General features: G+C 39.5%; 6 protein-coding genes across 8 annotated transcripts; 5 read left to right on the top strand and 1 right to left on the bottom strand.

The window, feature by feature from the left end:
* Positions 1 to 2,129: 2,129 nt before the first annotated feature.
* LOC122989018 (GTPase IMAP family member 9-like) lies at positions 2,130 to 6,260 on the top strand (the record flags this gene model as incomplete). The annotated part of the gene is made up of 4 exons (XM_044361696.1): positions 2,130 to 2,352; positions 3,429 to 3,530; positions 4,744 to 6,017; positions 6,060 to 6,260. Coding segments are annotated over exons 2-4 (1,497 nt in total), but the record flags the coding sequence as incomplete, so codon positions are not given.
* Positions 6,261 to 13,420: 7,160 nt separating this feature from the next.
* LOC122988822 (GTPase IMAP family member 9-like) lies at positions 13,421 to 20,308 on the top strand. Its single transcript, XM_044361449.1, has 4 exons — positions 13,421 to 13,611; positions 16,814 to 17,096; positions 17,982 to 18,041; positions 19,156 to 20,308. The coding sequence occupies exons 2-4, from the start codon at positions 16,832 to 16,834 to the stop codon at positions 19,821 to 19,823; spliced, it is 993 nt and encodes a 330-aa protein (XP_044217384.1). The 5' UTR covers positions 13,421 to 13,611; positions 16,814 to 16,831; the 3' UTR covers positions 19,824 to 20,308.
* Positions 20,309 to 23,205: 2,897 nt separating this feature from the next.
* LOC122988821 lies at positions 23,206 to 27,516 on the top strand. The gene is made up of 3 exons (XM_044361448.1): positions 23,206 to 23,483; positions 26,209 to 26,953; positions 27,124 to 27,516. Exons 2-3 carry the CDS (start codon positions 26,219 to 26,221, stop codon positions 27,460 to 27,462), a joined length of 1,074 nt encoding a protein of 357 aa, XP_044217383.1. The 5' UTR covers positions 23,206 to 23,483; positions 26,209 to 26,218; the 3' UTR covers positions 27,463 to 27,516.
* A 7,858-nt stretch (positions 27,517 to 35,374) lies between these two features.
* Positions 35,375 to 42,181, top strand: LOC122989016 (sterile alpha motif domain-containing protein 9-like; the record flags this gene model as incomplete). The annotated part of the gene is made up of 1 exon (XM_044361694.1): positions 35,375 to 42,181. A coding segment is annotated over one exon (3,645 nt), but the record flags the coding sequence as incomplete, so codon positions are not given.
* A 22,999-nt stretch (positions 42,182 to 65,180) lies between these two features.
* Positions 65,181 to 74,455, top strand: LOC122988823 (sterile alpha motif domain-containing protein 9-like). The gene is made up of 3 exons (XM_044361450.1): positions 65,181 to 66,179; positions 66,354 to 66,636; positions 70,213 to 74,455. The coding sequence occupies exons 1-3, from the start codon at positions 65,448 to 65,450 to the stop codon at positions 73,842 to 73,844; spliced, it is 4,647 nt and encodes a 1,548-aa protein (XP_044217385.1). The 5' UTR covers positions 65,181 to 65,447; the 3' UTR covers positions 73,845 to 74,455.
* A 5,392-nt stretch (positions 74,456 to 79,847) lies between these two features.
* frem1b (Fras1 related extracellular matrix 1b) lies at positions 79,848 to 143,449 on the bottom strand. 3 transcript variants are annotated; one of them, XM_044361445.1, is made up of 37 exons: positions 142,558 to 143,449; positions 139,052 to 139,228; positions 136,145 to 136,491; positions 135,898 to 135,992; positions 134,999 to 135,258; positions 134,283 to 134,482; positions 133,232 to 133,555; positions 131,684 to 131,792; positions 131,404 to 131,535; positions 126,750 to 127,094; positions 126,488 to 126,630; positions 126,201 to 126,397; positions 125,944 to 126,034; positions 125,496 to 125,663; positions 125,188 to 125,396; positions 121,862 to 121,955; positions 121,060 to 121,312; positions 119,342 to 119,536; positions 115,689 to 115,877; positions 115,039 to 115,235; positions 113,777 to 114,002; positions 112,647 to 112,791; positions 107,973 to 108,114; positions 107,640 to 107,841; positions 104,118 to 104,382; positions 96,816 to 97,242; positions 91,225 to 91,426; positions 90,985 to 91,129; positions 90,263 to 90,392; positions 90,097 to 90,169; positions 89,666 to 89,815; positions 87,545 to 87,900; positions 86,435 to 86,479; positions 86,201 to 86,362; positions 85,843 to 85,961; positions 80,313 to 80,419; positions 79,848 to 80,193 (listed from the first exon to the last, which is right to left on the bottom strand). In XM_044361445.1, exons 3-37 carry the CDS (start codon positions 136,367 to 136,369, stop codon positions 79,985 to 79,987), a joined length of 6,531 nt encoding a protein of 2,176 aa, XP_044217380.1. In that variant the 5' UTR covers positions 136,370 to 136,491; positions 139,052 to 139,228; positions 142,558 to 143,449; the 3' UTR covers positions 79,848 to 79,984. The 3 variants fall into 3 exon arrangements, with proteins under 3 accessions (XP_044217380.1, XP_044217382.1, XP_044217381.1); XM_044361447.1 differs by having other exon boundaries at positions 80,334 to 80,419; positions 142,558 to 143,446; XM_044361446.1 differs by lacking the exon at positions 139,052 to 139,228.
* Positions 143,450 to 144,179: the final 730 nt, after the last annotated feature.

Genomic DNA, 144,179 nt, shown 5'->3' with positions numbered 1-144,179 from the left:
CAGCTGTCAGGTATTCCTAGCATAAGAGGCTTGAATAGATGATACAATGGCAGTTAGTGATTAATAGAATCTAGTCTGATTATTGGTTTCCCCTAAGCAGGCTAAGATAGTTCTGCATGTAGATTCTGGGAAGCCCGTTCGAAACCGAGGTCAGAGGTCATGAGAACAGCCTTGTCAGTGTTATATCAACATAGGGTAGGAGATATTGGTGCGTATTAGTCAGAGACCATTTCAGATCCATTCGGTGTGATACATTGATACACTGGCTCGGTGTGCATGTGGTTAGGAGGCAGGGTTAAAGGAGACGTTAGTGCTCTTGCTTTATAGGCCCCACAACATGAAAGATCATGCAGAAGCTGTGCATAAGATTCAGGTAATTTTATAACTGAAGGTAAAACTTTTTTTTAAAGCTTCCTGCACCACTGAGCAACCTTTATAGGAATGAATGTGGCCCCACCTCCAACGCTGTATCCAGTTCTCGTAATACATCCATGATGGTAAGTGGGAATAAATGATCATTTTAACCCAAACTATGATCTTTCCCTCACCCTAACCAAGTGGTTTTTGTGCCTAAACCTAACCAGACCTTAACCACAGTGTTGTCATATCATAAAACATTGTTTTGTACAAAGTGCACAGTGAAGAAACAATGCTTACAAATCTCATGACCACAGCAGACAAACACCAAAGAAGCAGTTCTGGTAAAATGTTTGTATATCACATATAAATAACATTAGAGCTGCAACGATTAGTCAACTAATGGATTAGTTGATCAAAAGAAAACGAATCGCCAACTATTTTGATAATCAGTAAATCATTTTTTAAAACCAAAAATTGGAATATTTTCTGCTTCCAGTTTCTCAAATGTGAGAATTTGCTGTTATTCTTTCAATTTTTACTGAAAAACATTTAAAGAAATTGACGGAAAATGTATAAATTTTATTTTCTGATTGCAAATGGAATACTTTGGGGTTTTGGACTATTTTTCTGACCAGGAGTTAAAATTAAACTTTAATATTTCCATTGAGGGAATGGTTCAGACCTGAAAAACATGTCTTTGGTTTAAATATTTTATTCTCTTTAAACATGTAACTTCAGTGTAGAGTTGCAACAAACTGATACAGATTAGATATCAGACAATGTGATATTTCTTTCTTTAACTTTGAGCTACTTATGGGGCACTGTAGAGGAAAATACATTCACATGGTGTGACTGTACTGACTGTATATTGGATCATTGTCAAGAGGATCTTTGGAGTTCTGCTGCCATCTGCTGGCTGCTTCCCATTCAGACCAGAGTGATCTGATAACTGAAACTTTGAACCCAGTGACATGAACTGATGTAAGAGGGCCTGTTCTGTTCTGGGTACACAATATGTAAACATCAAACACCCTGTCAGGTGACCTGGTAACATTTTGTTAATTGTTCCGAGAGTCCAAACAGAGGGTGGAGTGGGATGGTTACCATCTTTAAAACCAGGTTAAAAATAGTTTTGTTTTTTTGTTTTTTTTCCATTGCTTTGAATTAAATCTTTGGTACATTTACTATTATCCACATTGTGCTCACATCCTCCATTCTTATCTGCTTCTCTGTTTTCATCTCTTTGGTTTCTTCTAAAATGTTCATCTTCTTTTATGTTTTAAATGTCTCATGGTGTATTTTGTAAGGTACTTGTACTTTACTTGAGCATTTCCATTTGAGTGCATAACATTTTTTACGAAGACAATAAAAAAGCAAACAATTTAAACAACAGAATATTAAAAATATTTTATCTCAAATCTTCAACATCAAATAAATGAAGTAGAGTAGAAAGTACAATATTGGAGGTATATGGAAGTATAAAGTAGTATCACATGGAAATACTCAAGTAAATTACAAGTACCTCAAAGACTGTTAGTCTGGGCTGTTACTCCAAATATTAGTCATACAACTGTGATATTATAATATTTATCATAGCCTATAAGTATTAATAAGGATCCAACACGTTCATGGAAAAATAAAAGAAGATGATGTGATAAAATAAGACAAATCAAAGACATGAACACAAGGTGGAGAGAGAGAGAGCAGCAGGTGGAGGTGGTGTTGATGTGGACATTATTACTGAGGTAAATGCAGCCAAACACACTTCAAGGTCTAAACGAAAGTAGGTCTGTGGGCGAGTTTGACTGGACGGGATGTGATGCGGTTGGGACGGACTAAACTTTCTCTGATAGTCAGTGAACATGCGGGTGGAGACTGTAATGCGGAATTAATCTCAACAGAAATAAGATCAGAATAACATCACACTTTGTTCCAGGAGAGGTGGTCAGCAGCAGAAATCCAGCCCGAAGACGCGTCTAATGAGCTCAGTAGGTGAGTGCTCTGAAGCAAACCCGCACTATACCATGTTAACATGACTCAGATACAGTGGTATGAGTGCGCTCTGCTGACTATTTGATCTGCATTCTGCGCGTTTTGCGCTCCGCCAAGTCCTCCACTTTCTGTCCTGTAAGTCCAACTTCTCTGATCCTTCATTTAACCGGAAAGCTGCTTATTCCTGCTGTTAAATGAAGCTTTCAAGTTGACTGAAACTTTAAATCCTAAAAGGATTCATAAATACTGAGTCATGATCTTAACAGTCTAATGTCTGCTGACACCCTCCTCTCTGAAAGTGTTGTAATTACACATGAACATACATCCAAGTTTTCAAAGCTGCATTCAGTGATTTTTTTTTGGCAAAAATAAATACAAATATTATTTGACACTTAAATGGAAAGTAGAACAGCCTTCAGTTAACTCCAGGTCATATCTGTACTTTTAAGACAACTACAACTATAACGCCCAGTCAGTGCTTTCACTTCAACTACGCATTTAACCTTTCTACTTTTTTCTGCAATGCAAAACATTTCAGCTGTGTGCAATGCATTTTAGGTTGCAAGGTGTTCAGCAAAGCGCTTCACCAGCCGGCTTTTCATGTGAAACTTTTTGAGGCAATTTGAGGCAATTCATTTCAGCCCCTTTTACAGTACTACAGTTCAACTCTCAGCTTTAGTATTTCAGCTGTTAGCTTCTTCAAGCAAAGCACTTCAGCTTCTGACTTTGCAAACACAAAGACACATATTTATATATATGTATGTATGTATATTCACCAAATGATTACACTATAAATTGCAGTCTGTAATCAGCAGCATTACCAACAGCTCCACTCCCACTCTGCACCAATCACATACACATGGATTTTGAAAATATGTAAAATGCCATGAAGAAACTTAAATAGACAGACTTTTTGAATCATTATCACTGTGCATGAAAATACATTTGGCTCATGTTTGAATGGGTGACTATTATTTAACTGCACTGTACAGTAACCAAACTAACTACACACCCATCAAGGTTTCTGCTTCTCTCTAGTCAGACTACAGTCATAAATTCCTGTTTTTGATCCACAGAGCCTCCATATAAAGAGGTTTAGCACCAGAAAGACTTTCACTTCAGCTGCAGCATCAACTCTACACTCTTAAACCCAAACATGGCCAGCAAATTAAAATGTGGTAAGTCATGACTCATGATACTACTATATTCATGTTCATATGGTCCTTTGACTTAAATTGTATTCAGTATGTTTTTTTCTTTGTATTTGTGAAGTCAATTCAATATCTATTTATACAGCCCAATATCACTAATCACACATTTGCCTCAGAGGTCTGTACAGCAATTCAACATCATCTGTCCTTAGAATGAAGAAAAACTCCTCAAAAACAACAACTTTAAAGTAGAAAAAATGTTAGAAACCTCAGGAAGAGCAGCAGAGGAGGATCCCTCTCCCAGGACAGACAGACATGCAATAGATGTTGTGTGTACAGAACAGAACAAGAAAGCAAAATTACAGAAATACAGCATGGAACAGGACAACAAACTTATAGATGGATTGATAACATATAGCAACATGTTACATGAAGCCTCTGCATTTATTAAATCACTACTGAGAAACATCTTGTGTAACTGTGAACTCTGAATATTTACGCACACATTAGCATCATGGATGTATTATAAGAACTAGATACCGGACTCAAACTATTCAGCAATTAAAATTGCTCATCTGGCACATAAGTCAAAAAAAAAAAAAAAAAAAAAGAATCTGTGCAGCCGCCTAAATATGCTCAGTAGTGTTTCTGCTGCTCGGTCCTTAGACCTTACATCGGGATTACGCCACAAACCCACAAAAAGTACCTTGTTTGACCTTGTTTGCAGTTCAAGGTGTCCTGTCAACAGCTTTATGTGTTTTTTTATAATGGTGGTCTCACTGAAATACCGCAAGTGGCCACTGAGCAAAACCGGCAGTAAGGCTGAGTGGTGGCGCACATCCAGGTAGTTATTAATAGTTAATAGTTTTCATGTCAGCTCTAAGGGGAGAAATTGACAGTGTTTGTGTTTATTAATTCATTGATGTTTTCCCCCACCCACCGTAGCAGCTGAGGGGAATCTACCTGTAGTGAAGCAGGTGAGCTGACAGACAGACTGGGAGCCGATTAATCAATATAGATACTGTTAATAAATTCAAAACAAACATACAGCAGGATTTTTGTGTAATTTAAACAGCTGTCTGTGCAGATTAGGCTGCACTAATCATGACAGAGGAGAGGAAAATAGACTCAGAACATAAAAACATGAGGAGTCCTGGGGTGAAGCACGTCTCTTGGAGCCAGTGTTGATTGGCCATTAGAGTTTAAATTCTTATTTCATATTTTTCATCCTTCTAAACAGCAAAGGAGGAGCTGAGGATTGTGATGGTGGGGAAGAGTGGAACTGGGAAGAGTGCCACAGGAAATACCATTCTTGGGCGTCACTGCTTTGACTCAAAGGGCAGTGCTACATCTATAACTGAACAGTGTTCTAAGTGCACAGGTAAAATGAAGGGACAAAAGGTTGCTGTTATTGACACTCCAGGCCTGTTTGACACCAGGTATGACCAGGATAAAACAAATAGAGACCTCAGTCAGTGCATCTCTTTTTCATCTCCTGGACCCCATATCTTCCTGATAGTTATCAGGGTGGACAGATTCACACCAGAAGAAATGCAGGCGGTGGAGGTGATTCAAGAGATGTTTGGCCAGGCTGCAGACAAATACAGCATGGTTCTCTTTACTCATGGAGACAATCTGGATGACACCACTATCGAGGAGTACATGGAGGACAGCGAAGATCTGCAGGAACTTGTGGCCAGATGTAATGATCAGCACCATGTCTTCAATAATAATAATGAGGATAACCTTCAAGTTACCGAGCTGTTTAACAAGATCAGGAATATAGTGGAGAAGAACGGAGGAAGCCACTACACCAATGAGATGTTCCAAGAGGCAGAAAGAGCCTTTCAAGGAAAACAACAACGCATCCTGAAAGAAAAGGAGGAGGAAGAACGTAAAAAGGAAGAGGAACTGGAGAAGAAAGTAAAAGAAAAATATGACCAAAATCTGAAAGATATTACTGAACAACTCCAGGCTGACAGGGAGAAGGAGAAGAGAGAGAGAGAGGAGGAGAGAAAGAAGGAACAACAGGAAATGAATATGGCAATGAATGACTTGAAAAAGGAAAAGGAGAGGTGGGATCTGGAAAAGGAGAGGGAGATGCAGCTTAATAGGGAGAGGCAAAATATGGAGCAGGAGTGGGAGAGGAAGTATGAGGAAATGAAGATGGAGAATGAAAAACGGATGAACATGGAGAGGGAGTACTGGGAGAGAAGAGAGGAGGAGAGGAGGGAGAGGGAGAGAAGAGAGGAGGAGAGGGAGAGAAGAGAGGAGGAGAGGAGAGAGAAGGAGAGAAAAGAGGAGAAGGAGAGAAGAGAGGAGAAGGAGAGAAAAGAAGAGGAGAGGAGGGAGAAGGAGAGAAAAGAGGAGAAAGAGAGAAAAGAGGAGAAGGAGAGAAAAGAGGAGGAGAGGATGGAGAAGGAGAGAAAAGAGGAGAAGGAGAGAAAAGAGGAGAAGGAGAGAAAAGAGGAGGAGAGGATAGAGAAGGAGAGAAAAGAGGAGAAGGAGAGAAAAGAGGAGGAGAGGAGGGAGAAGGAGAGAAAAGAGGAGAAGGAGAAAAAAGAGGAGAAGGAGAGAAAAGAGGAGGAGAGGAGGGAGAAGGAGAGAAAAGAGGAGAAGGAGAGAAAAGAGGAGAAGGAGAGAAAAGAGGAGGAGAGGAGGGAGAAGGAGAGAAAAGAGGAGAAGGAGAAAAAAGAGGAGAAGGAGAGAAAAGAGGAGGAGAGGAGGGAGAAGGAGAGAGAAGAGAAGGAGATGAGGGAGAAGGAGAGAAGAGATGAAGAGAGGAGGGATAGGGAGAGAAGAGAGGAGGAGATGGAGAGAAGAGAGGAGGAGAAAGAGAGAAGAGAGGAGGAGAGGGAGAGAAGAGAAGAGGAGAGGAGAGAGAAGGAGAGAAAAGAGGAGAATGAGAGAAAACAGGAGAAGGAGAGAAAAGAGGAGGAGAGGAGAGACAGGGAGAGAAAAGAGGAGGAGAGGAGGGAGAAGGAGAGAAAGGAGGAAAAGGAGAGAAAAGAGGAGAGGGAGAGAAAAGAGAAGGAGAGGATGGAGAAGGAGAGAAAAGAGGAGAAGGAGAGAAAAGAAGAGAAGGAGAGAAAAGAGGAGAGGAGGGAGAAGGAGAGAAAAGAGGAGGAGAGGAGGGAGAATGAGAGAAAAGAGGAGGAGAGGAGGGAGAGGGAGAGAAAAGAGGAGGAGAGGAGGGAGAGGAGAGAGGAGGAGAGGAGAGAGAGGGAGAGAAGAGAGGAAGCAAGAAGAGCAAAGGAGGGAGAATGTTCACATTATTTAAAGGTGCAGTTTAGGTGCAATTTACATTACAGCTACTGTCCAGAATGTAGTAAAGGGCCATGTTTATAAAAGGGAAACAACTTTCAGGCATTTGACAGGTGGATTTGTGTTATTGTTCAACATTTTTGACCTTTTGCCATCATACATAAAAAATAACAGTAGTAATTCTTTAATTTTATTTAATTGAAAGATATTTTCTGCTTAGATTTTTCAAAATGTTGCACATAGCAGCTACTGTATGGACATATATTTAATGTCATATATTGTCAGTCCATTTACAACAGGCAAACATTAACAAGCTCAAGGTCATTAGTGGCACCAGTGGAACTGTACTCAGATTCTGGATAAGACTTCTGGAGGAGATCAGCGGGTTTCGCCACTTTTTGTCACCATGGGATGTTAATCTTTCTACTGTTTGTCCTCTCAGAGAAGTGGTTGATGTTTGAGGCCATGACCCCGTCTGTAAGGAAGATAGGAAAGCTTTGCTAAGTCTTTAAAGAGGAGGGAAATAACAACACGTCGCACTGTACAGTTGGACCTGCTGAGGAAGAGCTATGTAACAAATTCATCATCAAAATGAATGTGTGAAGCTGATGTAGTAGATCGGAGGCCTTTATCACAAAGCAAGTTCAACCTCGTCTGGCTCTCTTTGTGTTATTAACATTAGCTGTCTGGATAACTGGTATCATGAAGCTGGTTATCAATAAGCTCAGTCAGCTCTGGGTTTCAAGCTACGCCTCTTTCAGGTTCATGTGATATCATGTGATATGTAACATCATTTATCTGGGGGAAAGCTCTGTTTTAGCGACAGCAAAAAGTGATATTTAAAAAAGTGAAATGTTAACAATATAATCATACAACAGAATAAGAAGATGTAGAAACACTAGAAATGATTTCCAAATATTAAAAGTAGGCTTGAAATGCATGTGGGAACTATTTATATATGAGTTTTGCTTTTTAGTTGGATTATGAAGAAACTATTCTCAATATGTCATGCACATAAAAAACTGAAAAAAGACTGTTTCTGCTGCCAAAGCAAAGAGAGGAAAAGTAGTTGACTGACTGATGAGGTTAATCTGACTGAAATGTTGCATTTACAATCACAGGAGCTGATTAACAGTGTGTGGATCATTTTTCTAATAACAAACAACAGAGGGTTTCATTTTTATTTCCAATTATCATCAGACAGTCGTCTCATGTTATTCTGAGCTGCAGTGTTGGAATCAGAGTGTAAACTCATCGACACTGATCGTCAGCTAAAACCATTATTATGTGTTCAGAGTCGTGAACTATACGTCTGTTTGTTAAAAGCTGTTTTAAACAGAGTGGAACAATATTCCAAATTCCAAGCCTGGAACAATAAATCACTCTTTTTCACTTGTCATTTTATTGTAAACTCTAAACTTTTGTCCATGTTGGGATCCTGATCTGATTGGTCAGTGTTCAGGGTATTAATGAGCTGTGATCTGCTCCTCTGAAGTTAACCTTCTCTGGAGCAGGTTAGCTGTTCAGCATAGGTTACCATGTTGATTTATCCCTGGTAAAAGTCAGCCAGCTTTGTGATACTGGAAAGCTTGAGTTCATTCCAAAGATTGATGTTAACATAATGATCTGGCTTCATGGTACAGGCTCACATAAAACAGGCTTTGGATATTTTGAAAGTTCAACCCCTCTGGACTCTGGACTGTTAAGACAGAGTCGTTTTAGGCACAGGTGTGCTGGAGGGGCACCAAAGAGGAGGAAGATATATTTTGTAACTCATTTCAGATGCCCCGGCTCAGCCTTGCAGCCAATTTTTCCCAGCAGTCACTCGCGATATTGCAGCGAAAAATCCCCCTGCTGCCTAAAAAGCATTTTCCCCATAGACCACCACTGTAAAAGAGAGTTTTGATCCATGCAGGTTTTATATTTGCAAAACTTTCCTCGAGCCAAGAAAACCAATTCAAAAATCTGTGCTGTCATCACAATGTAAAGTCTATGGGCCGAGCAGGAACTCATGAGTGGGGCCAGTGTGGCAAAGTCCAGATCCAGCAAATCCAGGCATTTTGATCAATAGTTACCCAGAGCAAAAACTGTTAAAACACTGAAGGCACAGTGTTGTGAACGAGTGAATCGCAGAACCACAAAATATAAAAACAGTGATCAGTAGTTTCAGTCAATCATTGGAAGCGCCATCTGTTTTAGTAACATTTTGCAGGTGAACCAAACCTCTAAAATGCTGCTTTTGGTTGAAAACTTAAGTATTTTGTTGATGCAGAAGTTAGTTAGTGTCTGATCCGGCCATATGACTCTATATTAAATATTAGAGGAAACTAGCACATTATATTTTCTTAATGCAGAGGTATTCAGCTATAAAATATATTTAAAATGCTTTACTAATTTTAGTGTGCACTGTAGGTTGAAGTAAAAACATAATTAAAGTAAATATTATATAGACTATCTGTGATGAGTTGATGACACTCCTGCACAGATGATCAGTAACCTGGATATTGTTATAATCATACAGAGATATTAATAACCAGAATATGTTCTTTATCACATCCTGATATGATTAAAACCAGGAAAAGTCATTACAAGTGATGTAACATATTTTACAATCATGTATGTCCAGTGTATATTCAGTGTACTCTTAACTATCAGATATCTCAGCTACAGACATTGACTGTTAAGAAAGAAGCCCAGAGGCACAAGATTTCTGAGTTCCTGATAATGGAGAACAACACTTCTTAGAAACTGTCATTTTCTGATGGATTCAGTGGAAAGATGTCTGGAATTGTGTTAAGAATGTATGTAGGAACTATATGTGTTTTGACTATGTGCCAAATTAACATATGGAGCAAGAATTTGAGTGGAAATCCAGATGTTCACTTGAAGCATATATAAAGTGGACTCATGCCGCTTCTTCCTTTGTCATTGTCTTTACAAGCCTGTACAGTGATGACCTGAGTGCTCCTATTAAAGAAATATCTGAACATTGATCTGTGTCGTCTAATTCATTCTTAGCCAAGCAGAATAACCATCATTGTGAAACCCACTATCAACAGGGACTAGTGCATGTACAAATACTACCTGAAAGATGATGCTGATGACATGACACAGAACAGAAAGTGAGTGAGGCTGAATCAAGTCACATGTAAAATAACAAGCTATCATAAAATTAATAAATATTTGTAAATGTTAATAAATATTCTAATGAAAGGATTGATTCTGCTAGTGGACATCTCGCCTACAACACCACAATGTCCAGAAACAGCCCTGTGTTTAGTTATCACAACCCATGGTCCACGGCAGATGATCTGTTTGATTCATTGTTGATTTCTGATAACATTGGTATACTAATCAATTATTTAACAAAATAGACTATTTCAGCATGTTTTCTTCATTTATTCAATGTTTGTATCATAATTTTTTTTTTTTTTTTAATTTTCAAATTTTCTTACAGCAAGGTGCAGGTCAGGGGAACTTAAAATAGTTTTAAGTCCAACAAAATCAAACATTTAACTCAAGTCTTCTTTAATATACAATTCTTTAATGCACAAATACAAGACATAAAACATTTCAAACAACTTTTTAAAAATATTTTTCAGAAGTCCTTCTTTAAAATGTGCCATTGACTTTAAAGAATATTTTACTCCTTTCACAAATGTTGTGTATTTCATTATAAATGAAACCACTTCAACCTCCAGTTGTTCCATCTCAATTTTCTTGCTTTATAACCATTAAGGAATTGACCTCAGGAATCACTTATTTGGGTTGACAATATTATAGAAAGTCAGTCAGTCAAAGAGTCAGGGAAGGGATTTTTATTCAGGATGTCACGAGGATTCATCACAAAAATTTCATTTTCATTCTATAAAGGTGGTGTCGTCTGAAATAATAGAAAATAAACAATAAACACATCTTATATCATTTATCAGGAACCACTTAAGTATCATAATAAGTTCACTTACAACTAATTGAAAAAATGCATCTCCAAATAATATCAGCAAACATAATATCAGTAGACTGACTTATTAACAAATGTAATACAACTTTAAATAAAAGCCTGCAATACTGTGAATTAACTCTAGTACACATAATAGTTACTGAACAGTCCATCTGGTTTAACATCAGCAGAAGTTCAAGAAAAATCATGTGAAGCAAAGTAATTAAACTGGCACATGGTCATAAATGGTGGTTAGGCAAACAACCTTTAACAAATGCCCAAAATATGGAAATAAACAAATTAATTCGAAATTAACAAATTCACACGATGAGTAATTGTGTGTGTGACTACCTTGTGATTAACAAGTCCTTACCAGCAGTGTGAAAGGTGCTGTAGTTGGACCCTTTGGTGCTCCTCCCCAGCTCCACTCTCTCATCCAAATATGGTCACTTCTCATCACTTCTGGCTCCAAAAATCCAAGATCCAAGATTGAGGCTTCAAAATGGGAATGTAATGGTGGCTACATCCATTATACATATACAGTCTATGGTCTGCACACACAACTCAGCTGAAGGAATCGACCACTATGTGTAGCAGTCACTGATTGGCTCTGCCTTGATTACCAATAAAGGGAGGCTGCAGCTCAGACTATTATGTATAGGCAAGTATTTGACAATATTGTGACGTGAACAAATGGGACTCACTGATGACAGGACAGCCTTTGATTGGAGACAAAAGACAGAGCAGACCCTGCATATTAATTGTTGGAACATCTCACTGCTGCAGCTCGGCACTGTTTTGGAAGGGAGGGTGTTTACTAATGTAAGTGTGTTTTATTAGTTGGGAAGAGCTACCCAGCAAACATTTAGACGTTGTATGACTGTTGTCAAATGGTTCGAGATTACTTTTTTTTTTTCAAATTGGAAGTTGTGCTGACGCCCGGGGCGTTATCTGGAAGTTCCAGCAACATCGAAATATGTTGTTACCACCTGTTATGTTGTTACTCTTCTAGTTATATACAGTGTTCATTATGTAGTTTTATACATCCTATATGTCTTGATTAACAAGTTAATATGCTACACTTTCTAAAATGGTCCAACCAATGTTCCGTCTGATCTGGACACCTGTTATACATTTTAACTATGTGTCACTTTCAAGATAATCTTGATAAAACATTACATATGACCAAACGTACAACAGAAACTCAGTGAGTCAATATTGCCTGACAATACAACAATATTTTATCAGGATAAACAAAACAGAAAAAGATGATCATCAAAAGCACAGCTTCATGTAGATAATCTGACCATTTGAATTATTTAATTCTTAACTTTTAACCTATATTTATTCAGGGGAGTCTCTCTTTTTCAGGAACTTTTTGATCACATTCACACCTGGAAGCAGCCCAGTGCAACCACAGTCTAATCTGATGACCAGTGAGCAGCTCCACTGGAGCTGTTGGGCACCTCAGTGGCGGTAATGAGGGAGGATCAAGTGCTTCTCCTTCACTTTCCCTACCAGATTTATCATGCTGGTCTGGGGGATTGGACCAGTGACCTTTCGTTCACAAACTCACTTTTCTAACCTTTAGGCCATCATTGCCCCATTCCATCTGATCAAACAGCTGCTGGCAGTCGTCGGCTGAACTCTATGAGGGAAATAGAGGCTCTAAATCACTGAATCTTAAATATATTTCTAGTGATGGAATGATTCAGACCTAAACAAAAAAACAAAAATAAAAATAAAAAACATGTCTGGTTTAAATATTTTACTCTCTTTTAACATGTAACTTCAATGTAGAGCTGGAACACGCTGATACAGATTAGATGTCAGACAATGTGATTTTTTTCCCCTTTAACTTTGAGCTTCTTATGGGGATATATAGAGGGAAATACAGTCATTTGGTGTTACTGCACTGACTGAATATTGGAACATTGTCAAGAGGATCTTTGGAGTTCTGCTGCCATCTGCTGGCTGCTTCCCATCCAGGTCAGAGTGATCTGATAACTCAAACTTTGTACTTAACTTATTTAAAACCATAAGCCTTACATTTACAATGGTAAATCTCTAAGGGCAAAATTTAATTAGAAAATATGGCGCAAATGTTTGCTGCGGTTTTCATTGCGTGCGTGTATTCAGCGCCTGGTTTACTGAAACAGCGGCTCATTACGCAGCCAGCTGCTGGTCTGACCTCAGAGTGAGAGAGGGAGAGCCCATAGATTTATAAATATTATATATACAACTGTGATATTATAATCTTTATCGTATGTGTTAATAAGGAAGCATTAAACACGTTCATGGAAAACTAAAAAGGAGATGAAATGATAAAATTAGACAAATGAAAGACATAAACACAATGTGGAGAGAGAGCAGCAGGTGGTGCTGATGTGGACATTATTACTGAGCCAAACACACTTAAAGGTCCAAACAAAAGAAAAGTTGAAGTGATTCAGATGAATGATTTTACAGTTCATAGATGATCAAGATCAAATTCAAGTTTAATAATAATAATGAACAAGAACTAAAACTCTCCGTCCATTAATCTGGTATTGTGTAAATTAATAAACATCTAATTGCTTATTTTTTGTTTCTAACAGCGTAATCGATTTTTAGTTATATACTGTATATAAGTCTGTATTTAACGCTTGTTCTCCTAGACTTTGACTCAAGGGTCTGTGGGTGGGTGTGCTGTAAAACCATTGCACCAGGAAATGAAGTGGCAGGGGGCAGACTTCACAGATAAAGAGTCGGTGATTAGTGCAGTATTCATCTCCGCAAAATCTCCAGTAAATAGGCTACATGTCGGTGCAGTTAAATTTCTCCTCAGAATAACATCAAAGTCTACCAGGAGAAATGGTCGGCAACCGAAAACCAGCGTGAAGAGGCGTTTGATGACTTCAGGCGGTGAGAAATTCACTTTTTATGTAAAAGCTGAACAATGAATTCCTCTAAATCTCACATTTTGAATAATAACTGTACTTGATGTGTCATCTGTTGTGGAAAGCATTCGTATAAAACCACGACACTGCCCTCTTGGTTATTATTTAACCAAAAATGGTTCCTTGTGTGATTGGGTGGAATGTAAGTAGCCTATTATTTTCACATTTAATAATAAATTTGTAATTCGTTTTGTCACTTATTACACATCTTAATGTCTAAAAACTGACCAGTATTTTAAATTTAATGTCCCCTTGCGTCCTTTAATGACCTGCTGCTGGTGCAGGACTAATTTCATGTTTTAGGCAGAACTTAAACACACAGGAATCGACAGGAATAAGGAAGTGCGCTGATCCCTGCAGGTTTAGACACAAAATGGCTGTAAAAAATGCAGCCAAATGCAGCATTCAAACCACGTAGAGCGAGATAAATGCAAGAGGTGAGCAATTTATTGCTACATAGCGTTACAATCAGTGGAAGTTAACTTTTTCTCGTTTACTGACTTAACTTTTAATCAATGAAGCTGGGCTTCAGGGTGAACCAAAGCAGCGGATGCTCCCTCCTTCCCCAATGACAGTTCCCCATACATGACAAACCTATTGGTCATGTTGGAGTGATTGAACGGCCATCCAGCCAATCACAGCCATTTGGCCAACCCACCACCACCGCTGAAAGTAAACAGTTGAAGTACAGTACAGTAAGTGCGCGCGTTCAATCATTGAACATAAATGTAAGGCTATCCTAAATGTAAGCGAAGTGGCAAATTTGGTTTGTAAAGTCACCTCTTTTGTGGTTTTTAAAGTCATAGACTAAGGTCAGCATTCATATTTAAGATGTGTAACATCTGTCTGTCTTATGGCAATGTCTTATGGTAAAGTTTTAACCAGCATTTCATACAAATAACTGGATGTAAATAGTAAACTGCTACCAGACCCTAGAATCCCCATCCTTTAAAATTGCTGTACAAACCTGCCAAAGGCCAAAACAATAACAACAAAACCAACTATCTTCTCAGAACAAATTCTGACTAATCTCTAAACAAACAAAGGAGAATTAACCAAAGATATCTTCTGACCCCAGTTCCCTCTAAGGGGACAAGTGGACCCAAACCATGTCAGTAAAATGCCCCCCACAGCATAACAGAGCCACCAGATCCCCTTACTGCAGGGGTCAAGCATTCAGCATTCAGACCTGTACCAGTTTTTTCTTTGTCACCTGTCTGTATATCTATATCATATTTATCTATCTATACATATGTATGTGTGTGTGTATGTATATATATATATATATATATATATATATATATATATATATATATATATATAAACTGTAAATCAATACAAAGTTGGCCTGAGTGGTCACCTTCACCCCATGATGAAACATTTCAATTTTCAATTCAATTTTATTTATGTAGTGCCAAATCATAACAAATTTATCTCAAGGCACTTTTCACATAGAGCAGGTCATGATGGACTTCCAGGATGACAATGCCCCAATTCACAGGGCACGAGGGGTCACTGAATGCACTGAATGGTTTGATGATTATGAAAATGATGTGAATCATATGCTATAGCCTTCACAGTCACCAGATCTCAACCCAATTGAACACCTATGGGAGATTTTGGACTGACATGTTAGACAGTGCTCTCCACCACCATCATCAAAACACCAAATGAGGGAATATCTTTATGAAGAATGGTGTTCATCCTTCTTGAAGAGTTCCAGAGACTGTAGAATCAATCAATGCCAAAGCTGAGGAACACCATTCCAAGGATTAGCGGGGCAGCATATAGGGTGGGCTGGTGCTGGCTTATAGACTGTAAATTTTGAATTCAAACAGTCATTGCAGTATGGTGTCATTTGCCCTGGATGATGTAGGCTGCTGGTGCTGGTGTTGAAAAACTTGATGGGAGGTGGAGGGCCCTGGAATTCCAGTGTTGGGTGTTCCATCTTAAGTACTGAAGTGAAGTGAGAATGGGCAACCTGGTGCAGAATAATGGAAACATCTTGAAGTTACTGAAGTAATGTTAGAATAGTTGTATTAGTAACTTGAAACCTGGTGCGAGAAATCGTGTTACTGAAGTGACGCTAGATTAGTTGTATTAGTAACAGGCAACCCGGTGCACATAACGGTAAATGTTACAGAAGTGACATTAGATTAACTACTAACTAGCAACCTGATGCCAGTAATGGTGGATTTGACTGAAGTGATGTTAGATTAGTTATATTAGTTACTATCAATCTAGTGCAAGAGATGGTAGACGTTACTAATGTGACGTGAGATTAGTTGTATTAGAAACTGGCAACTTGGTGCATGTAAGGTCAGGCGTTACTGACGTGATGTTAGAGTAGATTTATTCATAACAAACAACCTGATGCCAGTAACAGCAGACGTGACTGAATATGTTATGTAATGTTAGATTAGTTATATTAATAACTGACAACCTGGTGCAAGTGATGGTAGGTGTTACTGAATTGTAACACGGTGAGTGCAAAGTTAGCATTATCCAGTTACGATGGCCACTTTTATGGGAAACATGTCAGGTTGAAATAAACTGGAATTATCCTTTTAAAATACATCAGAAACTATGGTAAACCTGCATTAATTAATTCTTTTGACCCCTTGGGGGCAGTGCGACAAGCTGTAATTTACATCGACATATTATCACCACATAAAGTTGTTGCAGTGAATAGGTTAGAAAACAGTTGCCTATTTACACATCAGCAGACACAGAACATCATTAGCATTCATTTTGAGTTGTATTTGTGTCCACCTTACCTGAAGTCCAACAGTCATTCTCCTTTTAGCTGCTTTGGTCTTCACAAAGTCTCTAGTCACTAACTTTGTCTGTCTGCTGTATAATGGGTATTCAGAGGTTTGTAGGTGAAAATAGCTGCCTGCTGTGCTCTGGAAACACTAGTGATGAGAGCGGTGAGATAAAGTTCCAGGCCATAAAAACAAAACATTTTGGAGCGTTCGCCGCAGAATGGCCGGAAGGGTAAAATTTCTGTTGTTTTATATTCAATACAGTAAAATTACAAATGCAAAAACATTTGCATTTTTAGAGAATATAAGGGCATAACAAACCATCAGGATTTTTACTTGATATAGACAGTGATTTCTCTGTAATGCTAACGGCAAATAATTTTCATCCCTTTCTTTCTGCAGACCACAACCCTACTTGACATGGCCAGTGTCACTGTAGAGATCCAGAAAACCCTGGACAACCTATTAAAAGATGACCTTAAAAGGTTTCATTTCAACTTAAAAGAATACACCAAATCCAAGCATAAACCTATTCCTCGGGGTAAACTGGAGGGCAAGGACACCATGGACACTGCTATGTTAATGACTGAACACTATGGAAGCAATGAGGCCTTGCAGATCACACTAGACATTCTAAAAGAAATCAATCACTGTGAACTTGCTAATCATTTGGAAAAGAACATGGGTAAGACAAAAAATGTAAAAATGTATTCAAATTATGAAGTTTATAACTTGGCCTTAATGTTCTTTAGTTGTAGTTTATAATCCGCATTAGTTTGTGATGTTGTTTGTCCTTTCATGTTGACACATACATACTCACACATTTGATTAAATCTAATTTAATTTGTGGTTAAACCATTGTTGTTAATGCTGAAGAAAACCTTTAGTTCTGAGTGTTCAAATAACAACAGAATGTATTTGCAGTAACTTAACTGCACCTGGGATGACTGGCAATATTCCATATTTTTCCTACTGTCATCAAGCCCCATTAAAAGACCAAACCCACTGAAACAATGTACTGATCCTTCTAACAAGAATTGCCTGTGTATGCGAAGCCTGATACATAATATAAACTATTAAAACACACCATCGAGCCACACCTCTGCACTGAGTGACATGTTCCTTTATGATCATGAACACACACACTGTAGTTTATTTTGAATTTTATTCAATCCCACATACACCATCCTGCTACCAGTAATACTCACTTAGAGCACCAAATGTGGATTCATCCACCACTGAGTCCCAAACTTATGCACAACTTTCTCCTGTTTGTTTGTTAAGAACTATGCTTGCCAGTTGTTTTGGGAAATTACTGAGCCTGTTTAAAAATGTATCTATACATTTGTAAACCATTAAAGATTTATGTCTTCAGTAGGAAGGCAGGATGTTGAAGTCAGAAAGTATTGAGAGATGGACTAACACATCCTTGGTTTTGTTTTGTTTTTCTTGGGATTTTCTGATAATCAGAAAATTTAGAATAACAACAACTTTAACCTTTAAAGTTCAATTGAGAGATGTTGTGTGTGTTTGTCTACTTAATAATGTACCTATTTTACTGTTCTTACAGGTCAAATGAGGCATTTTTCAAAAGAAGTTTTGAAGAAAGAAGCTAACCAGGGTGACAAAAGTAAGAATTTGTTGACTTGTGGTGGGAACTCACTGGACAGCTATGACAGATTTGTTGCTGTGAACAAAAGCAGTCCAGAACAAATGCAGTACCTCCAGTTTTGGAGTAAGCTGACATTGTTCTGTGTGTTAGACTTTGCCCCTGAGTCTGCTGCTAAAGGTGGACTGTGTCACTCATACAGAGAGTCAAGAGTGGCCAATTGGCACACTCCATCACAATATCAAGGGCAGACTGAATCTGTGATCTGTTAACCTCTACAAACATATCAGTTGGGTCTTCTGCAATGGCAGACATGACCTTGACAGCGACTCTAACAGAGAGTTAGATTATAAGAACTGGCTGATGAAATCTTGCAAAGATATAGAGCAGTTGGTTTTATTCATTTGCAACCCTTAAGTTCTCCTCCATGGAAGAAGTCTTATCATCTTCCTTCTACTTTCACCTGTGGACACTGAGAAATTGCTAAGGCTATCATTATCAATGTCCACATGAATATTAAAGTCACCAACTGTAATTTCTTTATCTGTACTAAGGACTAAGTTTGATTAAAAAACCTCTGAGAATTCAGATAAAAATTCAGAGTACAGAGGGGGACGGTACACTATAACAAATAGAATTGGCTGTGAAGTTTTCCAGGATGGGTGTGAAAGACCAAAGGCCTTAACACAATGGGGTCAGTTTGTGTAATTAATTCACATGTCAATATGTTTTTTCAAACTGTTGTTTTTGTCATGAGAACTTTCACACAGGATGTGAATATTGAGCAGCAAAAGGTTTGTTCCATTTTGATAATCTATTGGTGAGCACAAACTCATGAAAGTAAACAAAGGATTCATTAAGGCACCCTAAATATCCTTTTTGTTGGATTTAAATGTTACTCAATTGTATTGTATCCACTTGTAGAAATTATAATAGTAAAACTTTTGAGCAACTGTACCAACATATAAAAATTGCAATAACAGTAAAATTCTACCTAAAATGTGCAAATAATTTCCCTTTCTCAAAGCACCTGGGGTTTGAGTTTCTTCCTTAACACTGTCTAAGATGCCAATTTCTGATGTAAAATGTACTGTACAAAATCTTACAAATACTTATTTGTCGTCCTTCCAAACAGAACAGGAGGAGCTAAGGATTGTGATGGTGGGGAAGACTGGAAATGGGAAGAGTGCCTCAGGAAATACCATTCTTGGGCGTCAGTGCTTTGAAACAAAGTTAAGTGCTAGGTCTATAACTGAAGAGTGCTCTAAGGGCACAGGTAAAATGGATGGACAAAAGGTTGCTGTTATTGACACTCCAGGCCTGTTTGACACCAGGTATGACCAGGATAAAACAAATAGAGACATCAGTCAGTGCATCTTTTTTTCCTCTCCTGGACCCCATATCTTTCTGATAGTTATCAAGGTGGGCAGATTCACATTAGAAGAAAAGCAGACAGTGAAGGCAATTCAAGGAATATTTGGCCAAGATGCAGACAAATACAGCATGGTTCTCTTTACTCATGGTGACAATCTGGAATTCGAAGACACCACTATTGAGGACTTCATGGAGGGCAGCACAGACCTGCAGGAACTTGTCGCCAGATGCAATGGCCAGTACCATGTCTTCAATAATAGGATTAAGGATCACCTTCAAGTCACTGAGCTGATTAAGAAGATCAGAAATATAGTCGAGAAGAACGGAGGAAGCCACTACACCAATGAGATGTTCCAAGAGGCAGAAAGGGCAATCGAAGAGCAAAAACAACGCATCCAGAAAGAGAGAGAAGATCAAATATACAAATAGAAAGAGAAAAAAACTAGAAGCAAAATATGAAGCTCAGGGATATTAGGGAGCAATTGAAATGAAATATTCATTTCATAATGAAAAGTTCTGCATAGAAATCAGTGAGCTACAATAGTCTTGATTGCATGTTTAAGGCAATGACTCCACCATGTTTAAACCCAGTTTGCTAATATATGAACTGTTAACACAGATACTGATAATAAGGGTGGTGCCGAATCCAAATACGTTATTTGGCAAAGCCCAAATAGTGGGTTTTTTACAAACATTTATTTCGTACAAGTATTTTAAAAATTAAGGGGAGTCACATCCACCTGCTACATAACGCACATTTCCTAATTTAAACATTACTCCTGGAGTTGGGGGTGATAAAGCTCAGCTACCGACACACAGGAAGTGCTCTCAAAGGACTCTCCATAACCTGTTGTTCCCCTTCTCCTTACAGTTAGGTTGTAAGAAATAGGCAATAAATGGAAAGTGCAAAGCAATTATTGCCTTTGAAGTTCTTTCCTACACATTACACACTGTGCTGTCTCTGTGTTATGGGTGTATAAGAAGCTACAGGTCTGTCTGCATATCTCCAATGCACTAAGTTTTAGCTCAGTAGTCAGCGCAGTCATCTATGATCTGGGAGACCCGGTATGGTGACCTCCTTCGTAAGATAGTTTATTCATAAACACTTTTTTTTTTTAACACCCTGATATCCTTAAATTAAAAGCATAATAAAAACAAAAATTATGTTTACACCTATTTCCACTTTTATTCAAATACAAATACAAATAATTTTGCTGCCTCAACAAATATAGATACAAATACAAATACTGGGCTCTCTGTTCATCCCTATTGATATTACTTGTACTTAAAAAATATTTTTTAAGAACCAAATTCACTCATTAATCAAATCTTTGAGAAAATAATTGGGTAGACAAAGATCATATGGTACTTAAATAATAGTAATTCTATTAATTCAATTTGATTTTTTGTAAATTTGAACTGAATATGACATTTTTGTGTTTTGGTGGTGCAGACCAATCAGGCATTCAATCATCATGGACCACAGATTTGGGACAGTTGAAACCTCAAAATGCTTAGAAGACATGAAAATGTAAATGTCTTTAGTTCTTGTTGACTAAAACTAACAAAAATCAAATGACTAAAATTTGACAATTGCTAAATCAAAATCAGGTGCCAAAATGAAACACAAAGTTTGTCTTGATCTCGTACCTTTACAACAAAACAAGAACTAACAGATCTTTACAATGTTTTGGGATTTTTAAATATCCAAGAGTTCATTCAGTTTGAATTCTTTGTAGACTCCAGACTGGTGCCACTTATTACTTTTCAAAATAGACAGATTTACATCAGTTCTATGCAGAAAGCTGAATTTAACCTGTTATATAAAGTTAAACTGCAGATTTTCATCCACACTTATAGATTCATATTTTGATTTGTGCAGCAATCTTTACTATGACAAAAATATGAACACTAATGTACAGAGATTCATTGCATTAAATATGACTTAAACACAGCATTCACACAGGTCGTTATGACGGGGCTGATAGCAGTAAATATCTCTCAGTGAACGTGAGCCGCCAATGAACAGATTAATGTGTGTTGAGTTTCAGTGGAGCAGCTTGTGGAGATCCAGCTCGTAGGGTTTTCAATGGACATGTGAGACTAATTGAACTTGAATCTTGTCTTTGTTTTCTTTCAGATTCAAAAGCCCATGTGTGTGTTTTTTCTCCCTTTATGTTCATGAATGCAAATCCTTTGATTTTTGGAGAAAATAAACTTTTGTTCATTGTTCAAGAGGATGAATCTTCTGACTTTATCTTCAAGCATTCTGATTGGATGTACACGATAGTCAACTTTTTATAAACCTCATGATTAACAATATTATAATGTGTTTGAAATTGGAAAAATTTGGTGTATTCTTTAAATTTGTTTCGCCTTCTCTAAATGTGCTTAATAAACCTGCCTTGTTTTGCAGAAGGACGTATGGACAAATGCACATATTTGTAGTCTCTTAGATTTTTCTAAGGTGTGAAATTGATTCTTTTAAAATTACTGTTACAATAAATATCCAAGTTTTCAGGGATTTCAGGTGAAATAGTCAAGAGATTCCCTATAAATAAAACGTGTCAGGCTAAATTTTGGAGAAATGCATGTGAAATAATGCAAAAGAAATCTTGAATATTTCCATTAATGGAATGGTTCAGACCTTTAAAAAAACAAACATGTCTTGGTTTAAATATTTTACTCTCTTTAAACATGTAGCTTCAGTGTAGAGCTGGAACAGGCTGATACAGAATAGATGTCAGACTGTGTGGTTTTGTTTGTTTGTTTTTCTTTAACCTGGAGCTTCTTATGGGGAACTGTAGGGGAAAACAGTCACTTCTGTCATTTTACCGACTGTATATTGGATCATTGTCGAGGATCTTTGGAGTTCTGCTGCCATCTGCTGGCTGCAGAGTGATCTGAAAACTAGAACTTTGTACCCTGCAACAGATGTAAAAAGGGATGTTTTGGGTATGCAGTTGGAAATTTCCTTAATTATAAAATATGTTTGTCAAATTTTGTCAGAATCTTTGATTTCACTAATTTAAAACCATAGGCCATACATTTACTATGGTAAAACTCTGAGGGCAAAATTTAATGAGAAAATATTGCGCAAATGTTTGCTGCTGTTTTCATTGCGGCCGCAATCTGCGTGTATTCAGCGCCTGGTTTACTGAAACAGCAGCTCATTACGCAGCCAGCTGCTGGTCTGCGTTTGGTGCTGACCTCAGAGTGGATTCTGTGAGAGAAGGAGAGCTCGTGAGTGTATAAATATTACTTATACAAGTGTGATATTATAATCTTTATCGTATGTGTTAATAAGGAAAGCATTAAACACGTTAATGGAAAACTAAAAGGAGATGGATTGATAAGACAAATAAAAAACAAACATTATGTGGAGAGAGAGCAGCAAGGTGTGGACATTGTTACTGAGGTAAATGCACTTAAAGGTCCTAACAATATAGTTATCATATTACAGTTCATTGACGATCAAGTTCAAAAAGTTTAATAATAGTATTGAACAAAACTAAAACTCCCCGTCCAGTAATCTAGTATTGTGTTTAAATGTCAAATTGCTTAATTTTTGTTAATTTGTTCATTTTTAATTTTTTAATTTGCGTAATCTATTACTAGTTATATATATATATATATATATATATATATATATATATATATATATATATATATATATATATATATATAACATCTGCATGAATTATATATATATATAACTACTGCATGAATTTTTCACGGAATAGTATATATATATATATATATATATATATATGTATGTATGTATGTATGTGTGTGTATGTGTGTGAATATTTCCTGCCTGTTGTCCTAAACTTGAACTCAAGGGTCTGTGGGTGGGTGTGCAGTGAAACCATTGTTCCAGGAAATGATGTGGCGGGGGGCGGACTCCACGGATAAAGGGTTGGTGACTGCATGAATTTTTCACGGAAAAGTGCAGTATTCATCTCCGCAAAGTCTCCATTAAATAGATATCGGTGCAGTAAACTGTCTCCTCAGAATAACATCAAACCTCGTCTACCAGAAGAAATGGTCCGCAGCCGAAAAGCAGCGTGAGTCTAAAGACTTCAGGCGGTGAGAAATTCACTTTTCATGTAAAAGCTGAACGATGAATTCTTCTTACTCTCACATTTTGAATAACAACTATAGTTGATGTGTCATCAGTTGTGGGAAGCATTCGTATGAAACCTCGACACTGCCCTCCTGGTTGTTTTTTCTCTCGTTTGGTAGGAAACGGCCCGTTGTATGAGTGGGTGAAGCGTAGGTTGTTATACTGTTTTTACATTTAATAATTAGTTTGTAATTCGTTCGAGGAAACGTTTAGAACTTTAGGACTCAGTTCATAAGTTTGGTTTATGAAGCAGTTCACCCCCCAAAAAATCGTTTTGTGACTTATTAAAGGACACACGGTCACATTAAAGTTAAAACACTGGTCCGTTTTTAGACATCAAGATGTGTAATGACCTAATGCAGGACTAATCTCATGTTTTAGGCAGAATTTACACACACAGGGAGCGACAGTAATACGGCTGTACTCTGATCCTTCCAGGTGTAAACATAAAATGGATGTACAAAAATACAGCCAAATGCGTCATTCAGACCACATCCTGTATATCGGTGTGCAGACTGACTAATTGAGTGAAAAGATAAGCATGCACATACTGTATGAGAAGATTCTACAAGGCTGACAATGAAAAGATATTTTATTTGATTAAAAACACACATTAAAACCATGATGGGACATAACAATGGTGTAAATTTAATACAAAGTGTGTGTGTGTGTGTGTGTGTGTGTGTGGTGAGGGGGGGGGGGGACATAGGGACTGTGTCATCCTGGAAGTCAAATTGAAATGATATAAAAACCATATCATACTGGAATGACAGCAGGTTCATGTCAGTTCACAAAACATATGTATGGTTAAGTTCAGGCACAAACTAAAAAGTGAAACTTCATTTGGTCCGAATTTCTTTGTGGTTTCTTAAAAGATGTAAAGACTGCAGACGAAACTCTCAGCCACATGTGGTTGGGTACAGCTGAATGCTGACATGTCATTGTCCAAGATCTGTGATGTAACTTGTCAAACTCTTCCCAAACAGTAGAGTTGCATGGAAACGGTGGGGCGTCAACCTTCTCACAGTTGAAGGCTAGTTTTCATCTGTAGCCTTGGACAGATGTTACAATAGACTCCCTAAAAGTGAAAAAAGCAAGAACAAAAAAACGGTGAAGATAAAAACACAATTATTGAAATAGGGTGCAAACAGCAACTCATGACAAAACACTGATAAAACATATGACATTAGAGAATTTTAATGTTATTGATGTGACAACATTGAAGCAGTAGCCAAAGAAGCATATAGCACATGAAGCACGCAACAGGACAACATTAAACAGGGTTAAGCAAATATTAGTCTCACATAGCCAGACCTATCTTCACAAAGTGTGCCAGCTCTGGAGAATGAGCAAATATTAGTTGGGTCAAGCAGGCAGTACAGAGCAGTGCTGTGCACAGACATTTTGGGGGACAGGTGCTTAGGCAAAGAAAAGGAATGATAATTAAAGGTTAATCTCCCAAAAACAGACCAACAATATATGTTTATTTGGGTAAGACTGCTTGGTGACAGAGTTGATGCATTACAACAGTAAGCCTCACCAGACTAAAGAATCCTGAGAACCACCAGAGAAATAAATAAAATATGTTTCTGAAAACATTTTAGGTGAGAAATAGGCCATGCAGTAACAGAATCTTGATTCATATTTGATCAGCACTGCCTAGTTTGACAGTTTGATCTGAAATTCATAAGCCAGGTGTGTTGCACTGGACGGACTAATTTGCATAAAGTTAAAGTCGAGTTGTGGTTATGCAAATACAGATACAGTGAATGGCCCATCAACTCACCATGCTGTATCCAACATGCACTGCACGGCCAGATCTCCTGCTCTCCATAGAAAATAAATAGGATCCGTCAACTTGACATCCTTCAACAGATCCAGTGTGTCTGCACCTTATCTGTTCCGTGAGACGCACAAATGACGGACATCAAAACATCTAAATGTTTTCTATGTGGACTTGCCTTTAGTCAAAATTATAAGTGTCTTATAATTTGCCAAATGCACATCATCACAGTGTGACTTGAACCTCTTTGAAACTCGCATCTCTGAGACCACATCCACACTAAGATGGCTAAATATGAAAACACATCTAAATGCAAACCAACAACCTCTACCAAAACCTTCCTTGTTGAATGAAAATGATATCAGCAGCATACTTAACTTGCTTCTGATTGGTTCTTTGTAAAGTTGATTTAGGAATCAAAATAAATCACCCCAGAAAATACAGTTTGCTTAATGAAAATATAAATTAACTTTTTGTGTAGATACTTTGCTTTGTAAAAATTAAAACAGAATTTCTCATACCAGAGGAGTTTCTAATTAGTGGCTGACTCACAGCCTGATAACCTACTGCTGGGCCTAAAGATTGGTCAAAACATTATTTTGCATGTATACTGGACTTCCATAGGAATGCTCACCCAACTTTTGGCACATTTTCTGTGACTTCCGTGTATACTGTAACTTGCCACTGCATTTGAACGACATTTGTTTGAATTATTCATAATTTATTATGCATTATTCATATTCATGTAAATGAATATTTTAACTCTCCTGAAAAGCCAATAACCATCTGGGTCACTGATATTTCTGACATTTTTTTTTACTTTGACATCTTCAGTCTTAAGGCAATATGTTGTCGTACTGTTCTTTTCACTATTTTGATCTATGACTCATCTGTTTCATTTTTAGTTGATCCAATATGAAACGCTCAACAACAAAGCCGCCACCTGAAATTGAAAAATGGAAGAAGGAAGATGTCCACCTGTGGCTGATGACACAGGTCAAAGTTCATGAGCTTTGTGCAGACAGGTTCATTGAAGAAGAAGTCTCTGGAGATATTTTAGTTGTCTTTGAAAAGACAGACATATTAGACTTGGGAATAAAACACGGTCCTGCAGTCAAAATTACATCTTATCTAGAAAGGTTGAAAGAAGGATCAAAACATGAGTCACAGTTCCCAGCATACGTGGAAAACTGGACAAAGGAGCAGGTGAACCAGTGGTTACAGCAGCATGTGAAGACATATAGCAAATATGCAGAACGGCTCCAGGAGGAAGATGTTTCTGGAGATTGTCTTGTTTGCTTTAAGAAGCAGGATTTTCTGGATCTGGATTTGAAAAGTGGTCCTGCTGTGAAGATTCTGGCAGAACTACGTCAGTTGAATGAGAAACCAGAGCCGACACTGCAACCGATCCCTCACACCAGCACAGAACAAAAAGCAACTCCAAAACCCATTCAACCTAAACCAAGTCTGCCTCAAGCAATAGCAACCCAGCAAGCTGAGTCATATGACAACACTGAATCAAAAATAGATGAAATGGTGGGAAAAAAGCCTGAAAATGTTCATCTGCCATTTGAGAGAACTTCAGAAAAAGAGGAAATTCAGCAACCAAAGGCACAGAACTTGGGGGCCAAGAGGAAAGAAACTGTTGTGGTAAAATTTCTGTTTTATAGTCAATACAGTAAACTCACAAAGACAAAAAAACTTGTAGTTGTTTAGAACACATAGAAGGCATAACAAACCATTAAGATTTTTACTTAATATAGACAGTTATTTATTTGTAATGTTAAGACTAAATAATTTACATCCCTTTCTTTCTGCAGACCAGAACCCTACCTGACATACCCAAGATCACTGTGGAGATCCAGAAAACCCTGGACAACCTTTTAAAAGATGACCTAAAAAGGTTTCATTTCAATTTACAAGAATACAGCAAATCTAAGCATAAACCTGTTCCAAGGGGTAAACTGGAGGGCAAGGACACCATGGACACTGCTAAGTTACTGACTGAACACTATGGAAGCAATGAGGCCTTACAGGTCACACTAGATGTTCTAAGAGAAATCCATCAGTGTGATCTTGTTTGTCATTTGGAAAAGAACATGGGTAAGACAACAAATGTAAAAATGTATTCAAATAATTACGTTTGTAACTTAGCCTAAATGTTCTTTAGTTGTAGTTTATAATCTGCATTAGTTTGTGATGTATTCATGTTGACACATTGTAGCGGTTTGGGCAATTTGTATTATCCTCAACCCCACAAAGGATACATGGTTAACTCATGACCCACAAAAAAAAATGCTTTCGAAAGACCTTGTGGTATTGTATAAACAATATAAATAACACAAAATGAACACTTAAATAGAGTTAATAAGGACAAACACACCACCATTTGAATTTCCCAAAATTATATTAGAGCACTCACACAAAAACAAAACTCTTCCACCAATCAGTCCAGGTCCATAAACAAAAATAGTGCTCCGTTCCGGGTTTTCCCCGTTTCTCAATACAGTTCCGTTTAAACAGTCCAGTTCCAACAAAATAATCCGCCTCGGGTTTTCCCGGAATTCCAAACAAAAATAAGGAAGTCAGTTCAGTTCTTCACCCCAAAAGCCCAGTCGAAAAAAAAGAAGAAAGATAACGAAAAGAGTACAGTGAAGTCACCCGGCCTAAGCCGACTCACGGTTCAGGGGACGGGTGGCAACGTGCGTTGTCCGGCGTTGAAAACACGGACGATTTGGTGTATTCGTGGCGATAGGCAGAGAGGCTGCAGTATCCACGGCTCGCGGGCAACCAAAGTAGATTTACCGACGCGGACTGAAACGCGCGCTAATGGCCAAGGATAGGCTTACTCCGGACATGAGGGTTTCTCTCCTGCTGTTGCACACCCCGGCGACCCCCGCCATACTGAATTAAATCTCCTGGTAGAAAGACGGAAGAGGCGGGACTCCGAGGGAGTGGCAACGTGGAGCTAGCTCACTGGCTGACTGGGCTAGTGGGGTGTGGAAGTAAGTAAAAAAAACAACAAAAAACAGAATGGGCAATCGCATACCAAAACATAACATATATTTACAGCATGAATGTAAGGTATTTGCCTAGTCCCGAACATAGTTCAAATCCCCATTATTATTATCTTTTTTATTCTGTGGGATTGATCGCCACACTCTTCCCCCCTTAACAAAAAAAAGAAAGAAAAAAGAAAAAAACCCAAAATAGAGCTATATCAATATCAGCCCCCTTTTTTTTTTTTTTTTTTTATTATTTTATTTTTTTATTTTTTTTTTTTATTTTTATTTTTTTTTATAGGTCTATTAGATTCTTACCCTTCTCCCCTGACTCTCTCAAACTTTTGGTTTTTATTTTCATTTTCTCAGGAGGCCTGGATGTTACCATAGGAGGACTTGCTGGAAAACCAAGGAAATCCTCATCCATGGTTTCTTCTTCAAATATCTCCCTTAACTGCCTGTTTTGCTGCTCTTCCACTTGCTGAGCAGTGGGGTAACAAGGCTTGAGGTGGGAGATGTGTACTATTCTCCGGTCTGTTCCACTCTCCTCCAGCACCACTTCATAGTTCAGAGGTCCCACTTGCTGAAGGACACGGTAGGGGCCCTGCCACTTGGGAGCAAGTTTCGCTGTGAAGGCTTTTTCTGCTTTGGAAAAAGGATGGGCTCGTAGCCAGACTCGTGCTTTTTCTGCCAAACACACTTCTCTGCGATGCTTATCATAATTTCTCTTCTGTCGCTTACGGGCCAGAGAGAGATTCTTTGCAACAAAAGCTTTGAGGTCATCAAGCTGTGTGATTTTTTGGTAGACAGACGAGTCGGGCAGGGCATTTCTGGGCTGCAGCAAGACATCCAGCGGTCCCCTGAGTGGTCGCTGTAGGTTGAGTTCAGCCGGTGTGACTCCTGTGGACTCCTGAACAGCAGAGTTCAAGGCAAACCTGAACTCATGAAGATGTTTATCCCAGTTTTTGTGCCTGGAGCCCACATAGGAGGCCATCATAGTTTTTAAGGTCCGATTCACTCGCTCTGTCAAATTTGTCTGTGGGTGGTAAGCCGATGTGAGTTTGTGTGACACATTCCATGTTTCACAGGTAGCCTGGAAGATGGAGGAAACAAATTGAGAACCTCGGTCAGAGAGAATGTACTCAGGTATTCCCCATCTGGTGACAATCTCCTGGATGAGAATGCGTGAGATGGATTCAGCAGTGGCGTTCCTTAAAGGGAAGAGCTCCACCCATTTGGAGTAATAATCCACAAAAACCAGTAGGTAAACATTTCTGCTTGAACTCCTGGAGAACGGACCCATTAAGTCCATGCCCAACATTTCCCAGGGACGGCATACCAGTGTTTGCTGTAGTTTTCCAGCTGGTTTGCGGCTTTCCGGTTTGTATAGTTGACAGACTTGGCAATTTGTCACATGTTGTTTGACATCCCAGCTCATTTTGGGCCAGTAAACCAGATTCTGCATCCTCCTGTATGTTTTGTATCTACCCAGGTGGCCAGCAAGGGGGTCTTCATGGAATGATGTCAGAAAGTGGGAACGCAAGCTCTCAGGTATGTATATTTGGTATATGGTTTTATATTCCAGTTTCACAACCCGATAAATCAGATCCTCAAAAATGGTGTACAGAGTGTTGTTGTTTGCTTGCATTTCCCCCTTCTCTTGGATGTTTTCATAGAGCGTCTGACACTCAGGGTCTTTTTTCTGGGCATTCCACACCTCTTGGACAGTGATGGGCATATCCTCTGGAAACTCTGGTTTGCCAGACACCATTGTGGCACAGAGAGGATAGTGAGTAGTGTCAGATCCATCACATGGAGCTCTAGATAGGGCGTCTGGCACAGTATTATATCTGCCTTTTCTGTACTCCACCGTGAAGGTGAACTCTTGAAGCCTGAGAGCCCACCGGATCAGACGGGTGCTGGGTTTAGTGGTCTTAAACACCCACAGGAGCGAAGAATGATCCGTAACCACTGTAAAGAGGCGTCCTTCCAGATAAACTCTCCACTTCTCCACAGCCCAAACCACAGCCAGACACTCCAGCTCTGTAGTGGAGTAGTTTTTTTCAGCTGGGTTAAGGCTGCGGCTGCCATAAGCCAGGATTTCTTCGGTCCCATTGTTAGTGCGTTGAACAATCACTGCACCCAGCCCTACCTCACTGGCATCAGTGTAAACCAGGAATGGAAGATCAAAGTTCGGATGTCCGAGGATAGGAGGATTCGTTAGATGCTTTTTGAGAGTATCGAAGGCAGTTTGACATTCAGGGGACCAGCAGAACTTGACCCCCTTTCTTTTCAAGGCATTGAGGGGCTCTGCAATTTGTGAAAAATTTGGCACAAACCGATGGTACCATCCCGCCATTCCCAGGAACCGCTCCAGAGATTTCCTGTTGGTGGGCACAGGGAAGTTCTGGACAGCCTGGGTTTTCTCTGGCTCCACCTGAACCCCCTGTGCTGACACAACGTGTCCAAGGAATGTCAGAGAGGTACGGAAGAACTTACTCTTCTTTACATTAACAGTGAGCCCTGCCTGCCTAAGCTTGTCCATGATGGTTTGGACATCCCTGAAATGTTGCTGCCAGGAGTTGGAGTAAATGATGATGTCATCCAGATACACAAAACACGTTTCTCCCTTGAGTTCGCCCAAGACAGTGTCCATAAGCCGCTGGAAGGTGGCTGGTGCGTTTTTCAGGCCAAAGGGCATCACCTTGAACTGGAATAGGCCGTATGGACAGATGAAAGCGGTCATGGCTCGGGATTTTGGATCCATCTCCACTTGCCAGTATCCACTGTTGAGATCCAGAGCAGTGAATACAGTGGCTCCAGCAAGGGACTCAAGGATTTCCTGGATGGTAGGGAGGGGATAGGCATCAGTGAGAGTTCTGGCATTGGGTTTTCTGTAATCTACACAGAACCTAGGCTTTCCGCTTTTCCTGGGGACGATCACCACTGGAGAAGCCCATGGGGAGGATGAAGGTTCTATAACTTTACTTTCCAGCATTTCATCCAGAAGCTCCTTTAAAACCTTCTGTTTTGGTGGAGAGAGACGGTAGGGTTTCTGTTTTATTGGCATATCCTCCGTCATGAACATTTGATGCTTGAGTAGTCCTGTGCGCCCGACTTTGGTAGTGCAGACATTGATGTTATAATGCAGCATCTCCAGAAGTCTCTCTCTCATTTGCCCCTCCAGGTGTGAGCCTTGAACTGCCTTCTCCAAAAGATCTGTCATGTCTGGTACTTGAGGTTGTAAAATCTCTGGAGCATTTGCCAGGAAGAGGACAACATGGTTGCCAGCCCCCTCCCCCTCTGAGGTGCCGGGGTGACACGCTTGAAAAAAGTACCGCCCCGTCTCTCCGCGGAACCAGTAAGTGCCACCTGCCACATCAATGTGCATCCCACTGAAAAACGCAAAATCCAGTCCCAGTACAACAGAGAATGCTAGTGCCTGAGGAGACAGCACAACCATGGGTATTATCCAGGTCTTCCCATGCAGGCAGATCTCCATATCTGTCCATCCAAGAGGATGCTCCTGTTTCCCATTTGCCAGGTACAAGGGGACGCCTGACCATGGGGTAAGTCTGGATGCAGGTGGTTTAATGCTCATCCACAGGTTTTCATTTAGCAATGTGTATGATGATCCTGTGTCCAGAATGGCTGTCCCTTCCCAGGAGCCGATGGTGAGAGGCACCTTTAACTGCTGTGGTAGTGGGCTGCCGAAAGTGGGAGCAGCACTGTGCCTATAGGCAGGCGTGAAGGATAGACAGGGGGAAGGCGATGGGGACTGCTCTACTGATGGACCAAGAGCACTTGCAGATGGATGAGTCATCCCTCCGGACCCTAATTGCTGATGTTGAAGTTGTGCTAAGGCCGGAGGTTTGTTCCTCTTCTGATTATTGGAAGTCGGACACGCATAAGGAGGATGGCTCCCTTTACAACGCCAACAACTCACTTGAGAGGAGGTGCTAGGTCGTGTAGTGGTTACAGATTGTGGTGGTGGAGAGGGTGTCTGTATTGGTTCTCCTTTTTCCTTTAGTTTGCTCCCCTGCTTCTTCCGCAGGTCATATTGTGCCTGGCTCAGGTTGTCCTTCTCCAGCTGCTGCCCCAATCTGACCAATTCCTCCACTGTTTCCACCCTGCCTCGCAGTTGGCTGGCCATACGGGGATTGATGTTCCTGAGGATGAGTTTAATGACAGCCTCCTCTGTAATGTCAGGCCTCCAGCGACAGCATAATGAACGATACAGGTAAGCAAAGTCTCTTATGCTCTCATCCTCCTCTTGAACCCGTGTCCGCACTCTTTCTGCCAGCTCATCCTCATAGTCCTCAGACAGGAAAGCAGAAAGGAACTTAGACTGGAAGTCTTTCCATGAATGAGTAGTTGCACGAGTCACATCCCACCAATCCCTCGCAGTACCAAACAAGACATTCCTGAAAGTCACCATCAGTTCCCCATCAGTCAGCGGATTGAGAGCCAAGAAATCTTTACATCTGTCCAAGTACAACAGAGGGTCAGGGTTGTCTTCCATCCCGCCAAAGGTAGGAAACTGCAATTTAAGGGGACATTTCCCCATGAAATGGCGGCCCAAATCCCCTGAAATGGGAGAATCATCTGGTGAACACGGCGGACTCTCCAATACTCCTGCATGCATTGTCGACTGCAGCCGATGCCGCTGGGGAAGTGCCGCCTGATCACTACCAGGACTAGGTTGAACCGAGGCATCGGCTAGTGCTGACACACGGAGATTCTGTGTTCTAATGGTGGACATGTCACCCACCATCCCCTCCAAATGTTGGGAGCACTTCCAGACCTCAGACTGTAAGTGCGTGATATTCTGTAACACAGGGCTTAGAGTTCCCTTCATCGCCTTTAATAGGTCTGCATGGTGGCTTTGCAAGCGCCAGTTCAATGTAACCGAGTACTGTTCACGCACATAATTGAACTGTTTATCCATGGCCGATCTCAACTGTCGCAGTTGCTCCTCATAGTATGCCGTAAGATCCTTGGTTACAACACCTAGAGCAAGCTTGAGTTCATCCCTATGGTTGCTCTGTGCCTCTGAAAGGGACTGGAATCCTTCCTGGATGCTTATATGCCAAGATTCCTGGGCCAAGTGCTTGGGCCCTGACCCAGTGGTGGCTTCCGATGAAGCAGCACCACCTTGCGGCAGAGCGAGCAAAGGTAGCGTCAAGTCGGAGTCCCCACACAAATCCATGTCCAATAACGAGTGATTTGTCATAGGTGAACCAGAGATTGGTAGAGGATCCTTTAATACTCCCCCAACTAACACAGAACATTCTGCTTCAGGTCCAGTTTTGTGAGCCTCAGAGGGGAGGTTCAAGATATCCTCCAGAGCTGAAGCCATCCTTTGCACTGAGACACAACCACAACCCACAACCAATAATGATTGTTTGCAGTTTTTTTGTTTTGTTTGTTTGTTTGTTTGTTTGTTTGTTCACATACAATAAAACAATTTTTTCCACAACACAGTCTTTTTTTTTTTTTTTTTTTTTTTAGTATTTTAGGGTTCTTTGAACATTGGGCGCCATTTTTTATGTAGCGGTTTGGGCAATTTGTATTATCCTCAACCCCACAAAGGATACATGGTTAACTCATGACCCACAAAAAAAAATGCTTTCGAAAGACCTTGTGGTATTGTATAAACAATATAAATAACACAAAATGAACACTTAAATAGAGTTAATAAGGACAAACACACCACCATTTGAATTTCCCAAAATTATATTAGAGCACTCACACAAAAACAAAACTCTTCCACCAATCAGTCCAGGTCCATAAACAAAAATAGTGCTCCGTTCCGGGTTTTCCCCGTTTCTCAATACAGTTCCGTTTAAACAGTCCAGTTCCAACAAAATAATCCGCCTCGGGTTTTCCCGGAATTCCAAACAAAAATAAGGAAGTCAGTTCAGTTCTTCACCCCAAAAGCCCAGTCGAAAAAAAAGAAGAAAGATAACGAAAAGAGTACAGTGAAGTCACCCGGCCTAAGCCGACTCACGGTTCAGGGGACGGGTGGCAACGTGCGTTGTCCGGCGTTGAAAACACGGACGATTTGGTGTATTCGTGGCGATAGGCAGAGAGGCTGCAGTATCCACGGCTCGCGGGCAACCAAAGTAGATTTACCGACGCGGACTGAAACGCGCGCTAATGGCCAAGGATAGGCTTACTCCGGACATGAGGGTTTCTCTCCTGCTGTTGCACACCCCGGCGACCCCCGCCATACTGAATTAAATCTCCTGGTAGAAAGACGGAAGAGGCGGGACTCCGAGGGAGTGGCAACGTGGAGCTAGCTCACTGGCTGACTGGGCTAGTGGGGTGTGGAAGTAAGTAAAAAAAACAACAAAAAACAGAATGGGCAATCGCATACCAAAACATAACATATATTTACAGCATGAATGTAAGGTATTTGCCTAGTCCCGAACATAGTTCAAATCCCCATTATTATTATCTTTTTTATTCTGTGGGATTGATCGCCACAACATACAGACTTAACTGCACCTAGGATGACTGGGAATATTCAATATTTTCCTACTGTCATCAAGTCCCATTAAAAGACCAAACTCACTGAAACAATGTACTGATCCTTCTAACAAGAATTGCCTGTGTATGCAAAGCCTGATACATAATATAAACTACTAAGAACACACCATCGAGCCACACCTCTGCACTGGGTGACATGTTCCTTCATGACCATGAACACACACACTGTAGTTTATTTTGACTTTTGACTCAATCCCACATACGCCCTCCTGCTACCAGAAATACTCACTAAAGCATCAAATGTGGATTCACCCACCACTGAAATTACTGAACCCTGTTTTAAAAATGTATCTGTACATTTGTAAGCCATTAAAGATTGATGTCTTCAGTAGGAAGGCAGGATCCCTAAGGCAGGATGTTGAAGTCAGAAAGTATTGAGAGATGGTCTAACACATCCTTTTTTTTTTTCTTGGGATTTTCTGACGATAAGAAAAATATAGAACAACAACAGCCTTAACCTGTAAAGTTCATTTGAAAGTGTTGTGTGTGTTTGTCTACTTAATAATGTACTTATTTTACTGTTCATACAGGTCAACTGAGGCAGCAGTGTCTTTCAAAAGAAGTTTCGAAGAAAGAAGCTAACCAGGGTGACAAACTTAAGAATTTGCTGACTTGTGGTGGAAACTCACTGGACAGTTATGACAGATTTGTTGTTGTTGTGAACAAAAGCAGTCCAGAACAAGTGCAGTACCTCCAGTTTCTGAGTAAGTTGAAATTGTTCTGTGTGTTAGACTTTGACCCTGAGTCTGCTGCTAAAGGTGGACTGTGTCACTCATACAGAGAGTTGAGAGTGGCCAATCAGCACACCCCATCACAATATCAAGGGCAGACTGAATCAGTAATAAAGAATCTTAACCTCTACAAACAGACCAGTTGGGTCTTCTGTAATGGCAGACATGACCTTGACAGTGACTCTAACAGAGAGTTAGATTATAAGAACTGGCTAAGGAAATCTTGCAGAGATGTAGAGCAGTTGGTTTCATTCATTTGCAACCCTGAAGTTCTCCTTCATGGAAGAAGTCTCATCATCTTCCTCCTACTTTCACCTGTGGACTCTGAGAAAGACCCAATCTATGACACCTACAAGTCCTTCTTGAAACACACTGAGGAGAAAAACATCATCACTATTTGTGATTCTCAGAGCACCTATGAGAAATGGAGGGAGCTGATACAAGACAAGTGTGACTGTGACATTGACCCGCTATCCATATATGAGCTGACCCTTAGCGAGGTCAACGGGACTGTAATGGCACTCGGGCCTTTGAGTCAGTCATCTGAAATGCTGCTTCCCTCTTCGAACTCCAGTGCTGTTGTTCTGAAACAGAAAGATGAAGATCTGATGACAGCTTTGGACATTTTGTGTCTAAATCAGTGTGAAAACACCTATGATGAAAACAGTCAAGAGTTCCATGACTTTAGAATCAAAGTTGAGGAAGAATTTTACAGAGGAGGTAAAGTCAAATGGTGGAACTTTTACTTCTGTGATAAAGACACAGAAAAGCCATTCATCAAAAGAGACAAGTATGAAAATGTGAAGAAGATGATAAGGTCTCAGTGGAGAGATTCAAAAAATGCATGTGTTTTGCTAAACCTTTTCCACCATCCAGGCTGTGGTGGGACCACTTTAGCGATGCATGTCATGTGGGATCTCCGTCAAGAGTTCAGATGTGCTGTGCTGAAAGACAACACACTGCCAAAAGATGAAGTCGCTATTCAAGTTAGAAAACTCATGAAGCTTGAAAGTGAGAAACCATCTCCAGTTTTGCTGTTAGTTGATGACTCACAAGAAACCAAGAATCCTTATGATCTTGTAAACTGCATCCGTAAAGCTGTAGAGGATTTCTCCAACATGAATATGGATGACATGCAAAACTGCAAAGTCATCATCCTTAACTGTGTCCGTTCACATAGCCCAAAGGAGCAATACAAACAGGACAATTCAACACAATGTCAGTACATTACTGCTTCATTGACATCAGAAGAACAGAAGGAGTTTGAAAAGAAACTTAAAGAGCTTGAAGAATCTCATGAAAAGCCTGAAAACTTTTACAGTTTCATGATCATGAAGAGCAATTTTGACACGGATTATGTCGACGATCTTGCTCGTAACACACTGGAGAGCTTTGATTTCAGCACAAAGGAGGCCCAACTGTTTGCTTTTCTAGCATTACTGAATACCTATGTGGCAGAATCTGAAATCTCTCTCTCTCTCTGTGAGGATTTTCTTGGGTTGAAAATGATACACTGGAGGGAGGACAGTGTACTGGACAGAATGAAGCCATATTCAAACTTCCTCCTCATAGACACAGATGAAGAGTGGGGCGGATACAAAGGCATCCGAATTCTTCATCACACCATAGCATCTGCCTGTCTGAAAGAGTTGGAGAGAAGACGCTCTTTAAAAGTAAGTGGTATTGCTATGGAGATTCTTCACTGTGATCTGTTCTTCAGTGTTGGAGTTGTCAAACACAGATTCATGCAGTCAATTCAACGAATGTTGATTGAAAGGCAGCGCAAGAAAGATGGAGATGAGAGAGAACCATTTTCTCCCCTCATAGAGAAAATCCACAACCAGCAAGGCAGGCAAACTGTCCAAGAAATATTTGTGAAAGCATCATCCAGGTTTGAAACAAGTGCATCTATTCCCCAGGCACTGGCAAGATATCTGTACATCAATGAGCGTGACTTCCCAGAGGCTCTGAAGTGGGCAGAAAAGGCCAAGGACATCAAGCAAAACTCATACACATTTGACACAATTGGACAGGTGTACAAAAGCAATTTAAAAACCAACATCCACAGAGAAAAGCAGGAGACAACACATAACCCAGAAGATTTAAACACAAACGTTAAAATAGCAGATAATGCTATCACAGCATTTAAAAGGGCTCAAGAGCTGGCAAGCAGAGAGGATGAACCTGAGGAGGAAGCCGCTGATGATGAGTCAGATGACTATCCCAGAAAGTCATATAATGTTTATGGCTATGTGGGTGTGCTGGAAATTGCTTTCCTGATCTTTGAGATTTTGGGAAGATTACCATTCTTTGAGGAAAGTGATCCTATGAAGAAGAAGTACTTACAGAGTTTTCTGCAGAAAGCAATCCCAATCACCAGCGTCTATAAGGATGACAATGAGATCCACAACAGATACATGGAGATCGTCAAAGAACATGAGCCATTCCTCCTCAATTTGAAAACTGAAGTAAAAGAAACGTTTGAACTTCTTGACTGTTACTTCACGTATATAAAAGGGAACAATTCAGAATTTGATTCAAAGAACCATTGGACCGTCTGTGGTTATTTTAAAAAGTATGTAAATCTTTTTTGCACCGCACCAGAGGGAATCAAAGCAGAACGACAAAACAATCCCAATCTCAATTTGAAAATTGAAATTGAAGAACGAAGATTGTGTCTTGAGAGGAATCAAGCAGATACATTCGCAGGGATCCTTCAGCATTTGGACAAACCTGCTCAAGAGATTGAGAGAGTCACAGAATGCTATGCATTCTTGCAACAACAACAACTTGCCAACAAAAAACAAAAGACAAAGGAAACAATTAATTACATTTTGTCAAACATAGTTCTTTACCATTTGAAACCAAAATCTAAACATGTAAAGAGTTACAGCCACCTCTCTGATCTCCTTTTGAAAACTCTGCAAGATGTAGGACTTCGGTATCCCTTCCCAGACCCATACTACCTGGCTCTGCTGTTACTCTGGCCAAGTCCAACTCAGAAAAACACAGAAATCGGGACATATGTGACTGCAATTCGAAACTCGTCCCGCAAACATCTGTCCAAGTTGTTTCGAAAGAGGAGCACTGTTGCCAAGCTCTACTTGGGCAAAGAAGAGGGACTCAAGAGGCTTATCTCTAAACCTAAACTGGATAAGAGTTTCCTGCCTATGATGCCTCGTGATGCCTTGGCACAACTTTGGTGGAATGGAGACATATTTAAAGAAAAAGCAATCATCAGCCGTCTTCATCGAGTCAGTGGAACCATTGAGCAAGGAGAGTTGTTTGCAAATTATGGAAAACTGAAAATCCCTGTACGTCCAGCTCTTATTGATGGAATAAGAAGTGGTTTCAGCACAGAAAAGGTTTCTTTCTACCTTGGTTTTGCAATTAATGGACCCCTTGCATATGATATTCAGCATGAAAACTAGAGTACTTGATTGAACAGAAAAATGTGCAACTCAAGCACTGAGCCAAGAAACTGAAGAATGTGGGAAAACACGTTTGGTGGAAACAAATTTGAAACACTAAACACAGCAAATGATGAGCATGACAGACTGGAGATGTAAATATTATAGTCAATTCCTGTACATTCATACGATACATTACAATTCCTCTACTGAAATCTTTCTGTATGTTTATGTACATATGTTTATATATTCTGTTACCATGTCAGCTTTTGTAAACTTTGTAAGTTTTTAGATATTTTTTGGGGGGATTTTTTCTTTTTATGTTGCTGTCAGAGATTTTTCCAGTTGTGCTGTAAATTGTAGTGCTAACAGCAGGGACAGTGAAACATTGACCAGTCACCTGCTACAGTATCATAGAGCGCAAAAGAGCCCTGTAGCTCTCTGAACCACAGTTTGATAACCACTGATCTAGAACTTAGTACTTGTATTTACTTTTTTGAGTGTACATAATGATGAGGAAAAGGTGACAAATGATTCATATTCAGTTCTTTTGGGAGAAATGTGTTTGATTATTTTAGATGTTATTTCAAAGATGTACATTAGTATATGTTTTGTTGGCTCTAAATACATTATTTATAATAATAAAATATACAAAGGAATATTATATTTTGTTTGTTGTATTTATTGTTGTTAGTAGTATTTGTAGTAGTAAACAGCTTTGTGTGCTAAATTAAATTTTACAAATTGCAGGTCCTAAAAGTTATTTAAATATTTTATCTTAATTTAGGAGGTCCCTATTTACACATAAATTCTTTTTCTCACAATTAGTCACTTTTAGCAGTAGAATCTAAAATTTTCATTACCAATTTCCTGTTCAATGCCCAAAGCCAACCTTAATGCTTACCTTTAAAGTCACACTGAAATGGAAATTAATGTGTTTTTAGTTCTACAGCTTTGTGACGTATTTCAGAGGGACACTGAATATGTGGGCAGAGTTTAGATATGTGGGATTTAAATCAAATCCTACAGCTGTGTTTTTATCGATTAAAAGTGGGTGTGGTTTGGTGAATAAAAACCTCATAGCAATGATATCAACTTACCTACTTGTAATGACCAACAAATAAGTTAACACTTGCATAGTGTTACATACAGTACAGTACTTCTTGCAAAGACTGAACATTAAATATCAGAACAATAATTACTTTTTCTAATACTGTGCTATGGAACATTTAGTCACTAAATTAATTCCACTCAACATCTGATATGCATTTACAATTTATATAAGGCAAGCATAGATATTATGTACTACCACTGCTATATTATGTTAATTGGTTGCTAATCTACAGTAGCATATACCAAGAGACAAAGGTCTGCTATACTTCTTTCAAAAAGGAAGTTTTTGAAAATATAAAGCTGAAGGTGGTTGTTGTTTTTGCTAAGTCATTGTGCTGCACTAACAAAATGGCGAACATAAAATGTGGCTGTTACAGACATGGGAACTGCACCAAGAAAGTCAAATCACAGCATAAAAGGGAAAATAACTGCTGGTAGTAGGATATCAAATTAAGACTAAATTGGGTATACATTTCTTGGTAACCATATGAAATATGTTCTCATTTAAATGATGTTTACTTTAACAGAAAATAAACCAGGATTAACTGTTACCTTGTTCCTTATCCAATACTTGCTGCTTCAACCTAGCTAGAATCTCAGCTGCAGTCTCAAAGTTGTTAATTTAATATCACTCAGCACTGTACATCCACAGAAAACAGCAATGATAAAACTAACATAGCTGAAATTAATCAAATACTTACAATTAAAGTTTCAACGAGAGTCTTTAGAAAGTGGATAAAGCTGAAGGTGGTTGTTCTTTTTGCTAAGTCATTGTGCTGCTCTAACAAAATGGTGAATGTAAAATGTGCTGTTACTGACCTGGTCACTGCACCAAGAAAGAGTTAATCACAACATGAAAGTGAATATAACTGCTAGTAGTGGCTATCAAAAGACTAAATCCCTGAATTTAGGTACACACCTGTTGGTAATCATATAAAATCTGTAGTTATTGATTTCATTCAGCTAATGTTAAAACCAGACAGCTAATTGTAAACTGATAGCTACTTTAGTCCCTGAGCTGACTCATTATTTCAACCTAAGTAACAGCTAGCTTCACTAGCATATTCTACTTTAAGAATGATGATGATGAATTCAAGATTAACAGTAAAAGGACCAAATGTGGCATTGTATTGGTTAATATAATGTTAATATTTCACTGTAAACACTGGGGGAAAAAAGACAAATACGACCTGTTCCGAAGATCACCCACTTTTATCAGTTTCATCACAGGCATCCCTCTTTCAGCGCACTCGCATGCACCGTCTGCAGTTTTGCACGCGGTGTGCATGTGAACAGACAATGTCAGGATTCTCTGCACCAATCAAAGGCCTCCGTTCAGCTGTCTATCAACTCTGCTCGTTAGCAGAGTGAAGCGGGGCAGGGCTGAGTTCAGTCAGAGAAGTTTTCTGGATTTATTACATTCATGGCAACAGTTTCTGGACTTTTTCATCATTCGCTGCCACAGTTTCTGGACTCTTGTTTCTAATTTGCTGGTTTATTTTTCCCTGTACGTCCATGAGAATGTGAGTTCTCAGTTATTCTGTTGTTGTAATTGGCGTTGCAGTAGTGGTGATGTTACTGTATATTAACGTTTGACAGTCACTGCAGTTTACTTTTGGGAATGTTCATTACTGCATTGATTGTAATGTATACGATCCCTGACGATGTTATTCATGTTTATTGGTGAGTTATCACGGTGCCGTTGGGATGCTATTTGTTTATGTTGCAGTGTTGTGAGAGTGTTGGTGCGTCTGTTAAAGGACTATCACACATTTCTTTAGCTCTCTCTGTGCATTAGACCAGTAGTAGCAGATATGTTTTCTAAGCTAAAATGTTGCTCCTTGTTGATACTCCCTTACACTTACGAGGACTGTATTTCTTCATTTATGCATCTTTGTACTGTTTATCCTTACATTTTATTATTGCATTATGTATTTCATGCCACACTTTATGTTTATCATTATTGCGCGTGCCTAATGTCTGTACATGTGTCGTTTATTCCCTTTCATGTAGTAACCACATCCACAAAAGAGTGTCCTAAACTACCAGCAATAAATGAGTGGCATGTCAGTGAGTTTATGTGTGTCTTTAACTGTATTAATTGACCTATCTACATCATTCCTGTTCTTACTGGACAACCTGTGGAGAGTGCACCACTATCCATAGAACTAGCATATAAGGGTTCATTCAGTTATCATTACTGAGGTCACAAGTTTGGTATTCAGTAAACTAACACCTTTTTTACACAACCAATGTTGTGGTGTAACTCACTTATTCTTGGAAGTAGTTTGCTTCATTCCCAGAAAAACGGACCAACTCTTGTGCGCTCTAGAAGCCAACAGCATAATCATTTATGTTTATTATTTCTGTACCAGCTGTTTTTCTGTTTTAATTAGGTATTTATTGATGTGATGGAATCAGCGCAGTGTTGATGGAGTCATCAGGAGTATCGGTGGTGTTGTGCTGCCCTCTGCTGACCGTTTCACAATACAACAAATAAACTTAGACGTAATGAATGTGATGTTGTAGTTCTTCACTGCAGGTCTGTTTGCTGTATCTTTTGGATACATAAGGTAAACACAGTAAGCCTTTTTATTTTAAACCTAGACACCTGGCTGCTTGAACTGCAGCCTCAATCAGCTCAGTAGGAAAGTTGCCAACTGGAAGAATGTAACAGTTACAAAACCTTTTAGTAAGTGAATAAAGTCCTAAGTGAAAGAAAAATAGAAGTAGTTCAAACATCTCCGACTATTTCCATTTAGAATGAATGAAGTTCAGTACATAAACATGTTTTTGCAGACTGAAACTCTGCTGATTAAACAGTAAATTGTGACTTTGACAGATCTTCTGGAAGTGAGCTGCGGTTGAGTTTCAGTGGAGCAGCTTGTGGAGATCCAGCTCGTAGGGTTTTCGATGGACATGTGAGACTAATTGAACTTGTGTTAAATTTGAATCTTGTCTTTGTTTTCTTTCAGATTCAAAAGCCCATGTGTGTTTTTTCTCTCCCTTTATGTTCATGAATGCAAATCCTTTGATTTTTGGTGAAAATAAACTTTTGTTCATTGTTCAAGAGGATGAATCTTCTGACTTTATCTTCAAGCATTCTGATTGGATGTACACGATAGTCAACTTTTTATAAACCTCATGATTAACAATATTTTAATGTGTTTGAAATTGGAAAAAATTGGTGTATTCTTTAAATTTGTTTCGCCTTCTCTACATGTGCTTAATAAACCTGCCTTGTTTTGCAGACGGACGTATGGACAAATGCACATATTTGTAGTCTCTTAGATTTTTCTAAGGTTTGAAATTGAGGTTTGAAAAAGTTTTCAGGGATTTCAGGGTGAAATAGTCAAGAGATTCCCTATAAATAAAATGTGTCAGGCTAAATTTTGGAGAAATGCATGTGAAATAATGCAAAAGAAATCTTGAATATTTCCATTAATGGAATGGTTCAGACCTAAAAAAACAAACAAAAAAAACATGTCTTGGTTTAAATAATTTACTCTCTTTAAACATGTAGCTTCAGTGTAGAGCTGGAACAGGCTGATACAGAATAGATGTCAGACTGTGTGGTTTTGTTTGTTTGTTTTTCTTAAACCTGGAGCTTCTTATGGGGAACTGTAGGGGAATACAGTCACGACTGTCATTATACTGACTGTATATTGGATCATTCTGCTGCCATCTTCTGGCTGCTTCCCATCTAGACCAGAGTGATCTGAAAACTAAAACTTTGTACCCTGCAACAGATGTAAAAAGGGATGTTTTGGGTATGCAGTGGGAAATTTCCTAAATAAGAAAATGTGTTTCCAATCCAAAATGGCTTCCTGCCTGCAAACTTCCACAGCCAGGTCATGTCTCTTCTGGACCGCACGCTGGTCAGACTGCTGTTAAAGCTGACAGAGTGTAAGAAAAACAAATGTTACACACATACAGAGACAACTACAGTAAACGTACTAAACTTGATTCACTAACTAAGTTAACTAATTAGTCTAATAATGATATATAATGTTTGAATGGTATAATTCTTTGGTTTTATGTTGAGAACTTTGTGTTGCATTCTGTGCTTTAGAAATTAAGTTCATTATTATTATAATAACGACAAGCATTTTCAGCCACTGTTCAAGTTATCATTCAGTCATGGTTGTGATAAAATCCTTGTAATCCAAAAGACCTGATGAAGATCATTTCAAACATTATCTCCACCAATAATGAATACAATTTCTACACTGTGGAGCAATACTGAAGACTATGAAAAACTATGAAATACCACATACAACAGGTGATTGTGGAGGCCAGGTCATATGATGCAGTACTCCATCACGCTCCATCTTGGTCAAACTGACTATTTTCTGTTAGTAAAAGAAAACTTAACTCTTTTTAAAGTTGTTTATTATACTTTGTACCAAACCTTTCTGTAAAATGTCCTAAAAATGAACCATTAAACATCTGCAAATTACTCTGAAAATTTGTAAAATAAAGTACAGGGCCAGCTCTAGCCATTTTGGTGCCCTAGGCAAGATAAGGATTTGTCCTTTTTTCCTTTTGGAAATGTAGAGTCTTATTTGACCTGATATGGCCTCTGCTGACTATCTCTGTCCTCACCATATCAGACAGGATCTATAGCTGCTGCCTTTATGAACTCACTTACTTCAGGATATGTTCCAGTTGATGGTGTCTGCAGGCTGTAGAGTAGCAGTGTATGTTGTGTCTGTTGTTCCCTCACCTGCAGGCAAATCTAAACATACATGCAAATATAGTTATTAATCCTTTAGTAAGAACACACAATGATTCATAAATTACAACACATCAGGCAGTAAACTCATCTGAAGCATAAATTATAGAAAACAGTTGACCAATACTGTTCAATTACAAGAGTGAAAAAAAGTCAGTGCACCCACCGGCAAATTTTTATTTATCTATTTTTTATTTATTTTTTTCTTTGAGGGTGACCAGCACCCATCTGCGCCCTAGGCAACCACCTATATGGCCTATGCCTTGAGCCGGCCCTGTGAGCAGTAAGTTATTAAATTAACAACCCTGAGACTGCAGCTAAGATGCTAAACATAAGCTAAATGAAAGTACGTACATCAGATATAATCTGATTAGAAGCAGGTATAATAAAAATGCACTGATATCCTTAAATGTACTGCTGTGATAAGTGACGCTTATGCCACAAGTCCAATAGGTTTGTAAAGCCTGCCATTTTGTGTTGTTGTGTTAAAATAACAGTGAATAAGCAAAAAACATTCTGCATTTCATCTACTTTTTAAGCTTCCTCATTAAAACATGATTTGTAAGTGCTCAATTTATTTCAGCTATGTTGGTTTTGTGTTTGCTGTTTTCTGTGGATGTACACTGTAAAAAAAAAGAAATCGTAAAAAAAATGGTAAAAAGTCTGGCAGCAAAAGTTGCCAAACATGTACCGTCAAATAACAGTGAAAAACCTTTAATTATTCTACAGAGATGTATTTTAAAAATACAGATATTTACTTTGGACATTGTCTACATTTTTACAGTCCAACCATTATAAAATAAAAAAAAATCTCATTATAAAACATTGCGAGAATGTTAAACAAATGTATAAATCTGCACAAAAAATGAAAAAGATTGCAGAACTACCTTAAAATTACTTAATTTAAATGAAGACAATTCATAAGATTATCCAATCCATCCACAAGAACTCCCCATCAAAGTACAGATTTCTGGATGTAAAACACAGAAAAATTATGTAAAATTACATTCAAAAACCCTCCTTTAACACCCGTTAATGGTATCTTGAGAGATTTAAGCTTTTATTTTATGTGATTATCCAATCTATTTACAGTAGATCCCTATATGTATATCTACATACATTTCCTCATTAATGTATGAGGTTAACTCTATATAAACATTATTTAACAGTAATTACAAGCTGCTCTCCAATATATTTACAGGCTTTTCCCATTAATGTATAGGGTTTATTTTATATAAACATTATGTGAAAGTAATTGCAAGCAACTCCCCAATATATCTACAGACATTTCATATTAATATATGGAGTTCTGAATGTACAAAAACCAGAAGGTCTATGTAAAAGTATCTTTATATCAACTTTGACACTGAATAAATATATACATTTTTCTACTGACATTTTACAATATTGTGCAATCCATTCAATACAGATCCCCATTTGAGATGTATGAGATTTCAAGATGTTTAATAACCAGAATATATCATAAAATTACCTTTTACTGCTTGCTTTACAAAGTAATTCTGTAGACATTGCCCAAGCCTAGTATACACGTACATTTTATGTTTCAGATATGAAAGTTTATTATAGAATAACCTTATTTGGGTATTAAAAAATTACAAAATTAGTTTCACATTCATTGTATATGAAGCAGCTCCAGACTTTATTCAGGATGGCATCACAAATTGGAGTCTTACGTCTCCGGTTTGTGGCTTTGGGAGAAAGTAGTTCATGTTCACAAATATCAGAAGTGGGAGTAAGTTACACATGTGCAAGTCACAAGCAAGTCTCAAGTCTTAACCTTAAAGGCCCCAACAAGGCTTAAATCACTGTGACTCTCACTGTAACTTAGACTCAAGTAAGCCAAGTCAAGTCAATGCCAAACGTCAAGCAGGAAAAGTCAATTAAGTTACAAGTCAGTCACCATGAAAGAAGCACTTAAAACACGAGAGAAAAGGGTACAATGGCAAGCCATGTCATGAGAGAACTGCACATGTTAGTTAGTCTCTACAACTAGCGATGACTATGGTTAGGATTCATAAATACAACTATTTGTGGTTCAGTTCATACCTTGTTTTTTGTTGTTGTTTTTTTGGGGGGGGATTAAATCAACTACAATTTGGAATGTCAACATAAAACTAAAGAACATCATGCAGGTTGATTAACTTTATAAATTAACTTCACATTAATTAACTATTTGGGCAAAAATAAATAATCTGTTTTCCAGGATCTAGGGTTCATAATTTTGTAGTATTAATGTGTGTGGATATGTTGTATGACTTCTGCCATTCTGCCACCCAGTTGTGCCTTTGAGTAAGGTGAGAGTTTTGAAGCAGAAGTAGTAGAAGAAGAGGAACTTCCTCCAGTTGCAGTAGTTAGCACAAAGCTAGTGGGTTTTAACAGCTGCAAAAATATGCTGATGGACTGTAAGCTACATATACTGCTGATGATTACTTTTTTCTACTGTGGATTGTGTAGACTAATACATCCATTAATTTAGAACACTGAAATTGTTCAAACATCAAGCATCATCAAGGAAAAATACCATCTTGTATGTCTGATCTTGAAGGATTGCATTTGTCACACAGTTGATTAAAGAGAAAGAGACCATTCTGCTGTGGTTGAGTTACATTGACTTTGAACTATTGAGGGGCTGCAAACAGAACAGTGAAGCTCTGTCATGAAAAGCTGTCAATTCATAAGCTGTCTTGACTGAATCAGAAATGGTCTGGTAATATTAAGCTTGAGAGAAAATCAGCGCAGGTATGAGAAAATGCTTTCAACAAGCTTTCAGCTCAATCCTGTCTTGCATTGTTTTCTAGGTCTTGCTAGACACTGTCTTCAAAGCCTGGGTTGCACACACTTCACTAGAAGCCACCCTTTCATGTCTCAAAACATTAGCTGTTAATGCTCAATATCTACAATAATGCAAATAGGCCATTCAGCTAAATAAAAACTGCCAGAGCAAGCTGTCCTTTAAATGTGATCAACAAAATCTTAAAACCATTTGTAAAACTGACTGGTATCCTGTGTTGGGATGCTAAATTTGGAGTGATGTAGTAGTCTCTACATTTGGAACCAGTTAAAACTCTGGTGCAGTATTTTTCACAAGCTTTAGGCAAGAGAGCGATTTTCAGTTTTTGACTTGCAATATAATGTTTGAATTATGCAGAATATACAGTTTAAAATAAAAAACAAACAACAAATATACACATTATATATAAAATAATGTGATTAAATCCCTATCATGTGTTGCACATGTCAATATGTATGGTAACAAAAAACACTGTCTTGGCATCATCTCACAAAAACAAACAAATGAAGTCGTCAGCCCTCACAAATAAGTGTATATCACTTTTTTAATGATGCACAGCAGCAAAAAAGGGTTTCAGCCCTATGCTTTCCTCAGCATTAGGATGGAACATAGGATACAACAAACATACATTTTTATCACCATTTGATTTGATATGTAGCCCCAACACCAATATGTTGTGCATCAAGACCTAAATACAAGAGCTCTCTTTAGCCTCAAGCACCCTATAAGTGGCAGGTTCTGAAGAATGATGGCAGTGTACACACAATATATAAGAAATATCCCTCTGAAGAAGAGTGTCAGACGGATATGTTGGATAGTTGCTTGTAATTACTGTCAAATACTGTTTATATACAGTTAATATCATACATTAATTGGAAAAGTCTGTAGACAGTTGCTTGTAATTACTTTCAAATAATGTTTATATGAAGTAATGATTATTGAAATTATGTTTTTGTATACCATTTTCACATGATCCTATTTTTTGTACAGTATAAAACCAGTATTTAGCAGGAATTTACTGTAAATAGATGAGACAATCACATACAATTAAAGCCTAAAGCTCTCAAGATACCTTTAATGGGTGTTCAAGGAGGATAATTTGAATACAATTTTATAATTAATATAATTTTTTTGTGTTTTACATCTGGAAATTTGTGCTTTGATGGAGCAGTCTTAAGGATAAATTGGATAATTCTATGAATTTACAAAAGAATACTGTATAAAACAAGCAATTATTTAAATTAGGTAATTTTAAGGTATTTCTGCAATGTTTTTCTTTTTTTTGTGCACATTTATACATTTATTTAGCATTCTAGCAATATTTTATTTTTTTGTTTGTTTTTATTTTACAACAGTTGGACTGTAAAAATGCAGATAATGTCTACAGTGAATATCTGTATTTGAAAAAAAATTCTTTGTAGAATAACTAAAGGATTTTTACCATTATTTGACAGTGTTTTTTTTACTTTTTTAACTTTTTTTTTTACATGAAATTTAAAGTAAAAGAAAACAGAAAGTTGCCTTAATTTTACATTCAGTAATAGGATGTGTATTATTTGTATTTTTACATAGAATTCAATGTAATGTAATATTCAAGACCATTAAGTAATTGAAAAATCCTGTTAAAAAACTATAATATTCCATTATATTAATTTACAGATTACAGCCTTTATTTTATGGTGAATATTTTAATAAAAATAATTTACTGTGTTTTTTTGGTATTTACACTTAATGTAGAAAAAACAAAAAAAACCTGTAAAATAATACAGTAAATTTCTGTGAAACAACTTTTTTTTTTCAGTGTACAGTAGGTTAATTGTATTTGATTAAAACTTGACGAGATGCTAGCTAGGTTGAAATAGCAAGATTTAGCTGTGTGATAAAAGTAACAGTAATTAAAACATTACTGCAGCTAAGTTTTAATAATAATCAATGTTCATATGACCAGCAGGAATACAGTGATTTTTGTCTTTTATTTAATATCCTACCACTAGTCAGTCCAGACTCAGTAAAAACACTCTTTTGGCTTTAATCCATTTTCTGAAAACACTGATTAAATCATATTTATTTTAGCTAGCCTGCATAAGTTTGGTGAATGCAATTCATGAAATTGAAATATGGATGTATTATTATTACAACTTGGAGACTGCACTAGCAAATTAAATGCTAGCTAGGTTGAAATAGCAAGGGTAACCATCATTGAAAGGGCAAGACTAACAGTTATTATTGTTTATTGTCCAGTTTAAACATATTTGATAGCATAGATAATGATAACAATAGTTACATCAGATTTGATATTAGAAGCAGGCATTTACCTGGATGCAGTTATTTACCCTTTTATTTAGCCTAATATTCTATTTCCAGCAACTTTACTCTTATTTTGATGTCGTGATTAGTGACTCCTGCCATTGTTTCTATGTCGACTAAGCCCGGCATTTTATGTGCATCAGTTTACATCCACCATTTTATTGAAAGGCACAGTGACTAAGCGAAAAACATTCAGCTGTCATCCACTTTCTAAGACTTTCGTTGAGGCATCGTAAGTAATCAATTTATTTGGCTTTGTCTGCTTTGTTAATGTTGGTTTTTGTGGATGTATTGAATGATATTATATTAACAACTTTGAGACTACTAACGCTAGCTAATTACTCTTTTATGCTAGCCATTTGGCAATGCTACGCTAACGCTTCTCTCTAGGCTACTTTAGACAGTGGAGTTACTGAAGGGTTCTATAGAATTTACATCTAGATATTCAACATTAGATGTATGATATACTACACTAATATAATAAGTGGATTATGCTTGATATATAAACTTAATGCCATGCTGAGAATATTCCATTTGGTGATATTCATGACTAAAAGAGAGATGCTTCAGTTTCTTGTTTTAACCAACTAGGCACATAAGTAAGATCAGTGCTTGTTCTGTACTTGATCAGATTATACCTAATATGTTCAGTATGTCTGTGAAAACAATTGAGTGTCATGAAAAAAGTTATTACAGTATTTAAGGTATTTATTGATAAGAGGTGATTCTTAAAACATTGCAAATCTTGAAACTGTTAAAATAATTGTATGTCTATATTTTGTGCAATGAGACAATATATTCATATATTGTCTCATATATTCAGTGTCCCTCTGAACTACGTCACAAAGCTGTAGAGCTAAAGACGCTCTAATTTCCGTTTCAGTGTGACTTTAAAGGTAAGCATTAAGGTTGGCTTTTGGCATTAAAAAGGGAAATTGGCAATGAAAATTTCAGATTCTACTGTTAAAAGTGACTAATTGTGAGAAAAAGAAAATTGGATAAATTCTTTAAGTGTAAATAAGGACCTCATTAATTAAGATAAAACATTTAAATAACTTTCAAGTTAACTTTTATTTAATTTAGGACATAAGCCCTGTTTACTCCTGGTATTAACATCCGTCTCGGTGATCCGATCACAAGTGGACAGCTCTAAATACAGGTGTAAACGCACCCAAGACGCATTGAGGACGGATTGAGATCCGATCACTCAAAGACCACATTCGGAGGTGGTCTGGGCCGCATGTGACCACATTCATTTGGCAATGTAAACGCAATGCGTCCTGGGACAACTGAAGGACCGCCTACTCACCTGACGTCCTCTATTTTCCGGCAGACTTGGCAGGGAATTGCATTGCTACCTCCGGGTCCAAAACTGTTCAACTTGTTTAATAACAGGATAAACAAATTAATTTGTTTTCCATGTGAATTAAAAAACGTTTTTCCCGTTCCCCTAACCCATTTCCCTCTTCAAATCGACAATGAGAATAGTAATTAAGCCAAAACCAGAAACTAACTTGTTTTTCACTTATCTGTCTAAAAAATATTTAAGAAGATAAACGTTGCTAGATAGTTTCTTCTTTCCTGACAAGTTGATAACGACAGGTTTTAGTTTTGCTGTGCTGCTGGACATGATGAGCTCAGGATTTATCAGGAGGGCGGCAGCTTTACTAAAAACAGTATGAACCTGGACTGTGTGTAACAGCTGATCTGTTGGTTGTGTAGAAGAAAACAGAACATTGTTAACATTAGATCCTGACCGCTGCTGTCGGCGTGTCGAAGATTTAATTAATCAATGAAGTTATGCTGCTGTGTCTCGTGCGTAAATGCGCACAGCTTCGGGGAGATCACTGCATATAACTCTCTCTCTCTCTCTCTCTCTCTCTCTCTCTCTCTCTCTCTCTCTCTCTCTCTCTCTCATCTCATTACCTGATCTTCATTACAAAATGTGAACTTTGGCTGTGTTCACCTCCGATATTACTCATACAACTGTGATATCATCTCTATCGTATATGTATAAATAAGGAAGCATTAAACACGTTCATGGAAAACTAAAAGGAGATGAAGTGATAAAATAAGACAAATGAAAGACATGAATACAAGGTGGAGAGAGAGCAGCAGGTGGAGGTGGTGTGGACATTATTACTGAGGTAAATGCAGCCAAACACATATTTTACACAGTATTTGTAGTCTGCAGCGGTTTTACAGTTAATTGACGATCGAACTTAAGTTTAATAATAATGATAATGACCAAAAGCTAAAACTCTCCGTCCAGTAATCTGGCATTGTGTTTATTAATAAATGTCTAATTGTTTAATTTTTGTTTCTGACGGCGTAATCTATTTTTAGTTATATAGCCTATAAATCTATAATAACTGCCTGTTTTCTTAGACCTGGACTCAAAGGTGTGTGAGTGGGTGTGCTGTAAAACCATTGCTCCAGGAAATGATGGTGCAAGGCGGGGCGGACTTCACGGATAAAGATTCAGAAACTACATGTAATTTTCACGGAGTAGTGCAGTATTCAAAATGTCCAGTAAATACATCTCGGTGCAGTTAAATTTCTCCTCAGAATAACATCAAACCTCGTCTAACAGGAGAAATGGTCCGCAGCCGAAAATCAACGTGAGTTTGATGACTTCAGGCGGTGAGAAATTCACTTTTTATGTAAAAGCTGAACAATTAATTCTTCGAAATATCACATTTAGAATAATAACTATACTTGATGTGTCATCAGTTGTGGAAAGCATTCGTATGAAACCTCGACACTGCCCTCTTGGTTATTATTTAAAAGCTTTTGGTAGGAAATGGCTCGTTGTATGAGTGGGTGAAATGTAGGTTGCTAGTCTACTATTTTCATATTCAATAATCAAATTGTAATTCGTTTGACAAATAAATTAGAACTTTAGGACTCAGTTCATAATTTTGGTTTAAGAAGCAGCTCACCCAGAAAAGCCGTTTTGTAACTTATTATTTATAATGTCACTTATTACACATCTTAATGTCTAAAAACTGACCAGTGTTTTAAATTTAATTCAAGAAGTTAATTATCATGTGTTAAGTAAACACGGGCGTTACACCATACAATGAAATTCTTACTTTGCTAGACCAAAGGGGGAAAAAAAGGGTTAAATTAAATTTAAGTTTTAAATTTTGAAAATTAGAGTCACAAAGTTTTTAAGTTACATATAAGTTTAAGTAGTTAATGTGACCTTATGTTGTCCTTTAATGACCTGCTGCAGAGTTAATGCAGGACTAATCTCATGTTTTAGGCAGAACTTACATACACGGACAGAGACAGTAATAAGGAAGTGTTCTGATTCCTGCAGGTGTAAACATAAAATGGCCGCACAAAAATGCAGCCAAATGCGTCATTCAAACCGCACCCTGTATATCAGGGTGGAGACTGAAACTGACAAGCACAGACTGTATGTTGGTGTTTCATGAGAAGATTCTACAAGGCTGACATTAAAAATATATTTCATTTGATTAAAAACACACATTAAAACCATGATAGTACATGACAATGGTGTAAATTTAACATAACTTTGACTTTTTCAATACAAATTGTGAAAAAAAAGCTGCCAGAAAAATTGGCATAAAGTGGGTTAAATTTTCCTGCATTGGAAAACTAATTATGAACTTTCACTATAGTAAGAAGAAACTGTTCTTTTAAATAATAACAACACTAAACTAAGGCTAAAAAAGAAAACATAATTCTAGATGTAACACTGTGTAAACAGATCATGGAATAAAATAGTTTATAGTTAAAGATCAGCAGGCTGAGCAAATAAATATCACTTTAGTAGAGTTAAGCTTCATCATCAAGTCAAATTGAAATGACATAAGAACCATATCATGCTGGGATGACAGCAGGTTCATGTCAGTTCACAAAACATATGAATGTTTAAGTTCAGGCACAAACTCAAAAGTGAAATTTCATTTGGTCCAAATTTCTTTGTGGTTTCTTAAAAGATGTAAGGACTGCAGACGAAACTCTCAGCCACATGGTTTGGTACAGCTGAATAATGACAAGTCATTATCCAATATCTGTGATGCAACTTATCAAACAGTAGAGTTGCATGGAAACAGTTGGGCGTCAACCTTCTCACAGTAGTTGAAGATTTTTTGTATTTGTATTTATTGATTTATTTGACAGGGACTGTTAGAGCCATTTGTATCTAAAACTGTGTTAAGGTCATTCCCTGGTTGCAACAGTAGGTGGCGTATTGGACAGCAGCATATGGAAAGGTATATGTAGATGAAGAGGCAATTACTCCTCAGGTGTGCTGCTTACCGGGAGAAGCACACAGTTTTTTGACCGCCGTTTAGAGGCTAATCTTTAAGCCTTTTTGTTGTTTTCATGCAAGTTATATAGTTATATAAGTGTATGCATAGCAAATGCTTTATTGGTGCACGTTGATAAATAAACACATCTGAAGCACAAGTCCGAGGATGTTTGATTTAGTACATGGAGCCGCTGCATAACGACGCGTCAATTACATGTCCCGGTAACAGCCCCTCACTGTGGCTTAGGTTTTTGTTTTTTGTCGAAATCAAGTCACTACAGGGACATTGCACATTAATGAGCATTGCTAAAAATATGCCAGAGTTAGCCAATAGGCTAGTTTTCATCTGTAGTCCCTGGCCAGATGTTACAATAGGCTCCATAAAAGTGAAAAAAACAAGAACAAAAAAGGTAAAGATAAAAACACAATTATTGAAATAGGATGCAAGCAGTACTGATAAAACATGTTACTATAGAGAATGTTAATGTTATTGATATGACAACATTGAAGCAGTAGCCAAAGAAGCGTATAGTACATGAAGCACGCAACAGGACAACAGCAAGCAGGGTTAAGCAAATATTAGTCTCACATAGCCAGACCTATCTTCACAAAGTGTGCCAGCTCTGGAGAATGAGCAAATATTAGTTGGGTCAAGTACAGTACAGAACAGTGCTGTGCACAGACATTTTGGGGGACAGGTGCTTAGACAAAGAAAAGGGATGATAATTAAAGGTTAATCTCCCTAAAACAGACCAACAGTACGATATGAAGTTTGTTTGGGTCAGACTGCTTGGTGACAGAGTTGATGCATTACAACAGTAAGCCTCACCAGACTGTAACTGTCAGTGGCCCAACTTCAAGTACCTTACCACATAGTTACTCTTTCTGCAGACAAATTTTAATGGCTATTTGTCAGCTATTTGTTAGTTTCCCTGATCAGGTGAGCTGTCATCTCGCCGGATAGCAGTGGCTTTAGGGCAGTCTTTTCGCTGATGTCCTAGTTCTAGGCAGCCTAGACATCTCCTTTCTCTCATGCAGTGTGTTCATGTCGAGTGGGAGCTGTTACCACAGACTTGGTATGGGGTGAAATGAGCTGAGGGGGAAAACTGAGGTCTAGCAGCATGAGCAGGCAGGCTGGCTGGTACGCTCCAACACTCTCTCTAACATACTTAACACACGCTCTAGTGCACTTGGTTCTGAAGCAGCTGCTTCGTTTGACTTGGCTTGGTTAGTCGTGATGCACTTGGCTGTGTTCACTTGGGCATATTCAGCCTCAGGTTCTGGAGAACTAATAGCTGTTACAGCAGTAGCTACCTGGAGAACATGTGCTTTGACCATGTTCGATTTCTTCACTTGACACTCTCTTTGATGTTCGTCAATAGCCTCCTGCACCTCTGTAAGTGACCACTTATGGGCTTACACTTGAAAACACAGGCAAGACTAGGATCAGGACAGTTTCTGATGAACATCATAGCTCTTTCTGCATCCATGTTGTCCATTCTGCCTCCCTGGCGCTTCAGGTGTCTGTCAGCTGTTTCAGCAGCTGTATTCAGCCTGACCCAGTAATCTACTGGTGTTTCCTTTGCTGTTGGCATAGAAATTGGCCAGTGGTAAGCAGCACCCAGGGGTTTCACTAAAATAGCGTCTCAGTATGCTGTAAATTGTCTCAGGATTAACAACTGTGCGAGATGATGAGCTGCTTTTCAATCCTACTTTGACAATACTTTTCCCTCTGCCAAGAAGATGGTTCAGAATCTCATCTCTCTGTTCACTGCCTGAGAGATTTCTCTTGCTCAAATACACCTCCATCATATCAATCCACTCTTGAATGGAATATTTGTCATCCCCATCACCACGATACATGGGAGGCTCCTTGATATCAGGTCTGACTACTAGGCTCACTTTGGAGAGGTCAATGGTTGTGTCTGGTGTTTCAACTCTAACTGATTTAGCTGATTGAGGCTGCTTTGGGGTGAGTGGGGTCTGACTGGCTAACAGGCTAACTGGCTGGCTATTGATTCACCTATCTGACTCCCTAACTCACCGATGAGATCACGTAGCTGTTGGGTGGTGTTCTCACTGCTGATAACGGGTGGAAAACAGAGGCTCAAGTGGAGGGGTGTCAGTGATATTGTCTGGTTCTAAGGTCTCACCCGTTAAAACTGTAGCTCTACTCTGGACCACTCCATCTGTGTTAAACAAACCCCTGTCTCTCCTAACATCTGGTGTGGAAATACAAAAAGTATCTTGACCTCTGCCTGCCATACTTCACTCAATACACAGACATAAAAAGTGTACCAAACAAAACAAGATTAAAATGTTTTACAAATCTCTCAGACAATTATAAACTACGCTATTTTGTGAAGTTAATTGATTATCTTGAATTCCCGTGTTGATACAGAATATTAGCAACCACTCCAGACGCTAACAGGATCCACAGGTCAACTTGACATTGCAGACATCACAAGCACACAGCTGCACCTCGGCGAACGGCGGTGGCTGACCGATGGATGTGGGTCATGGCACCAGTTTTATGTAGCAGTTTAGAATGGTCGCTCACAGGGTGAAGAATACCAGTCACACCGGGAATCAGGATCTGCACGTTTATTCTATGGGAGCAGCACAGAGCACAGTCAGTACACAGAGACATAGTGGCAGCTCTCTCTCAATCCCCAGCACAAAAGCTCTCCCAACTTTTTTTTGTATTAAAATAAACATAACAAAATACTGCTATAAATAAAATATGTGCACGCTACAAAAATGAATGCCCTCACAGTAGTTACACATGTATTTAAAATCAGTAGTTACAATTAAAACAAAACAAAAGTAATAACTGAGTGAAATTAATATCCACTGAAACAGAATTTAATTTCTCTACTAGATGTCTCACCCTCTAGTTTACATGCAAAATAGCATCTCTTCAGAACAAAGAAAATAAAAATACAAAAAAAACGCTTATTTGCATGTTGTAAGGCTACTCATTCAATGCAGTCCTTTCATAAAAATACACAGAATATAAAAATAATAATGTAACACCATAACGCACCTATAGGTGCAGCACGGAGCACAGTCAGTACACAGACACACAGTGGCAGGCTCTCTCTCAATCCCCTGCAGAGTCAGAAAATATGCAAATGAGGGACAATCTCCGACAGATTTAACACAAGTAACGGCCACTTTTGTCAACCGAAACCAGCGAAAAACTCATGAACACGTTAGCATTGATCTGTCGTCACGTTTACACACAATTTAAACCAGAATACATTACTTTTAACCACGCTAGCTTAGCGAAGGGGAAGAGAGCATCTAAACACATCTTACCAGCACAAAAGCTCTCTTTTGCCAGGAGTTTGCGGCTACGTCACTCATGTGTCTTTTGTGTGTTATTAATTAAAGCCCCCCCCGCTACAACAGGTAACCCAGAACTATGAAGATACACTCACTCATTCAAAACATTATATTCAATACACAGAAATTTACTTCATTGCAGAGAACATTGCGGAGATTTTGAAAATGTTCACCAAAAAATAAAAAATAGAAAATAGAAATAAAATGAACAATAAATTGACTCAGCTACATAAGAATTGATAATTTACGAGGATACATCTTTAAGCTTTTGCTAATCATTATGAGCATGTAAGCAGTGGATGAATTATATAGTTGCACATTTTCTTGTGATGGATGACAGGTCGGCATTTCTGATATCCAGATATGATGCCTAGACTATTAACCACGTAATGCGTATTTATTTGTTTCATTTGTCTGACAAAGGAACTAACTAGCCTACCAGAGTTCACTCATTTTCATTGATGACATATTTTACAACAGGCTAGTTGGTTGTTGTTAAGCTTAATGGTGGGCTATTGCCTAAGTTAGGTTTGCTGCTGTATTTAGATGTTTCAGTAGTGGTTTAATTTTACAACAGTGACAAACAATTCCGGAGCTTAGGGCAAACACTAGCGTCACCTGGCTGTCACCAGTGACGGCAAGTCAGGAAGATGTGGATCATGCTGCTCTGCACAATGCTCGATTTCCGTGCGTTAACTGTGGTGGCTGTGACAGGGGAAGTTGAAGAGGGAGGGGTAGGGGCTTGTGTGGTCTTGCAGAATTAGAACTCAAAACTCAAATGCAGTTGTCAGGTATTACAACATGCTTTCAATTGAGATGTTTAAAAACTAAAATATAAAATTAGAAAAAGAAATAGAAATCTTGCAAAAAGGGCACATATGTAGTCAGAGGCCAGATGGTAGTAGAGAGGAAGTGTTTTTTTTAATTGCTGACAGATTTGACTAACATTGAGTCACTGTTTTCTGCTCTGACAGAAAAGGCTGACTAAAGGCACATCTTCTGCCAAGTAGAATAATACAATACCCTCTTTTAACTCCTCTTGTGATACAATATTTGTTTATTCTTGTGCTAACAAAATCTTTGAGTTTACATGCTTAATCAGGTTTCCCCAGATAAAGTACTGCTACATGTGTACATATCCCTGCTCACCCATCTGGGACTTGCACAAACCAGCTGTATTGGCTAGTATGAGTCCTCTTTTATGGTGGCATTTACACTACATAGAATAATAGTTGTTGAGATATTTCAGTCTGGACCAAAATGGTAGCCAGACAGACCAACATGGACATCCCAAGAGCAATGCTGCCAGCATGGCTGAAAAGCACTTTTCACTCCAGTTTTTTTGGACAAAAAAAAAAATTTTGAATCCATAATTTTATTTACAGTTAATATTCTCTTCAAAGGATGCTAGAATCAAACATCAAAGATAAGGAAGTAAAGTTGAGTGCTCTTTGTGGTTAGGTGAAAACATAACATTATCTGTCATTAAGTAACAGGTCTCTATGAAGGAAAATGAAGATTGCATTAATAATACAGATATTAACATAGCCTTTCCATTTTTTCGTCTTTGTTTTTGTTTTACACTACCAATCAAGTTTTAGAACATCCCAATTTTCCAATTTTTCATTGAAATTTAAACAGTTAAAGTCCAGTGAATAGCCTTAAATGGTACAAAGGTAGGCGGTAAGGTGCAAGGACCAACTTTTTATTCATTGAATTAAAACGTGCTAAATCGGGATAGTATCGTTATTGGGATATGAAATTACCTATATTGGGATATGAGATTTTGGTCATATCGCCCAGCCCTATTGGTGACTTTACCACAGCATCCTGCAGTCATGTAGTACACTCTGGTCTACACCTAGCTTGTCAGGGGTTCAGAACTAACTTAGAAGAAAAGAACAGGATGGTAGGCCTCAAAGCATGGAACCAGCACAGTTATTGAGCTGGTTTGGGATGAACTAGACAGAAGGGTGAAAGCAAAGCAACCTGAGAGTGCAACACATTTAATTTCTGCAACAGCGTTGGAAGAACTTTCCAACAGTATTTGATTTCCATTGTAGGAAGAATGTGTGTTTGGCTGTTATATTTGTAAAAGGAAACTACTTTGAAGAGTCAAAAACTTAGAAAAGATTTTGTTGAACAAAAAGATTCCATGATTTCCTTTTTTATTCTCCAATTGTTTATTTGCTCGATGCTTTAATTTCAGAGTGAGACATGAAACCATGTTAATATCAAAAAACTTTGATCAGTAGTCTGAGTTTAATTAGGCTTCAGTTGCTACAAACAAAAATTGCAAGAGCGGAAATTTGCAGACACATTCATTAAAAAATTTTCCTCATCCTCACAGCAATACTTAGTCTTAGTGAGGACTCGAGCAGCAGCATCTGAATCAGCTGCAGCTGTCTGATCGATTTTTTTTAGGGAGACCTGTGAAGACAGCGTTAAAGTAGTCAAGTCTACTGAAGATAAGTGAATGGACAAATCTTGCTGAAACATAAGTCCTTTAATTCTTGATATATTCTTCAGGTGATAGTAGGCTGACTTTAATTGTCTTAATGTGGCTTTTGAAATTCATAACTGAGTCCATGACTACACCAAGATTTCTGGCTTGGTTTGTGGTTTTTAACAATGTCAATTGAAGCTGAGCGCTGACTTTTAATTGTTCTTCCTTGGCTCCAAAAACAATGACTTTAGATGTGTTAGTACTTATAGACACAAAGTACTCCCTGTACTTTAAGTAGGACTCAAACCAGTTCAGTGCTGTACCAGAAAGTCCCACCCAGTTTTCCAGTCTGTCCAGTAATATGTTGTGGTCAACTGTGTCAAATGCAGCACTGAGATCCAGTAATTATAATAGTGAAATTCTGCCACTGTCAGTGTTTAAGTGGATGTCACTGAAGACCTTAACATGAGCAGACTGTTGGGCCTCAAACCACAAGGTCACACAGAGAGGGCCTACATGTAACCTGTGAGGCCTGACCACGACGTGCTTTTCCCTTTTTTCCCCGAGACAAAGGAATAGCGCCAAAATGCTGCTTACAGACAATGGGAGTCCATTGCAAACTCCATTTCCAAGGATGCTTTGCGATTTTCATACCTCAGTAGGGAGCAGTCAACATACAGTCCCTCATTGGCGGAGACGCTCCTGCACAGCGGAGCATCCTGATGACGCAGCCATGACATCACCGCCCCTTTAAAGACTGAGCACACCCTGAAACACATGCCTTTCCCATGTCGCTGAGCTAGGGGTAACTTCTGTTCCTCTGTGACTCAGCTTGACTAAAGGGGGTACCCCACGCACGTGTTTTCCCCTCATCGAAGACTCCCCTCACCGGACAAGACAAGACTTTGCCCGTGTTCACCCAAACACATTCCTGGATCCGAGAGAGACCGCTGCTGCAACCAGCGTCCTCAAATTTCCTCTGGAGGGAAGAAACGCTCCGCTCTTCTTCACCGAGTCGACTCTGCTGTTCTCTCCGCCACGCCGCTGAGAGCCAGCTGCCGTGCTTTTCGCCAACCGTGCGAGAACAGCCACCGTCTGCATCCGAGCCGAGGACAAAGCCGGACAGAAAGACGGACTACACACACACCCTGCTCACTTTCCGAAGTGACCAAGTAAGAGGCATAAGTCTGGGCAGAGGCAGTGTTAGTTGTGTGTTCTTATCAGCATCAGTTGCTGTTGTTTAGCATTTAGCTTTTAGCTTTTGCTATTGTTTGTTGTGCTGTTGACGGACTGCCGAGTCCATTTTTCCTACTTTACTCTTAGGAGTATTTTAAGTTTGCTGCCTGTTTAGTTGTGTTCACCACGCTAGACTGCTTTGTGTTTGTCCCGCTCGGGACTACTGCTGTGTTTGTGCCATCGTGAGTGAGAAAGTAAATTGCTTTGTCAATCAGAAACGTGCATCACAGACTGCCGTCCGTACACACGCTGTCTGTGGACAAAGGAACCGCTTCTCTCTCTCTCATGATCGTTTTCCCTCCTTCCTTCCTTTCTTTTGACTAACACATACACGCACCGACATCTTTTTGCACATCTGATGGTCAGATAACGTCAGACAAAGCTTTGCTTTGTCTTTCCTTATCTGCCATCAGACACGTGTCAGATAACGTCAGACAAAGCTTTGCTTTGTCTTTCCTTATCTGCCATCAGACACGTGTTTTTCACGGAATTGGGTGAGTGCAAGACTCCGACCACTAGACAGCACCATCTTGCTTCTGTCTAACCAAGACCCCGCCATACTTCCGCCATCCAGTTCTCGCATGACGTGACTTCCTCCCATGGTCACGTCCACGACGCAGACCGACGACGTCATCACATCAGGCCCCGTCGCCATCTTGTCGCACACGCACACACGCATTCCCCTGCATGTGACCAACCCTGTACATAGCTGTTGTGTTATGTTTGTTAGAATTTGATTTTAGAATAGTTGTTTATTGAATGAAGCATTTGTTAACTTTGTTAATTTTGCTAAGTTTAATAAACACTGTTATGTCTTTAAAGAGAAGTTCTTCTGTCATTATTGTGTGTAATATTGTGAAAAGTGGCTGATTGAAGGAGTCAGCGCTCGAATTCAACCCTTCTTTGTTCACCCTTGAATGTTTATCTCTCTGATATTAACATTCTAGGTGAACTCCTTTTATGAGACTACCTTGTTTGGTTATTGGTCCCGGTTTCCGGGTGGTGCCCCGTATTTGTTAATTCAGATTAATAATTCTATTAATTGTTAATTAGTTAATTATCTTTGATAATTGATAATTATTGCAAATAATCAACTGTGTTCCTCACAGATCCAACAGTTGGTGCCCGAATTATTGATTAAGGTTAACAATATCTTGATTTCATAATTTATAATTATTTATGATAATTATTAATTATTAACGCACTACTGCCCATCCCAACACAGACTTAGTGCTGTGGTGTGGTCGAAATCCTGACTGGAAGACATCAAAATGATTGTTTAATGCCACAAAGTTGTTCAGCTGTTGAAAAACAGCTTTTTTTACTTAAAAATAGGAGGTTGCCTGCCGGCTGTCTCTTATGTTTCAGTCCACCTGCTCCACTCACCATCCTGACAGTGCGACTCGACAAAGACCAAAATGAAAACTGGACTATAAATACACAGGGTGTGATTGCAAACTGAATACAGGTGAGGGAAACGAGACACAGGTGAAACACATGAGGTAATCAACAAAGGTGGGAAAACCCAGGAAGTAAAGCTAACAAGACATAAGGAGAAAACATTTCAAAATAAAACAGGAACTAAATTAATCAGACAATAGGTGACTCACGAGCAGACTGGGAACTGATAAACTGGGGAAGACACTAGGAGCAGGGCTGGGCTAACAAGGATGATGCAGGGCAGGTGAGAGGAGGTGCACGTAAACACTCTGACAAAACACTCGATACAGAGGGAAAAACAAAAGACATCCACAGAGTGAAACACATGAAAGAGCAGAGGGAGTTAACAGATAATTAGAATAGTTATAATAAGAATTAAAATAAGTTCTCTTTCAAATAAAACATCCCAAGATATGAGTGGAAGTACTGTTCTTGCAACTGCATTTATAACTTTTTTCTTTTCTTTTACTCAAACATTACTTAACCCTGTTATGTGATCATGTGATATGCTACTTCATTACACTTTACCAGCAAATATTACTGGGACCACTACAGAAGATTGCAGATTAACATTTAATATCCATGAATTCACTTTATACAAACTACCACTGTCTATCCCTGTAACATATTGGCCACAATTTCACACATTGACCATACACGGTCAAGCCATATACTAGGTTTTGACCTAGTCTTGTTAAGGCTTTGTAGCAGAAAAAGCTGTCTGCTATGTTCTGGAAACACCACTGATGAGAGCAGTGAGATAAAGTTCTGGGCCATAAAACCAAAGCATTTTGCTGAAAGACACTAAAACGCTCCATTAAGCTGAGGGGGACTGCAGAGCTGGTGATAATTCTCTGAGTTTGTCACTAAGTCTGTGAGACCTGTTACATTACTTTCACGCTCTTCTGCCTTTAACATCAAAAGCGAGACATGAGCAGCGTATAAGTGCTCTTAAAGCGTTCTGTCAGTTCAATCCACATGGATACCAGCCTCCATTTGGCCGTCTCTGTTCTGTTCTCTGTTCACAGAACTGGCTGTCTGTCAGCAGCAGCTCCTGACAAGCTGTAGGTTCCAAGGAAAGAAATCAACATTGTTTGTATTTATTGATTCATTCACTCACTCATCCATTTGTGAGGCATGTATAAAAAAAAGAATAGTTTATTTGGATTGGCGAGAAGATTCGGGAAGAATTGGATGAGGGTCAAGTGAGTAGGATGATTGGGGGTTGAGGAGAGGGATGAAGAGGGTCGATCACCAGGGGACAAACAGGAGCTGAAGGTTGGTCGAGGTCATGTACAGTGGGATGATTGGGGGTCGAGGAGAGGGATGAAAGGGGTTGACTGCATGGGGATGAACGGGGGCCGAATGGAGTTGTGATGTGGCTGGAGCATCTAGGAACCTGGGGATTGAGACACAGGGTGGGGGCACGTCTCGATGAGCTTTCTGCTTTATCATCCCCCTGTGGTTCCGATAATAGAAGAGGAAGAAGAAGAATTACTTTTATTTTATTTCCTCGAATTTGCCTATAGTAAAACAGGCAAGCTCACAGCCACACTGGGAGCCTTGATCGATCAATATATTGTAGATACAGTCAATAAGATCAGAACACATAAACAATGGAAGATAAACAAGATTAAAACAAGATCACGCTTCACTAAACAGGACAGAAGAGAAAATGAAATAAACTTAGTGCGTAAAATACTCTGGGGGAGTCCCAGGGTGACGCACGTCCCATGTGTGTGTCTTAGAGTCAGTGTGCATTGATACATTTGATAAAATGGGAGCGTATTAATGGAGACACACAGACTCCAGTGAGGATGCATCTGGACACACCGGACCACTAAACTGCTGGGTTACGTAATGCAAGTTCGGCGGTGCTACACTAAAATATGTTTCTGAAAACATCTGTTGTGAGAAATAGGCCATGCAGCAACAGAGTCTTAATTCATATTTGATCAACAGTGCCTAGTTTGACAGTTTGATCTGAGTTTCATGAGCCAGGTGTGTTGCACTGGACGGATTAATTTGCATAAAGTTAAAGTCGAGTCGTGATCATGCAAATTCAGATACTGCAAATGGTCTGTCAACTCGCCGTGCTGTATCCATCATGCATCGTGTGGCCAGATCTCCTGCTCTCTATAGAAAATAAACAGGATCCATCAACCTGACATCCCTCAGTGGATCCAGTGTGTCTGAAACTTATCTGTTCTGTAAAACACACAAGTGACGAATGTCAAAAACGCTTCTAAATGCTTTCTATGTGGACTTGCCTTTAGTCAAAATTATAAGTATCTTATTATTTGCCAAATGCACATCATCACAGTGTGACTTGAACCTCTTTGAAACTCTTACACCAGTCGCATCTCTGAGACCGCATCAACACCAAGGTGGCTAAATATGAAAACACATCTAACTGAAAACTAACAACCTCTACCACAACTTTCCTTGTCGGATGAAAATTATATCAGTGGGTGCACTGTAACTTGCCACTGAATCTGAACTACATTTGTTTGAATTATTAATTAACTGATTTACAATCTTCAGGTACCAATTATACTGTAAATGAATATTTTAACTCTCCTGAAAAGCCAATAACCATCTGGGTCACTGATATTTCTGACACTTTTTTTTCTTTGACATCTTCAGTCTTAAGGCAATATGTTGTCGTACTGTTATTTTCACTACTTTGATCTATGACTCATCTGTTTCATTTTTAGTTGATCCAATATGAAACGCTCAACAACGAAGCCGCCACCTGAAATTGAAAAATGGACGAAGGAAGATGTCCACCTGTGGCTGATGACACAGGTCAAAGTTCATGAGCTTTGTGCAGACAGGTTCATTGAAGAGGAAGTCTCTGGAGATATTTTAGTTGTATTTGAAAAGACAGACATATTAGACTTGGGAATAAAACACGGTCCTGCAGTCAAAATCACATCTTATCTAGAAAGGTTAAAGGCAGGATCAAAACATGAGTCACAGTTCCCAGCATATGTGGAAAACTGGACAAAGGAGCAGGTGAACCAGTGGTTACAGCAGCATGTGAAGACATATAGCAAATATGCAGAACGGCTCCAGGAGGAAGATGTTTCTGGAGATTGTCTTGTTTGCTTTAAGAAGCAGGATTTTCTGGATCTGGATGTGAAAAGTGGTCCTACTGTAAAGATTCTGGCAGAACTACGTCAGTTGAACACGAAACCAGAGCCGACACTGCAACCGATCCCTCACACCAGCACAGAACAAAAAGCAACTCCAAAACCCATTCAACCTAAACCAAGTCTGGCTCAAGCAATAGCAACCCAGCAAGCTGAGTCATATGACAACACTGAATCAAAAACAGATGAAATGGTGGGAAAAAAGTCTGAAAAAGTCCATCTGCCATTTGAGAGACCTTCAGGAAAGGAGAAAATTCAGCAGCCAGAAGCACAGAACTTGGGGGCCAAGAGGAAAGAAACTGTCGTGGTAAAATTTCTGTTGTTTTATAAGCAATACAGAAAAATCGCAAAGACAAAAAACTTGTAGTTGTTTAGAGCACATGAAGGCATAACAAACGATTAAGATTTTTACTTATTGTAGACAGTTATTTCTTTGTAATGTTGAGACTAAATAATTTACATCCCTTTCTTTCTGCAGACCAGAACCCTACCTGACATATCCAAGATCACTGTGGAGATCCAGAAAACCCTGGACAACCTTTTAAAAGATGACCTGAAAAGGTTTCATTTCCACTTACAAGAATACAGCAAATCTAAGCATAAACCTATTCCTCGGGGCAAACTGGAGGGCAAGGACACCATGGACACTGCTAAGTTAATGACTGAACACTATGGAAGCAATGAGGCCTTACAGGTCACACTAGACATTCTAAAAGACATCCATCAGTGTGATCTTGTTTGTCATTTGGAAAAGAACATGGGTAAGACAACAAATGTAAAAATGTATTCAAATAATTACGTGTATAACTTGGCCTAAATGCTCTTTAGTTGTAGTTTATAATCTGCATTAGTTTGTGACGTTATCTATCCTTTCATGTTGACACATACAGACAGGTGACAAATTAAAAGAAAAACTGGTACAGGTCTGAATGTTTGACTCCTACAGTGAGGATCTGGTGGCTCTGTTATGCTGTGGGGGGCATTTTGCTGGCATGGTTTGGGTCCACTTGTCCCCTTAGATGGAAGGGTCACTGCAAATCAATACAAAGTTGTTCTGAGTGATCACCTTTATCTTATGATGAAACATCATCACATTGACGTTCTGATGTGCTACGGTAAGCGTATTGTATCATTTCCGGTTGCCGACTGTGTCTACTGATAGCGTTGTTGCTGCTCGCAACTCAGTTGATTTTCCTATATATATCACATTACTGTGGATTAATACCTGCTGTATATTTAAACTTTCGCTAGTTCTACACAAGCACTCTGAGTGCTTTTCTCTTAGCGACTTTTCTCGCCAATCGCACAAGTTGTTAGTTACTTTAGCTCTGCAGCTAGCATTAGCAGCTAACTTAAACTAAGCAGTTAGCGATGGCTTCTCTCTCTCCCTCTGGTTCTCCTGCTCTCTCTTGCTCGGTGTGTCAAATGTTTAGTTATTCCTCTGCCTCCTTTAGTGATAGTGGTAGGTGTAATAAGTGTAGTTTATTTGCAGTACTGGAGACAAGGCTTAGTGAATTGGAAGCGCGGCTCCGCACCATGGAAAAACAATCAGCAGCTAATGTAGTTAGCCAGCCCCCAGTAGCCGGTGCAGGCTGACCTAGCGTAGCTCCCACTCCTCCTGTAGCTCCCGAGCAGCCGGGAAGCCAGGGTGGCTGGTTGACTGTCCGAAGGAAGCATAGCCCTAAGCAGAAGCCCACGGTTCACCACCAACCAGTTCATGTTTCTAACAGGTTCTCCCCACTCAGTGACAGACCCGCTGAGAAACAAACTCTAATTATTGGCAGCTCCATAGTCAGAAACGTGAAGTTAGCGACACCAGCAACCATAGTTAAATGTATTCCTGGGGCCAGAGCGGGCGACATTGAGTTGAATTTAAAACTGCTGGCTAAGAATAAACGTAAATACGGTACGATTGTCATCCATGTCGGCGGCAACGACTCCCGATTACGCCAATCGGAGGTCACCAAAATTAATGTTGAGTTGGTGTGTACATTTGCAAAAACAATGTCGGACTCCGTAATTTTCTCTGGACCGCTGCCTAATCTGACCAGTGATGACATGTATAGCCGCATGTCACAATTCAACCGCTGGCTGTCAAGGTGGTGTCCAGCAAACGATGTGGGGGAATTCAATCAATCAATCAATCAATCAATCAATCAATTTTTATTTATATAGCGCCATATCACAACAGAAGTCATCTCAAGGCACTTTTCACATAGAGCAGGTCAAGACAGTACTCTTTAATTTACAGAGACCCAACAATTCCCCCATGAGCAAGCACTTGGCGACAGCGGTAAGGAAAAACTCCCCTTTAACGGGTAGAAACCTCAAGCAGACCCCGGCTCTTGGTGGGCGGCCATCTGCTTTGACCGGTTGGGTTGAGAGAGACAAAGAGAGAGGGAAAGGGGGAGGGGGGACAGGAGAGCAACAATCACAACAACAACAACAAGCACAAGCATCAATAGACAGGGAAGGATGCCATCAGGACTGTGAAGGACCGCGAAGGTTCGGCCCGGGACTCAGGTTTTCCTGTGAGATGAGAAAGCACAAAAAACTCCGGGGAAGAAGCAAAGTTAGTGACATGCATTGATGTTACATGAATGCATACAGATGGAGAGGAGGAGGAGGAGAGAGGAGCTCAGTGCATCATGGGAAGTCCCCCAGCAGTCTAGGCCTATAGCAGCATAACTAAGGGCTGATCCAAGGCGAGCCTGGTCGGCCCTAACTATAAGCTTTATCAAAAAGGAAAGTTTTAAGCCTACTCTTAAACATAGAGAGGGTGTCTGCACCCCGGACTGAATCCGGTAGATGGTTCCATAGAAGAGGAGCCTGATAGCTGAAGGCTCTGCCTCCCATTCTACTTTTAAAGACTGTAGGGACCACCAGTAAGCCTGCATACTGGGAGCGTAGTGTTCTAGTGGGATAATACGGTATTATGAGCTCTTCACGATATGATGGTGCCTGACCATTAAGGGCTTTGTAAGTTAGGAGAAGGATTTTAAATTCTATTCTAGATTTTACAGGAAGCCAATGTAGTGAAGCTAAAATGGGAGAAATGTGGTCTCTTTTTCTAGTTTTAGTCAATACACGTGCGGCTGCATTCTGGACCAGCTGGAGAGTCTTTAGAGACTTGTTAGAGCAGCCTGATAATAAGGAATTGCAATAATCCAGCCTTGAAGTAACAAATGCGTGAACTAGTTGGGTTGGGTCTCTGTAAATTTTTTCAAAAAGATATTCCCTCATTTGGTGTTTTGATGATGGTGGTGGAGTGTGCTGTCTTACATGCCAGTCCAAAATCTCCCATAGGTGTTCAATTGGGTTGAGATCTGGTGACTGTGAAGGCCATAGCATATGATTCACATTATTTTCATACTCATCAAGCCATTCAGTGATCCCTCGTTTCCTGTGAATTGGGGCATCGTCATCCTAGAAGAGACCACTCCCATCAGGATAGAGATGTTTCATCATAAGATAAAGGTGATCACTCAGAACAACTTTGTATTGATTTGCAGTGACCCTTCCATCCAGAGGGACAAGTGGACCCAAACCATGCCAGCATCATGCCCCCCACAGCATAATAGAGCCACCAGATCCCCTCACTGTAGGGGTCAAGCATTCAGGCCTGTGCCGGTTTTTCCTTTAATTTGTCACCCATCTGTACATACTCACACATTTCATTAAAGCAAACTTAATTTGAGGTTAAACTGTTATGGTTATTAATGCTGAAGAAAACCTTTAGTTTTGAGTGTTCAAATGACTTAACTTCACCTGGTATGACTGGCGATATTCCATATTTTTCTCACTGTCATCAAATCCTATTAAAAGACCAAACCCACTGAAACAATGTACTGATCCTTCTAACAAGACCTGCCTGTGTATGCAAAGCCTGATACATATTATAAACTATTAAAAACACACCATCGAGCCACACCTCTGCACTGGTTGACATGTTCCTTCATGACCATGAACACACACACTGTAGTTTATTTTGACTTTTGAGTCAATCCCACATACACCGTCCTGCTACCAGAAATACTCACTAAAGTACCAAATGTGGATTCATCCACCACTGAAATTACTGAACCCTGTTTTAAAAATGTATCTATACATTTGTAAGCCATTAAAGATTGATGTCTTCAGTAGGAAGGCTGGATGCCTAAGGCAGGATGTTGAAGTCAGAAAGTATTGAGATGGTCTAACACATCCTTATTTTTTTTCTTGGGATTTTCTGACAATAAGAAAAATATAGAACAACAGCCTTAACCTGTAAAGTTCATTTGAGAGATGTTGTGTGTGTTTATCTACTTAATAATGTACTTATTTTACTGTTCATACAGGTCAACTAAGGCAGCAGTGTCTTTCAAAAGAAGTTTCGAAGAAAGAAGCTAACCAGGGTGACAAACTTAAGAATTTGTTGACTTGTGGTGGGAACTCACTGGACAGTTATGACAGATTTGTTGTTGTTGCGAACAAAAGCAGTCCAGAACAAGTGCAGTACCTCCAGTTTCTGAGTAAGTTGAAATTGTTCTGTGTGTTAGACTTTGACCCTGAGTCTGCTGCTAAAGGTGGACTGTGTCACTCATACAGAGAGTCGAGAGTGGCCAATCAGCACACCCCATCACAATATCAAGGGCAGACTGAATCAGTAATAAAGAATCTTAACCTCTACAAACAGACCAGTTGGGTCTTCTGCAATGGCAGACATGACCTTGACAGTGACTCTAACAGAGAGTTAGATTATAAGAACTGGCTAAGGAAATCTTGCAGAGATGTAGAGCAGTTGGTTTCATTCATTTGCAACCCTGAAGTTCTCCTTCATGGAAGAAGTCTCATCATCTTCCTCCTACTTTCACCTGTGGACTCTGAGAAAGACCCAATCTTTGACACCTACAAGTCCTTCTTGAAACACACTGAGGAGAAAAACAGCATCACTATTTGTGATTCTCAGAGCACCTATGAGAAATGGAGGGAGCTGATACAAGACAAGTGTGACTGTGACATTGACCCGCTATCCATATATGAGCTGACCCTTAGCGAGGTCAATGGGACTGTAATGGCACTTGGGCCTTTGAATCAGTCATCTGAAAGGCTGCTTCCCTCTTCGGACTCCAGTGCTGTTGTTCTGAAACAGAAAGATGAAGATCTGATGACAGCTTTGGACATTTTGTGTATCAATCAGTGTGAAAACATCTATGATGAAAACAGTCAGGAGTTCCATGACTTCAGAATCAAAGTTGAGAAAGAATTTTACAGAGGAGGTAAAGTCAAATGGTGGAACTTTTACTTCTGTGACAAAGACACAGAAAAGCCATTCATCAAAAGAGACAAGTATGAAAATGTGAAGAGGATGATAAGGTCTCAGTGGAGAGATTCAAAGAATGCATGTGTTCTGCTCAACCTTTTCCACCATCCAGGCTGTGGTGGGACCACTTTAGCGATGCATGTCATGTGGGATCTCCGTCAAGAGTTCAGATGTGCTGTGCTGAAAGACAACACACTGCCAAAAGATGAAGTCGCTATTCAAGTTATAGAACTCATGAAGCTTGAAAGTGAGAAACCATCTCCAGTTTTGCTGTTAGTTGATGACTCACAAGAAACCAAGAATCCTTATGATCTTGTAATCTGCATCCGTAAAGTTGTAGAGGATTTCTCCAACATGAATATGGATGACATGCAAAACTGCAAAGTCATCATCCTTAACTGTGTCCGTTCACATAGCCCGAAGGAGCAATACAAACAGGACAATTCAACACAATGTCAGTACATTACTGCTTCATTGACATTAGAAGAACAGAAGGAGTTTGAAAAGAAACTTAAAGAGCTTGGAGAATCTCATGAAAAGCCTGAAAACTTTTACAGTTTCATGATCATGAAGAGCAATTTTGACACGGATTATGTAGACGATCTTGCTCGTAACACACTGGAGAGCTTTGATTTCAGCACAAAGGAGGCCCGACTGTTTGCTTTTCTAGCATTACTGAATACTTATGTGGCAGAATCTGAAATCTCTCTCTCTCTCTGTGAGGATTTTCTTGGGTTGAAGATGACACATTGGAGGGAGGGCAGTGTACTAGACAGAATGAAGCCATATTCAAACTTCCTCATCATAGACACAGATGAAGAGTGGGGCGGATACAAAGGCATCCGAATTCTTCATCACACCATAGCATCTGCCTGTCTGAAAGAGTTGGAGAGAAGACGCTCTTTAAAAGTAAGTGATATTGCTATGGAGATTCTTCACTGTGATCTGTTCTTCAGTGCTCGAGTTGTCAAAGAAAGATTCATGCAGTCAATTCAACGAATGTTGATTAAAAGGCAGCGCAAGAAAGATGGAGATGAGAGAGAACCATTTTCTCCCCTCATAGAGAAAATCCACAACCAGCAAGGCAGGCAAACTGTCCAAGAAATATTTGTGAAAGCATCATCCAGGTTTGAAACAAGTTTATCTATTCCCCAGGCACTGGCAAGATATCTGTACATCAATGAGCGTGACTTCCCAGAGGCTCTGAAGTGGGCAGAAAAGGCCAAGAACATCAAGCAAAATCCGTACACATTTGACACAATTGGACAGGTGCACAAAAGCAATTTAAAATCCAACATCCACAGAGAAAAGCAGGAGACAACACATAACCCTGAAGATTTAAACACAAACATTAAAATAGCAGAAAATGCTACCATAGCGTTTAAAAGGGCTCAAGAGCTGGCAAGCAGAGAGGATGAACCTGAGGAGGAAGCCGCTGATGATGAGTCAGATGACTATCCCAGAAAGTCATATACTATTTATGGCTATGTGGGTGTGCTGGAAATTGCTTTCCTGATCTTTGAGATTTTGGGCAGATTGCCATTCTTTGAGGAAAGTGATCCTATGAAGAAGAAGTACTTGCAGAGTTTTCTGCAGAAAGCAATCCCAATCACCAGCGTCTATAAGGATGACGATGAGATAAACAACAGATACATGGAGATCATCAAAGAACATGAGCCGTTCCTCCTCAATTTGAAAACTGAAGTAAAAGAAACGTTTGAACTTCTTGACTGTTACTTCACGTATATAAAAGGGAACAATTCAGAATTTGATTCAAAGAATCATTGGACCGTCTGTAGTCATTTTAAAAAGTATGTGAATCTTTTTTGCACCGCACCAGAGGGAATCAAAGCAGAACGACAAAACAATCCCAATCTCAATTTGAAAATTGAGATTGAAGAACGAAGATTGTGTCTTGAGAGGAATCAAGCAGATACATTCGCAGGGATCCTTCAGCATTTGGACAAACCTGCAGAAGAGATTGAGAGAGTCACAGAACACTATGCATTCTTGCAACAACAACAACTTATCAACAAAAGACAAAAGACAAAGGAAACAATTAATTACATTTTGTCAAACATAGTTCTTTACCATTTGAAACCAAAATCTAAACATGTAAAGAGTTACAGCCACCTCTCTGATCTCCTTTTGAAAACTCTGCAAGATGTAGGACTTCGGTATCCCTTCCCAGACCCATACTACCTGGCTCTGCTGTTACTCTGGCCAAGTCCAAATCAGGAAAACACAGAAATCGGGACATATGTGACTGCAATTCGAAACTCATCCCGCAAACATCTGTCAAATTTGTTTCGAAAGAGGAGCACTGTTGCCAAGCTCTACTTGGGCAAAGAAGAGGGACTCAAGAGGCTTATCTCTAAACCTAAACTGGATAAGAGTTTCCTGCCTATGATGCCTCGCGATGCCTTGGCACAACTTTGGTGGAATGGAGACATATTTAAAGAAAAAGCAATCATCAGCCGTCTTCATCGAGTCAGTGGAACCATTGAGCAAGGAGAGTTGTTTGCAAATTATGGAAAACTAAAAATCCCTGTGCGTCCAGCTCTTATTGGTGGAGTAAGAACTGGTTTCAGCACAGAAAAGGTTTCTTTCTACCTTGGTTTTGCAATTAATGGACCCCTTGCATATGATATTCAGCATGAAAACTAGAGTACTTGATTGAACAGAGAAATGTGCAACTCAAGCACTGAGCCAAAAAACTGAAGAATGTGGAAAAACACATTTGGTGGCCAGTGATTCACTGGAAACAAATTTGAAACACTCAACACAGCAAATGATGAGCATGACAGACTGGAGATGTAAAAATTATAGTCAACTCCTGTACATTCATACGATACATCACAATTCCTCTACTGAAATCTTGCTGTATGTGTATATACATATGTTGATATATTCTGTTACCATGTCAGCTTTTGTAAACTTTGTAAATTTTAAGACATTTTTTTTAGGGATTTTTCTTTTTATGTTGCTTTCAGAGATTTTTCCAGTTGTGCTGTAAATTGTAGTGCTAACAGCAGGGACAGTGAAACATTGACCAGTCACCTGCTATAGTATCATAGAGCGCAAAAGAGCCCTGTAGCTCTTTGAACCACAGTTTGATAACCATTGATCTAGAACTTAGTACTTGTATTTACTTTTTTGAGTGTACATAATGATGAGGAAAAGGTGACAAATGATTCATATTCAGTTCTTTTGGGAGAAATGTGTTTGATTATTTTAGATGTTATTTCAGAGATGTACATTAGTATATGTTTTGTTGGCTCTAAATACATTATTTACAATAATAAAATATACAAAGGAATATTATATTTTGTTTGTTGTATTTATTGTTGTTAGTAGTATTTGTAGTAGTAAACAGCTTTGTGTGCTAAATTAAATTTTACAAATTGCAGGTCTTAAAAGTTATTTAAATGTTTTATCTTAATTTAGGAGGTCCCTATTTACACATAAAGAGTTTCTGTTTTTCTTTTTCTCACAATTAGACACTTTTAGCAGTAGAATCTGAAATTTTCATTGCCAATTTCTTTTTCAATGCCAAAAGCCAGCCTCAATGCTTACCTTTAAAGTCACACTGAAACGGAAATTAATGTGTTTTTAGTTCTACAGCTTTGTGACGTATTTCAGAGGGACACTTAATATGTGGGCAGAGTTTAGATATGTGGGATTTAAATCGAATCCTACAGCTGTGTTTTTATCGATTAAAAGCGGATGTGGTTTGGTGAATAAAAACCTCATAGCAATGATATCAACTTACCTACTTGTAATGACCAACAAATAAGTTAACACTTGCATAGTGTTACTTACAGTACAGTACTTCTTGCAAAGACTGAACATGACTCATTAAATATCAGAACAATAATTACTATTTCTAATACTGTGCTATGGAACATTTAGTCACTAAATTAATTCCACTCAACATCTGATATGCATTTACAATTTATATAGGGCAAGCATATCTTATGTACTACCACTGCTATATTATGTTAATTGGTTGCTAATCTACAGTAGGATATACCAAGAGATAAAGGTCTGCTATACTTCTTTCAAAAAGGAAGTTTTTGAAAATGAATTTCTTTGAGTTTGGCAATTTTAATGTGAAGAGTTCAAAATAATCAGTGATGTGTCCAGGGTTTTCTTCCTGTCCGGGTAAATAATCCTCTGAAACAGATCATCATGATACAGTAAAATTCTTCTCTTATTCTTTTTTTGCAGTGCAAGAGTCCACTTATTAGCACTGGTAAGAATAACCGTCAGATGCACTGGTTGCTCCATCTACACAAACCTATGTTGTTTGGACAAGCATTGTTAAAACATAGAAAGGTATTTTAATCTTAAATGGAGATCCTAAAGTTTCCAAAGATACCAAATATGTCATGCTGAATGTTGGGGATGTGTCTAAAATAATTTCATCAAAAAGATGTGAAGAATATTTCCATTTTTCATGAAATGATGCAGCCGTAAAAAGCATAGATTCTTGAAAATTTCCCTCAGCCTAAAAATCTCATATTTAAGATGTCAATGAAGAGCAGGTACAGAATAGTACTGGTAAATATGTGATATTGTTGAAATGTAAGGGACATGGATGGATTATGAAACAATGGGTCCCCTGGCGCAGAAGTAAAAGCTCTGGTTTAGACCAGTCACAGACTCCTAATAACAACCCACATTAGCTTTCTTGTTAAAGTCTCCTCCTTATTTAACTTACAAACACGACTTTTGTGTTGCACCTTAGCTTGTTTATAAAATTCTTCTGTCTCACACTATTTTGGCTCCCCCTACCACCTTCACCAGTACATATTTACAGTACAGACCTTTGATTATCTTACCTTTGGCTTTAGAAATCCAGTTTTATTCCGTTGTTTTCACTGATTTTTGGGTCAGATTATCAGCTAAAAATGAATATATTGTTTGATTGGACAAAATATAGACATACATTTATTTAAACAGTTTCAAGATTTGCCAAGTTTTAAGAATCATCCCTTATCAATAAATAACTGAAATACCTTGCTATTACACTCAGTTGTTTTCACAGACACACTGAACATATTAGGAATAATTTGACCAAGCAGAACAAGCACTGAAGTCACTTATGTGCCTAGTTGGTTAAAACAAGAAACTGAAGCGTCTCTCTTTTAGTCATGAATATAACCAAATAGAATATCCTCAGCATGGCATTAAGTTTATATATCAAGAATAGCCCACTTATTATATTAGTGTAGTATATCATACATCTCATGTTGAAAATCTAGATGTAAATTCTATAGAACCCTTAAGTGGCTCACTTACAGTCTAAAGTAGCCTAGAGTGTAGTATTAGCATAGCACTGCCAAACGGCTAGCATAAAAGGGTAATTGGCTAGTTAGTACAGTCTCAAAGTTAATATAATATCATTCAATACATCCACAGAAACCAACACTAACAAAACAAACATAGTTAAATAAATTGATTACTTACGATGTCTCAATGAGAGTCTTAGAAAGTGGATGACAGCTGAATGTTTTTCACTTAGTCACTGTGCCGTTCAATAAAATGGTGGACGTAAACTGAGGCATGTAAAATGCCAGGCTTAGTCGACAAGGGAACAACGGCGGAAGTCACTAATCACTACATCAAAATAAGAGTAAAGTTGCTGGAAATGGAATATTAAATAAAAGAGTAAATAACTGCATCCAGGTAAATGTCTGCTTCTAATATCAAATCTGATGTAGCTATTGTTATCATTATTTACTCTATCACTTAATGTTTAAACTGGACAATCAACAATAATAACTGTTACTTTTGGCCTTTCAATGACGGTAACCCTTGCTATTTCAACCTAGCTAGCATTTAAGTTGCTAACATTCTCCAAGTTGTAATAGTAATACATCCATATTTCAATTTCATTAATTGCATTCATAAAACTTATGCAGGCTAGCTAAAATAAATATGATTTAATCAGAATGTTCAGAAAATGGATGAAAGCCGAATGAGTGTTTTTACTAAGTCTAACTAACTAACGAGTGGTAGAATACTAAATAAAAAGAGAAAATCACTGCATTCCTGCTGATCATACGAACGTTGACTATTGTTGAAACTAAGCTGCAGTAATGTTTTAATTACTTTTATCCAACAGCTAAATCTTGCTATTTCAACCTAGCTAGCATCTTGTCAAGTTTTAATCAAATACTATTAACCTACTGTACATCCACAGGAAACAGCAAACACAAAACCAACGTAGCTGAAATAAACTGAGTACTTACAAATAATGTCTAAACGAAGGAGCTTAAAAAGTAGATGAAATGGAGAATGTTTTTTGCTTATTCACTGTTATTTTAACACAACAGCATAAAATGGCAGGCTTTACAAACCTATTGCATAAGAGTCATTTATCACAGTACATTTAAGGGTATCAGTGCATTTTGGCCGCTTTTAATCACATAATATCTGATGTAGGTATTGTTATTAAGCGAATGTTTAACTGAACAGACAATGAAGCAGGGTTAATTGTTTCTTAATTTTCCCTCATCCAACCCCTGCTGTTTCAACCCAGCTAGCAGACTTGGGAACTGCGCCGTGAGAGTGAAATCACAACATGACAGGGAAAATAACTGTAGTAGTAGGATATATAATAATAAGATATATATATAGTGTGTATATATATATATATATATATATACATACACATATATATACATATATTATATATATATATATATAATAAGATAATAAAAGACTAAATCATTGTATTTGGGTATACATTTATTGGTAACCATATAAAATATGTTCTCATTTAACTAATGTTTATTCTAATGTTTATATTAATGTTTAATGTTTAACCTTAACAGAAACTAAACCGGGATTAACTGTTACCTTGTTCCAATACTTGCTGTTTCAACCTAGCTAGCATCTTAGCTGCAGTCTCAAAGTGGTTAATTTAATATCGTTCAACACTGTACATCCAAAGAAAACAGCAATGATAAAACTAATATAGCTGAAATGAATCCAATACTTACAAATAAAGCTTTGAGAGTCTTTAGAAAGTGGATAAAGCCGATTGTTGTTGTTTTTGCCGAGTCACTGTGCTGCTCTAACAAAATGGTGGACGTGAAACACAACCACAGACTGTAGCCTATATAAAGTTGGACGTCATGACAGCTCCCCAAAAGTGAAGTCAAAACATCTCGATCGCCCCCTGGTGGCTGGCTGCAGTATGTCATAAGTCCCGCCCCCTCCATTTAGTAGATGGGATATGAGCCAAACTAAAAAAATCAAAGTACATGTCAAATAAATTTTTCTTAAAGATGGTTTCTGTCATTTCAGGTAGTTGTTATCATGCTGATGTTTGTTCAAGTGCAGTTTTTTGTTGTCACAAGCAAGATGGCAGCTCCCGGAAAGGGGATATTTTGGCTTCACTTTTGCATAGTGGTAGGAAGCGGCGACGCCTCATCCATATTTATATACAGTCTATGAATGCAACCATTTTAGACAAATCACAACATGAAAGTTAAAATAACTGCTTTTAGCTGCTATCAAAAGTCCCTGAATTTGGTTAGACACCTGTCGGTAATCATATAAAATATGATGTAGGTATTGATTTCATTAAGCTAATGTGAAAAGCAGACAGATAATTGTAAACTGGTATTTTAGTCCCTAAACTGACTCGTTTTCAACCCAATAGCAGCTTGGTTCACTAGCATATTCTACATTAAGACATAGGATTGAATGATTAGCAATAAAGATTAGCAATAAAGGGACCAAAATGTGCCATTGAACTGCTTAATGTAATGCTAATATCTCATTGTAAACATTCTGTAAAAAGGACAGAAAAATACAACCAATGTTGTGGTTTCACTCACTCATTCTTGGAAGTAGTTTGCTTCATTCCCAGAAAAATGAACCAACTCCTGTGCGCTCTAGAAAGCAACAGCTTGATCGTTTATGTTTATAATTTTTTACCAGCTGTTTTTCTGTTTTAATTACGGATTGACAGACCTGCTGGAATCAGAGCAGTGTTGATGGAGTCATCAGGAGTATCGGTGGTGTTGTGCTGCCCTCTGCTGACCGTTTCACAATACAACAAATAAACTTAGACGTAAATGAATGTGATGTTGTAGTTCTTCACTGCAGGTCTGTTTGCTGTATATTTTGGATACATAAGGTAAATACAGTAAGCTTTTTATTTTTAACTTAGACACCTGGCTGCCTGAACTGCAGCCTCAATCAGCTCGGTAGGAAAGTTGCCAACTGGAAGAACTTAAAAGTTAGAAGCTTTTTAGTAAGTAAATTAAGTCATAAGTGAAAGAAAAATAGAAGCAGTTTAAGCATCTCCAGTTATTTACATTCAGTTGAATGAAGTTCTTTACACAAACATGCTTTTGCAGACTGAAACTCTGCTGATTACTCTGTAAATTAATAATTTCACCACAGTATTGATGAAAATCTTTAATTACTTTTACAAAAAAACAAGAACTGTCTATTAACAGATCTTTATCATGTTTTCAGAGTTCATTCAGTTTAAATTCTTTGTAGACTCCAGACTGGTTAACTCTCAAGAGAAAAATGTGTGTAGTTGAGAAAATAGACAGATTTACCTCAGTTTTATGCAGAAAGCTGAATTTAAACCTGATATATAAAGTTAACCTGCAGATTTTCATCCACATTTACAGACTCATATTTTGATATGTGCAGCAATCTTTATTATGACAAAAATATGAAAACTAATGTACAGAGCAGCATCATTGCATTAAATATGACTTAAACACAGCGTTCACACAGGTTGTTATGACGGGGCTGATAGCAGTAAATATCTCTCAGTGAGTGTGAGCCGGCGATGAACAGATGAATGTGTGTTGGGTTTCGGCGGAGCAGCTTGTGGAGATCCAGCTCGTGGGGTTTTCAACCAGCACACAGTCCGAGCCGACGTCGGACTCACTGCGGCCCGGCGGAGCCTCCCTCAGTCTGGAGAAGGACACCGACCGACCGTCAGCCCACATCCAGCGGCCCGGACCTCCAGACAGACCTGGAAACATGACGAAGAATTAGACACCAACACTTACTGATCAGTGTTCAGGATCGACTCCCGGTCCTAACAGACAGCATTTCAAAATCAGGACATAAACTTTTCTCTCAGGTGTTCACCATGTTGTGATGAACGCTCACCAATCCAAAATGGCTTCCTGCCTGCAAACTTCCACAGCCAGGTCATGTCTCTTCTGGACCGCACGCTGGTCAGACTGCTGTTAAAGCTGGAAGAGTGTAAGAAAAACAAATGTTACACACATACAGAGACAACTACAGTAAACGCACTAAACTTGATACACTAAGCCAGGTTTAGGGTTAGTTATGTAACAATGATATATAATGTTTGAATGGTATAATTCTTTGGTTTTATGTTGAGCACTTTGTGTTGCATTTTGTGCTATAGAAATTAAATTTATCATTATTTTAACAACAAGCATTATAGGCCACTGTTCAAGTTATTATTCAGTCATGGTTGTGATAAAATCCTTGTAATCCAAAAGATCTGATGAAGATCATTTCAAACATTATCTCCACCAATAATTAATACATTTTCTACATAGTAGAACAATACTGAAGACATCAAAACTATGAAATAACACAACAGGTGATTGTGGAGGCCTTACAGAGCCTGGAGGTGTGTTTTGGCTCATTGTCCTGGTAAAAAAAAGCAAATGATGGTCCCACTAAGCACAAACCAGATAGGATGGCGTGTTGTGGTAGCCATGAAGGTAAACCCCTCCCCCAACACCATCACATCTCCTCCTCCACGCTTCACAGTCGTATCCACACATGCAGATACCATCCGTTCACCTTCTCTGCATCTCACAAAGACACAGCAGTTGGAACACATCTCACATCTGGACTCATCAGACCAACGTACAGATTTCCACTGGTCTAACATCCATTCAACAATTCTCTTCTTCTTATTGGGTCTCCCTCAGTCGTGGTTTCTTTGCAACAATTCGACCATGAAAGCCTGACACAAGCAGTGTCCTCCGAACAGTTGATGTTGAGATGTTTAATCTGAGGTGAAATAAACTGGTAATTTCTGAGGCTGGTAACTGTTGGTCTTCTTTTCCTGGGTCGGTCGTCATTAGAGACAGTTTCATCATAATATTTGATGGTTTTTGATTCACTTGAAGAAACTTTCAAAGTCGTCAAAATGTTCGGGACTGACTGACCTTCATGTCTTAAAGTAATGATGGACTGTTGTTTCTCTGTACTTAGTTGAGTGGTTCTTACCATAATATGGATTACTACAGTAGTGGAACGGGGCTATTTGCTGTAAACAAACACTACCTCGGCACTTGAAAATTTTGAAATCAAGATACGGAATGAAGAAACAGAGGAGGTCAATGATTTCAAGTTTTTAGGAATAATCTTAGATTCGCGACTCAAATTTGATAAACATGTAAAGAAGATTTCAAAAACAGTAAAGTCGAACCTTAATTGTTTCAAACTAATCAGGCACTACATACCAACTCAGGCAGCTCAAGTTATTTATGCACGCTATGATTTTCTCTGACAGTATGGACTCAAGCATTACCATCCACAGTCAGACACTAAGAAAGTGAAGCATGGGTGGAGGCTGCATCCAAACACCTGGAGGACTGTTAACTGTGATATGAGACGACTGACCAGAGCTGCAACTATAATGATTATTTTCACTATTGATTCATCTGCTGACTATTTTCTCAATTAATTGTTTGATATATAAAAAGTTACCGAACAAGGAAAATTCCGATCACAAATTCCTAAAGGTGTCCAAAACCCAAATATATTCAATTTACTGTCCAACCAACCATTCATTTATTTACAGGTCCCTCTATTTTATACTAATTTCCTGGAGATTTTCAGTGTAATATCCCGATACATAACGGTTTTGCAAATTTTACCATGTTAGATTCTGTCTTAAACACTCTATAATTAGTGCATTTCTTCTTTCATGCCAAATTACATAACATAACTTTTTAAAAATGAAGAATTTCTGGAAAGAAAGTGCTGGCGAAAAGCAAACCAGAGCTGTACCCATTTTTAGCTAATTGTATTGTTAATTTTTCTATTTTCTTTCCTTTTCTTTCAAACTATACATCACAATCAATGTATTTTCAGTATGTTTCTTATTGTACTTCCATATCTGTAATGCACTGTGGCTTTTATGATGATGAAAGCCGTATATTTTAATTACACTGTATATGTAAAGCTCAACTAGGGACAAGAGTTGAAAATTAGCAATAGCTATAAACTCTCTGTGCAGTTTCATGCTCTGTATTGGAACTATGTTAAATTGCATCGTCCCTATCAAATAAAAGGAAATAACAATCCAAATTTGCACCAAAATGTCCTGAAAACTGACCATTTCCTACCTGCAAATTACATGAAATTTTATAAATTTTCGATTAATTGTTTGATATATAAAAAGTTACAAAACAATGAAAAATTCCGATCACAAATTCCTAAAAGTGTTTTCAAATTGCTTGTTTTGTCCAAAACCCAAATACATTCAATTTACTGTCCAACCAACCATTCATTTATTTATAGGTCCCTCGATTTTATACTAATTTCCTGGAGATTTTCAGTGTAATATCCCGATATGTAACGATTTTACAAATTTTACCATATTAGATTCTTTCTTAAACATGTAAAGAAGATTTTAAAAGCAGTACAGACCAATCTTAATTGTTTTAAATTAATCAGGCACTACATACCAACTCAGGCAGCTCCAGTTATTTATGCACGCTATGATTTTTCTCTCATTTCTCAATATTGTATGACAGTATGGACTCAAGTATTACCATCCACAATCAGACACCTCACATCCTTATACAAAACCTGTCCGGTGGCATCACTGTCACATACTGGAATAATACAATCTACTTAGTTTTGAGAGCTTTACTCATTTTTGTTTTCTTAGATAAGTTTTCAGATGTATCAACAGTTTAGCCCCTGAGCCTCTTTCTAGATATATCCAAAGACAAGACAGTACCAGAGTAACTAGCAGCATGGTGAATTGCAACTGTAAAATACCATATTGTAGATCTAAATTTGGACAATCAGCCTTCTCCATACAGGGCTGTCAACTCTGGAACTCATTACCAACTAAAATCAAATTAATTCCAGATATAAAATCTTTTACAACAAAGGTTAAGCGCTGGCTAAAAGCAAACCAGAGTTGTACCCATTTTTAGCTAATTGTATTGTTAATTTTTCTATTTTCTTTCCTTTTCTTTCAAACTGTACATCACAATCAATGTATTTTCTGTATTGTACTTCCATATCTGCACCGTGGCTTTTATGATGATGAAAGCTGTGTATTTTAATTACACTGTATATGTATGTAAAGCCCAACTAGGGACAAGAGTTGAAAATTAGCCATAGCTATAAACTCTCTGTGCAGTACATCAGTTTCATGCTCTGTATCAGAATTATGTTAAATTGCATCGTCCCTAACAAATAAAATTAAAATAAAAAATGATAATAACACAACTGATGGTCCCAAATGCATTAAGAAGGGAAGAAATTCCATCAATTAACTTTTGACGAGGCACACCTGTTAACGACCTCATGAAGCTGGTTCAGATGTTGCAAACAGTGTGTAAAAGCTGCCGTCAAGGCAAACAGTAACTACTTTGAGGAATCTAAAATATGAAACACTTTTTTGTTCACTACATTATTCCATAAGTGTTATTTCCTAGTTTTTATGTTTTCAGTGTTGTTCTACAATGTAGAAAATAGTAAAAAATAAAGAAAAACCTCTTGAACAAGTAGGTGTGCCCAAACTTTTGACTGTTCCTGTATATATTTCTGTGTGTGTGTTATTTACTGTATATGTTTTTGTGTGTGTGTGTGTTATTTACTGTATATGTTTGTGTGTGTGTTATTTACTGTATATGTTTGTGTGTGTTATTTACTGTATATGTTTGTGTTTGTGTGTGTTATTTACTGTATATGTTTGTGTGTGTGTGTTATTTACTGTATATGTTTGTGTGTGTGTGTGTGTGTTATTTACTGTATATGTTTGTGTGTGTGTGTGTGTTATTTACTGTATATGTTTGTGTTTGTGTGTGTTATTTACTGTATATGTTTGTGTGTGTGTTATTTACTGTATATGTTTGTGTGTGTGTGTGTTATTTACTGTATATGTTTGTGTTTGTGTGTGTTATTTACTGTATATGTTTGTGTGTGTGTTATTTACTGTATATGTTTGTGTGTGTGTGTGTATTATTTACTGTATATGTTTGTGTTTGTGTGTGTTATTTACTGTATATGTTTGTGTGTGTGTTATTTACTGTATATGTTTGTGTGTTATTTACTGTATATGTTTGTGTGTGTGTGTGTGTGTTATTTACTGTATATGTTTGTGTGTGTGTTATTTACTGTATATGTTTGTGTGTGTGTTATTTACTGTATATGTTTGTGTGTGTGTGTGTTATTTACTGTATATGTTTGTGTGTGTGTTATTTACTGTATATGTTTGTGTGTGTATTATTTACTGTATATGTTTGTGTGTTATTTACTGTATATGTTTGTGTGTGTGTGTGTGTGTTATTTACTGTATATGTTTGTGTGTGTGTGTGTGTGTTATTTACTGTATATGTTTGTGTGTGTGTTATTTACTGTATATGTTTGTGTGTGTATTATTTACTGTATATGTTTGTGTTTGTGTGTGTTATTTACTGTATATGTTTGTGTGTGTGTTATTTACTGTATATGTTTGTGTGTTATTTACTGTATATGTTTGTGTGTGTGTGTGTGTGTTATTTACTGTATATGTTTGTGTGTGTGTTATTTACTGTATATGTTTGTGTGTTATTTACTGTATATGTTTGTGTGTGTGTGTGTTATTTACTGTATATGTTTGTGTTTGTGTGTGTTATTTACTGTATATGTTTGTGTGTGTGTGTGTGTTATTTACTGTATATGTTTGTGTGTGATTTACTGTATATGTTTGTGTGTGTGTGTGTGTATTATTTACTGTATATGTTTGTGTTTGTGTGTGTTATTTACTGTATATGTTTGTGTGTGTGTTATTTACTGTATATGTTTGTGTGTGTGTGTGTGTTATTTACTGTATATGTTTATGTGTGTGTGTGTGTGTGTTATTTACTGTATATGTTTGTGTGTGTGTGTGTGTGTGTTATTTACTGTATGTTTGTGTGTGTGTGTGTGTGTGTGTTATTTACTGTATATGTTTGTGTGTGTGTGTGTGTGTGTGTGTTATTTACTGTATATGTTTGTGTGTGTGTGTGTGTGTGTGTGTGTGTGTGTTATTTACTGTATATGTTTGTGTGTGTGTGTGTGTGTGTTATTTACTGTATGTTTGTGTGTGTGTGTGTGTGTGTTATTTACTGTATGTTTGTGTGTGTGTGTGTGTCTGTGTTATTTACTGTATATGTTTGTGTGTGTGTGTGTGTGTGTGTGTGTGTGTGTTATTTACTGTATATGTTTGTGTGTGTGTGTGTGTGTGTTATTTACTGTATATGTTTGTGTGTGTGTGTGTGTGTGTGTGTGTGTGTGTGTGTGTGTGTGTGTGTGTGTGTTATTTACTGTATATGTTTGTGTGTGTGTGTGTGTTATTTACTGTATATGTTTGTGTGTGTGTGTGTTATTTACTGTATATGTTTGTGTGTGTGTGTGTGTTATTTACAGCAGGGAGCAGGTTTGCTCGGCGCTGGCCCAGCTTGCCACAGAAGAGCTGAGGATGTAACAGCGTCTCCTGTAGTGAGTCCAACCGTCAGGACAAGAGCTGCTGACTGACTTCCCCGTCTGAACAGACAAAGACACAGTTAACCTGAAATCTATAACACGGAGTGACAGCGATGAAGCACCTGACTGTTTAAAGATTGTGAACTTGATGTCAGTAGGATGTACAGCAGCTCATGAACAAAACTTTATAAACTTGTGGTGAAATAAGGGGTGTTGATTGATCACTGTAGATGTAGTTCAGACTTCAAACTAAAACAAACTGAAGAAATGTGTGTGTGTGTGTGTGTGTGTGTTTGCACCTTGCGCTGGCGGAGCTCCGGCTGCTGTCTGGGTGCTGGATGATCCATCTGAGGAGCGTCTCCGACTCGGAGCTCCTGGAGGAGGGGACTGTGAGGTGACCAGCTCCACCCGATGTCGCCCGGCTTCAGCTCCTCCAGCCGGAGAGGAGTCAGACTGTGGAACTGATGGAGGAGAACCAGGCATCAGCACGGAGCGTGTGTGTGTGTGTGTGTGTGTGTCACAGTGAGTCTTACCGTCCAGACCTTCTCCTCAGGCCTCCTCTCTCCTGACAGATGGACCTGAACACCAACACAAGGTTACAGGACAAATACACACTTTGTACATACAGTAATATACTGATGGTGGAAAGTAACTAAGAACATTTACTCAAGTACTGCACTGAAGGTACTTGTACTTATACTTCCGCTCTACTACATTTCAGTGGCAAATACTTCATACTCAACTAATTGCTTTGCAGATTCAGATTAATAATAGAAAATATAATCAACAAATAAATTATGATGCACAGACTATTTTGATTTGCCACCCAGCAGCATCTTTACCAGCTGCAACATCAGTGATGTACACATTAATGCATCAATACTAATAATCCAATAAAGTAATTATCATTACACTGAGATGTGCATTTCTGCATAATAAGAACTTATACAGTGCTATCAGTATTTTTACTTAAGTAAATGATCTGAATATTTCTTCCACCACTGTCAATACTAACTGTTTTGTGCATATAGTGAATTTACAATAACACATCTAAGGATATTTAGACAATTCAACATGCAGACTAAACTGTTAAGCCAGTGAGTGAGGACACGATGCAACACATCATGACAAAGAAGAAGCTTCTTCCAGCTGGAAAAAGGTTTTAACTATTGTCCAGACAGGTTCATCCGCTTACTACTACTGTATGTACTGTGACGTCGTGTTCAGTTTAAATGGATAAATATATCTCAGGTTTAACTGGATCATGTTGACAAGACTGTGATAATAACTCTGATTCTCTCATAAATGCTTTTCAATCCTCCTGTTTTCATGCATTTAAAAAAAAACCTGAATGGAAACGCCACAAACGCCCTCAAAATATAACATTTATCTCTTGTCTGAGGTGTAAAAAACTGGTAAAATCAAATATTCCATGTTCATCATTTAAACGGAGATATAGACAGAAGAAAAAAGACAAGCAGGGGGATTGTTGGTTAAATAAAATTAGAAAAAACTAATTATATTTATTACAGACAGAAAAGCTTTTAAAGGCTTTTTGTTAGAAGGAGGATTTATTAGTTTGAATTCCTCCTAATATTCACACAACAGTGAAATTAATTTCTAAAACTGGAAGAAACACTTACTTTCGGTCCTGTGGGTCTGACCCTGTGTCCGGTGCTCCCAGCACTCCCAGTGCTCCCAGTACCTCTCCCTGGCAGCTGCCTGCTGTGGTAGTGGATGTGGCTGTAGCTGGGGGCCGCCTGGTCCTGCGGTTCCCCCTCTCCGTAGTCCAGGTAGGGCCGGCGGTTCGGGACGTCGCCTCGGGGAGGGTGAGGCTGGTTCTCCCACAGCAGCTCCGCCTCGATGTCGGTGACGGGGTCCTCCTCCTCCGGCTGGGGAGGCTCAGGGAGGTGAGGAGGAGGAGGAGGAGGAGGAGGTGGAGGAGGAAGAGGTCGATTCTCGTCCTCCTCCACCCTCAGGTCGTCTGGGTCGCATCTTCCTGATGGACAACAGAGAGAGCTAAATTTATAAAGAGCAATTCCACAAAAATCACACCATCCTAACCTGAACACATATTACACCTCAGCGCCCTCCTACATCCACCACCCTGATCTAAATAACTTCTGGCTCACAAATATGAAACACCTTAACACCAGAATTTAAAACACAATCAGAACTTGAAGCTTAAACATCAACAAAGATGTGAACACTGAATACTTGTTAAATCTGTGCTCACATGCTGTTTGAAACATAGTTTTAAAGCCTCACAAAGAACAAAAGAGGCTGCAAATTAGCTTCAGCTAGATAGATGCCCTGTAGACATCTGTTGTGTTGTTTATCTGTATGGTCCCTGTTAAACAAACAAAAATATGAATAAACAAACATGACAAACAATATACCTGAGATCAACATTTTGCCAACTAATGAGACGATAAGAATGACAAAAAGTGCAAAAAGTCTTTAGCTGTTTGTGAGACTGATGCTTGTGTTTAAGTCAGACAAAGAAACAAAGACAGAAGAAGTGGAGCTAATTTATTATAAAGAATTTAAACTGATGGAAAGCCGTCTGAGCTTTATTACTCTGCACTGATTTCATGATAATTTAACACTTTACAAGAATCTGAAGAGAAGGAAACATATGACTTGAAGGTTTATGCTCTCTGGGTTATTAACGTACATTACTCATTTATTTGAAAAACAGCACAAGCTGCAGATCAACGTTCAAATGAACCACATATTTTTTCACATTTTCAAAAAAAAAAAAAAAACGGAAAAAGGACAGAAAATTCCAAAATATGTTCATGCTGGAATGAAAACTTTGGGGGATATTTTCTGAGGATTTGTGGCCCTTTTTTAATCACTAAACAGTCAAATTACATTTCTACTTAACTACTAAAGCGCCACATGACGGTTAAATGGAAGAAAACTGCTGAATAGCGTGTTTGGGCGGCGGGTCGCCCACTAATCGGATGATCGGCCACATGTTGAAGTGTCCTTGGGCAAGATAATTAACCCCAGACTGATGGGCGGGTCGGGACCTTGCATGCATTCAGCGTATGAATGTGTGCAAATGGGTGAATGTGACTCGTAGTGTAAAAGCACTTTGAGTGTTTGGAAGACTAGAAGTCCTACTGGTACTATAGTACTATACAAGTACAGCCCATTTACCATACAATATGTATTTTAAGGCGTTCCTGTTTAGAGATGAAAAATATGGGCGGAGGAAATGGGAATTCATACAAATATCTGCTGCACCTGATTGATCAGCTCAGACGTTTCAGATAAACAGGTTTAAAATCTGCAGCTCTGTTTTCTCTCCCAGCAGTAACATGAGAATATTTAACTAATATTTCCTCACAGGTAGAGTTCCTCTCTGCAGGAAGAATACACAAAGCTGTCGTCTCTTCAACCAATAGCAGCAGCAGATCTTATTTAACGGCACATTGTCTTAATTTAGACGCTAAAATTAAATCTCGCACCCCTGATGGCTTCATAAATACATGTTGACACTCTGAGGAAATATCTTTTTATTCTTTAACATCTTTGTTTATAGTTTTAAATAAATATAATTGATGTTGCAGGAACTGTTTCTATGAACATTATTGTTTTTAGTGAAACAAAGCAGATCCAAACATGAGTGACGTCATCATCGTTGATCTGAAGATATTTCCTCTTCATACTGAGTAAATAAATTCTTTCTCCATGTAAACACACCTGGTTGTTGATCGTTATCATTTATAAAGTTATCATTGATCATTTCTCACCTCCTCTGGGGTCGATGATCTCGACGGTAGCGGAGCTTCTCTGTCCCAGGACGGCGTTCTTCGGGTTTTTCAGGGTGACGGTGAAGATCTCGTGGTTTTCCTCCAGACCGTCGTCTATCAGGTAAACGTTCCAGGTTTTCACACTGACTCCTGGAACGAAACATCAGAGCTGCATCACATTCAAACACTGAAAGACAGCTGCTAAATAATAGAATAATATGCTAATCCTGCCATCTGAAGCTCTCTGATTGGATGTTTCTAACAGCAATGCTTTCTGGGAGTTGTAGTTGACTTTTGTTTTAATGAAGCTGATTATTTTCAGCTCAGGAGAGTTTCATGTCCATGTTGAACTGATCCAACAGAGAGTCACCTGACACTGTCTATGTTAAATAAAGCAGAGTAGAACAGAATAGAGTCCAGTAGACTCAGACCTGGATCAAACTGGATCAGACTGGCGGTGCTGTGAGTGAAATCTCTGCCGGGTTTAGCCGATCCTTCCTCCACCTGCAGAAGCACGATAATAAAACAGCTTAATAAAGAGCATTTTCTTTATTGGCAGAACTTTTTAAAACTAAATTCTTGCTGTCACAGTCAGACCTGGATGGCAACGTAAGCCGGGTCGATGCTCTTCCCGCTGCGTTGGATCTGGATCTGCAGCGTTCCTGCCGTCTCACAGGTTCTGTAGCAGGTCGCCGACAACTCCACCCGAGACCAGGACAACTCCAGTCTGCAGGAGACACACGGCTGAATCCTTCATATACTGAACACAACACACTCACACACTGACTCTATTCAATAACGTAGTCCTTACTGTATTATCCAGAGTCAGAGATGTCACTGCTGAATTTTTAGGGACCGAGCCCAAAAGGCAGAGGACTAGTGTAAGACAGTTTTTACCTGTAATGCAGGTGTGAAGCTTCTATTCAGCTTCAGCAGTCTGAGTTAGTCATATCAAGTGGATATCTGACACATTTACAGTCTTTTTAGCATCAAATTCCCTCTTTGTGTTTCCTCGGACAGTGTTTCCCTGTTGAGCTGCAGGTGGAAGTATAGTAACAAAAAGAGGGACTTTGGCACTAAAAAGACTGTAACGTTGAAAGATATCTACTTGATTTGACTCATTTGGACGCTGAAGCTTCATATTAGCTTCAGATAAACTTTTAAATACATTTTTTTGCACAGAAGGAGGACTGTGGATTTTGTCCTCCATCACTTCCATTGTAAGGTCATTATGAAGGGATCTTCTAATGGTCATATGTCCTCTTTAAAATCCATAATGATCCCCAACCATCCCTGATCCTTTGGTTAGATAAACCTACATTTCGGGCAGCATGGTGTTTCCTGCCGGGTCAGTGAGGCGGAACTGGAAGCTGTCTGCCGTCACCTCCATGTCGACCGGGAGGACGAACACCACAGCTCGCTGATCCAAGTCCCGCTGTGTGAAACGACCTTTGATGTAGGCGCCTGGCGGGGGACGAGAGGACAGAGTCTCAATCCAACTACAGACAACGTTGACCTCCTAACACTGCAACACAACGACTAACAGACAGACAGTCGACCTGTGAGAGCGTTCTCCAGGTAGCCGAAGTGTGGAGGTCTGCTGATGGAGAACTCCAGCTCCTCTGTGGGGCTGTCGGGGTCGGAGGCCTGCAGGTGTTTGGAGGTGATGAAGATGCCGAAGCGTCCGCCGCCCAGATCCACCACCGTGCTGGGACTCCGCCTGGTGGTCAGACTGGGAGGTGTCCGGTCCACTCGATCCACCTGTAGGCAACAGGAGACATTTATAAAAACATTTATTACCGTAAGAACAGAGCAGAGGAGCTGTGAGAACCTGGCTCAGAAGTTCTGGTACTTTTTCAGGTATTTTCAGTTTCTGCTAGTTTCTCTTCTACATTTACTTCTTGAACTTACTGGTTACTTTACATTTCTTCCACCTTCATCCTGTCTGGCTGTCAGCCTGCCTGATGTAACACACACACAAGCACACCTATATGTACATACACATATAATATATATATATACATATAGATATTTATTCATTTATTATAGGTAGGACACATGCACACTGCACTTTACATACACTCATGTTTTATACTCTTCTTGTTGTTTTTGAGGAAGTCTGTCCAGTGTAACAAACAACAAACAAACAAAAAAAATTAATACAAGCAAATCAAACTTATCTGAACTGGTTTAACTCACAGCTACACAGACATCCTCTCATTTCTACTCTTCTTAAACCAACATCAACAACAACGTTGCCTTCCAGTCCATCTCAGCAGAACTGTACTGTATTTCTCACAGGTGTGTCCTTTACTTTATACCAACTGGTGTATGACAATGTCACAAAACACATTAGCACAGCACAGCGTAATCCTCATCACAGGCAACAATAAGTAAGAATCACATAAGATACTAAACCACACATTTGATTCAATTCAACATATCCCCCATGCTTGTCTAACCTATTACATCACTGGCGATGTCAGCGAGAGTTTGAAAGCAGGAAGTCATTGAGGTTACTTCCCCTTTGTCTCCTGTGCTGCGTCTCAAATCGCTTCACTTCTGTACTTACACTTAACATTTTGAGTGCATAAATGTGTTCACAATGAGAAGTGTGCACTGTGATTACCTGCATGGTGCACTCAAAACAGTCAAAAAGTTGAGTGTGGGACAATGGACACTTGGCTACGTAGCGGAAGGGGAGGGACAGCTTTTCAAACTGGAAATGGCGGCCGGGTACGTTGTAACTACGGTGAACATCGCCACATTATACAAATATAAGTTATACATGTGTTTTTTTAGCACTAAGCACCACTATACTGTTGTCGGATATAAGCCATCAGTATGTTTTTTGGGTTAATTTAGCAGTCTGTAATGATTTGATAGCACGAATGCTAACGCTAGCTAATGCTAATTGGTGATCGTCATTTCCGGTAAGTGCACAACGGCTGTGTTTGATTTGAGACAACACTACCCTGTCAAAATTTGCGCGCTACGCCAGTAAGTACACAGTGTACACAGTGTACTACATGAACTAACAGAAGTATTTGAGACACAGCTCTGGAGATCATGGAAGGTACAACAAAACCTGGGATAGCATGTGACAGCAATGCTACATATATGTTATAGATATGTTAGATAAACAAACACATGACAAGTAAAACAAATACACAGTGTAATGGGGACAAATTAACTCTTTTTATCTCTTATTATTGCTTTTATTATTTTAAATTTTTTTTTTTTTCTTACTGCATTGTTGAGGAGCTGAAACAGAAGATTTTTACTGTCTTATACTGGTGTAATGAGATGAAACAATGTAGAAACTTGAACTTGAAACTTAATAATACTAATTTAAAATTACACATTGAATTAAACAAAATATTTTCCAGTGACAAGTAAAATAAAATGCTTCAACAACATTTAGGTTATAATCAGAAAAAAACAGAATAAAAGGAGTAAAAACAATCAGACAGAAATATTCAATCTCTAAAAATAAGATGTATAAAAATAAAAGTATAAAACAGTCAAATGGTCAGACTAATATGTTGAGAATATTGCTGCTTTGCTCTCTGATAATAAACTTTCTCTACATTATGAAATGATGTTGAGTCCAAATTTAGTATCTCTACATTGTCAACTGCCTTGTTTTAGTTCAGTAATATAATATATTTTAGAGATATAACTGCCAATTAAACTGAAAATCTTCTTGGTGTAAGTTAAGTCTCAAAAATCTTGACAAAATACAATAAAATGAATTTCTGTTGTGAGTCCAGATTAAACATTTTTTTCTCTTTGGCTCTGACAGACGTGCAGTTCTGTCGTCCTGCCACCGGAGGTCGCTCCTGTCATGTGTAATAATCAGATCAGAGACTCTTATTGATCTGTCCACAGTATGTAACACACACACACACACACACACACACACACACACACACACACACAGACTGTCAAACTGAAACTGATCAGTTATCAGATTATTAAAACTGTCCCGATTGATTTTTTTTTTTAGTTTAGTTTAATTTCTTTCATTTCCTCTGACTTGTTCATACAGTATTTAATTAAAATGTTGCTGGATGAAACAATCAGTAAATAATATGACATCAGTCAACAATTATTGTGATAATTAACTAACTTTTCACAATAGGGTTCTTTAATATAATAGTACATTTTGGTTTTGGACGGTTTATTGGACAAAAACAACGTTCATTTAAAGATTCTGTTTTCTGACGTTATTCTGACTAAAAGATTAATTGATAATCAAATCATTATAAATTTAAAAATATATATATTTACCTCCAAGTTTCTCTTTCTGTGACTGAAACAGTCAGACAGGAAACTTTTACTTTTACTTCAATTTAATTTCTTCACAGTGTTTTTCTTGTTGTACTTTATGACACCTGCAGCAGTTGATATGAGAAATATCAGGAATTCATTTTTCTTCTCAAAAGAATCTTTTTAGTGACTTTAAAAAAAAAAAAAAAAAAAAAGCCGTCGGACAGATGAACTGTGGATCCCTCTGCTCCTCAGTGTGAAATATTCATGAAGTCTTTGAACACACACACACACACACACACACACACACACACACACACACACACACAGGAGGCAAAACACTCACCTACTGTACATGTCATACACATTTACACCCAACACACACACATTTCAGACCTCAGCTACCTGCAGGGATTAAACAGCACATAGAAAAAGTACCTTTGGACAGTCGAGCAGCACAAACCTGGAACGCTAAGAAACATCACATCTCTGAACCTCTTTCTCCAGATCTATAAAACATTACTGTAAAATCAAACATGCTGTTATAATCTGGAGTAGTGTGGTTATGTCACTGTTTTACTCTTCATCTTGTATGTTTTCTTTTTTATATTCCATCAACCTGCCGGGGAACTGCAGATGAAAATTAGCCTGTAATTTTCTAAATCCGGCACATTTACATGATGGACTCATGTTAATTCATGTGCATTGTCCCTTCTTAAATATAATAAACATAAACATAAACATCCGTCCTATCAGAAAACAGCCTCCAGTCCTCTCAGAGGCTCAGGACAGTCGGCCCGGCCAACGTGTTAGCCACCTGGCTGCCTGTGTGTGTGTGTGTGTGTGTGTGTGTGTGTGTGTGTGTGTGTGAGCAGGTAGCATGCAATGGGGGGGTGGAGGGGGTCAGTCTTGGCTCACCTGCTGCTCTCTGCTTCAAATATTTATCAGTGTACTTCAGTCAGCAGCTTCACCTCTAACATCAACCAGCAGCCTCGACGGGAACAAACATGAGATCTTCTAAATATGCAGATTTCAACTGCTGGATGTCGAGTTCTTCTTCTCTGGCTCTAGCTACAGCGGTGGAAAGTCACTAAGAACATTTACTTAAGTACTGTACTAAAGTAGAGTTTTGAGGTACTTGTGCTTTACTTGAGTATTTCCATGTGATGCTACTTTATACTTAAATATTGTACTTTCTACTCCACTACATTTATTTGCTTCTGGCCAAGAAATTAAAAACTTCAATGCTTTAAAGGTTGAAAATCGATGCAGCAGAAACATAGATGTCATCTTTTTTTATTCCACACACTACCACTACCACTATTCCTACATTACCCACAATGCATACCACTTTTACACATAGATCACCTGGAAACATGCTGAGGTGGAGTTCTGCTGCATCGATTTTGATCCTTTTTTAAAAACTGTCAATAATGAGTCTGACGATGTTATAGGAGTGTCAGTTCTCTTTTAAAGACAAGTTTTCCAGTAATTTACTATTTCCAGGATTGCTATATTGCTGTCAAATTGGCTTTAAAGCAATAATATGTATTTATTCCACAGTAAAATGTCTAAAAACAACTAGACCTATGTTATATATGTTGTTGAGTTGTGTACTTACATTATCCCAAATGTTTCCAACAATGTTCAAACTCAGAGAAATCTGTAATTTAATCAAAGTAACGGACCGTTTCATTTGGTCGCCTGTCGATGGCGTCATACCTCCTCTACCAAAGAGTAAACACACACCAGATGCATACGGCGGCGCTGTGTTTGTCCGCTACAATGGCGTCTACCAAAGAGTAACTTACACACATACAAGATAATACATCGGCGTTGTGGTTGTTCCACACAAACTGTTATAAATGGACTTTTATTCAGTTTTAAGACACATTTTCATGATAAATTTAGGTGGTTTTTAACTTTATCTTTTAGCAGGAAGAAGGATTTTAGTCATTGGACGTCTGGATCTTAAGTTATCAGAGAAATAAACTGGACAAACGTTAGCAGCAGCTCGGCTAACAGCCCCTCCAGGAAGTCCGGTGGTCACCAAACATCGTCGGAGAAATATTGATTTTTTAGGTGAAACAGCTTTAATTAGTATTTTTTTAACGATTTTAATCTGCGTGTGCGTTTGTTTAACACTGGAGTAATCCTATCCCGGTGAAGCTGGTTATTTAACGACGAAAACAACAACTCCCATGATCCCTTGCTACTTCACACCGTCATCAGACTCCATCTTTTGTTATTGTTTTGATTGAGACGCCTAGCGGCTGAAATTACATATTGTGTGTTTAAGTTATTCCTGCTCCTCAGAGGATGAACCGTTTAGGTTTTAATGACCCTCCGGACAAACTTTACATTTTAGCTCCACAACTTTTTTTTATTTTCCAACTCATCAAACTGAAGATACGGTTTTTATCAAACAACAACTAGAAATACCGTCTCACGGTTGTAAGTCTCTGCCGACCAGTCCAGTTGCCGTTTATAGTCTGTCCAGATTCATATAATATTTGTGGTGAAGACTTTAACAGGAATTTAATGAAACAGTCACCACAGTTTCAAGGATTAATGTCACCAGTTCAGTATCCGACCAAATGTGAAATATAGTGACAATCTGCTCTCCTGCTCCTGAGTTATGGCGTTAAATAACAGCCGGAAAAGTGTTTTTGCAGAACATTATGATGTCACAGTGAAGATGACCTTTGACCTTTTGGCTATTAAAATGTCATCACTTCAACATTTTATCCTATTAGACATGCGTGTGCATATGAATTATTGAGTTATGGCCAAAAATGTGTTTTGTGAGGTCACAGTGACCTTGACCTTTGACCTTTGACCACCAAAATCTAGTTAGGAAACACTAACAATGGTTCACCTGTATGTTAAAGACAGCCGGCTCTTCTCTCAGCTGTCCGAACTCCAGGTATCCTCTGTTGTTGCCGTCAGTTGGCAGGAAGTAGAACCTGTCGATCTCCGCCAGGCTGCCCAGGTCGTGCCGGTAAGCCAGGTTCAGGTCGTCCACGTCCGTCTGGGTGAACCTCAGCGGCGGCGGCGACGGCAGCGGGACTCCTCTGAGCAGCAGTCTGCCATAGCGCGGCGGCTGCGTGACGACGTAGCTCAGGTTAGCCACGGCGGTGTCGGGGTCGGTGAGCTGCAGCTGGTCGGCGGTGATGGTCTCTGTGGCGCCGTCCTGCAGCCGGAGGCCGGCGTTACGGTTGAGGGTCGGCGGGATGCGATCGCCGTGTTCGATGGTGAAGTGGAGGATCCCGCTGCGGGACGAGTCGCCGTTGGTGACGACGAAACTAAGAAGAAAAAAATACATTTAATCTGTCGTCATAACAGCTGTTTATAAATCCAGAATTAAAGTTTGTATGTGAAGCCTTTAATGATGTCACAAATCTTTTTATTTCCACAGATCAGAATCATAAATTGTAACTCTATTTTAACTCCAGTATTATATAGTTCACACTTTGTTTAGTTAGTAGATTAAATTATGTGTTTGTGCACATTTATACAGTTTTTAATCTTGCATGAATATACAGTATATAATCTGTACATGTACAGAAATGTAACTAGACATAGATGATGACATGTTAACCTGGTATAATGTTTACAAGACTCAACATCTTAATTTAGCCTTTTGGTGCTAACACTTGCTAATTAGCACTAAACACAACACAGCTGAGGGGAATGTTATTAGTTTTGCAGCTATTTGGTCATAAACCAAATTAAATTTAGTCCAGATGAGGGCGCTACATGAAATGTCAGGAGATCAAAGTCATTATAATTCAATCCTGAGGGGAACAGGACTGTCTGAATGAAATTTCATAGCAACCAATGCAACAGTTTTGAGGAGAAGTCAGGAAATTCCTCCTCTGACAGATGTTGAGGTATTTCAGACCGACATTGTCTTCCATAGAGCCGTGCCGCTCGCATAGCTAAAAAAAACAGTTTGTGGTTTTAGGACGAGCTTCGTGCTGGAACTATCTTGTCAGTCACAGTGAGGATGCAGGTTTGGTACCACGGAGCCTGAACAGAGACTAAAACCTCTTGACTAAAAGCTGGAGATCCAAAATGAGCAAGAAGAGAAGAAAAAATTTCTGTTAATTTTAGGAATGAAGAGCAGGGAGTTTCTTTTCCACTGAGAAATATATAAAAGTCATAAGAGCAACATACGACTCGAGGTGTCGTTTGATTATGAATCATTTAGAATAATTAATCTCATGACTTTCCCTTCAGTAACACTGACAGCAGCGTCAGTCATCAATCACTCACATAAAGGCCTGTTTTCATTTATAGCCTTGGTGAGTATTAGTGTGTGTTCACCAGATCGTCAACACCACACACACACACACACACACACACACACACACACACACACTGTGGTGACAACTGACAGTGCAGTGGACTTGAAAAATGAGGTGTGTGTGTTGTAGATTTTGTCCTCCTCTCAGCCCTCTGCCAACACAATCTGCCTCTCAGCCCTGCAGCTGACAAACTGCCCCGGGCCTCAGCATACCGGCCACCACACACACACACACACACACACACACACACACACACACACACACACTCAGAGGCAGGTCCTGGTGTAACATCTGGCTCCAGTGTCGGCCACATTTGCCCAGGGACGGCAGTCTGTGGCCAGCCAGCGTTGTTGTTATTCTCCTAATAATGCCCATTCATCATCTGCTGTCACGGCAACACACACACACACACACACACGTTGCACAGGTGTGTGTGATTCAGATGTGGACACACCTGAGTCACTATAACAGCCGAGCCTCCAACTCTGTCCCAATACAACACACGTCAATTTATTTTATTGAGCTAATGCTAGGGCTGATACAGCACATTTTCTGTAAATTCAATGAACAGATATGGAAAGGCCTGTTTCTTATTACATTTTGAATGAACCTTTGTGCAAATTTTCAATTCACACTTTTCACTTGGTAAAAGAGGTGTTTGAGTTTGATGAGGGGGCCTAATGTCCGCGGCATAATTTGCAAAATACAGTTTTCTGGTCCGTGTCAGACTTTTCATACCCAAACCCACGTCCATATGACAGAAGTAGCTCCTTTCTTAGGTACGAGCTCCTCGTTGGACTCCTGGACAAAACGTCGTCAAATGACGAAAGATATTGCCGTTAAAAGTGTGATTTGCGACACCACAATATAAACGATATAACATAAAATGAAACGATATACGTGTTTCTATCGTCAAACGATATATATTGACATATCGCACAGCCCTAGCTAATACTGTAACAAATATGGACACTAATCAATCTTAACACCATTAATATGTTTTCAGTGTTACATATAAATACATCAGTCCTGCAGGATTTTGCAGCAATTTTTTTGTGCTTATTGTGGCCGAAATGTTTGATTTTGCGGCAACTTTTCTCAAAAATTGCGATACAGTTTGTGATGTTTTATGTGTGTTTGTGGTAAAATAACTTAAATAATTTTTGAATGTATTTTCTGAATATGAGAACCATGGGCTCAAAGTTATATAAAAACAAAATACTGTACTTGAATCCATTTATAAGCCTGATTATAAATGGATTAATTATTAAATAAACTTTCAGCTAAACTTTAGCACCAAATAAAATCATCAATAACGTCATTAAAATAAATCCATTAACATAAAAATATAGTTTCATGTTTATGTTTGAGGTAGATTACGTCCATCTTTGCTGTCTGAACAACATCAGCTTGTATTCTTCTGACTGACTGAGTCAAATCTCATTTGGGAACATTTGAGAACATTTGGGAACATTTGGGAACATTTGGGAACATTTGGAAACATTTGGGAACATTTGGAGACATTTGGAGACATTTGGGAACATTTGGGAACATTTGGAAACATTTGGGAACATTTGGGAACATTTGGAAACATTTGGGAACATTTGGAAACATTTGGGAACATTTGAGAACATTTGGGAACATTTGGAAACATTTGGGAACATTTGAGAACATTTGGAAACATTTAGGAACATTTGGGATCATTTGGGAACATTTGAGAACATTTGGGAACATTTGGGAATTGTGTTGCTCGTCTAATGGCGTCGTTTTTGTTGGCAGGTGAGATTTGTCCGTCTTCCACCTGAATGCGCCTGAATCTTTGCTGAATGCCGCGATGACATCAGTTTCCAGCACACCAAACGCCACGATCGCTCAAAACCACGAGCGGTCCGTTGAGTTGGCCGTTTCATGTGGAAAAGTTGTGGTAATTTAGCAAAACTGAAATCTTGAATTTGCGTGAATTATTGCGCTCACAAAATCACAATTTCCTGGAGGGACTGATAACTGTATTAAAACTCTTTATCAACTCGACTCCATTCACTCAACTATAGATTCAGATGCGGGACGCTTTATGCCTTCGTTAATCTGATGGCAGTTTAACATGTTGGTCTCATGTCTGTTGAGTCAATCTTCCTCAGTGGAACCAGAAACATTTGTTCAACACTTTGAACACGACACTAAACAGATCTAACATCACCGTAATACGTTTATTATCTCAATCTTCATGTCTGATGCACAAATAAAATAACTTTAATAAACTCTGATGGCCCTGATGGCCCTTAGCCCCCCTACTTCCGGCGCCAGTGCCTCTACTTCCTCCTTGAGATGACGCCATGTTTGCACATGCCCACAAACAGCCGTCCGTTCTGTAACCTTTGTTGCTAAGGTGGTTGCTAAGGTGGTTGCTAGGGTGTTTCCATGTGTTGCTCACTCTAATATTTCAGATCACGTTTTTTTCTACCTTGCCGACAAGCTTATGTCAGTTCATCACGCATGCCCATAAAAGGCCGTCCATTATGTTGCCCTCATGCTAAGGTGGTTGCTAAGATGGTTGCTAAGATTGTTGCTAAGGTAGTTGCTAAGGTTGTTGCTAAGGTGTTTCCATGTGTTGTTCAGCTCCAACATGTACGGATGGATTTGACAAATTGACATTTGGAGTAAAGAAGGAGAAAAAGAAGTGAAATCCTGCTACTATAGTTTGTTTACGTAGCCTCCGGAGCCGGAGGAAGCTTCCTGAAAGCTGACCAATCAGAACAGAGTGGGCTCATCAGGAGGCGGGCCTTAAAGAGACAGGAGCTAAAACGGCCTGTTTCAGACAGAGGCTGAACTGAGGGGCTGCATAAAGGACCAGTAGAAGATAAATAAGCAGTTTTTAACTGGAAATCATGCAAAGATATTCCAGTAGAGCCCCAGAATATAAACATAGAGCTGGAAATGTGCATGAAATGTGTCCTTTAAGACTTAAAAACACTAAAATAAGTTAATATTTCAAGTAAAAATAATTCTTCTTCCTCCTCATCCAACATTTTAACTACTATTTCTTTTAATGTCTGTCTGTAAAGATCATTAATGTAAAACGCCATCACTTTAACAGACAAACAATGTTACATATTCCATCTCTGGAAGGCTTTTGTCTTCCTACCTGAACACTCGTCTCTCTGTCCGTCTGCTTTTCTGTCTGTCAGTCTTTCAGTCTTGGCTGTGATCTGACCGTCTTTCAGAGCCAGATAGCCAGCCGGTCGGGGCAACAGAGGTCTGGGTGACAAACCCGGGGTCTGCACACACTCCAGGTCACACACACACCAACACACCACCCCCCCCCTTAAAAAAAAAACCCTGCCGCCGGCCAAATTGGCTGGAAAAGCAGATAAACATACTGCAGCAGAAAAAGCCTCTCGTCTCCTGACACTGACGTTTTTTTTTTCTCTTCTCGTCTCGGTGCCCAGTTTTCTCTCGTCGGCCAAATGTTGTGTGTGATACTTTTTTGGGGCGCGGTGCTGACAGAAATATCCTCCTCTCACAATATGTAGGCAGATAATTTTGCCATTTATTCTTCTGATGTGTGCATAATTTCATGCTGTGCTGCAAAACAGCTTCACTTAGCCGAGAGGGCCAAAGTCAAAGAGAACAGCTGCTCGACACCAACAGAAACAATCGTCTTACTCTGGTTTATATGTGCAGATTTTGTTAGTAAAGTCTTTTATTATGGACTTAAAATATTGGGTCAAATTATTACTATTATTTTTTTATGAATGTATTTTTAGCCTGTTGTTTGCACCATCCTTTAGTTTTGTATTCTACATTTATTTTGAGTTGTCTTATTTACCAAAAATAGCATCTTGGGCACAATAATGTCTTTCTGGATACATAAACTTTTAATGGACCTTGTTAAAAACTACCACAGACACACTAAAAAGAACCTGAATCACAGATAAAATGGAAAAGAAATGAACAAAAAGTATAAAAGGCATTTAAAACATATTAAAACTGATTAAAATCAATCATTGATGGTGTGTCTGCCTCCAGCCTGTAGCTCTGGAATAAAGATTTAACAGGTTTGTTTCTATCCACCAGTTTTTATTTGCATTTTCAATTTGCAAAAAACAAAATAACAACCTGAGTTCTTCTTGTCTGAGGTGTAAAAGTTTAGCACCACCGACTGTTTATCTTGATGAACCAACTCCAAACATTCACATAACAGTAGAAGTTATAGTTTGCACTACATTTGGATGAAAATCTGGTTTTTGTTCATATTGTGAGTTTGATGACTGATGATGTTTTAAAACTTTGGGTTTGAGGTCTTTACTTCCTTTTGCAGGATACTTAGATATCGACAGACAGCCAAAGCGCAAAACCTCCTATCTGCAGAATTTCCTGATTGGTGGATTTAACTTTGGATGATGAGAACAAGGAAGGATGCTCATATTCAATCTGTCTGCAAGATAATCAAGATAATCAAGATAATCCCGCCCTTCGTTGTGACAGAAAAGTCACACAACAAAACAAAAACACAATGCAGAGTCCCTGGATGTGTAGAGAGGCTACAGCACGAATCACTGAACATTCATCTCCAGCGGACGAGGAAGCAAACACACTGAATTTAAGGAATTCTAGTTTACTACAATGTAATAACTATTACATTTACTACGTCTTTTTACCTGAAAACAAACTTGTAGAACCTCTTCCAACTTGCACCAAGTGCAAAAGCTCCTATCTGCACATTGCGAGGCATTAATATCTAGTCAGTATTAACACATAATATAATAATATAATCCAAAAACAGTGTATTATGTGTTGGGTATAGGTTTTGCTCTTCGGCCGTCGATATGCCGTCATTTGGCGTGTGAGAAGCACTTGATCTGTATGTCTATAAGTTTTCAACACACAGTAAATATCTGTATATGAACAGATAAAGAAGTGTCAGGGTTTTTATGGATTTTTACTTCCATTTTGCATCAACATGTTCTGAGTTCCCGTTATGCTTTCTGTTCACCTGAGCCCAGTTTTTCTGCACCATAAAGTCACGTTGTTTCAGCTCCAGCAGCTCCTGTCTGCACTGTAACTATGGATGTACAGACATCTATCACTGAGTTACTGTTGATGCTGAAGAAAACATGTAAACATGATTATGAGGCCACATCAGAAGTTATAAGAAGCGTTTTTGGACATGTTTATGACGTCTATGTGTTCAGCACGTCTCAGAATTATTAGAATTAAAGACTCTTATATGAAGAGATGAGGTTTTTTATGTAAATTGCATTAATCAGGTTCAAAGAGTTAATTGTTTGAAAGCATCTGCTGTCTTTGGGTTGGGAAAGAGTTTGTGAAACGGCCTCAAAAATGCGTCACATACAGTGTGTTTCTAAAATAAAACAGATTAAAATGATCAACCTTCTTGTAACCATAAACTGTATAAAAATAATGATTTGTGGACTTCCTGTTTTGAAGCCTCCAGTTTGGCATTTTGACTGTCGCCATCTTGGTTTTTTTGGAGCCAGAAGTGATGAGAAGTGACCATACTTGGACGAGAGGATAGAACGTCCAACTACAGCACCTCACTAAGGTCACTACTACTACTACCTAAAGCAGACGCTGCTTTATCGTCTATTTTACTCTAAATGGGGCCATAATTTACAAAATGAACATCACGCTGTGTTGAAGAAGACTTGAAACTATCCATTAAGACCATAAACTCATTAGGAAACTGTTTAATGAGGTAATAAACCAAGTCTCATAGATTTCCAGACAATCAGATTTATTTTTGGAGCCAGTGGAGTCGCCCCCTGCTGGCCGTTAGAGAGAATGCAGGTTTGAGGCTCTTCCACATTGGTTTCACTTTTCTGTTTAATGTAACGTGTCTGATGTCTCACCTGAAGGAGTCGGTCTGGGCGTCGTGGCTGTTGTCGTGCGTGTAACACACTCGGTGCGCGGCTACGTCCAGCTGCGTGAAGGTGATCAGCGGGACGCCGGGCTGCTGGACGGCGTGGACGAGGCCGTGACGAGGCGGGACGGACACCGTGTAGATCAGCTCCTCCGGACGTCCCGCCAAGTCCGACGCCAGCAGGATGTCGGTGTTCAGGACGACGCGCTGCCCCTCCATCAGATGCACTGCCTTGCTCAGCAGCACTATGTCACCTGGAGGGCAAAGGTCAAAGAGGGAGACTTTAGTTGTATCATATGTTTGTTATTAGCAGTTGACATGTTTATATATCTTGTGTTTATTTTATTATTGGCACGTACAGTATGATTATTGGTTATTCTAATTTTCTTCTGTAAGTTTTTCTTCTTTGATAAATATATTATTGAGTTTTATGTTTTTTTATGTCTAAACTAAACTAATCTTTATGGTTTATGGAGGGTTGGAGCAGTGTTTAGCTGCTAAATGTGGAAATTCATTCACATTTACTGTATTTTGAATGTTAAAAAACTGGTGAACATCAGATTTAAAAAATCAATAAAACAAAAATTTGGGTAACACTTTGTTTTCCTGGAAATTTTCTGCGTAATTTGCAAGTATTTATTATTGTAAATGTTTGAAAAGTTAAGTCAGTTTATCTAGTGATGCCCACTAATTATATTTGGATTCATATGTTGTTGTTCATTTGCAAAAAATCTTACTAAATTAGACTCTTAACAATTCTTTAACTGACCGATATTCACTCAGTTTTCAGTGTGTAGTTTTGTGTGTCAAACTACATATTAGCTTATTAGGTTGTTTCTTAAAAACTCGAATAAAGAAATGTCCTGAGAAATAAACACAGCAGCTACTTTTAGCTGAAATTACTGAAAAACTTTCCTGGACAGCAAGTGATCAACAAAATAAAGTGTTTCAAAAATTGTGTTTTTAAGAAACAACTTAATGCTAAAATGTAGTTTGACGCATAAAACTACACACAGAAAAGTATTTTTTTCTGTCCGTCAAAGAATTATTAAGAATCTAATTTATTATTATTATTTATTTGCAAATTAAGAACTGCATATGGACCCAAATATAATGAGCTGTGGCCTACCAGCTTAACACTTTCTTAATTTTTCTCATAATTTGTAACAAATTGCACCACTTTTTCAGTAAAATGTCCTTGAAGTTCAAGTATAAAATTAAAGGACCTGTAAAATAAACATTCAATTTTAAAAAACTTGTTTGTTGATATTGTAAAGAGACTCTGGATGAAAGAGTCCACTGACTGGCACACGTTTAAGGGGACATATTATAGAAAGTGAGATTTCCATTTGTTTTCTGATTATAAAGCAGGTCGCCGTGCTGTTTAAATACTGTCAAAGTATTAAAACGCTCAGTCCACTGACACACAGTTCATATTCAGAAACTAAACTGTGCCTTTAAACCAGCCATTTGGACCACTGTAAGATTTCAACTGTATGCTCAGCGTCTGCCCCGCCAAACGAGACCCCGCGCCCCCCCCTGAAAGAAACAAAATATGTTTATTTATATTATCTATCTAATTTATCATTTCATTTCAGCTCAGTGTGAGAGTCTCTACTGTTCCCCTCCTCTGCTCCGCTCTCTGTGTTTCACTGAGGGCGGGGCTTAACCCCTCCACACACACACACACAGAGCGGAGCAGAAGAGAGACAGACACACGGAGGAAATGCTGCACAGTTGTTGGATATCAGGAAACACATTTGTCATTTCACAGCCCTCCAAAGGCAATCACAATTTACTAGTGAGTTTTATCCAGAGTCCTGCTTTTACTAAGCTACAGTAGGTTACAATCCATTACCTGTGATTGGCCTGGGTATGCGTCACTCAAAAAACAGTCAGCCAATCAGAAGAAAGGGGCATTATTTAGACTGAATGAGACAGAGGGGCTGCATTCATGGTTTGTACAGCTGTAATTAGGTGTTTTTTGACTATAAAAACATGCAAATGTTTGAAAATAGACCACAAAAAGGAGCATAATATGACCTCTTTAAAGTACAGTAAAGAGACAGCTGATGGGAACAGAACTGATTTAAGTTCAACTTGGCAAACTGACACATCTAAACAGGCCAAAGTGTCTCAGTTGTTTGGAGCATTGTTAGAGGAGGAGGAGGAGGAGGAGGAAGAGGAGGAGAACCCAGAGGAGTGAGGAGCACCCAGAGGGGGACGAGCCAACGCCACTCCACAGCTGCTCCACCACCTCCCCTCCGTTAATTATTCACCGGCTGAGGAGGTCGACCGTTTCTCACCTCGGCTCCTCCAGGATCAGAGGGCCCGGAGCCAGAAGGGCCGAGGCCTCGCCGCTGCCGTGTTCACCCGACTGGCAAAGCTGGCACGGCGAGCGGCGGGGAGGGGACGCTCAATAATGTATGAACCTGGACCGGCCGGCGGGACCACAGAGGGCTGAGGTGTGTGAAGGTGCAGAGTCAGAGTGTGTGTTTGTGTGTGAAGCACATTCTTCTTATTGTTGTTGTCGTGTAAAAACTTAATGTTCTAACTTTGTTTAAAGGTATGTGTGCTCTTTTTGGTTTGACCCTTTATATATTTATACATTTGTGATATTTTGCTTTTAATAAATGAGTTAAAGGGGACATATCGTGCTTTTTGTGTTTTTCTGTTTATTTATATCCTGTTCTGATGTCAGATGTCAAACATGGTTAAAGATCCCAAACTTGACCTCAACCTGCTCTGAACGCTTCGTTTGTGACGTCTTTTTCTTCCTTGCCGACAAGCTTATTCATAAGGCTAAGGTGGTTGCTAAGGTGGTTGCTAGGGTGTTTCCATGTGTTGCTCACTCTCATATTTCAGATCACGTTTTTTTCTACCTTGCCGACAAGCTTATGTCAGTTCGTCACGCATGCCCATAAAAGGCCGTCCATTATGTTGCCCTCATGCTAAGGTGGTTGCTAAGGTGGTTGCTAAGGTGGTTGCTAAGGTGTTTCCATGTGTTGTTCAGCTCCAACATGTACGGATGGATTTGAGAAGTTGACATTTGGAGTAAAGAAGGAGAAAAAGAAGTGAAATCCTGCTACTATAGTTTGTTTACGTAGCCTCCGGAGCCGGAGGAAGCTTCCTGAAAGCTGACCAATCAGAACAGAGTGGGCTCATCAGGAGGCGGGGCCTTAAAGAGACAGGAGCTAAAACGGCCTGTTTCAGACAGAGGCTGAACTGAGGGGCTGCATAAAGGACCAGTAGAAGATAAATAAGGAGTTTTTAACTGGAAATCATGCAAAGATATTCCAGTAGAGCCCCAGAATATAAATATAGAGCTGGAAATGTGCAGAATATGTCCTCTTTAAGTGGAGACGGCAAATCACAACAGATAAGATTCTGGTCAGAATAATAACTGAGGACAATATGAAAATATATGTGATTTCTAATTAGAGTGTCTAAAGAATTCAACCTCATCACTGCTATACTCTGAGTCTTTCTTACGACGGATTTGACCTCTGACCTTTCTGCACGGTGTGGACGGAGATGAAGAAGCTCTGCGCAGGACTCTCGTTGTCCAGGTCGCTGAGGGTGAAGCGGAAGCTGTCGTGACCTTTGAACCCGGCGGCGTTGGCGGCGTTGTGCGTGTACCACAGACGGTTCATCTCCACGTCGTCCTGTGTGAAGTTCTGAAAGGCCGACAGCTCGGTCCAACCCGACTCCGTCTGCAGACGAGCCGCACGGATCAGACAAGTAGCAGATGATAAAACAACTTCTGATTTTTAACTTCCTGGATTTTATTGTATTATTTTAGTTTGAGCAGGTTAAATATCCTCGCAAGATATATAAAACGCACCTTCAGCTGCAGTTTGCCGAAGCGCGGCGCAGCGTTGAGGAAGTAGTACACCTGGCCGGGGGGCGTATCCAGGTCCTCGGCCTCCAGGACGACGCTGGAGATCACCCTGCGCTCGCCAGAGTCCACCTCCAACCCTGCGTTCCTGAAACACCAACAAAGAAGACAACAATTAGAAACTGAAGGAGCGCAGCGAGAAGTGAAGTTCTCATATTATGTAGTGAGAAAATAAATTGAACATAGAGCAGATTGTGGAGAACTGTTTTGTGCATAAAGGTCACAGAATGATGCTCATCAACCAACACTAAAGTTTTCAGTTTATCATCATGAGACAAAGAAAGCAGCAAATCCTCAAAACTGAAGATATGAAACTAGTGAAAATAGTTGTTGGTTATTTTTCTGTTTATTGATTTAAGCTCAGCTCCTGGCTACAGGAGCCCTTTAGCTCAAACTTGCAGCCATGTAGATGGACGTCTGATCACGTTCCCGCCATGAACGAACCGCTCCAGCGTTGGTTTGTGACCGGACTGAGACCACTTCCTCTAAAGCATATGAGTCAAGCTCAAGGCTCGCCACGTCATTTCATGTGGCTCGCAAGAGAAAAAGGTCTGATTGTAAAAAAAAAAAAAGTCAAAAGCGGGCATTGACCGAAAACTACATTTCCCACAATGCATGCTGATTATGTTACCCACGAGGTGACGGCATCCCGCTGCTAGACTGCAACGTATCAACATCAATGTGATTTTCCCAACAAGTGGAATTGAGAAATATAAATAATGAGCCCAAAATGTCCAGAAAGAGAAGAACTGATGCAGACGGAAGCAAGAAAGACGTGAAGAAGAAAACATGTTTGTGCTTCAAGGAGAAAAACCGGTTCATCTTCTGTGTTCTGAGGCGTCTGTGGTCAAAGAGAACGATCTACCAAACACAGAGCTGAGGATGCCAAAAACAGCCTTCAAGAAAAACAACAAATTGTCCAAGAACTAAAAGGCAAACTGCGATAATAATAATAATAATAATAATAATAATAATAATAATTAGCAACAAGTTATTAATAATAATAAGTTGTGTTTGATGTTATTTTTCTTTATTCTCTTGGATAGTTTGATCGTTGATCATGTGGGTTTCATAGCCTGACAAATTAAAAAGCAACAAACAAACTTTTTTTTTTTTTACATCTATGCAAATATATATATATAATATTTGTAAGTTGAATAAGTAATACATTCAGAGTTATTGAACATTAAGGAGTAGTTACATTTAAAAGTTATGCTGATGTGGCCCTCGGTGAAGATGAGTTTGAGCTAAAGGGATTCAGATCTGCCCAAATGAATCACACCAACCAGAGTCCCATTAAACCAGACTGAACATACTCCACAGAGGCAGGATGAACGTGACGGGTGGAGGTGAGGGATGAAATAATTGAACTCATGGTTCTGGACGGTGGGGAAAGTGAAGGTGAGGCAAAGATACTGTGTGAGGTGATGAAGAGTCAAAAAGCCTCTTCCTCCTTCTCAGAGTCATAACTCTCTGAACACACAGACATGAAACACATACTGACGTCATTCAGTGTGACTTAGACTCCCTGATGATTCATTATCTCTGATGTCATCACCAATAAACCTCCATAAATCCCTTTTAGAGATCAGAGAAAAAAAGAGGCTGCTGACATTCTTCAGTATCACAGTAATCAGTGATGATAGTTGTCTGAACATCAGGAAGCTGCTAACAGCTGATTCACATGACTTTTAATGGAGTTACAACAGCCCATCTGATGAGCTTTTACGGCGTCTTTCTCTCCTGATGATTTGTTGATATGTTGGTGTTTTCATGTAAACATCCGTCAGATTACTGAAAACATTCCTGTGGCAGAAAGAAAAAAGAAAAACCACTTAAACATCTTACCAACACGCCTATTTTTATGCACAATACTCAAAATATAAAGGTTCTTGTTCTGCAACTCTTTAAATTTTACAACCAAAACATCAGCATGAGTATAAAAACTGAACCAAAGTTACAGAAGTTTTATTTAACAGGTTGAAATACCAGGAACAGCGAGATCACTGAAAAACATACTGGACAGCAGGTAATGTTAAAATCACCACACCTCCCAGTACCAGTACCAGTACCAGTCAAAGGTTTGGACACACTTTCTCATTGAATCGAATGGGAAGATCCTTTAACGTGATACAAGCAGGAAGAAAGTTTGAGTGCCAGGAGGTTTTTCCAGTGTGATCATGGAGATGTGGGGTGGTGGTGTGGGTGGTGTTGGATGTTATGGGGGGTGGTGGGGCGGGTGTTGGGGGGGTTGAACATCAGAAACCGTCTGGCTGCTTCCTCACTCGGAACTAAAATCCACGCAGGAGAGAAGCTGCCACGTCCATCCTGCAGGAAACGCAAAAACAAGGAAGCCGGCATCTGCCAAGTCTCCACGTTACTTCCACCTCGGCGGCCTTTACAGTACCAGCTCGGCCTGTGCCAACGCACCCACGCACACCCACAGCTGATCTGGGGGACAGGGACGTGTGTGTGTGTGTGTGTGTGTGTGTGTGTGTGTGTGTGTGTGTGTGTGATGGGACAGAATGAGGAAACCCAGTCAAGGATGCAAATTCCCAATCACTCGTTCAAATGAAAATATTATGGGTGGGGAGGAGGAGGGGTAGAATACGCAGATTCTCTGTGTAGTCACCCACTCAAGCAAGGCGACCCGCCACATGTGCACACACACACAGGTTACCCCCCCCCGCCCCCCGGTCCCATGTTGACTCCCCCGACCTCGTCACGTCCTGCTGGGTTTCTCTGCTCTGGATTTCAGATTATTTCACAGCAGCAGCAGCAGACGACACTTCTGCTAATTACATTAAATTCCTGTTGATCCACGTCACAGAGAATCAACATAAAACAACAAATTTAACTGTAAAACAAGATGTTTGATACAATTTATAGGCAATTTATTTTGTTTTAAGCAACTAACTATTATTTTGCTTGTGATTATGGATCTCATGAATGTTTAGTAAAAGATTAAAGCTGCAACAATTTGTCAAATAATCAATTAGTTGCCAACTATTAAATCAATCTGCAACTATTTTGTTTTTTATTAATTGTTTTGAGTCATTTTTAAGACAAAAAAGTCCAAATTCTCTGATTCCAGCTGCCGCTAGGCGTCTCAATCAAAACAATAACAACAGACGGAGTGTGATGACGGTGTGAAGTAGCAAGGGATCATGGGAGTTGTTGTCTTCGTCGTTAAATAACCAGCTTCACCGGGATAGGATTACTCCAGTGTTCATCATTCAGGATGTTTTTACCTGCAGAGGTCTCCTCCTCTCCAGAACAAACGGACCCGGAGATTACAGGTAAAAACACTGAATAAAACTGTTTCAGTTATACCTAAATAAATCAGTGTTTCTCCAACGATGTACGGCGACCACCGGACGTCCGGTACGGGCTGTTAGCCGAGCTGCTGCTAACACTTGTTCGGTTTATTTATCTTATCTGCAGAGGTCTCCTCCTCTCCAAAAACAAATGTACACACAGATTAAAATCGTTAAAATACTAATAAAAGCTGTTTCACTTAAAAAATCAATATTTCTCTGATGATGTTTGGTGACCACCGGACTTCCTGGAGGGGCTGTTAGCCGAGCTGCTGCTAACGTTTGTCCAGTTTATTTCTCTGATAACTTAAGATCCAGACGTCCAATGATTAAAATCCTTCTTCCGGCTAAAAGATATAGTTAAAAACCACCTAAATTTATCATGAAAATGTGGCTTAAAACTGAATAAAAGTCCATTTATAACAGTTTGTGTGGAACAACCACAACGCTGATGTATTATCTTGTATGTGTGTAAGTTACTCTTTGGTAGACAAACACAGCGCCGCCGTATGCATCTGGTGCGTGTTTACTCTTTGGTAGAGGAGGTATGACGTCATCGACAGGCGACCAAATGAAACGGTCTGTTACTTTGATTAAATTACAGATTTCTCTGAGTTTGAACATTGTTGGAAACATTTGGGATAATGTAAGTACACAACTCAACAACATATATAACATAGGTCTAGTTGTTTTTAGACATTTTAATGTGGAATAATTACATATTATTGCTTTAAATGTGAATATTTTCTGGTTTCTTTAGTCTCTATGATAGTAAACTGAAGATCTTTGGGTTTTAGACCAAACAACTCATCGATTGATCGAGACAATAATCAACAGATTAATCAATAATGAAAATAATTGTTAAAAAGAGTAAAAGGTGTCCTCAAATGATTTATATCAAATATATTCAATTCACAAAGATATATGACAAAGAAAAGCTGCAAATCTTCTCATTTTAGACGCTGAGACCAGTGAAGTTTTGGCATTTTTACTTAAAAAAATGACTGAAATGATCAAAATAGTTGATCAACTGATGGTTTTATCTCTGATGTAAATAGTCAGATGTCGACTATCAGCCTCTACAAAACAAAAATATCTGCAGCTATAAAACTCCAGTGACCCTGACCTCAAACCTCACAGTCACATATTTCCAGAAATGTCACGTGAACAAGTATTAAACACTAAATCCTCCTGTGAGCTCATAAATCCACATCTGTGTGTGTGTGTGTGTGTGTGTGTGTGTGTGTGTGTGTGTGTGTGTGTGCGTGTGTGTGTGTGTGTGCGTGCGTGCGTGTGTGTGTACTTGAGCAGTCGTGGTTTCTCGTCGTTGACCGGCAGCACGGTGACCTGTGCCGTCCCCTGGACTGTGTGGACGCCATCTGTCAGCCGCAGCAGCACGGCGTCCTTCAGGGTTTCCGTGTCATCGTGCATGTACACGATCTTCATGCCTGCAGAGGGACGAGGGGGGAGGAAGAGAGAGGAAGAGGAGGAGGAGGAGGAGGAGGAGGAGGGCAGGTGAAAGGGAGGGCAGGGAGATTTGGGAGTGAGGTGGAGGAAAAAGAGGAAGAAATTTAATAAGTAAAAATAAAACTTTCAGTGGTGCTTTCATAAAAAATGTGTATTTCAGCCACATTGTCAGCACTCTGGAGGGCAAAAAGACCAATTTCATTATAATGTAATTAATTTTCAGGTATTTAATGGTTCGTTTTCAGGACATTTCACAGACAGAGTGGTGCCATTTGGTACAAAGTATAAGAAACAACTTTAAAAAGTGTTCAGTTGGTTTAGTCACTGACAGATTTATGTGTCACTAACATGTCAACTTATTAGATTGTTTCATATAAACTCTATAATGACTGCAGTTCCTGTTTACTATCAACTTTATATCACCCTTTGAAAGAAATGTCCTGAGAATGAACAGTTATGCAGCAGCTACTTTTAGGTAATTATTAAAAAAAATCTAATATGCTAATATAATGTTTAACACGCAAAACTACACACTGAAAACTGTTTTCTGTCAGTAAAAGAATCGTCAAAAATTGACTTTATTAAGCCAACTTAAAACATTTTTTTCTTACATTTTGTACCAGATTGTGCCTTTTCCTTTCTGTAAGGACTGAATGACTGTGTGGACACACTGTGGATTTTATCCTCCATCACTTCCATTGAAAGCACATTTGAAGGATCTTTAATATCCAGTATGAACAGGAGGAATGATTACAGACACCTGACTGCTGCTTTAAAACACACTTGAAAAATTGTGAACTGGTCCTTTAAAGTCTCTGGATTAGAAACATTTCCTGCAGAATCCACTCAGATTACACTTTGGATAATTTAGTCTTCCTACCCCGAAACACCGGAGTCGGACTGTGTTTTCTACAGGATTCAGAGCTGTTTGTTGATACATATATGATCCCTGAGTTCATGTCTCACCTTGTCGGAGCTCCTGCAGGGTGAAGGAGGTGATGAGGAGGCTCCTCTGCAGGAGCTCGGCTCCCGTCTCTCTGTAGCGGCTCATCTCTGTGCCGTAGATGCCGTTGATCAGGCTGCCGTGAGCCGGCGGCTCCGCCAACGTGAAGGTCAGGACGTCCGGCGGGGCGTCCAGGTCGAAACCGCTCAGGATGGACGGAGTCAACTCCCTCAACCCGCCCTCCTTCACCTGCAGGACAACAAATATATCTAGTTAGACGGAGCTGTGCTGACTGATTCTGATTTAGTCTTTTAGTTTCTTAGTTAAATGCGGCTGCAGCAGGTTCTGTCTGTTTGTATGAATTCATTATATTTATATTCTTATTGCTCTTTTCTGTAGAGTAGTGGATTTATATTGTAGTGTATATGTTGACCCAAACCTCCACACAGTCACTACAGGAACTAAAAAACACTGCAGGATTGAGACTGGGGAGCTAAAGACACCACTGGGACATTAGTTTTAGTTAAATGTTGGTCAGTCTAGATTTTGTCATTCACTGTGCTGCTGCTGCTGCATGTTTTCAGTTTGTCTCAGTGGATCGTAGATGAATTTAGTCCATAAATCTGTAACTAAAACTACTGACAGACACGTTACTGAATGAAGATTCTTCTTATTAAAAGTAGAACAAACAGGCCTGTAGGAGCCAAAATATGTTGTTATTTCTGTTTAAATATTGACGTCACGTATTGCGTCACTTACGGCGCTTGACACATGGACAAAGGGAGTTTCTGATAGTTTCTGTTGACCGTCACCATGGTTACTATCATCACCATCGTCTGTTCATCACTTTATTTGCATTTTTTTGTATATTTTTTGTGCGACAGCTGCTTGTCAGACTCTCTCATTTTTGTTTATTTGTTTCAATAAAACATCAGTAAAACGTCATCTGGACTTCAGGATGGTTTTGTGTGGACACGTCACATATAGGAGCCTATATTAGAGATATTATTGGCTGCTGGAGGAGACTGTTTGACCAATCAGGCGCTGCAGTGTGTGACTCCACTTCCTTTAGTTCATTCTGCCGTTTTTTCTCGTTATGATGTCGTTTTTATATGTTGATGAAAAATACAAAATGCATCGTCGTAGTTCTCGTTTTGAAAAGTTCACTTATTATTTAGTTTTAGTCACATTTTTCATCAGGAAAAAAAGTTCCGTCATAGTTTTTGTGGATGAAATTAACACTCGTTTGGAGGAAATATTCACCACAGCGGTCAAAAGTACGTACGGTGAAATTGGCGAGCAGCAGGGAAGGCGTCTCGTCATTGGTCGGGTTGATGATGATGTAGAGGGGGACGGGGGCGGAGCGATGCAGCCCGTCACTCACACTGATGGTCAGTTGGTCGACAGTCGGCTCCGCCCCCTTGTGCTCAGATTGGACGTAGTTGATGAAGCCGGAGGTCAGGTGGTCGAGACTGAAGGATTCTGGGAAGGAAAAAAAAAATTTAAAAATCTCCAGTTTAGGTCAGGTGTATGCTAAACACACACACACACACACACACACACACAGACAGAGACACACACACACACACACACACACACAGACACACACACACACACACAGACACACAGACACACACACACACACACACACACACACAGACACACACACACACACACACACACAGACACACACACACACACACACACACACACACACACAGAGACACACACACACACACAGACACACACACACACACACACACAGACAGAGACACACACACACACACACACACACACACAGACACACACACACACACACAGACACACACACACACACACACAGACACACACACACACACACACACAGACACAGACACACACACACACAGACACACACACACAGACACACACACACACACACACACACACACTGACCGACTCGGACTCCTGCGTTGCTCTTCTCGGAGCCGGGCGTCGGCAGCGTGTTCTCCAGGAAGCCGTGAAGAGGCGGAGTCTCCAGGTGAAAGGTCAACCGGTCGGGGGGGCTGTCAGGATCCGAGGCCCCCAGGACCCCCCCACACAGACAGGCGAAGGAGCCCTCGTCCACCACCAACATGGACTCACCTGAACCAAGACACAAAATACGCCTCGATTTACCCGTCAGACGCTGGAATCTTTGTTTACGCCAGAATCCAAAGGTCCAAAACACAGCTGATAAGTTGGATCATATAACACCTGATGTCTTTATTAAAGTCTTACTCATTAGACTTTAACGAGACTGTGTCTTAAACCAACAGTCAGGAGCCCAAATGAACATTAAAGCTGTGTTTCTTGCTGTAATCGTTCCTCCTGTTCATACTGACCATTAGAAGATCCCTTCATAATGACCTTACAATGGAAGTGATGGAGGACAAAATCCACAGTCCTCCTTCTGTGCAAAAAAAATGTATTTAAAAGTTTATCTGAAGCTAATATGAAGCTTCAGCGTCCAAATGAGTCAAATCAAGTAGATATCTTTCAACGTTACAGTCTTTTTAGTGCCAAAGTTCCTCTTTTTGTTACTATACTTCCACCTGCAGCTCAACAGGGAAACACTGTCCGAGGAAACACAAAGAGGGAATTTGATGCTAAAAAGACTGTAAATGTGTCAGATATCCACTTGATATGACTAACTCAGACTGATGAAGCTGAATAGAAGCTTCACACAGACTTTTAAATGACTGTGTGGACACACTGTGGATTTTATCCTCCATCACTTCCATTGAAAACACATTTGAAGGATCTTTTAATATCCAGTATGAACAGGAGGAATGATTACAGCGAGGAAAACCTCTTTCACTGTTCATATAAACACCTGACTGCTGGTTTAAAATTGTGAAATTGTGTAACTCTTGAAAGTTTGATAAATATGAGCCTTGACGTTTTTTGGCAGCCTTCAGCTTCCGCTTCATTTACCCATAAATCCTGTGCTATGATGTCACTCAACTAGTCTGTATACTGGGCTGGAAAATGATTCTTTAAATGTGACGCAGGTCGACAGCCTGGTGTTAAATGGGTGTTAATGACATCATCGGCTGACCGTTAAAGGTAAAATCAGCATATGACAGTGTTGTTTTATAATTAAACTTCCTTCCATCTCTTTGTCAGCTGCTAATGAATCCGTCACGCCACCGTCTTCCTTCGCCCTCCTGTTAATTAACAAACATCTCTGAACCTGCACCCGTACTGCCGGCAGGAACGCGTATGTATTGTGTGTGTGTGTGTGTATGTGTGTATATATACATTATGTGTGTGTGTGTGTGTGTGTGAGCATTAATGATGGACAGTTCTGGATCTCGGTGATAAACCAGAGTCCCTCTAAAATAAGAAACAAGGTAAAGCTGGATTCCTCTTGTTTCGCCGCGCTAATGCTCTTACTCTGCGTCTTTATTCACTGCTAATTAATTAGACCACGAAACATCACATATACACCCCCCCCCCCCACCCCCCTCCTAAAAAACCCTGAACTGCTGAGCGGCGCCGGCGTGGAATGAATGGCGAGATACGCTGGCAGGATTAGAGTGTTATCCTGCCGCTGGTGGCGCTGCGGTAATCCGGCTAGCGAGACGGCTAGTACACGCCGGCTATTGTGAAGCAGGGATTCACTTCTTCCCTTCTTTTGTTTTTGTAAAGACGTTCATTGTCCGCTGTCCGCTCTCTCTCTCCTGGGAGAACACACACACACACACACACACACACACACACACACACACACAGGAGAATGATAATCTCACCCAGCTGTATATATGTGTGTGTGTGTTTGTGTACATGTAATAACAACAGACAATAAGCAGATTTCACTTAAAACACATCAGTGCCAACCTCGTTAGCAACATGCTGAGAACAACACACACACACACACACACACCAAAATCACCCACAATGCAAAGTGCAAACAATGAGACAACTAACACACACACACACACACACACACACACACACATACACACACTGCAAAAAACATCCGTCTTTCTATACATTCCAATTTCTGGAATAATTTTTATCTTCCTTCCAGTTTGCACACGGAGAAGGAAAACAGTCTGAAGAGGTGAAAACTTCTTCATCAGCTTCATCAGTGTTTCTGCAAATTTGATTAAAACAAAGAAGAAACAGTCACTGCACTGGGATCAATAAAAATGATTAAATTAAAGAATTATGATTCTTAAGAATATTGTGAAATTATCCCACCTGACGGCCACTTTTAGCTGCTGGATGTCATAGTTGGGTTCTGAAATATTATTTCAAACCTCAATATAATATTTAAAAATATTTCTGTATCAATATATTAAGTTCTGTTGTAGAGTATGATGATTATATGATTATATATGATGATTATATGATTCTATATGATGATTACATGTCTGTCTGTGCGTCCTGGGTGACCAGTAACATGCACTCCAAAAAAATTAACAAATGATTTTCCATCCTTAAAAGTTATTTTGTTCATAAAAGTAAAAAAATTCACCTGTTTGCAAAACAAACTACTTTAATTCAATCGTTTGTAGAATCAAGTTATTCAATATTTTAATGTAACTGTGACTGTTTTTACTTTCTTTCAAGGAACTTTTGTACAAAAAACAAGAAAAAACAAGTTTTTTTTTTCTTAACACTGGCAAGAATACTGATTATTTATTATTTATTATCCATTTATCAGTCTATTGTTTTCTACGTTCATCGTTTAGCCGATAAAATGTCAAGAAGTAGTAAAAAAATACTTCAAATGTCTGAACAACTGTCCAAAAGTATGTAGAAAGTAGTAAAATCTTTTAAAAATGACTGAAACAATCAATCATTAGAATATTTGTTAATTTTCCTTTAATTGACTTATTGAACTGGGACACGTCGTCTTGTTCAAATGTTTTTTAAATGTTGTTGTCGTATTTGACCTTGAAAATAAGAAGCAGATCACTGCCCTGCAGTTAAAAAAATGAAGAAATACAGATTTTTTTTGCAGTGTGTAAATATGTCTCTATAGTCTCAAACACACACACACACACACACACATACACACACACCATCTCCCAGTCATCCCAGTGTGTGTCCCAGTGGTCACTGGTCTCCATTGATAAACACAGAGCTCCTCCAATCCCTCTTCTTGGCTCCGAATCCGGCGAGAACTATCACCTTCCCCAGGAGAGAGTCTGTGTGTGTGTGTCTGTGTGTGTGTGTGTGTGTGTGTGTGTGTGTGTGTGTGTGTGTGTGTGTGTGTGTGTCACCCCTCCCTCTGCAGAGTGTGTGTTGGACTGATAGGTGTCGGCGTGTCGTCGAGGTCAGAGCTGCTCTGCTGCATTAAGAGGATTTGTCAGCGGTGACGACCAGGAGGTGTTGGCAGCAGCAAGAACACAACACACACACACACACACACACACCTCTGTCATTCTCCCATTATTGAGATGTTTGCAGTGAGACGAGGCTCCTCAAATCCTTCCCGTATTTTACGACGCGGCTCTTTCTTCGGTACTTTCGGTTGTGATAACAAAGTGAAATGTTGTGAACTGTTCCTTTAATATTTAAACCTGTCAGGTGTTTCGGTCACTTCCTCTTCTTACCCAGAGTGACGGCGGGGACTTTGTTGTTGACAGGAAGCACGGTAACGTTGAGGTCGTAAACAGGAAGCGTGCCGTGCAGGGGGACGGGCGGAGGCGGGGCGTCTCCGTGGCAACAGCCGTCCGTCACTCCGGCCTCGCCGTCAGAGATGATGAGGGTGACGGTGTCGAACACCGGCGCCGGTCCGATCTCTCCTCCTGAACACAGATATATTCACATATTAAAGACGATTCACACAAAACTGGATCTGTGACGCCGAAACTGGCGTCAGTATTTAAAAGTTTAAAAAATCTGATGACGATATCAGACATGATATATAGTAGATACTCGTCAGCGCTCTCTGGTGGACAAACTATGTGATGGAGACCTGGTTTCTAAGTTACGTCAAATATATCTGTAACATTTCTGTGTTGATATTCACAAGAAACTATGTGAGTAAACATTTAACATGTTCCAAAAATAGTAGCACATCTCAATTTTCTAGTCAAGAAGAATGTTTATATGGCTCACATCACATGAGAAGGCTCTGTGCTGACATATTTTGTCCTTCTTGACTAGTAAATTGAGATGTGCTACCATTTTTTTTTTACATTTTTGGAACATGCCTGCTGGATTTTGGGTCTAACACTCCACTGAGAATCTCATAGTTGAAGCCAAACCTCCTTCTCCAGTTCAGAAACATTTAACATATTTAACTGGATTCATTGTTTAAAATTATTTATCTGTAAATCTGCACAGCGCCTGTTGGCTTTTATTCTGAGTGATTGAGAATGAGCCTATAATATTACACTTAATATAATATAATATAAGCAAGCAGCAACTTGCAGTTCCTTGAACGGCCCCATAGACCTCCATGTTAAAATGTCCAACTTTACAGCAGAAATAAACATGTTTACAGCCTGGTACAAACAACGGTTTTGGTCTCTGTAGCTAATTTCCTTTTTCATGTCAACTGTACGGGGGATGAATTTTTTTATAACACACCCGTTTAAATGTTATTAAGCCGTAAAGTTCTGCATAATGAAGGACATGGCTGCTTTGAGTGACAGGTCCGCCAGCCGCTAGGTGGCTTGTTTCAGCCATTCGGCCCGCCTCTTTGCCCATTTTTGATTGGCTGGGAGTTAGGCAGCGTCACGCACTGCCAAGATGGCGACGGCCGGAGCGGCTCACTTTGAGCTTCAAAACCGCTCTTCAGAAACCAACGGGTGTCGTCACGGTAACTACGTCCATATTTTTATACAGTCTATGAATGTAATATAATATAAAACAAAAAACTAAACAAAAACATTACTTTGAAGGGACGCCGAGGTCTAAAGAAGTTTGGAGACTGCTGCCACTGAGCATGCTCAGTAGAGTCCTTCTCCAGCTGAGCCTGTTGACTGACTTCCTGTTGGCCCCCCCACACACATGAATGGGGATAAAATAATTCAATCATACAGCTCCTCTAAACTTATATATATACATGTAATATATGGGCCAGTGTGTCACATGATGAACCCAGAAGTTGTGGTTACCCTGAGCAGCCACTACACCAAAATCTCTTCACAGCACAGCGGCGTCCGCGGGGGTTCAGGTGGGTTGATTTGAACTAATTCACGACAGTATTTGACACCAAAGGACACATTGAAAACAACAAGAACACTGCTGGGACATCTCTAATCCTTCCCACATGAGGAAATAAGCAAACACATGCTATGAACACAGCGTGTCGCGTCCTCACCCGTGTGGACGTAGTAGATGTGTCCCTGCAGCAGGTCCTGCTGGGAGAACTTGTCCACAGGCAGCCCGGCTCTCTGCAGCTCCCCTCTGCCAGGACTGCGGGCCAGCATGTAGGTCAGTCTGGAGTCATCGCTGTCCCGGTCTGTGGCCGACAGGTAGTCCACCGTCACCTGGACCTGTCCCCCTTCCTGGCAGCTCAGCTCCCCACGCAGACCCCCACCCAGCTGGGGAGGCTCGTCATTCATCGGCAGCACCTGAGGACAGCCGGCAAGGTGCTCATCACATATTCTAAACAAATCTGATAGAAATCTAAAAAAAGATAAACATCTGTATTCTGTTCTGGGCCTGAAATGTGACAAACATCACACACACACACACACAGGAGGGGATCAACGCTGCTTTAAAGGAGACTGTTGGTCTGGAGATCAATCTCAGCTCAGGAGTCTTGTGAGGGCTGATTATCTAAGTGTAACCTTCCATCAACTTGACAAAATTTGTTGTCTGCTCAAATCGCAAATATTTCCTGTGTTTTCTCATCATAAGCCTTCAGCGCACATGAATATGCACCACAGTTTAGTTCTATGCAAATATTTTAGTTAGTAATGTCCTGATCAAAAGTGTTTTTGGTCCTTTTAAAAATCAGGTCGAATGAGCAAGAAAATGTCCAAAATTAAAAGAAAAATATTAGTGGAGACTTCTTCAGATGTTGGACATCAGATATAAGTTGATCTCTGATGTGATGAAGGTTCAAACAGTGTCTCAGTCACAGGATGCAGGTGGATGATTTGATGTCTGAAACTCACCTGAACGGGCAGAATGACATCAGCAGAGTTCAGACCGTCCGTCACCTTCAGACCAACTTCATCCTCAGTGGTCTCAGAGTCGTCATGGATGTACCTGCAACACCAAGAAACACTCGTCACACACCATTATCATCATCATCATCATCATCATCATCTGTCACTCAGCAGCAGTCAAAACACAAAAGTTTTATTCCAGTTTCATGGCACGCTAATTAGCAAAATGCTTTTAATTTTTTAGGATCCTATTTGAAGCAGCTACATGTTGAAAATATCAAGTAAACCAAACTTGGACTCTTTCAAAAATTACGATTTCCAGAATAAAATGGTTTTATTAATAATAAAAATAGTATAAAATACACTGTCTTGCTAAGCAGCCTGATACCAAAGAACTTGTGACAAAAATCTTAATGGCAGTCATTGATGGACATGGTATTTACTAGGGCTGTAGTCAACCAAAGAAAATCGACTGAAATCGTACATAATCTTCAACTAATGGATTAGTCGTGGGTGGGTTGATGTAACGGGACAGAGCGCACAGTGAACTCACATTTCTCCGTTTCGCCTCTTCAGGTTAGGCTAACCTATTGTTGCTAACTTTGGAGCTAACCCCATTCACTTTTCCAGCAGTTGGAGAAACAACAGACAGACGTGACTTTTTAGCATTTATTAACTGTTACTCTGTAGTCTGTTCTGTACATTTACTGCCAGACTGAGAACTTACCGCTAACCTTCTCCTCTGCTCCGCTTCACTTTCCCGCTGCTCTTTCCCGCTCGCTACGCAAACATACTAAGCAGTGCCCTATTCCTAAACGGAGTTACGCTACGTTAGCGTTATTTTTGGCTTTAAATAAATTATCTTTTGGCCTGGCGGGGGTTCGCTGATATTACAGGAGAAACGCTGATTCAGTAAACACTCCGTAACCGTTGAGTACAGTTAGACCCTGCAGTCTCCATTAAGTTGGGCGAGTTCAAAGCTGTGAAAACAACAGGAGTGTTTTGAATACCGTTTTTGGTTTTTGCCGATTCGTTTTATCGTTATTCCTTTTTGGATTGAATATTGCACAGGTCTGCGGATATTCATCAATTCGTTTTTGCGTTTGAAACCAAAAGCGGAAGTCACAGGGGTTTTTCCTTTTTTCATTTTAAACCAAAAACGAAATCACGTGATCTATTCCTTTTTAGTTTTCCAACGAAAATCCAGAAAACCACATTCAAAAGACCGTGCAATTTTTGTTTAGAAATCAAGTATTTTGTCAGTTTTGTACTATAGCGGAAACGGCTACATTAGCCTACCCATGATCCTCAGCGGCCGTTGCTATGGTGAAGACGAACTGGCTGAATGTCCGCAGACCTGTTCGATATTCAATCCAAAAAGGAATGACGACAAAACGAAACGGCAAAAACGGACCGGGTTTGATTGGTTTTTCGTTATTTGATTCTGACACCAAAGACGGTTTTCTGTTTTTTGTTTTGAAACAAATAACAGATTGATCGTTTTTTTTTTTTTTAATTACAAATGAATTACAAATCATCCGATGATACCCGGACCATTTTCACAGGTAATTTGTTAGTCTGTCCCTCCCGCTGCAGGAAATAATCCTGGAAAGCTGCTGATGTAGCACTTTTCTTCTTATGAAAGTAACACGGAGATTATTGGACCAATGAGAATTTATTCGGACGAGAGCATATCGACCAACAAGTCGACCAGGAGCCTACAGCCCTAGTATTTATGATATTTACCTAACCATAAATTCAATTATGAATGTTCACCAGCTCATGATTGAGCTGAACACACCTGATTTAGATAATTAGTTGAGTTTTATTTAAGATGGACATTAATATGAAAAATGTCACTGCCACCAGGTTGGATATACAGAATGAGATAAAAACTATTTTACCACTTGGCTGCTGAAATGAACAGTTCGTACAGTCAAAAAGTGATAATTTCCACATAAACATGGCAGAAGACTTCAATCTACCTCGAAAATGTTATGTATCCTATTAAAATCACTGTCATAATCATATAAACTTGTGATCCTAAATGAAGTCAATATTATTTATAAAGTACAGAATCACAGATTTATCTCAGAAAACTTTACAATATGAACAACATATGACACCCTTAGACACTCTAGAGTATCAGTCTATAAAACATTTTAAATATACAATTATTAAAGTTCTGTCATAATTTTGTAAGAGTTCTGTCACTTTCTGACAGGTGCCAATATTATATTTTTGAACATTTGTTACTGAGGCTGCAGACCAGAGGAGAGAGACAGAAGATTTGTGTGTCAGAAGATAAACTCACTCTCAGACATTTAAATAACCACCTCTGAATCTCAGGCCTGACTCAACGTGAGGTTTTAGTTTATGTTTCCGTGGGTTCAGCTGCTGGATCAGTGGACGCGGTGACGCGGACGCCGGAAACACAAAATCCACTCAAATAGGATCAAAGAAGCAGCAGACTAACAGTTTACAGAGGAAACGGTTCATGTGGGTCGACCTTTACATGTCGACAGCGTGTAATCATATGACCGGAGTATAAAAACCATCTAATCACTGTGATATCCAGACAGCTTTGATCATGTTTGGTCTCCATGTAAGAGCAGCCTGTGATCCAGCAAAGCGTCAGAACGAGAACACACGTTTTCTATGGATCTAAATCAAACACATTGTTTAAACCAGCTTGAAACTATTTTGATAATCGATTATTCATTTAAGTCATCAAGCAAAAATGTCAAATATTTGCCATTTCCAGCTTCTCCAGTTTGAGGATTTTATTTTATCTCTGCTTTTATATCACTGTAAAACTAATATTTTGGGGGTTTGAACTGTTGGTTGGACAAAACAAGACCTTCAAAGACGTCACCTTTGGCTCTGAGACACTGTCATGGACACGTTTTGCTATTTTCTGTCACTTTACTGACCAAATAATAAATCAATTAATCAAGGAAATCAACAGCAGCTTAATCAATGGTGAAAATATTAATTAGCTGCAACTCTAGTTACTTTTTCATGCCTGTCTATAAAGCAACAGGCTCAGTAGCTTTCACTTTACAGTAGGATGGTAATAGATTACTAATCAAATATGTATCTGATTGATCTTTTTCTACCACATCATCCCAAATATAAGATCATTTATATTCAAGGACTCAACAGTTATGTATTATTCACAACATCAGATATTCTTTTTGAACTTCTGTCTCCCACAGAATGTGTTTCTTTCTTACTCAAACCTTAATCTAAACTTAATTTTAACAATAGTCTTGTCCCTGTACTGTGCAAAAACTCAAACTGGTCGTCACAAAGACAAACATCAGACAGACCTGAGTCGGAGTCCTCTCAGGTCCTGCAGGGTGAATTTGTCTCCCTGCAGCAGCGTCCGGCCCTGCAGCTCCAGTCGGCCGTGGCGAGCCGTCCTCTGAACCTCCACCCTCAGCGCCTCCTCCCGACTGTCCCGGTCCTGAACCAGGAGGTGCTCCTCCGTCACGAAGACCCCGCCGCCCTCCTCCACCCGCAGCAGGTTGGTGAAGGCCTGAGAACAACCACACAGAGGATCCACCAACACGCGTCAAACACCTGCTGGATCTTCAAATGTCAGACCACTGAATGGACTTCTGGTTTGACCTCTGACCTCTGGTGCCTGGTCGTCCACGGGAGTGATGGTGATGTTGAAGAGCAGACCGGAGACGGTGCCGCCGTGGTGGTCGCTAACGGAGAAGACGAACTGGACGAACAGCGTCTCCGGACCGATGTCCTCCACGGGAGGCATGAAGGCCACTTTCATGTGGTTGACGGCGTGCTGGGAGAGCAAAGCAGGAAGTAACTAAAAATGTGACTCAAGCTTTTTCATATTTTCAAATTCAAAGGTCTTTATTAACACAACCATGATCAAATACAGTATTGCCAAAACACTGTGTGAATACAATACATTTCAGAAAGTATATATTAGGCTTATATATAGTATGTAATGCTTAACAGTTCAGAGGATTGAACAGTGTTTGAGACTTAACAGCTGTGTGCAGGATGATCTTTGCTGTTAACTTTCATAAGTCAGTGGAGGTGTTTGTGTGTGTCTGAACCTGTGTGAAGGACGTTAACACCGCCACCATGGGGTCTCTCTTCATGGCGTTGGTGCTGTCAGTGTAGAACAGACGTCCTGCATCCATCAGCCTGAAAATTAAAGATAAAAAAAGTGTAAATCAGACATCTTTGGAGTTTTTGTAAGCTTTATTTTCTCTCCTTTGATGGAGCTAGGCTAGCAGTTTCCCCCTGCTTCCAGTCTTTGTGCTAAGCTAAAGGCTAAGGCTACGTTCCTCCTGTCCTGTCCTGTCCTTACCCAGGATGCAGTGGGCTGAAGCAGGGCTGGGTGATGACGTAGGTCAGGTCGGTGTCTGGATGCTCTCTGTCTGTAAAGTGGAGGTGAGTCTGAGTGATGTAAACCACCTCCGTCTCCTTCACCGTCAGCGAGCGAACGCTGCCGGAGACTTCCACCGGGAGCTGGTCCTTCACCGGGAACACATGGACCACCACCGTCTGGATAGAAAGGCGGGGGGGGGGGGTTAGTGTGAGAGGAGGGTAAACCCTGATTCAGTATTTACAGATGCAGCAGGACTTTTGACTCACATATGTTTGGGAGAGGTTGGGCGGCTGGTGGCTGTCGGACAGCGTGAAGTCGAAGGAGTCTTCAAACTGTTCCTCTCCTGAGTGCTGGTAGTAGATCTGACCCTGGATCAGATCTCTCTGCAGGAAGTTGTCCACAGGAACTCCTGCGTGGTGAGGAGCACAGCGGGAACAACACAAAACCTCAGTCAGCAACAATCAACAGTGAATAAATGCAATCATGTCGTATTAGGTGCAATGCAGCACAGTGTTTTTAAGTCAACACCTGTCTCGTGGATGGAGGTCTTTCTGACCAGCTGCCCCGTCCGGGGGGACAAGACTATCTGGTAGAGGATGTAGTCGTCGCTGGAGTCCAGGTCGGAGGCCAGCAGCATGTACTCCTCCAGCCGCACGGCGCCACCCTCCTGCACCTCCACCGCCACGTTGTTGATGAGGAAGGGCGGAGAGTCGTCTTTGGGCAGGATGTTGACGGGGAACTTGTGGCGGATGCTGTGACGGCCGTCGCTGATGCGGAAGACGATGTGGTCGCGGGTGGTGTCGCTGTCGGAGTGATGGTAGACGACCACGCCCTCCCTCAGGTCCCGGACACGAAACATGAAGGCCTTCCCGCCTGGAAAACAGGAAGTACAGGTGAAGTGATTAATTGAATTACTTACTGACACAGATATATTATATAAAGAAACACATGAACGTTTGCAGGGTCATCAAGGATCTTTCTACACTCTGCAGGAGCTGGATCTGAAACCATCTGCAGGGTCTGTCTGGTAAGAATCTGCTTATAGATCGTCAGGAAGGTTTCAGTGACTCTAAACATTCATAATTTTCATTCAGATTTTACCCTGAGAATAATTTAAGCTTTCAGAGTCACTGATAGGTTTCTGTATCAGACAGTGATCCTGATCCTGCAGTAGAACAGTAACAAGAGCTTTCGTTGGACAACATTTAATCTTCTCAGAAAATAAATCTGTTGCTGCAATTTTTGGAGAAAATCCCGTCAGCACAAAGGCGTCACACCAGTGTGCATATTTCACAATAATAAGCCCGTCAGATGTCAGTGGTTTATATTTTTAAAAACTACAGTACCAAATTCACAATCCATAATGTCCATTAATGATCTGAAAGCGTGACGAGACACCTCAAGTTTAAACCTCAACTGTGTTTAAATCTACAAAATATCAGACTCACTTTTATATATTTGAGAAACTCTAATAAATGATTAAATTAATATATAAACACATTAAAATATGGTTTAGACTTTTCATATTTGAGTTAAATCAGATGGTTTAATATAAAATTCACAGAGGAAATATTAGGGTTAGACAATAATTCAATAATATTATTTATTGACTTTTCAGTGAAATTGTTCTGTGATGTTATAACTATATTATAATGACCATGATTGATGTTTTACATGTTTAAAATAGTTTTATGGGATTAAATTCAGACGGTGGATTATTCATTTGAATATTTTTCATTTACACACATCTGTTATATCATGACATTGTATACTGATATTGTGAAAATTAGTATTGTGATATTGATTTCACATATAATCCAGCCTTAATGTTGCAGTCAAAGAATAACTGCACAATATATTTTATAGTAAGTCTACAGTGTAGATATGACTGTGGTCAAATGTAGAGAACAAATCCTTCTGTAATTTATTACATTTATTAAAAATCTTCCACTTTTTGTTGCTCCAGCTAAACAAATGATTTATTTAGTTTGTTTATTCCAAGCAGCTTATTTTTGTTTCGTGTACAAACTTTAATAAAAATGTGTTTTTTACTGTCGGACTCGATGTTTGACGCTATGAAGAGTTGGACTGAACATGAAAAACTTCTTGTGTCTCTGTCCTACATTAATGAAATGTAGGCCGAGTCCATCTGTCAGCTCTCTGCTGCTGGCTGGCCTTCCTCACACTGTACATCATGCTAACGCTAACAGCACAGCGTCACATGACTGGCGGCCTACTGGCGGACATGTGTTGTTGTCAGCGGACGGCTCAGTTTCCAGCCAAACCTTCGCACTTCGATTCAATTACCATCTCCAACACATGCACTGTTTTTTCTTCTCCCATTGTCACTTGGAAATAACAAGTTTCTCTTAGCGCCTGAAGGCACCGGGAGGCGCTGGCTGGGGTTTGTGCTGTGAACACCGGTGGGGTAAAACATGGCGTCCTTCCCGGTGGCCGCCCGGTTGCCAGGATTGGGGGGCTTCCTGTCTCCCTGCGCATGCCAGAGAGACAGAAGGGCAAGGTCAGCAGACAGATTGAGAGACGAGCGGTCGCAAGCCCGAACCTCATTAGCAACTTTACCGAGGGGAACCCGGCTACTGGTCCAAGTGATGGAAACAACTTGGTAATTGGGCCCAAAGGTGGCGTTGGGCAACAGGCCCATAAAGGGAAAACTGGGATGGGAGGGCTCTGTGAGTGTGTATGTGTAAGAGAGAGAGAGAGAGAGGGAGTGTGCAGCAGGACAGGCAGCCATCCATTTGGCTGAAGGCGTTGGACCGAGCCTGCAGTGACTGTGGCGCCCTCGCCCCCGAGTCACAGCGTCGAGGGTCAGCGGCGTTCTCCACAGAGACACAACTCCACCAGAGGATCCACTAACTGGTTCCTACAGGACACATGATGATGTTTGGGGAGCAGAGCCAAACTTTTGTCAGTTTTTTTTCCTTCTTGACAACAGTTGCAGATAAACAACTAACGGTCTAAAAGTGAAGAGATGAAACATGGAGGAGGAGGAGGAGGAGGAGGAGGAGGAGGAGGAGGGAGCCGGTGGAAACCTGCCCAGTGGGACACAAGTTTCAACATCCGTCCAACTAACATAAAGATGTTTCACTGAACAATTTTTGATGTTTGATGGTAAAAACAGAGAGATACAGAGCAGCAGAGTGATAGAAAAAATAATATTTTCCATTCAATCATTGAGATGAAATAATTTGTTTTGTTTTGTATGAATGAATCAATTAGCTCCACCTTCAACATCCTCACTCATTCAATTTTTTGGTCTCTTTGGTGGAGGCCTGGAGCGACGGTGGCAGCAGGACAGGAATGTTCTGTCTACAGTAGAAGAAGTAGAGGAATCAGGTTATCTTCTCAATTAATTGATGAATCATTTATAGTCTATAAAATGACAGTTTCCAGTTCAAGGTGACGATTTCAAATTTCTTGTTTGGTCCGACAGTCAAAGCCAAAATATGTTGAGTTTACTATCTTAAAAGACAAAAAAAAAAAGAAAACCAGCAAATTTTTGCACATTTTGCATTTTTGTTTTAAACCAAACTTGCAGATTCCTGTGAAGTGTGCACAGATTATGGATTTATCTCCAAACGCAGCACAGTGCGAGGTGTATTTGCAGGTCGCGGTTGCAGTTATTAGTGAAATGCGTCTTGATGAAAGAGTAATTTGATGAAACGGGGCAGAGAATCAGTTGAAAACACACCATCCTTTCACTCTGAGCTTCCCCTTGTGTTTCTATAAGTCTAAAGCAGCCATGAAAGGTTAACTCCCTGCCTGGATCCCTCGGGGGGGTGCCTGCACTCCTGCCACCTCACCCCCTCCTCCTCCTCACTGCCTCCTTCTAGCTGGTAGCATAAAAACCTGTTTGGGGACAGTGCATCTGCTCCCTGTGCACGGCGGCATGAAATGGCATAAGTCCCTTCAATCTGCTCCGTCCCGCTCCCCCCCCCCACCGTCAGAGACAAAGAGGCCGTCTCTCCCTACGCGCTGGGCTGGAAGGGACAGACGTGGACGGAGAGAGGGAGGCAGTGGCGGCCTCGGCGCTGCCACGGCCCCTGGCGAAGTGGCCGCGGCCCCATTTTACACCTGATTAGGAAACACATGCAGGGCCACTAGACATATGCTTCCCCAGCCACACCACAGAGTCCCTGACGGATGGGCAACACATGGAGGAAAAAGGGCGGAAAAGGCCAGACGACATTCTCTGGGAATTCCCAGGGCAGTGTGTGTGTCGGAATACCAGCACGGGATTAAAGGACAGAGAATCACTATATTTATATATAGACTCCATCAGTCTGCTGCATGTAAATAAATGCACAAATATCCTTTTTACTACTTTCCATCATCAGTCTAAAACCTGAATAGTGCCGAAATGTTGTAGTTGTAAAAGTTAATCACAACAATTTTGATTTATTAATCATTTAAGTCATTTATCAGGCAACAACGCTCTGGTTCCAGCCTCTTAAACGTGAAAGTTTTGTGTTTTATATCATTGCAAACTGAAAATCTTTGAACTGTTATGATTTGAAGGACTAAATGAATAAATGTTAGTAGCATTGTGAGCCATAACCTAATTTAAAATACAACTAAAATCATACAAGTCGTGCCTCTTTGTAGTCAAGAATTAATGTCAAAGTGATTTTATATATTTACACCAAAGAGCTTTAATATACGTGTTTTACTGACAGTTGGGACAAATGGAGAACGTGACACATGACACGCTTCGGCCTGATTTTGGAAACACGGCTGAATTATTTGAGCAGGATTATTGACAGAGGAGGCAGCTTTCTGACCTTTCTTTTAGTTTTTGATGTATGTTTGGAGCAGAAAGAGACGGACAGAGTTCTTCCTCACAGCATGAAAGTGTCTGAATTTAAATACTCAACTTATTTAGACGTCTACAAGCTTCTTGGCGTTAGTTTTCAGTTTCAGTTGGATTATTTTAAATATGAGGACGCTCCATGTAATGATTTATCTTTATATCCAGCAGCTCCTCTGTTACTTTCACTGTCTGCTATCATCACAACACTACACTTTGATGCATTTATGCCTTTATTAGATGCAACAGTAGAGAGATGACAGGAAAAAAGGGTGAGCTGTGAAAGTAGAAAAACAAGCAACTCAATATGTCGTTGTGGAAGTTACAGAGCGACCCCTGTGACCTTTGACCCTTTACCTCTGACACTGAGACGTCCATGAAGCGGTCCGTCCACAGCCACCAGGTAGACGGCGTCTATGTTGTCGTTGTCGACTATCTGCAGCTCCTCCCACGTGATTGGTCGAGACTGACCCTCCAACAGGTCCAGACCTGAGACGCCAGAGATAATAATTTACTGTAGAGCTCCTCTTACATAATGTGTTTTATCTGTCTATTGCTACAGTTTCATTTACTTTTTTTAGATTCTGACAGGAGTTAAGCAGCAAACACATCTGCTGTGATGTTTTACATACAGTACCCATGTTCCAGGAGACTCTGGGTGCGTTTGTTTCAGCCACCCTGATGGAGATGTGGACCATGATGGGCGGGCTGATCATATAGGAACCATCTATCACCTGGAACTCCACCTTACAGAAAATAGATTAACAAAATATTTCAAGATATATGACATGTACATGAGGTACACTTAATTAAAGCAAGCAAGCAAAGTTTATTTATATAGCACCTTTCACAAACACCAGTTACACAGTGCTTCCCAGTCAAAGAAATAAAATAAAATAATATAAAATAATGTGAAATAAATATAAAATAAAATAAAATCAGAATAAAGAAAAGCAAAGACACCAGATAAAATACACAAGTAGAGCAAATAAAATGGACAAATTAAGATAAAATAGCACATACTACCCAAATGCCCGTCTGAACAAATGTGTTTTTAGCTGCTTTTTAAAGGAGTCTACATTATCCAAGGACCTTAAGCTTGTTTGAAAGAGTTTGACTGATATGAATCCACATTTTGTGTGTTTCCCTACCTTCCTCTTGCAAAAGGTTTACTAGATTAGTTAATTTAAGACTGACAGCAGGTTCCACTGTGTTCAGCTTTGAATCTGAGTATGAATCTAGCAGTGCGAAACTAACTGTGAGCTACATTACAAGCTAGCAAACTAGCTAGCCCACCACCTAAACAAGCAGATTTAACAACAGTTACACCAACTACACAACACTGTATCACGACTGACAGCAAAACAACCCACAGAATAAGTTAAAAGGATATTTTTTTCATCCGTTGTGTTGGCTCTCTGTATATACACTTATCTTGTGCGCTAAAATTAACCAAAACGTGGGAATGAATTGTATCTTGTGTGCACACAATAGCATTTCAAGCACTCGATGTAGCAAAACATGGCTTTGATATATATATTCTTTCTCTCTGTGGCCCTTCTGGGGCTCCATAGTTTAGCAATACTTTAAACTAGCATCTTCTTACTTTAAGCTAACAGTAAAAAAAAAAAAAGTGTGGTTCAAGTTAGTCAATGGTTTGGTTTAGCAGCTAAAACAGTTTGGATCTGGTTTAGCAAAGCAGTTTGTCTGGGTTATTTATTTTGTACTCTGAGATTTGCTAACTTCTCTGGTAATTTACTTTGCCACTCAAATCCTACGATTGTGACAATCATCCAAATTAATTTATTTGACACAAAATTCTTCTGTCACAAATGATCATGTGACTGAGCCCGAATAAAAAAATGTACCTCTTGCTACCCGCACTACACAGTGTGAAGCTGATTTTTTGTAACACAGGTTTTTCTCATTTCATTACTCACCACACTGATCAGTATTAATAATCTAATGATGTCATATATAATAATATATCAGTCAGAGGGACCAAACCACTACTTTTACTGCAATACTTTAACTACATCAAGCTCATAATACTTATGTATTTCTACTGTAGTAGGATTTTTCATGCAGGACTTTTACTTGTAATAGAGTATTTTTACATTGCTGTATTGGTACTTTTACTAGAGTAAAGGATCTGAATACTTGTCCCACCACTGACCACCGGTACCTCATAGTTCCTGCGGTTTGGTTGGCTGCTGTTGGGCGGCTGGTAGGCCACCTTCATCTCATGGAGGTCCAGCCAGCTGAAAGACCTGATGGGCTTGGTGTGGTCGTCCAGGTGGGTAATGTAACCCTCGGCAGGTGGGACGGTCACATTGAACACCAGCCTCTCCTGTGGTGTCTCGTGGTCCTTGGCGTCCAGGGTGGCAGTGGTGAGCGGGGTGAGGATGAACTGGTCCACCTCCAGGATGAAGGAGGCCATGAAGGCGGCCTGAGGCGGCTGGTTCTGCATGGCTCCATGGATCAGAACCGGCAACCACACCGCCTCCGTCTGGGAGAGAGGGAATGGTTAAAGTGAAGATAAAAGATAAATCTACTTTCCCACAAAGTTGTTTTTCCAAAGCTGGTGCATGCTTTTTATTCCAATTTGTGTAAATCTGCATCTCTTTTGAGGCACATATGTACACTTTAACACAACATACATCACGTATAATGCAACACATACTGCCACAACTTTTGCTGTCGTATGTGGTGTTAAAGAGGCAAGTGATGCTCCAGAATATACAATCAGATGTGTTAGAAATGACGGTTCTTTGCAGTAAAGACGCTGTTTATGTGCTAACAAGGAGAGAAGAAAAGGTTTTTACATTTAGGGTTTTGGAAGCGTTTTGAACCCCTGCAGAACCTCCTGCTCTGCATCCTTCCACATCCACAGAGCTGAGAAAAGCTCATGAAAGTGGGATTGCACCTTTTGACTGCCAATAACCCTCTCTACGTCTGAGATGCTAATCTCGCCTGGAAAACAGTCACATCCGACTTGGATATGACAGAATATGCAGTTTATCAACTTTGTTCAATTAAAGTACTTTTGAGCAGCGTTACTACACTGACTTGTGTAAAAGTTGCTTTCCTCCAACCTGCTATTTTCTACACTGTGGTCAAAGATGTGTGGATGTTTCCTCTACTGTCAATTTTAACTTTATAAAACCTTTCAATATCAGTCTTTCTCCTTTACCAATCTACTTTTTTCAGGGGTAATTTCTGAATGTTGCTCGTACCTCCAACAAGGTCCTGGTCGCCTGCTCCCGCAGCTCCACCCTGATGGGGATGTAGTCGATCTCTGGTGACGGAGGGCTGAGGTGCTGGTACTTCAGACCGGATCTCAGGAAGTCCTGGCAGCTGGTTTTGAGGAAACGAACCTCCTTGGTGTCGTGAAGACAGGGTTTGTTTCCTGGGCAGAGCTCCGCCGTCTCTCGGCCTGAAGGAGGACGACAAACAGAAGGTCGACACCTGCAGTAGATGCTGCACACACGAGCATTTAGAGCATATTTAAGTTTTATTTTTCTACTTTTAATTTTGTTTGTTTGTCATGTTTATAGCATTACTTTTTTTTGTTTACATTTATACATTTCATTTTTTATTTTGCATTTGATTTTATGTATTTAATTTATTCAATTTAAAAATATTCATTTAATTTTTCCTCTTTTTTCTTGTCTTTCATATAATTTTTCTTTTGCTATCTGAAAAGTTTTGCACATTTTTGCAGTTTCTCTCTGTTTCACTCTGTTGTTTTATTGTACAGCACTTTGTAACAAATTTGTACTTTTTTTAGATTAATTTTTTTGGCATTATTCAAATTTAAATAAAAAAAAAAAAGCAAAGAATCATCTATGAATCCCATTAATACCCATTAGTATTAAGGGGTCTGAGGGGTCGTGAGATGATTAAGCTTCATAGACCTGCGTGTGTGTGTGTGTGTGTGTGTGTGACGTACCCTTCCTCAGTGTGGAGTCTTCCTCCTTCACCAGCTGTCCCAGAGCGGGGGTGTCGGTGTCGGAGGTCATCAGTCTGACGGTGCAGACTAGGTCGGCCGTGGTTCGGATGTTCAGGACGGAGCTGTCGATGGCGTTGGATAAACCGTAGAACTGAGGAACCACCAGCGGAGCGCTGCCCAGCTCCACCACGCTGGACCCCGAGTCCACCACCCGGACCAGCAGAACCACCGTCTCCACCAGTGTGTCTGAGGACGTGAACCTGAACACAGACGCCAAACAGCGTGTCGCAACACAATCTAATATTAGGCTTAAAATCAGTTTAATACAGTTAAATACATCCTTTGAATATTTTACCTTACCTCTAATCATCTTACAAGATAATTAAATGTTTAAATGATACTTAGTCCAACTTTTACGACTAATATTACAGCCTCTACTGTTCTGCAACAACTTCCACTACAATAGCTGTTTACTACCACTGTTACCTCTAGTATTACTGCTACTATTAATACCACTGAAGCAAAGCAAAGGTTTGACCAATTCTCAAAGCATTATGGGATCTCTTTTTTTAAATGTTTTTTTTGCCACCAAGACTACAGATACAACACAAAGTGCTCGCTCACGACAACAAGTGAGGCTGCTGCAGGAGTTTAGCCGACTTTGCTGCATTTAACACCGGAGCTCAGAGCAGGAAACAGTTGCTGTGCATCGCACTTTCTTCTGTTTCCATCACAATTATGTATTTAGATCATTCAGAGACAAGAATCTTTAAAAGTTTACAACCTGTCATGTTGTCACCCTGTGTTACTCTGTGTATAAAGACATGGGTTTATCAACTAATCATCAACTCAGCAGTGTTTAGGGTGCAGTCTTAAATACTACACTGCTGCTGACTGACCTGTAGACTCTCAGCATCACTGTGTCCTCGTCCAGCAGAGGACTGCCATTGTGGACGTACTTCACCTCGTCCTCCAGGAAGCTGCAGTCAAACACCTGCAAACAACACAGAACAAAGCACCAGTAATATCACTGTACTGGTGCTGGAAGCTGTCCAGTCCCACAGACGGTGGATGGCGGCTGACTAACTGATGGAGAATTTCTACACTGCGATGGACATGAAACTCTTCTGATTGACTTTAACTCACCTGTGGAGTCAACCTCCCAACTCTCTGAGTGACGGGCTCGTTCATCACCACCTCCACCTTACAGTCTGCGTCGGGATCCACGCTGATCTTCAGCTCCTTCTCGCTGATAAACACCGAGCGACCCCTGGCGACCTCCACACCCGAGTTCACAACAACCAGACTCTCTCTGCTGCAGACAGCCGACACCGCTGCCAGCAACAACAACAACACGCCGGCAGCAGACATTTTAGGTTCAGCTTCTTGTTTTATAGTTTCACAGAAGTTGTATTCCAAAGCAAAGTCTCAGTGTTTTCCCATTCAGTCTGCTGCAGCCCACATCCTGCTGTTTTGTCTGGTGTCACTGCAACCTGCAGAGGAGAGAAGAAGAGTTTACATTCATGTGGTTTAAAACAAGTACAACTCTCAGACAATGTGCACACAAAGCTAATTTGGAAAGTTTGGAGGTAGTTAAAAATCACTGTCCACATTCAAACCTAAACTAAGTGAATCTCTCTTTTCGAAAACAGCTGCCAACATGATCGACTCCTTTCACATTAAAGGACAAATATTCTGCACATTTCCAGCTCTATGTTTATATTCTGGGGCTCTACTGGAATATCTTTGCATGATTTCCAGTTAAAAACTCCTTATTTATCTCATACTGGTCCTTTATGCAGCCCCTCAGTTCAGCCTCTGTCTGAAACAGGCCGTTTTAGCTCCTGTCTCTTTAAGGCCCCGCCCTCCTGATGAGCCCACTCTGTTCTGATTGGTCATCTTTCAGGAAGCTTCCTCCGGCTCCGGAGGCTACGTAAACAAACTATAGTAGCAGGATTTCACTTCTTTTTCTCCTTCTTTACTCCAAATGTCAACTTCTTAAATCCATCCGTACATGTTGGAGATGAACAACACATGGAAACACCTTAGCAACCACCTTAGCAACCACCTTAGCAACCAAGGCTTACAATGGACGGCTGTTAGTTGGCATGGTGGGTAGACAAAACAGTCACAAACGAAGTGTTCAGAGCGGGTTGAAGCCCTGGAGCATTTTTATATACATTCACCTCAAGTTTTGGACCTTTGACAATGTTTAATATTCAACATTATAACAGTATAAAAATAACAGAAAACATGATATGTCCCCTTTAAGCATTTGATCCACTCTTAATATAAAAACACTGATTAGTGGAGCTTAAAATCATTTTAAACTTCAGACTCTCTCCAGCCTTAACAAATAAAATTTGATGGAGTCAAAAGCTATCAGCTGTAAATCTGACCCTTGACCTTTCCCAACTCCTTACCTGAATCTAATGATGTCAAAAATCCCCAGCAGCTCCAAACCATCTACCTCTTTTGCTGCTTAAAAACAATCAGCTATGCAGCTCTAAACCTCTTCGACTGCCTTTAGCCCACACCAAAACTCCTCTAAATCCTTCAGACCCTTTAAAAAAACTCCCAGCATGCAGTTGGCAGGCCCGGCTTGTTTCCCCCCGCTGCTCCACACTCCCAGCCGGAAAACGCTTTCACCCTCCATTTCACTTCAAACTAAAGCCCACTGCAGGAAACAAGGGGTTAATCTGCGTGACCCCGCAGAGGTGCTGGAAGTGGCATGGGACGGGTGGAGCGGGGGAGGGGGGGGATGGGGGGGGGGGTGTTTTCAGGATCAAAGCAGGGCACCAACTGGAGCCGGCGTGTCACTTCCCATCCAGCCAGACGAGCGTCGGTTCGTTAGTTTGAGGTTTCAGCTGGATGTGTGTTAACCTCTGGCTCTGTGGTGAACTGCACGGTGACGCTCAGCTGCAGCTCTGAGAAAACAGACCTTACATGGCGCTGAGGACGTCAGATTTTTATGATGCTGTCACAGAGAGTTACAGAAAACTTTAATGAAAACTTTTTTTTTTTAATTTGTTTTGTCTTGGATTTGTTTTTGGTTTTTAAAGTTTGCTAAATCACTGAAATTCAAAGAAGTCTTGAGATCTTTTACTTTAGCAAGAGTACTACAATAACAATACTCAATTACAAGTAAAAGCCTGCAATAACTTACTGGTAGTGAAAGAGGTTTTCCTCGCTGTAATCATTCCTCCTGTTCATACTGGATATTAAAAGATCCTTCAAATGTGCTTTCAGTGGAAGTGATGGAGGATAAAATCCACAGTGTGTCCACACAGTCATTTAAAAGTCTGTGTGAAGCTTCTATTCAGCTTCAGCAGTCTGAGTTAGTCATATCAAGTGGATATCTGACACATTTACAGTCTTTTTAGCATCAAATTCCCTCTTTGTGTTTCCTCGGACAGTGTTTCCCTGTTGAGCTGCAGGTGGAAGTATAGTAACAAAAAGAGGAACTTTGGCACTAAAAAGACTGTAACGTTGAAAGATATCTACTTGATTTGACTCATTTGGACGCTGAAGCTTCATATTAGCTTCAGATTGGACTGTGGATTTTGTCCTCCATCACTTCCATTGTAAGGTCATTATGAAGGGATCCTCTAATGGTCAGTATGAACAGGAGGAATGATTACAGCAAGAAAAACAGCTTTAATGTTCATTTGGGCTCCTGACAAAAGTACAATTTTTCCATCTGAAATGTTATAAAGTAGCGTAAAATGGAAATATCTGAAAAAAAGATGAAAATGAACAATATTCATGTTTTAATTGATTCAAAATATGAATTATTATGACATTTTGTACAGACATTCATGATCCCCAGATGATGAATCCATACACTTTTGTTCTAGCATGTAGCTAGCTTAGCTCAAAGTTCCAACTTTACATAAAACAATTAAGTTTTATGTCAGTTTTAGTTTTAGTAGAAGTCTGGTTGTGTTTAAATTGTCTTCAGACAGATAAAAGTTTGGAAATTCCTTTACTCCACAGTCGACTGTTTTCACTTCCCTGTCATTTCTCTGAGAATAATTTATATTCTAATCTCACCTGCGGTCTGTCGTCTCTGCAGAAATGACTAAGCGCTGGATCCAAAACAGCAGGATTTAGACCGAGGCACGACGTCTGTTAACTGATCCACCAGCTGCTGCGATGGCTGGAAGTGACTCACTGCTGCGGCCGAACGGGGGAACACATACCGCTGCTCCGAGGTGAACTGAATCGGTTCTGAATGAAACATGATAATTAACTTCAGATCTGACCACAGTCGGACCCACACAGCCCTTTGAACACTGATGCTGACAGTTTCTGGACTCAGGCTGTCTGTAGCTGTAACTGTGAACACATTCAAAAGCTTTCAATGTGATTATTTTCATTCCAGACATCAGAAGTATTTAGTTTATCCTTCATATTTCCATGTTTTAAGCTTTTAATCACCACAAGACACTAAAACTCTCCACTAAAACACAGCCTACTACTAATAGCACTACTACAACAACTTCTACTGCAATTACAAGGGTTACAAATACTGTTGCTACTGAAGCTACATCTGCTAATGCTACCGTTACAGCTCCACTCATTACTGGTATTATACCAGTAATAGATTATGCTACAAGCTAATTTACAGATCTGTGGAGTCATAACATAATATTTACATCTAAACGATGACAGTTAACAAAAACATGAAGTCAAGCTAAACTTTAGCTTTAGCATTAGCTATCATCATTATTAATTATTCATTTTTAATTGACATTGTGGGTGTGTGTGATGTGCTGTTGTGTGTGGTTTTGTATTTTGTATGGTGTGTTTGTTTGTTTGTTTTTGCTTTGTACTGTTTGTTGTTGTGCTGTTGTATGTTTTGATTGTAATGGACTACAGATGTGAATTAGCTTCAAGCTAACTCTGGTGCAGTGCATCATTTATGCTTAATACTAAATCAAATCAAATTTTAAAAGCTGCTATCATCTCATCAATATGTATCTAAATCTACCTTTTAATTTCATTTACTTTTTATGCAGGCTGTTGGAAAGAATCCAGATGTTTCCACTAAAATGTCCAAAAACCATTTTATCCTCTTTTGAAAAATAGAAAAATATGTACGTCAGTTTGTAGTTTTATTAAAATATATTTTTATTTATACAAAAAAATAGGAAAAATTCTAATTTTAGTTTCACTGTGAGTGATACTGATCAAATCCTGAACAGCATAATTTAATCAAATCTTAACTCCAAACAGTGAAACAAATGTCAGTCACTCATCCGTGTCGTCATCTGCATATAAAGTGATTTTATCTGTTTGTACATGTGTTTAACTCTTGAGTTTATTTGTCTGTATGTGAGTTTGTCTCCAGCAGTGTTGGGAGGGTTACAGGTGACAGGTTACTAGTCACTCTGTTAAAATGTAATAAGTAATGTAACTATTTTAATTACGTCATCAAAGTAATGTAACTCATTACATTTGATTACTTTTTGATTACCAGTAACAACACTGATTACTGTCAAACGTTTATTAAAAGTTCTTCAGTAGAACTTGAATTAAGATGTGAATGTTTTGATTTTAAAGCATCAAATTATTGTTGAATTTCCTGCACTGAAAGGCAACATGGCCGACTCAGGCTGCTCAGAGCAAACGCGCTGATTTGATTGGCGGACGAGAGGCGGCGCAAATTCAAACAAGAGAACCAATCAAAAACAACGTACTGCTAAATGAACGGAGCCTGTCTAGCATGTAGAGACAGACGGCTCCTTGGTGTCGCACTCAAATCTGTCCCAACGGCTTTGCTGACCTTCACTGACCCGGAAATACGCCAGAAGACAAAGCTACAGAATGAACGTTATATTATACATACAAGCTTTTTACCAAAAAGAACATATTGTAATAACTAACATTTTGATTAGTAGCTGTAATTTAACTGCAACGGATTATAATTACATTTATTTTGTAATTTAATTACGTAACACTGTTATATGTAACTAGTTTCTCCAACACTGGTCTCCATATGTGAGTCTATCTGTCCGTACGTTAGTTTATTCATGTCCTAAACAAACATTTATTTGTCCATAGGTGAATTTATCTGTTTGTATATGAGGTTAAGTGTTTATCCTTGAGTTGATCAGTATGTGCAGTGAGTTTATTTGTCCATTAGAGACGTGCATCTCGATGCATTGCCAACAATCTGAAATATTAAAGATACATATGAAGCAACATGTGATATGATGAGATTCATCCCTATTGTGATGCAGTGTGATTCGACATGATTTGATTCAACACACTGTGATTCAACGCGATGCTAAACAATGATGCAATTCAAAATGGTACAGAGGGTTTGATATTATTAAAGTATACATCAAATCATAAATCAACTAAAAAAAGCACCATTTTTACTTTACATATTTGTTTCTCTACTACTGCGACTCAGAAAGCGTCTCATTCACGGTGTTTCTTTTTGACCTCCTTGGACCTTTCACAAACAGGCCGTTTCACAAGTCCTTTGTGGTGTAACGTTCTGTCTCCAGTTTACATGCATAAACTCCATGACCCAAACAATAACTGTCAAAATAGTTTAATAATTCAGTTACTCCGACATGCGGAACAATAATTCTAGAGCGCAAGTTTCACCCAGAACATTTTGGCGACGCGCCACTTAGCTGTAGCATGCTAGCATCCTCTAGAAACAGTTTACAGAGTAGAAATTAATCTAAATATCAAATTATTGGTCAAATTTCCAAATAGTAAAGACATAGGGCCTCTACTTATAATTATATGTAAATAAATCAGATTTTACGGATGCAAAGATGTTGGAAACGATGTATCGCAAGTTCATTTCAGATTGTATCCGGTGCACACTTTTTTTAATCGGGGCAATGAAATCGTGAACGAGTTTATATGCAAGTTTATTTGTCTGTATGTAAGTTTATGTGTCTATAAGTGAGTTTATCAGTCCGTAACAGGAGTTTACCTGATCATACAACGAGTTTAACTGTTTATCTTTGTCCATATGTAAATGTATTGTCCATCGGTGAGTTTATCTGTATATAAAGGGACTTTATCTGTTTGAGTTATCTGAGTTATCTGTCTGTACAGTGAGTTTATCTGCCTTTATGAGATTTTATCTGTTTGTATGTGAGTTTATCTGTTCATACACAGAGTTTATCTGTTGATTCAGTCAGTCTCTCTCTTACAGTGAGTTTAGTCCGCAGCAGCTCTGTGCTGTTGTGCAACAGGTAGCAGCTGCAGCCCTGCAGGAGTTTAACATACTGCAACAAAACACTGCAGAGAAAGTTTCCACTAAACTTCTGCGGCTCTAATCACATCCTCAGCCTGTAAACCTGGGGGGGACACACTTCCATGAATGTGTGTGTTTACGAGTGTGTGAGAGTTTTAGACTAGAAAGAAGCCAAAAACAGAGAACTGAGAGAATGAAAAAGGGAGGAAATTCCCTCATTTTCCTCTAATCTGTGTTTCTTTTCTGTGTTTGCGGCCTGTTGGAGGTGTGTGTCGGCCCGACAGAGGCAGTGTGTGTGTGTGTGTGTGTGTGTGTGTTGGTTGGCACCTACCTCCAGTTGTTGTGAGCTCCTGTGTTCGTCTCCGTCTTCTTCACCTTCTGCACACGCTCAGAGGAAGAGGAATGCTGTCACACACACACACACACACACTTCACACCCACTGTTTGCCACCACCACCACCACCACCCCCCCACTCCACGACGTCTGGCATCCCCCAACAGAAAGAAAAGAGAGGGGGTAAACTGTGAGATAGGGAGAACAAATGGCGAGCGAGTCTCCTCGTCTGGTTGAGTCTGTCCTAAAGCCACAACCAGAGAGAGAGAGAGAGAGAGAGAGAGAGAGAGAGAGAGAGCAGACAGGAAATGTGCTGAGAGGTTTCCAAGACTTATATTTTTACAGCCCCCCCATCTCTCTGCCTCTGTGTCTTTATTTCACTCCCTCTGTGACGCAGATAAATGTGAAATTCCACCTTTTACTCTCCACATTAAACTCCTGCACACACTGGACTACAATCACCTGAAGGCCTCGTGTGTGATTTAGAAGTTCTTTACAAGTGTTTTTCCCCCAATTCTTTATTTCCATTTCAAATTTTTGTTTGCACAAAATCCTCATTGTTACCCAACAAAGAAACATGACTCTCCTGGATAATGTAACGATCCTATAGGTTTATGTTACGTTTTACTGAAGATTTTAACTAGATTTCTATAATAATCTGCAAAATAAAGTTTTCTCTTGTTATCAAAACATTCCATTTTTCTTCCCCCTCTGCTGTGTGCATTGATGCATGTGTAGTTGATGTTCTCTGCTCTGTTCTCTGCTGGTCAATGAGATGCATCACTCAGAGGAGGCCAGCTTTGCTTGGCTTCCCTTAGAGAAACAAAGTTAAAGTTTTAGCCAATCAGATTGAAGCTGAAGGGTCAATTCATCGTTAAAAAAAAAAACCTGGCAGGCTTCTCGATAATCAAATCAATGTCGTTGGGCAGTTGTTGTTTTTTTTTATGACAACACATCATCATTATAAACCAACAAACAAACAAAAAAAAGCTTGCTGTGAGTGTTCAACAAGCTAGCTAACCATACGTAGCGCCGGCAGAAACCGTTAGCAAGTTAGCAGAGTGGATGGAGAGAAGGACCTCAAGACTCTCGTAAAAAAAACAATTTAACAAAGAAAAACAAACAGAATCAAATCAAACAGAATGGCTGCATTAAAGGGATACTATGGAAGTGGGGTTGTATGAGGTAGTTACCCATAGACAGAGTCCTACCTGCAGTAGATGGGAGTCAACACGCTCCCAGTTTGAAGAAGCAGGCAGGAGTTCAGGCACTAAAGCTAAGAACTGTACTGCTTTGGACAGGGACAGCAGCGAAACATATTTTAGCCACCTAAAAAAAATCAATATTAGAATAAGTATATGCTATATTTACAATATTTTTACCATTTTCCTTTGGCACTAAATTTTCTCAACCATGGAACTATCCCTACGCATCCTGCACACTGTGTTACGCCACAGCAGCACTTTCTGAACCGTATAGCTGATCTGCAGTACTCCTGCCTGCTTCTCCAGACTGGGAGCATGCCGATAAGGTAATACACTGACTATACCTCATACAACCCCACTTCAAAAGATCCGATATATCCCTTTAAACCAAGACCACTTCCTCTCAAGGGTCTC

The sequence above is a fragment of the Thunnus albacares genome, chromosome 9, assembly GCF_914725855.1.
Source record: "Thunnus albacares chromosome 9, fThuAlb1.1, whole genome shotgun sequence".
NCBI lineage: Eukaryota > Metazoa > Chordata > Actinopteri > Scombriformes > Scombridae > Thunnus > Thunnus albacares.
The sequence above is the reverse complement of the archived record's forward strand: the minus strand, read 5'-3'. Positions and strand labels throughout refer to the sequence as shown.

Coding starts and splice junctions, on each gene's coding strand:
- frem1b (XM_044361445.1), bottom strand. CDS start 136,369: ATGTCTGCTGCCGGCGTGTTGTTGTTGTTGCTGGCAGCGGTGTCGGCT. Junction 131,793..133,231: donor CAAACCGCAGGAACTATGAG/GTACCGGTGGTC, acceptor ATTTTCTGTAAG/GTGGAGTTCCAGGTGATAGA. Junction 91,130..91,224: donor CCTGGAGAACGCTCTCACAG/GTCGACTGTCTG, acceptor GTCCCCCGCCAG/GCGCCTACATCAAAGGTCGT.
- LOC122988823 (XM_044361450.1), top strand. CDS start 65,448: ATGAAACGCTCAACAACGAAGCCGCCACCTGAAATTGAAAAATGGACG. Junction 66,180..66,353: donor CCAAGAGGAAAGAAACTGTC/GTGGTAAAATTT, acceptor TTCTTTCTGCAG/ACCAGAACCCTACCTGACAT. Junction 66,637..70,212: donor TCATTTGGAAAAGAACATGG/GTAAGACAACAA, acceptor CTGTTCATACAG/GTCAACTAAGGCAGCAGTGT.
- LOC122988821 (XM_044361448.1), top strand. CDS start 26,219: ATGAAACGCTCAACAACAAAGCCGCCACCTGAAATTGAAAAATGGAAG. Junction 26,954..27,123: donor AGAGGAAAGAAACTGTTGTG/GTAAAATTTCTG, acceptor TTCTTTCTGCAG/ACCAGAACCCTACCTGACAT.
- LOC122988822 (XM_044361449.1), top strand. CDS start 16,832: ATGGCCAGTGTCACTGTAGAGATCCAGAAAACCCTGGACAACCTATTA. Junction 17,097..17,981: donor TCATTTGGAAAAGAACATGG/GTAAGACAAAAA, acceptor CTGTTCTTACAG/GTCAAATGAGGCATTTTTCA. Junction 18,042..19,155: donor AGCTAACCAGGGTGACAAAA/GTAAGAATTTGT, acceptor CCTTCCAAACAG/AACAGGAGGAGCTAAGGATT.